General features: G+C 36.7%; 1 protein-coding gene across 5 annotated transcripts; it reads left to right on the top strand.

Moving 5' to 3' along the window:
• Positions 1–34,697: 34,697 nt before the first annotated feature.
• Positions 34,698–121,685, top strand: LOC478384 (multidrug resistance-associated protein 1-like). Of its 5 annotated transcripts, none has more exons than XM_038581225.1 (28): positions 34,698–34,839; positions 39,896–39,957; positions 46,930–47,077; positions 47,811–47,953; positions 54,300–54,477; positions 63,927–64,181; positions 66,653–66,718; positions 68,956–69,093; positions 70,673–70,819; positions 72,782–72,866; positions 72,960–73,026; positions 73,411–73,537; positions 77,883–78,059; positions 81,308–81,475; positions 82,821–82,983; positions 88,869–88,944; positions 95,020–95,080; positions 95,515–95,734; positions 106,660–106,814; positions 107,451–107,606; positions 110,632–110,831; positions 112,037–112,163; positions 113,501–113,602; positions 116,451–116,594; positions 117,565–117,723; positions 118,990–119,156; positions 120,024–120,218; positions 120,559–121,685. In XM_038581225.1, the coding sequence occupies exons 1-28, from the start codon at positions 34,768–34,770 to the stop codon at positions 120,683–120,685; spliced, it is 3,885 nt and encodes a 1,294-aa protein (XP_038437153.1). In that variant the 5' UTR covers positions 34,698–34,767; the 3' UTR covers positions 120,686–121,685. The 5 variants fall into 5 exon arrangements, with proteins under 5 accessions (XP_038437153.1, XP_038437154.1, XP_038437157.1 ...); XM_038581226.1 differs by lacking the exon at positions 112,037–112,163 and adding an exon at positions 112,444–112,561; XM_038581229.1 differs by lacking the exon at positions 107,451–107,606.
• Positions 121,686–121,896: the final 211 nt, after the last annotated feature.

Below are 121,896 nucleotides of genomic sequence, written 5' to 3' on the forward strand. Positions count from 1 at the left end.
CTCTGTGGAGGGCCCTACAATGCGTGGTCCTCTAGTATCCACAACCAAGAAGGGGCTAATCTGAAATTCATATAACATGACCTCTACTTCAAGAGCAGGAAATATAGCGTTACTGGAGAGGGTCAAGCTGGAAGAGACTTCAGAAGAATGTGAGGCTTTGGAAAACAGTAAGGAAATTGTTACTGAAAAGTTTGGTAACAGCTTCCTATCATAATGTAGACAATAAAGGGGGTATTTAATGAATTCGTGGATCTAGCTGGAGAGATTATAGACAGAATGTGGAAAATTTCAACAGGTTTCTAGCTTCCTATAATTAAATACAAGATAGAAGTGGGGGGATGGGAAAAGGAAGAAAAACTAAAGAAGGAACTGTATCATTTTCATTCAGATTTTAAGAATTTAGAAGAAACATAAAGGATCCAGGGATTTGAAAATAAAATTGGTTTTCATCCTCAGCTATTCCCAGAAAAAGATTCTCAAAGAAAGAAGTAGCTCTAGCAAATATAAAGTGCAGCACACTCAAAGAAACTCAGGGTAAGGATTGCAAGTGTGTGGCTTCTATAAATCCCCTTATTGAGACCTCAAAACAAAACAAAATGGAAACCAAGGGCATCTTTCCCAGGACTTTGCTGGATCTTAGAGAGGTTGCTGCACAGTGTCCTGACTCTTGCTCTTGGCCTAAGTCTCTTCTCTAAGAGTCTGTCTTTTTTTTTTTTTTTTCTTTTCAAATATTTTATTTATTTATTCATGAGAGACACAGAGACATGGGCAGAGGGAGAAGCAGGCTCGCAGGGAGCCCGATGTGGGACTAGATCCCTGGTCTCCAGGATTACTCCCTGGGCCAAAGGTGGTGCTAAACCGCAGAGGCACCCCCGACCACCCCCCCACCGCCTCCCCACCTCCACCCCCCACCTATACCCCTCCCCCGACTGCCCAAGAGTCTGTCTTATCAAAAAAAAAAAAAAAAAAAAGGGACCCGAAATCGGGTCCCAAGTCTGGCTCCCTGCATGGAGTCTGCTTCTCCCTCTCCCTGTGTCTCTGCATCTCTCTCTCATGAATAAATAAATAAAATCTTAAAAAATAAGCAAAATAAAATCTTTAAAAAAAAGGAAGGAAGGAATGGAATAAAAAGTGTGTTATACTTTATGCTTAATGGCATGGATTTAAAAAGTACAAAATTAAAAAAAAAAAAGTCTTTGGAACTTCCCAGTTTACTATGGGCAGGAATTGGGCTGAGAAGCTCATTTTGTTGCAAAAACTTAGCCATCCCATCTAGATAAGGACCCAAAATGCAAAACCAAGAACTTAGAAGGCAGTGCCAAGAACCAAGGAGAATCATTCCCAGGAGCAAAACTGTCCCCAATTCTAGATTTCACAGTTATTAACCTCAGTAACTGTTGTGCCTCTGATCCTGTCCCTATTTGAACTGGAGTTCCTACTGCACTTATTTTTGGCTCACCATCATGTGCTGGTAGAAAAAACTTTAAAACTAAAAATCTCTCTTTAGTTTACAGCTTAGCAGAAAGAGAGGAACTACACCCCAGGAGCCAAAGAACCTCATCCATGCCTGGATCTGATTTGGGTGATGACCACCTAAGCTTGATGCTGTAACATGAGAAGCCCAGGGGTCCTAAGAGTTGATGAATATGTTTTCTGCATAGTCAGAGGACAGGCAAATTCTTACACCATGGTTGGTGACCATAAATTCATCTTTTTTTTTTTTTTTTTAAGATCTTATTTATTCATGAGAGACACAAAGAGGCAGAAATATAGGCAGAGGGAGAAATAGGGTCCCCACAAGGAGCTCGACGTGAGACTTGATCCCAGGTCGCCAGGATCGCCACCTGAGCCAAAGGCAGATGCTCAACCACTGAGCCACCCAGGCATCTCATGACGGTGGTAAATTCTCTGGCACTCTCCTCATTGAGTTAGGGGGTGTTTGCCTCTTCCCCTTGAATCTGAATGTGTTCTTTGTTTTGGCCCATAGAATACGGACAAAGTGAGTAGGTGCCAGTTTCTGGGCCTAAGCTGTAAGAGACTAATGTTCCCACTTTCTGTATCTTGGAATACTCACCTTTGGAGCTTGAATCTCCCCGTAAGCAGTTCGTCTGTGGAGAGGTCCTGAGATACCTGGAGAGGGAGGAGAGCACAGCTGAATCCAACCTTCCAACAACTGCCAAGGCCAGGCATCTGAGTGAATCCAATACCACCGAATGACTCCAGCCCACACCATAGGGAGCAGAACTTCACAATTGAGCCCTGCCTACATTTCTGACCCACAGGATCATGAAATATAATAAAATGTTTTGGGTTTTACCCACTTTGGGGTAATTTATTGCCCTGTAAGAGATGACGGGAACAATATTTCAGTGTGAGCTTAGTAAGCAGCTGGTGCAATACGGAAAAAAAAAGATTTTTTTTATGGAAAAAATTTAATATGGAAAAGAAAACTGCTGTTTTCCTTGGTCTTCTTGGGGTGAAGTTGGCCTCAGGTGCAGGTATTCTCTGTTCCCCATGTAATAAATTTTTCCAGCATCACCTTTACTGGTTTTCTAAGATTTTTGAATCTTGGAGTTCAATAATTGCAGACTATTTAAATATAATACTCTACATTTTCCTCCCAAGCTTTATTAATAAAGATTGCTATGTTTTGGCCACTCCTTGGCTTCTCATATCTTTGGAATTCAGATGGAACTATGGGGGGATATTTTTTCATCCCTCTCTAAAGAATTTCTGCCAAGCCCAGTTTTTCAGAATTTTAATGCAATCAGATTGGTTTTATTTGCTTTTAAATACTGGTGAGATGGAGAGGAAAGAACTGATTTTTTTTTGTCACGTTCCATTAACCAATGCAAATAACTTTCCATATGCTCACTGAACAATTTAAATGCATTTCTGCAGTCAACCTGCCTTTAATCTTTTTGCAACATATCTGTTAACTGGGGAGTTGAGATCTCCATGGCACCTTATGGTTAGAGAGTGAGTAAAATTACAGAACTTGAATCCTTACAGTTAATCTGTAAAATTTTTAATACTCATTTAATTTAAACCATAAAAAATCCCATTTAATCACATGCAATATCCATAAACAGAGACATTTAAAATCTGGTCTCAAGACGTCTTAGAAAATCAGTTGCATTAAAGCTGCTCTAGGAATTCTGCTCATTGTTGATTTTTGGTGTCTTTTCTGAGCTGGCCCTCTGTGTAGCTATTCTTCCCTGTGTAGACTTCTTCCCTCACACCTAACTGGTCGTTGCAAGCTACATAACCTAGAAGAGCTTCAAATCCAGTTTAATCTGCTCGGGTGGAGTAAGGTTTCAAAAGCTTTTTCTCACTAACCACCTTTCATTTCTTTACATTTCGTTCAGGGAGATGAAGTGGTCTCCTCCCATCTTCTTTCTGAGTCCATCCTGTTTATTCACAGTGACTGTCATGCAGATCCAGCTGTATTATACTCAGGCTTTCTAACTCCAAACATCTAAGTAGTATTAGGCTCCCCAATATTTCCTATAGCTATTAAATAAGAATCTAAGGACAAGAAAGTGTAGAATATAAGGTATTCTATAAATAAGAATCTGGATCCTACAACTGCTTTGTGATTAAATCAGAGTTCTAAATCCCTCAGTAGACTGGACAATTTTGGGGATTCCATCCAAAGGGACAGCTGTGTACTGACAAAATGTCCCTTCCTCTGGCCTCCTTAGTACTGATAAAGGAGTACTCCATAGAGCTCCATGATGCTCTGGTGAGAGCCTCAGCATTCTGACTCCTCCTACCTTCCATCCTGGTACCCACCGCTTCCCCATCCTTATTTGCCCTGGGACCATTAAGATCAATCATACTGTGTTGTTCATCTTGATTTCCCTCAGTGGCTACAAAAAGCACATTAAGTTATTCCTCGTATCCCAGACTATAAGGACCGGAGAATTTGTGAACATCCTTCCTCTTTACCCATATTTCACCCCTTCCCAATTCCTGAACCTTCCTGCTGTGCTTTTAGAATTTGGTCTATTCAGCAGCTGGATGGCTCAGTTGTTTAAATGGCTTCCTTCAGCTCAAGTCATGATCCTGGGGTCCTGGGATGGAGCCCTGCATTGGGTTCCCTGCTCAGCAGGGAGCCTGCTTCTCCCTTTTCCTCTGCTGTTCCTCCACTTGTGCTCTCTGGCGCTCTCTCTCTTTCTCTTTCTGTCAAATAAATAAATAAAATCTTAAAAAAAAAAAAAAAAGAATTCAGTCTTTCAACAGAAAAATTCCATCTCCTTGACCTGTTCTCTTACTTTCCTGCTCTGATACTAGATTCTTCTCTGAGGACACTGGTTCCCCTGCAGCCCTCTCAAGGGGTGGCTGTCCTCTCTCCTCCTGCACGCACCTCTTACTACTCTTACCCCTCTTACTAGAAGAGGGGTAGTTGCCTCTTTCCTCGACATTGCCACTTCAAGATCCTTCTCCCTTCCTCTCTCCATGGAAATATATCTCCTGCCATTCCTCCCCACTGCACCGTTTACAGCAATCTCTCATTTCCCTAATGTAACTCCTGCCTTACTATCAGTGTCTTTGATACTATTCCTGCCAAACTGTCAGTGATGTCAATGTACACCTAGCAGATCCTTCCAAAGTCCTGATCCTTTGGTTCCCCAAATTCTACTCAAGCTTCTTAACTCTTCCCTCATCCACTCATTCCCATGCTCATATGTTAGACATTTTCCCCATTACTAAGAAATGCAACCTCTCCATATTTCAACTTCAAGAATTCTACACGTCCCTTAAGAGCACCTGTCATTCCATTAACAGGTGAGGGCAAGAGCAAGATAGAGATTATAGAGCTCATATGATCAAATTTTAAACCTTGAGCTAAGGCATGCTGTAGAACACATATTTCATAATATTGCTTGATTACTCTATTAGGAATTTGAACTGTTTTTCGCTATCATAGATAATAGATTATAGATAATAGATAATAGATTATCTATTATCATAGATAATATCTATGCTAGATATCTTTGGGCAAACTGCTGATTATTAATGAATGTGTTTACTAATACGAATTTCCAGGGGTCCATAGATTCAGAAAGATCTTTTAGCAGTCCTGCTGGATTAATTAAATGTGTCTAGGTTTGCTCAGAGGTGTTATAATGAGAACTGAGAGATATGAAAAGCTTTTCTTCCTTTATACTTCTGTATTGTTTGAGTTTTAAAATAAGAACCAGCATTTATGAATATGTGATAGAGATAAAATCTTTTTGTTTTAAAGTTGGTGGATCATATTAACCAGTGATTCACAGAAGACATAAAGCAAATTGGCAATGAACATGTGAAAAAAAAAGGGCCAGAGATGAACTTTGAGGCCAGTACAAGTATTCTTTTAGTTTTTGTGAGATTTAGTTTTTCTCTCTTTATATTTTCAAGATTTTTCTCTTTACCATTTTTTTTTAATCTGAAGGTATATTCAAGGTGTTATTTTCATCTCATTTACAGGATATTTAAAGGTGTGAATGTATTCTCATTGATTTTACCCAAGATCTGCTGTACTCTTCCTCTAATTTGGCTTTTTTTTTTCATTTATGGGATATCTAAAATCCCTCTCTTTTTTGTTTTTTTAAAACTATGCATCTCCAGTTTTATCATGTCTTATTCACCTTCACACCAACCCGCTCTTTCTTCGTGATTCTTCTGCCAAGTTTAGCTAATGTGGAAACACCTTGTGTCTTGAGATAAATAAACACTCTCATTATTACACTGCTTAAACTAAAAAAAAAAAAAAAAGAAAAGAAAAGAAAAATTGGAGTCTCCTCTTTTTCTGAAACTTTATAAAGACTTTTTTTCTGTTGCTTTATTATACATTTTAATTTCCCTCTTTCAAAATGTGCTCATTTTTTAAGTGAGAACTTCCTTCAAACAGTGTTTACCAAATTACATGGAATGAGGAATGAGTTTACGTCCATTGTGTGCCAACTTGGGTGCAATTCCCAGTCTTGTGTTGGGACCTTATCCAGAACAGTTTCAGGAGCATGTGCGGAGTTCATAAGCTCTTTCATTATTTAGAAGGCTTCTATCTATTTCTGTCCTGCAGGCATGAGACGTGCCTTTTCTATATTCACCACCTGGGTTTTTTTTTAACATTCAGAACAGATCATGCATGTAGATCTGTTGGACCCTCAGTGTGCACGGTGGCCAGAGATCTTCCTGACCCCATCCCTGTTTCTAATGCTTTACTTGTGAGCATTACATTTTAGAGAGGATAGTAAGCCACCACCACCAGTCTTGATTTGGGGTGGCCCCTAGGTCCTATCCCACTAGTATTATGGAAATTTTGGTGTCTAATTCGGTATAGAAGAAGTTGAAGCAGGATGTAGACATCAATATTGACATCACAAAGTAGCAGCTAGAAAGTAGAGGAAGAGCTGTCAATTTTCTATTTGATAATGATTTCCGAGTTCTGAAACAGGAAGGGAATGGATGGCAGAGGATGGAGGGAGAAAAGCTGACTGGCTCCTCACTGCTCAGCTGACTACTTCTTGTAACCTGGTGGTCTGTAGAAAAATCCTATGGTTCAAACAAGATTACTGCTGTGCCCATTTTGAGTTTTCCTTTTTTTTTTTTTCTTTTGCTTCTGGAATCAACTATTTAAGTCAGAAGCTGAGTGAGGCAAATTAATTATAGCCATTTTCTTAAAAAGATGTGGGGAAAATCCTACATTAAGAGGTAAATTTTATTTTCAAATAATCCTGAAAGAAAATGCAAACTAATGATATTTTCTATCACCAACTTTGTCTTTTACTAAGAAGAGCATTTAAATACATGCTACGGGCTTAGTTAATTTAAACAGAGAAACTAAATAGTTGTAAAAATCTCATTAGTCCCCTTAATAGTAGTCTCATATCTTGAAAGCAAGTTCATCTGTTCTGTCCCCACAACTTCTTTTTTTTTTTTTTTTTTTTTAAGATTTTATTTATTCATGAGAAACAGAGAGACACAGGCTCCATGCAGGGAGCCCGATGCGGGACTTTATACCGGGACTCCAGGATCATGCCCTAGGCCAAAGGCAGGCGCTACCACTGAGCCACCCAGGGATCCCCTGTCCCCACAACTTCTGATAAAGATACAGTACTGCTGACCTAAATAAAAAGGCAAGTTTTGGACCATTTTAAAAAGATGAATTTACTTGATTTTGGCTCAGGTCATAATCTCAGAATTCTGGGATTGAGCCCCATGTAAGGCTCCACATTCGATGTGGAACTTGCTTCAGATTCTCTCTCCTCTCTCCCTTGGCCCCTCCCCCTCCCTCTCTTAAAAAAAAAAAAGAAGAGTTTATTTGGGAATAACAGAGAAATTGTAATTTGGAACAGGCAACCTGAGTAAGCTAATCCACTGAGGGTTTGGGATGGGCTGTATTTATGGGCAGGGAATAAGAGGGGAGAGTTCAGTTAGAGTCTGATAAAATCAAAACAAATGGAGACCAGATTTGAAAATTCGCCAAGCAGACAAAACCAGTCCAGTCATACAGACAAAGCTCAAAGTCAGTACATTTGCAAGTCTAACCCAACCTGGATCATTTCTTGTTTAGGACTGGAAAATAAGCAAAATTTTCCAGTCAATATGAAGCAATCCCTGATTACTTCCTTATCATTATTTTTTTTTTTAAGATTTTACTTATTTATTTGAGAGAGAGAGAGAGTGGGGGAGGAGTAGAGGGAAAGGGACAAGCAGACTCCATGCTGAGCACAGAACCCTCACTGGGGCTCCATCCCAGGATCCTGAGCTCATGACCAGAGCAGAAATCAAGAGTCAGATTTTAACCAACTGACCTCCCAGGATCCACTACTTCCTTATCATTTAAGAAAATCCAAATAGGGATACCAGGGTGGCTCAGCGGTTTAGTTCTGCCTTCAGCCCAGGGCGTGACCCTGGAGACATGGGATCGAGTCCCATGTCGGGCTCCCTGCATGGAGCCTGCTTCTCCCTCTACCTGTGTCTCTGCCTCTCTCTCTGTGTCTCTCATGAATAAATAAATTAAAAAATCTTAAAAAAAGGAAAATCCAAATATTACCAGTTTTCTGTAAATTAGGTATTTAGGGGAAATCAATCTCTCAGCCCTTAAGTTTTGCTTTCCTGAGGACACATGTATGAGATTTTTCCATTTTATAATCTCTGGTTCTGTTTTAGATAGAAATTCTTTCATGGTACCCTTGAATCAAGCAGACAGGGTATTGACTTTTCTTACCATTCATCTGATTATGTCATTGTCTACTAATCCTTAATACTTAAGTCAGTATGCATTGATAAATAATAATTTGATTGCAGGAGCATATGCACTTAAACTGACTTATACCGTTTCTTAGGACATTTTCAGAAATTGCCATATGCTAGTTGTCCTAAATTCTCTTTATAACAGATCCTTTAATGTTTCTTCAAGAAACTGAACGTCTGAAATCTATATCCAATCCAAATCAAATATAGAAACATAGACCATGAAACTTGTACCATTTCTATTCTCAGTTGTTCATATGCAAAGTGGAAAACAATGATCTATTTCACATGTTAAGGATAAATGCAACTAAGAATGTCCTAGACACCTTTTAAACATTTCATAAATATTATTTTTCCTTATGGACTACACAAAAATCTAATTCATCTTATGGATTGCAAGAGTTCTGTTTGTAATCATGAGAGGGTGCATGGGAATGAACTGATTTTTTTTCATCCAAACACTTAAAAGCAAAGCTCTGTTCCACATCAGTGAGAAAACACTCAACACAGCAGAATCATTTAATAGCTTTCAATATTAATACAAGGATATGCTATGGCTATGTTCAGTTTTCCATATCTCTGGTTATGTTTATCCATTGAGTCAGGTAATTGATACAACTCTCCAGTCCAAGTTACCTGTGTAAGGGTGAATTTTAATATTTTTTTACCCTGTATAAAACATGATTAGAAGAGAAATATATCTTCTTTCCTCAAAATGTTTACCCATCATCTAACCAGTGTAGTCAGATTGTAAGGGATAAATTGTTACCATGTGACACAGCAGGAAAGCGAGTTAAAATTCTTAGCAAGTCCAAGGCAACTATCTGGATATCCCAGAGTGCAGTGATGTCATAAGAACATGACCAGATCATGCAAGCGTTCACCAGATAACCTTACTTGTTCTTTATGGCTTTATTTATGCAAAAACAACAATTAATGTTTTGATTCATCATTCCCTTTGCTATCAAGGATATAACAGTAACTAAGTCCCTTACAGAATTCATTTTTGCAGTGAGAAATAGGAAAGAGAAAAGTTACACCTTACATGTGCCTGAGAGTTGTAATATTATAATCCTACAGCTTTCTAAGAAGATGGATGGCACTCCTGAATATAGAATAGTTATACAGAGTCATTGATCCTTCTTAGCAGATGTCCAAAGGAAGGCTAAGAAAATCCTTCCAGTCCTAAGAACTATAGGGCAAACTACAAACTACTTCCAGAGAATAGGACTCTTGAGTTCCAACCATTGGTACTTAATTTAGAGTTTTGTAAATAACCTTAAACAAACAGTTTGGATATTCAGCTAATCCTGAGTAGGGGATTTTCTTTTCTTTTCTTTTTTTTTTTTTTGTCTGAATGACCAAATCCAGAGATTTGATAGAGAATAATAATTAGTTATCTATCTATCTATCTATCTATCTATCTATCTATCTATATATTTTAAAGATTTTATTTATTTATTCATGAGAGAGAGAGAGAGAGAGAGAAACAGGTTCCATGCAGGGAGCCTGATGTGGGACTCGATCCCTGGACTCCAGGATCACACCCTGGGCTGAAGACGGCTAAACTGCTGAGCCACCCAGGCTGCCCCAGAATAGTAATTAGTTATCTATATATTAAGCAAAATCAAACTTCACTTTATAATTCAAGAAACTTTAGACATTGAGCTTCTAGTAATAGGTATGGAGTCAAAGGCTCTCAGTATATTTTAGGAGTGACCAGTAGATCTCCTTTGACCCTTTCCTTTTCTCTTGCTATGTTCTTTCTCAAAAATATCTTATCCATAACTTTTGTGAATCATACCTGCCGTCCATATTCCAACCCTGAGCTCTCTCCTGAATACCAGTCACTTGCTCACAAGTACTTATAATGTCCCTTAACCACAGATATTTGATGTGGTTGATTGTTTTGCAGAACAGGAGAAAAGTAGAGGTTATAGCTCTGCTCCAAAAAAAATGAGTCCCTTTTTATATTTAGCAGGGAACCTTCCTTAGTTGTATCTCAGGGTCAACAGTGGACAGTGACAGCTTTAAAATATATACATATTTTTAATCACTTGAGTATTTGTATAGGTATTTGGCATCTGATTATTGGGGATGAAAAATATTATTTTGGCCAACAGGATTTTACACATGGGTAGTAAAAGCCAGTTACCAGTGCCATTAAACAAAACAAACAAAAAACAAAACCCTCCCTATAGCTCCTTTAAACCTTCTACTTTTAATTATTTCCTCTGTTAGACAAAACATGATGAATTATTATGATATGTGGCCTATTGGATTACTTATTGGAAGACACTTTTATTTTCTATTGTTCACTGAGAAATCATTTCTTTTCAGAGAAACAATGTTTTTGCAAAATATGTGGAAAAATACTTAATGTCTTTCTAATCAATTCCTCAACCACTTAAATAAGCTACAAAATAAAGTTTTACATAAAAATTGTGCTGATAACTGGTTTGATCTACTGTAAGTGAAATGTTTAAAAATGAGTTAAGTTTAACAGCTGACAGTGAGTATGTAGTAAATCTGTTCATTTATTTATTTATTTGTAAAGATTTTATTTCTTTATTCATGAGAGATGCAGAGAGAGAGGCAGAGACAAAGGCAGACACCTCACAGGGAGGTTGATACGGGACTCAATCCCCAGACTCTGATATCAGACCTGACGTGAAGGCAAACGCTCAAACGCTGAGACACCAGGTGTCCCAATAAGACTATTTAGAATATCTTGAGATATAGGTAACGGGCAACAGTTAGTGGGAAACTAGGCAAAATACCAGCACCACCTAGAAATGAACAGGATAGCATGAGAGGGAGTAAAGAAAGGAAATTGAGAAAACCAGAACAGTGAGCAAGAGAGAGGAGACCTGACCAGAATAATGTAAGACTGGACACTTTTTGGTGGAAACCACATAATACTGTTTTATATTCAGTTTCAAATTATTTACAATTTCAGATCACTTTACAGCAATGTCAACTAGGTCATCCGTCCAGATTATCATTAAAGTCAACTAGACCAGTGAAGACCTTCTGTGTGTGTGCATACATGCACATGTGTTGAAAATAAGTTCAGTGAGTTAATAAGGTGTGGAGCAGTGCCAATGTATTAATTGTACTAATTTTGTGGAAGCAAGAATTTGAAGATAAAGATAGCTATGAGTATGCTGGGTATTCCTAGAAATCTTGAGGAGCTCCCTGCATACTTCATAAGACATGGGTTTGGGATTTGAATCAGTCTTACAGTCTTAAGTAGTAGGAAGAGTTCTATCACAGATTTTAGATGACACACAAGTACACACACTTTTTTATTGTGAAAAAAATTAGCATGGAGCTTTTAAGGGGCTACTGGTTTGCAGTGTCAGATAAAATAGTCTCAGCAGGCAAGTAGACTCTCCTAATTACTAGAAATGAGTATCTATCTATCTATCTATCTATCTATCTATCTATCATCTATCTATCTACCAAAAATAAGGGATAAAAACTCATAAGGAATCTTCGAAGAAAGAAAAGCATAGTCCAAACAATCATGGAATATACTGTTCCTAATAGTGGGGCAGCAATAAAAGTACTCTGGACCCAAAGTCTGTAGATAGAGCCAGAGAAGGTGCAGGTATAACTAGCAGTGTGATCTGTTGGGTTATTTGCTGAAAGATCATCCAGATGGGGTGACCCTCAACCCATCCACCGTGATTCCCTCCTTAGAGCAGCAGCCCTATGGCTTCTGTCTCCTAGTAGCACTGGAAGAGGTGCATCACCCCTACCAATTACTTTGTCAACTCATCCCTGATTCCATTTCATTTATATTTATATTTTTTATGATGGAAAGAAAACTATAGTGTTAATACATTAACACTGGTACTAATTCTAATGCTGTGTGCTTGAGAATAAAATTTAATCAAAATAGTTTTATGTTACAAAATTCCGAACATATCTAGAGAGTTGTTAATATAGTTAGAATATAGGGAGGTCAGTGTATCATAAAGTATTAGGGTAATACTCAATGCCTTCTCTTAGAAAACTATTCCTTTAGAATTCTGGACCATATCTCTCAAATTTTTTTTTTTTTATCTCTCAAATTTGAGAAAATGCTCTGTCACCTTGAAACTCAGTTTGGGGTTCATCTTATTTTAGTGTTCTGCTGGTTGGGAGGAAATATTAAACTGCTTCTTCATGAACCTAGGAGGAAATCTATAAGAGCAGTATTGGGTAGTGTAGGATTTGGCCGTCAAAGTTGGAAACTGTTTGCCTTGATAGGAGGCTGCTTTCCCCCTCTAAAGGGAAATGTCCTGTCCCTGATTAGCTATTGACCTAAGGGCTAAACCCAGTAGGTTAGGAGAATGAAAAGCTGAGAGATGTTAGAGGGAAAAATGTTATTCATTCACCTCATGTTTCCATTCCAGTAATTCTTTATGGCCTCTTATCCTAAATGTTATTCACTTGACCCTATAGAGGTGTAGGGTTCTTCACTGAAGAAACCTGTTAATCCATATTTTCTGATTGTATAGACCTATGATAAAAACTGGATATCCTAGATATTTAATTCATATCTTCTTCCCCATCTTCTCTGGACTCATGTGAGACCACAGCCCTGGAAGCATATGTTGGTTCAGCAGAACTAAACTTTCCATTGCTTGGTTGTGTCAGTGTCTACACCGGACTGGAGGCAGTGTTCACAGGTCTTTCCAGTTTGCATTTGTTCTTTCAAAAGCCCTCCTTAGAACACCTGTTTGCAGTTTTCTGCTGTGCTTAATAACTTTTTTCACCCTGGAATTTGAAGCTGTTTTTCACTTGGGGTGAAGGAATTGAAAACTGGAATTGCAAATTCTGACTCTGCATCCCCGCTATGTCCAGCCATGATAGCTAGTGCACACCACAGGTGGTAAGGCCAGGGAGACACCCCAACAATAAAATACGTAAATGCTTCAGTAAGAAGATGCCAGTATAAGATTTCCTCATTTTAATATAATCCCTTGCCATGTTTCCAGGGAGAAATTAACTAACAAAATTAATCTCACAACCTAAAGTAAATTAAAGGAAATTAAAGTCCTTAATCTTGCCCTGTGATTTCAGGCCCCAGAACTCTCTAAAGAGTTTAAGTTAGAGTCCAAATAAATTTGAATATTTTGTGGGTTTGTGTCTTCTCAGAAGCAGCCCGAGCAATTCTCCATGCCCAGAGGGAGCTGGGTTTCCTTAGTGGCTACATTCTGGGTTCTGCCTCACAGTCTCCATAAATCTTCCAGAGCCAATAAAAGCAACTGGAGAAGACTCCCATTGAAGGATTTCTTATGGCAATGTATTTTATCACATCTAGAAGGAAAAGGGGATCTGTGTACCCATTTCCTTTCTCAGAGATATTTAGAGATTGCTGCCTTATAAAATTTAGAAAACCCCTAGGGTGATAGCCCTGGTCTCCAAGCTTTTTGAGGTTCTTATTTTGGTACTCTTCCAAATGTGCAGAAGTTTATCACCTCAATTGCCCCTTTCAACCCTGATTTCTCGTCCTTTAAGCCTGCATGGAGTCCAAAAGAGGAGTTTAACGACCTTCATTTTGACCTTAGTCTGTACTTTCTAATTGATTAGATTCTTCTTTCCAGTTTATCTCTTTATTTAGGCAAAAGACCCGGCAGGTGAAACATCCTGTGAGAGGAACCTGAACTACCCCCTCAAGCAATAATGACTGCCCTGACTCCAAGACCCAGAAGATTGAGCCCAAGAGAATGACCTACCCAATCTTTACTGCCCAGCTGCCTGTACCCACTGACTTTTGTCCCACATTTTCCTTATATAATCTTAGAAAATATTTTCAGCAGTTTAGAGACAATCTTCGCGACATAAGTCTGCTGTTTTCCCAGTGTTGGCCTCACTGAAATAAATTTCTTTCTTTTTCACCACCACTCACATCTCTGCCTTTGGATTTGGTCACATCAAGTGGTGGAACATGGTCTACTTGAGACCTCTGGAGCCAGGTGCTCTTGCACTCTTGTGCCCCCATTACAACACCCCCACTTAAGACACCATTCACCAGTCTGGGTTATCATCTGTGCTTCTGACCAACTGGCACTGGATTGGAAGTTCCAACAGCTCCCTCTTTGTTTCAATTAATTTGCTAGAGCAGCTCAGAGAACTCAGAGAAGCTTTACTTACTAGAGCACCAGTTTATTTTACATATATATAAAATTAAGGAACAGCCAAAGAGAGATGCATAGGGCAAGGTAGGAGAAAACGGTACAGAGAGAGCTTCCATGACCTTACTAAGCACTTACTCTCCCCAAATCTCCATGTGTTCACCAAACTGCAAGTTCTCTGGGCCTCTCCTTTTGCCTTTTTATGGAGGCTTCAGAACACGAGCATGCATGATTAAATCATTGGCCATCAGCGATTGATTCTACCTCCAGCCCCTCCTCCTCTTCTGCGGTTGGGGAGGTAGGATTAAAGGGTCCAACCTTCAAATCACAGGTTAGGTCTTCTCTCAAGCAGCTTCCACTCTTAGGTGGATTCCAAATGTCATCTTATTAACATAAAAAGAGACTCCTTTGTAACGCTCATCTCTTAGGTAATTGCAAGGGTTTTAGGAGCCCTGGGCCAGAAATAAAGATGAAGACCAAACATTTAGTTCTTATTACAAATCACAATATCCACAGTCATACCTTAGAGTTGTCCCACTGGAGGGTGGGGAGCCTGACCATTTATCCTTGGACTCCCATCCCCCATCAGTTAGGAGTTGCCCTGGCACATTAACTACCCATTCCAGCCTCTCCAGGGTGCTGAAGAAGCTACTCCTGCAAGGAACCTGCAGGGCAGGAGGGAGAAAGCTGTGAGTTGTGGGGCACTGTATGTAACTGCTAGGAAACTCAGATGGGGATTTGGGGGAGGTGGGGACACATACAGTGAAGATGCATCCGCAGCATATGCTGCATTCTGTAGCCTGCAATTTTCCTGTGCTATTCCCCTACTGCTTTAGCTAAACTCAACAGTCTCCAGAAGTTTCTGAGAATTTTACTTAGGAGGATGATTCTTTTTCTTAGGTTAGCTGAACCCTAGTGCTCCTTTCATTTTAGTTTTCTTTTGCTTTCTGGTTTCTGGTCCAGATGCTAGTTTTGTTTTGCTCTTTTTTTTTTTTTTTTTTTTTGTTAAGATTTTATTTATTTATTTGAGAGAGAAAGAGAGTGAAAAAGAGAACATGAAGGGGAGAGGAAGGGACAGAGGGAGGGCCAGGACGCTGACGTGGGGCTTGATCCCAGGACCCTGTGAGTGACTGTGACCTAAGTAGAAGGCAGACGCTTAACTGACACTAGTCTTGTTTTGAAAAGCTACCCACAGTAGGATGGATTTATAAAGCAAGCACAATAAATTCTGAGTCTGTGAAAAACACAGATTGTACAGATCTTTCCCAACTGCACCTCACTGAACTGGGCTGTGTTACCCAGAAGGCATTCTCTTATCAGAACAGCATCTAACCTAGTCTTGGACTCTTCTGCTCTGATCCTTTCAATATGTATCATTTCTACTCTGCCTTCCCTTTGAAAACTATTCCCTTAGATTCTGGAACATATCTCTCAGAGTCAGGGCAATACTCTGTCAACTTGGCATTCACTTAATAATAGTTTGTGTATATTATACTGATCTTACCAGTTTTCCACTTTCACATTTACCTATGCTTTATACAATCCTTTCAAATGGCTGTTTTACTCCCTTCTTCCCCCCAGGTGCCTGCTGTTGCTGTTGCTGCTGCTGCTTTTATGCAACTGGCTGTTTCACTTAAAAAAATTTTTTTTTTAAATTTAAGTTCAGTTTGCCAACATATATAGTATAATACCCAGTGCTCATCCCATCAAGTACCCTCCTCAGTGCCCGTCAACCAGCTGTTTCACTTTTTAAAGGATGTGTCACAGTTTGGATTCTCCAGGAAGTAAATTTTGAGATGAAGTTTAGTGTACAAGATGTTTATAGAAGAGTATCCTTGGGATCAACACCCAAGGAGGGAGATGTGAGCAATAATGGGCAGAGGGAGACAATGAGTGTCCTATCATAATCAGAGCTATCCTGTTTTGGACTGAAATGTCCTGGTCCTTATACCCCAACCTCTATCAGTCTACATTTAATGTAGGCCACCCCAGAGTGCATGGTCTTAGGCAATGCCATAAGACTGAATAAGAAACACAGGACAAGGAAAGAAAGAAAGAAAGAAAGAAAGAAAGAAAGAAAGAAAGAAAGAAAGAAAGAAAGAAAGAAAGAAAGAAAGAAAGAAAGAAAGAAAAGCACAAAATAAGATGGTATATTTAAACCCAAATACATCAATAATAACATGAAATATGAGAGCTCTAGATAAATGACATTTTCACACCAACTTTTTAAAAAGTCCACCTATCTCCTATTTACGATAAATCATCTAATGGAAAAGGATATTGAAATGCTGGAAGTAATAGAACGGAAAATTATACACCATTGAAACATAAAGAAAAAAAACCTGGCATAAATGTATTAATATCAAGAAATAGAAACATTTAAGCAAACACTATTACACATGATAAAGTGGGCACTTGAAAATAATAAAAGGTTCATTTCACTAGTTTGATATAAATATAAAATTGTATGTGCCTAATATCATCCTCAAAACACATAATGCAGACATTGTCAGAGACATGAAGAGAAATAAATAAAGTCACAATTATACTGGGAGTTTTTTTACATCTTTATATATAACATAAGGAAGCACATACACAAAACAAGAAAGGATTTAGAAAAATTGAACAATGCAATTATCAATTTTAATTAATTGATGTTGATATAAAATTATAATAATTCATATTTGCTATTGATACCAATTGTAACTGGTAATTCAATTATTTGATTGTTTATCTCTGTATCCATCTATCATTACATCAACAAGAACACTAAACAATTAAGGAAGCTGAACTTATACAGGGTCACGAAACAAGTCATTAAAAACGATAAAGATATATCATGGCTTGGTAAGTTATGAACCACGGGCCACATTCAGTTTGCTGCTTATTTTTTTTTTTAATTTATGATAGTCACAGAGAGAGAGACAGAGACACAGGCAGAGGGAGAAGCAGGCTCCATGCACCGGGAGCCCGACGTGGGATTCGATCCCGGGTCTCCAGGATCGCGCCCTGGGCCAAAGGCAGGCGCTAAACCGCTGCGCCACCCAGGGATCCCGCTTGCTGCTTATTTTTTTAAATAAACATTTGTGGTAATAATACAGCCACACCATTGTCTATGGCTGCCTCCAGGTGCAACGGTAGCATTGAGTGGTTTTCTCTAAAGCCCTCAGGACTTGTGCTTCTGTTAATTTAATGATCTTGGTTCCCAAAGGAGTAATTCTTTCACTAGGGGACTAAGTATTTATTACGCCATTAAATTGTAAGTTGAGCCTACTACCTGGCCACTTCGAGTTCCTGATACCAGTAAATCAATAGGCAAAAAAGGAGGTAAATGTCCCGAATGGAATATTAATTCTGACTAGCTAGAGAAAATGGATTGCTACTATATAAGGCATAAGTAGATGTGGAATTCAGGAGTTCTCCCTGCAAGTATCTCAGTATTCCCAAGTCCACAGCAAATGGAGTATTATTTAAAGTATCCAGCAGATGGTGCCCAAGTAACATGCATAGTCGATTTGGGGGCTCCTGCAGGCTAGTCCAAGATTTGATCTGCTCCCAGTGCCAGCTGTCCTTTGCCATGGAAAGGTAAAGTCTGCATATGTAATTGCAAATGCTAGCTAGGCAGCCTCCTGCCTCTGTATAGAAGCTGAATGAACTGCTTGTTTTACTTTGGGTATAGAAAGAGTAACGGTTAAGCCAGTATCTTCCAGCTTTTATAGACTTACTGATATATTTTTATAGAATCATAAGATATTCTTGATATTAAATCAAAAGCGTATGGGCATAAAGACAATACTTTATAACCATATATCATATATTTTAATTGAAAAGTCACATTTGAAAGGTGTGCTCAATTTTTAATCCATACTATGCATACTATTTTGTTCTAGGGTTAATGTTTAATCCTGAACAAGAACACTTGTTAAGCATGTTTGATCTTTTATAGGAATTCCCCCATCAGCTGTGATGAATAATGGAGATTTTATTAGGGAGTTAATTTAAATTTACAAAGCTATAGGCAATCAAAAGCACTTGTTCAACAAAGTTGAAGTTATGGTATATAAAAGATTTATTTATTTGAGGCAAAATGGTTGAAAGCATAGGCTCTGAAGACAACCTGGGTTCTGGACTTCTGTACAATTCGGAGCAAGGTTCTTAGACTGGTTCTGTGCCTCAGTTTCCCCAGCTATAAAATCAGAGTAATTATAGTTTCTTCTTCATAGAATTACTCTGCGATAACATGAGTACAACTAAAGCACTTAGAATATGTCTGCCATGAAAGAAGTGCTAAATAAGTGCTGATACTATTATCACTATTATTTAACAAATTTAAATTTCATAAGCATGTGTCTAAAATATTAAAATTTCACTGAATAATTTGGACCACTCATTTAGGGTGTGTCCTTATTTCTTCTTTGAATACTTTATGCAAATCAAACTTCTTTATAGAATGCAATGTTATCATCTTTCACTTAAGTAGCATGACAGTAGATGTAATTAAATTTAAATGAATTTCAATTAGATCAGGATTTAATTCGAGTCAGAATTAATTTCCTCTATTTTATAAATGGCATGTTCTGTCTCAATATACCAATATTTACATTCTTGATAATTGAAATATAGTTGCAAATTTTATATTTAAATGTAATAAACATTTTGGAATGCACACCTTATGTATTTCAAATAAGGTATCCAATTAATGTATTTCAGTTAATTCTATAGCTATAGTCATTTACTTCTGTAGCTATAATCATATAATTTAGCTGCCATACTTATAAAAGTTTATTCAAGTGACTTTGATGGGGGCCTCAGAAGTTTTCTTTCCCTCCTCATTTAGGGGGATTGCCACACCTGTGTTACATTGAGACCCTAGCAGCAAAACCTAACAATTTCACATTGACTATATTGAAAACATACCAATACTCCTGAGGTTAACATATATATTTAATATAATCTCATCCAGTACACATATTTTACAATGAAGAAATTTTCTGGTAAAACTAAATTTGCAAAACCAAAGAAATGTACCAAAGAATGAAATATATTTTGATCCAATAGTTACTAAAGTATTATTGTATTGCCATAAAAACATATCAATGAAAAAGAATAGAAATTTTAAAAGTAGATACAATTGCATATAATTTAGGATATAAGGAAGTATATAACAGGAAATAACGGCAAAAAGGTTAATACTGAATAAGCAATGTGATAAATGAACAATTCACTTAAAAGGATTATATTCATATGTTTTAATATATTAAAAATAAATTCCAGGTAGATTAAAGGGGTAGATTTAAAAGAATCAAGTCTTAAGAAAACCAAGTCTCTCAAAAATCCTGCAAGACTTTTTAAGTACAAATGCATAGCAGGACTGGGAACACTTACCTCAAAGAGATTAAGTAACCTACCTAAGGTCACTGAGCTCATTAGTAGAAGAATAAAGAATCAAATACAAGTTTATTTGAATATGAAATCTGTAATTTTCCATTACAATTCTATGTAAAGTGCTTAGAGTAGTGCCTACAATATTTTGAACTAGATTAAGTTTATCATTGTTAGTGGTATTGTCACTGCTATGATCATTGTTATCCACAGAGCTGGAGAATGGTTACAGAACCAGGTGAAATAATGTAGGTTAGTAGTACATACTTCTGCACAATGTTGCCAAAGTTAACTAGAGCCACTGAAATGTTTAAACCTCCTGAACTAATAACTCTTTGTAATTCATTTCAAGGAAGTAGTGAAAAGAAGCAGACAGAAACATTTTCTGTACAGAGTCCCTTGTGAAAGTTTGAAAATAATCTAAAATTTGAAGTCACCATTATTTCGTTAATTAAATTATGCCTCATTACCATAGAATATTAGGTAGTTATTTTAAAATGATAATACATAGAAAATGTAGCAAAAGGAAAGAACGTGATAGCAAAAAGGAAGAACATAAATGTAATTCTGGTAACATTGCAACTAAAGGCAGTAAGGGTGCTTAAAAAGAGAATATAAAAAAATCATACACAGTGTGGCTGTCAGAGGAGGATGGAATTAGGGTGATTTTTTTCCTTTGCTCTTTTTTATGTTTGTTCAATTCGTGAAACTGTGAGATAATACCTTTAGGTAATTTGCTTAGTATATTTATAAGCATAATTATTTCAAATATTAACATAGGTATATTTGACATTTAAATTGAAAATAATGTGAGTTTTAAATTAGATTATTTTAGCTATTAAGAAGAAATAAATTACCATATTAAATAATACACATTTTCATTTTCTCTTCCCATTGTCCAGATTTAGATAAAATGTTTTTTTCTTTAATCCTTAAATTAACAATTAATCATTAGAGGGAGAAACCACATTTAAATCTTTGTAGGGTCTACTACAATTAAGGCTAGATAATCACTTTGGTAGTCTTGGAGGAATCTAAAGCTTTTTGACTTCTCTCTGTTCATTAATGTGCATTTTAAAAGCCAAAAATAATAAAACTCTTGCTTCTATGGCTCATCCTTATTCCACAAATTCATCTTGTTAATGTTAATGGGAAGATAATGACTACTTTCTTGTGTCATAACCACCACCTTTTCTTTAATAGACAAAGATTGATGGTGATTCTAAGTAAGATAATATTGGCCAAGGAGGGGCGGGGGGTGGGGGGACAGGGAAAGAGGCAGAAATTGTGCACAACCTGTCATGACCCCTTTTCAAGCTTTTAAATACATGTGATTTTATCATTTCTACTTCTAGGTACTTGAAATACATTAGCTTTATTTTGAAAAGATTTTTTTTTTAAATAAGAAGCCTCCTTTGTAAATCTTTATCCTTTATTGAATTTCACTATCTTCTTAATACTATAAATCATTGGATCTCAGATGTCAATGATTATGGATTTACCATTATTTCATGGGCTGTTACAGAAAATAATATTACCAACTAAACTATGAAACAATGTTTTCTTACCTATCAGACATGTTTTATAGAGAGATATTCTTAGGCTTTATTTATTTATTTTTTAAGATTTCATTTATTTATTTGAGAGAGGGACAGAGAGACAGAGAGATGTTGTGAGCAGGGGCGAAGGGCAGAGGGAGAAGCAGCCTCCCTACGGATTAGGGAGCCTAATGCCACACTTGATCCTGGACCCTGGGATCATGACCTGAGCCAAAGGCAAACGCTTAACCAACTGAACCCATGCACCCTTTTTTGGGCTTTAGAGGTTTTATTTGTCACTGTTATGACTTACATGAAAATGATATGGAGAAGTAAACCAAATCAATGAACACATTTCTAAAACTTCTTTGTACTCGGATCCAATTTTATGAATCTCTCTTCAAATCAGAGTTGTTGTGGTCCTTTTTGTCCTCACCATACTGTCGTTCTATGTGCCATCAAGAACTGGCATAAGTGGGAGCAGCCTGGGTGGCTCAGCGGTTTAGCTCTGCCTTCAGCCCAGGGCGTGACCCTGGAGACATGGGATCGAGTCCCATGTCGGGCTCCCTGCATGGAGCCTGCTTCTCCCTCTGCCTGTGTCTCTGCCTCTCTCTCTGTGTCTCTCATGAATAAATACATAAACCCTTAAAAAAAAATAGCTGATGTAGGTGGACATTCTGAAAAGTGTTCCACTGTTCCATTTTCTTCCAAAATGCAGACATCCATTCGGCAAATTTTCATGCCAGAGTTTCCTTGAATTTTGCCAGATACCACATTCTTTGTTCCTCTTTTCCCTTAGGTATTTGCTTAAAATCCTTTTTCAGAGAGACTTTCGCTGATCACCACATATAAATTGCAACATCACTGATACTCTTTTCCCTCTTCCCCTCAGTAGTTCTCCCAATAGCCCGCTATCTGACATTACTTTATGTGTTCATTGTCTATTCCCCCAAACATAAGATAGTGTAAGTGTTCTATGGGAAGGATTTTACTTCCTTTTGTAATCTAAAAAAAAATTTTTATCCAACGCTTAACACAGTGCCTCCTCCCTGATAGATATTCAATGAATAACAGATGAATGACTAAACAACTATTCACGTGAGCTGGAAAATTCAGAAAAGGTATTCCTAGTTTGCAGGAATTGCCTTCCCTTTGAAATGCTGGGTTTACACACTGAGAAAATGTATTTCTCTCTGAACCCTATTCTTTGATAACAACCCCACCGCTTTTTTTTTTTTTTTTTTGACACTGTCTTTCCCTGGCTGTGTGAATATCACTGTGCACAGTATGTGGGCTTTGGTTGCACTGTCACCTTCTATTCTGAAAAGCTTGTTGTTAAAACTGCTTCTGGTCAATTCTTAGTTTATAAACGATATGAGTCTTTTCAAGTTATTTATTTTCTCAAAAATTCATGAACTGGGTTGTGTGGACTTAGTTTGTAAGTGTAAATAGTATACCAATTGACAAAATAAATGCACTCTAAATATTACCTATTATTAAGTTTGGAGCTTAAAGCCTGCTCTGTTCTAGCATCTTACCTGAGCTTGATCAAAAATGTTCAATTCTATTGTAATAGATTTGTATCACACATTATGTACAGAATATACAGAAAGAAATATGTACAGATGTATAATGTGGCTCAATAAATGTTCATTTGGAAAAGATAAATGTGGACTTTGTTCCACATATGTCTCTTTGGAAACCAAATACTTATTCAGGCAACGATGGGGAAAGATAGAGAATAAAGAATACAGTTCTGGGGATACCTGGGTGGCTCAGTTGGTTAAGCACCTGCCTTGGGCTCACGTCATGATCCTGGGGGCCTGGAATTCAGCCCCATGTTGGGCTCCCTGCTCAGCGGGGAGCCTGCTCCTCCCTCTCCCTTTGCCCCCTTCACCCTTACTTGTGCTCTCATTTTCTTTCAAATAAATAAAATCTTCTTTTTTTGTCGCATAAACATTCCTTTTATTATCATATTTGAGTTTATGTAGCAATACAGTCCTAAATAATAATCCTATATTTTAGTAGTGATGATTGTGAAGTATTGGCATCATGCTTCATTATATTAAAGAAATATCCATGCCAACTATCTAAACATGACATGGTTTTTGACTTGATCAGCAAGTTGGACGTAAGAAAGGAAATTCATAGTACTTCTATGTTAACTAAATGCCATATCTACTTAAATTGTCTAATATGCTACTGTAATCTACTTATGAAAACAGTAGTTTGCTTAGACAAATAGTCTATAAAATAGCAACTGTTTTTTTTTAAATTTTTTTTTATTGGAGTTCACTTTGCCAACATATAGCATAACACCAGTGCTCATCCCATCAAGTGCCCCCCCTCAATGCTCATCACCCAGTCACCCCAACCCCCCGCCCACCTTCCCTTCCACTACCCCTTGTTCATTTCCCAGAGTTAGGTGTTTCTCATGTTTTGTCACCCTCACTGATATTTTCACTCATTTTCTCTCCTTTCCCTTTATTCCCTTTCACTAATTTTTATATTCCCCAAATAAATGAGACCATATGTTTGTCCTTCTCAGATTGACTTATTTCACTCAGCATAATACACTCCAGGTCCCTCCACGTAGAAGCAAATGGTGGGTGTTTGTCGTTTCTAATGGCTGAGTAATATTCCATTGTATACACAGACCACATCTTCTTCATCTACTCATCTTCTTTTTTTTTTTTTAAGATTTTATTTATTTATTCATGACAGACACACACAGAGAGAGAGAGAGAGAGGCAGAGACACAGGCAGAGGGAGAAGCAGGCTCCATGCAGGGAGCCTGACGTGGGACTCGATCCCTGGTTTCCAGGATCACACTCCAGGCTGAAGGCAGCACTAAACCGCTGGGCCACTGGGGCTGCCCACATCCACTCATCTTCGATGGACACCAAGGCTCCTTCCACAGTTTGGCTATTGTGGACATTGCTGCTATAAACATCGGGGTGCAGGTGTCCCGGTGTTTCACTGCACCTGTATCTTTGGGGTAAATCCCCAGCAGTGCAATTGCTGGGTCCTTGGGCAGATCTATTTTTAACTCTTTGAGGAACCTCCACACAGTTTTCCAGAGTGGCTGCACCAGTTCACATTCCCACCAACAGTGCAAGAGGGTTCCCCTTTCTCTGCATCCTCTCCAACATTTGTTGTTTCCTGTCTTGTTAATTTTCCCCATTCTCACTGGTGTGAGGTGGGATCTCATTGCGGTTTTGATTTGTATTTCCCTGATGGCAAGTGATGCGGAGCATTTTCTCATGTGCTTGTTGGTCAAATAAATAAAATCTTAAAAAAAAAAAAAAGAATACAGTTCTGTTGCAGGTTTAGCAATACCTAGTTATGAATAGATTATATGTTTTCAAATAATTTGCATCATAAAAAGCATGAAAAAACCACAACGAAAAGGTGTTTTGGTTTCTGCCTACAGTATTTCTGTACCTGAAATTGTCTCCTGCTATTCTTGTAACTGACTATAGTTTATTATGTTCTAACCTGTGAGCCTTCTGTGACTAATTTGGAAGGTGATCCATATCTTGATTCATTGTTCTCTAATAGTGCATCTTGTTCATTTTCTTTACAGCACCATACATTTTGTAGTTACTTATTTATTTGGTGTACTTGTTTCTACTTGGTCTTTCCCACTAGTGTATATAACCCAGTGAGGACAAGGACAATTCACTACATTCCCAGCACCTGCCAGAATGTCACACATGGATGGTAGTCACTTAATGCTTGTTAAATACATTAGATAAAGCAGTGAAGATGTGAACAAATTCTCTGGAAAATATTTGGAAATTTATTTTTGCTAAATGATGTGTATATATGACTTTGAGGGGTCAAACAAAAATGATCACAAATAAATTACCAGAAAATGAGCAGACTGACTGGGATGCCTGGGTGGCTCAGTGTCTGCCTTCGGCTCAGGGTTGTGATCCTGGAGTCCTGGGATCCAGCCCCACATTGGGCTCCCTTCAGGGAGCCTGCTTCTCCCTTTGTCTGTGTCTCTGCCTCTCTGTGTGTGTCTCTCATGAATTTAAAAAAAAAAAAAAAAAAAAAAAAAGATGAGCAGACTAAGTAGCTTCACACATCTGCAAATCACTAGGGTTTTGTCTTGTTTTTGTTTTTTGGGTTTTTGTTTTTGTTTCTTTTGAGGATAAATGTAAGGGTACCATATTGGTATAGTGGAAAAACAAACACAAATAATCCTGGATTCAAGGAAATCTAATATTTTTCCCTGGATTTCTTTCTAACTATAATGGTGAGAAAGTCTCCTCCTCTGTGACGCGGTGGATTTAGAATAAATCCTTCAAAACTTGGGATCTTTTCTACTATTGCTTTGTTTTTAATTTGTCTGGTGTTGATTTTTTTTTTAAGATTGTATTTATTCATGAGAGACACAGAGACAGAAAGGCAGAGACACAGGCAGAGGGAGAAGCAGGCTCCACGCAGGGAGCCGGATGCGGACCTCGATCCCAGAACCCTGGGATCATGCCCTGAGTGGAAAGCAGGCGCTAACCCAGGCGTCCCTTTCTGGTGTTTTCTTTTACCTTTTATAATGCAGTCTAAAGCAGGGCAAGTTGCAGTTGCTTTTAATACATGGAATTAGAAAGTGATTTTGCTATTTTGGTGTCATTTGTGAAAATATGTAAAAGAAGCCTCATTTAAAACGGAGTCAGGAATCCCTGCAAGGGGCACTCTCATTCACTTTAACTCAGTGTAAGATGCGTACATCACGTACACCAACTGAAAGAAACTTATTTTATGTATCCTAATAAGGGGAAGGAAGACTTTCTCTATACCCATCAATAGCCCAGCCAAGGAGAAACTGCACACTCAGCCAATGAGAAGCCATCACCACCCCGAACTCAGCGGAACAGCCCCTCCCAGCTCCCTTCTTCCTTCTGGGAAAGCAAACCCTTCTCCTGAGTTCTCCAGACTTGCCTCCTGTCTGCCAAAGTTTGCCTGTTCCTAATTGCAATTCTTCTGCTGTTCTTGAATTAATTCACTTTCCTGGTAAAATAAGTGGCTTTTTGTTTTGTAAGGCCAACATGTTCTTCTAACTCCATTTTACTATTGACTGTCATTTTAGGAAGAATGAAGGGATCACAAGTTTGCAGTTTTCTCAATGCTGTCCGATTCTGAGGTCTGAGCTTCATAGAGAAAAACCTGTGCATATTTAATGGAAATAAACCAAGGCATTCTAACTTAAAAAATGTTTGATTCTCCCTGTCAAAATCAATACCTGCCCTTTTGCTGTGAAATGCTATTGTTGGGATAGATATGGAAATTCTGAAGAGATTTGGTGGTGCTTACTACTGGGAAAAAAAATAGTAGCCATATTCAATAAAGAATAAAGCTATCAACTCCAGATGAAAGACCTGCACGTGTATTACATGTATGTAAAAGAAAGCCAAGTTCACCTTTACCAGGCAGCAGTCTGTTGGCAGAGTCAGGTGGAAAGTTGTCCTGTTTGTCCCTCCAAGGGCATATTTGGAATTTCGATCTGGTGACTGATTGTGTAAATACCACTCACAAGGGTTCCTACTCTGAGATGCTTCCTTTTTTTTTTTTTTTTTTTTTTTAATTGGAGTTCAACTTGCCAGTGCTCATCCCGCCAAGTGCCCCCCTCAGTGCCCATTACCCAGTCACCCCAACCCTTGGCCCACCTCCCCTTCTACTACCCCTTGTTCATTTCCCAGAGTTAGGTGTCTGAGATGCTTCCATCTTCAGTTCCCTATCACTTTCCTATCCCATCTGAATAGCCACAGTGACACAATCCCCAGCACTCTCAATTCTTGTGTCTTAATATTTTACAGGTTCTCTTTGTTGAATAAATCCAATTATTCCTATAAATACTCTTGTTTTCTCGGGACACCTGGGTGGCTCAGTGGTTGAGCATCTGTCTTCTGCTCAGGTCATGATCCCAGGGTCCTGGCATGGAGTCCCACATCGGGCTCCCTACAGGAAGCCTGCTTCTCCCTCTGCCTATGTCTCTGCCTCTCTCTGTGTGTCTCTCATGAATAAATACATAAAATCTTAAAAAAAAAAATACTCTTGTTCTCCTGTTCATAAGCAAATCTGGAAAACAGTCTCATAATTCTGCTCACTGGCTGTACTTTATATTTCTGGTTTCCAATCTCAGTTGGGCCCCAACCTTTAGACTTTTAGATATGGCTCTAAATGTAATATGATTGCTATATTTATGGAGTACTTAGCCGCGTGCCAGGTTCTGTGCCTAACATTTTAGTCTAGTTTCTAATTCAGCTTCTGATATAGTACTTTTGGTGCCCTGTGAGGTAAAAATAAGGCTGAAAAATTGAGGCTAAGGAACAAGAAGCTAAGTGACTTGTCTAGTTTCACACAGCTAGCACATGCAAATGGAGATTCTACCTCAGGTCTCACACTCAAGCCCTGCTTTCAACCCAGCCCTCAACCATCTCCTTCTTTCATATGCTGACAAATCATTTGGAGGAAACTTGAGCTGTGGAGGTGCAAAGCTTGTGTTGAAGAATTACATTCCTATTTGAAACACAGCGGCCTAATGGTGAAACCTCTCTTATTGAACATTTACTTTTGTCTACTTTAAAAACTAATGCATGTTTGCTATAGAGAATTTTGAAAATACATATGTAGAGGGAAGAAAAATCTTTCATGATCTCACTAGCCCCCAGGGGGGACACTGATAACATCTGATTATTTACAAACAGTAAATAATTTAACATTTTATTTTTTAAAAGATTGTGTTTATCTATTTGACAGAGAGACAGAGAGCACAGAAGCAGGAGAAGCAGCAGAGGGAGAGGGAGAAGCAGGCTCCCTGCCAAGCAAGGAACTCCATATGGGACTCCATCCCAGGATCCTAGCATCATGACCTGAGCTGAAGGCAGACATTAAATAAACTGAGCCACCCAGGTGTCCTAATTTGACATTTTAAATTTATAATAATTTAATTAATTACATATATTTTATAGTTGATGTCATATATAAAAACTATATTCTTGAAAAATTATATAATTACATTGTTAACGTGTTCAGATATTTTTATCATAAATATCATTTTTATCATGACATAACATTGCATAGTGTATATGTATGTATAATTAACTGAAAGGTAGTCCCATTGTTATAATTTACTTTCTCTTTGTTCCAAATACATAAATAGTAACCCAGTGAAAACATTTATCAGTTAATTATTTGACTTCATTTCATTACTGTTTATTCTCTTGGGATGGAAATGAATCAATGAAATAACAGTGAATTCTGTTTACTTACTAGATGATTGAAATGTGTAAGTTTAAAATTAAATTTTTTTATTTTGTTTTTTAAAGATCTTATTTACTTATTCATGAGAGAGACAGAGTGAGAGAGAGAGAGGCAGAGACACAGGCAGAGGGAGAAGCAGGCTCCATGCAGGGAGCCCGACTTGGGACTCGATCCTGGGTCTCTAGGATCACACCCTGAGCTGAAGGCGGTGCTAAATTGCTGAGCCATCTGGGCTGCCCTAAAATTAAATTTTAAATTTATGTTTAGTACACCTGGGTAGCTCGGTGGTTGAGCCTCTCCCTTTGGCTAGAGTTGTGATCCCAGAGGTCATGGGATCCAGTCCCACATCAGGCTCCCTGTAAGGAGCCTGCTTCTTCCTCTGTCTGTGTCTCTGACTCTCTCTTTGTGTCTCTCATGAATAAATCAATAAAAATTAAAAAAAAATTACGTTTAAATTTAATGTGCACCCTCTTCAGAACTTTCCTGGATGGTAGTCTTGTTATGCACCTGGACAAATAACTAGTCTTAGCGCCTAGTCTTTTTTCACTCTGTTAATATTTGACTCGAAAAGTAATCTAGTAAAACTGCTGGTTCCTTAGAACAAATGCAGCAAAGCCAAGTACAAATAGGCATCACACTCTTTACCATCGTACATTCACAGGGTGTTAAAATGTGTGTGTGTGTGTACAAATATTAAATCTTGACCCTTGAGTATGTATTTCTAATATTTTGTGTGAAGAAATTCTAACTAAGTACACAAGGCACTTCTGTTGCATGACAAAATACAGTAGAGCTTTAAGAAAAACACTTATACAACAGTTTGAATTGAAGCTGAATTGGCCACTATCTCATGGAATACCATTTTTACATGAAAGAATGATTGAAGACAAACTACGGTTATTCAGACTTGGATATATGGCAGAATTTTCTCAAGAGTAAATGACGTGATTCTGTTATTTCAAGGGATACAACTGACGGTGTTTGTTGCCAGTGAAAATTTCAAGGTTTTTAGAGAAAGTTGTATTTTTAGACTACCAGTATCCACCACTGTGAGCTTGACAGTAATTCCCATTCTTTTTTTTTTAATATTTTATTTTTTTATTCATAGACACAGAGAGAGAGAGGCAGAGACACAGGCAGAGGGAGAAGCAGGCTCCACGCAGGGAGCCCGATGTGGGACTCGATCCCGGGTCTCCAGGATCACACCCCGAGCTGCAGGCGGCGTCAAACCACTGCGCTACCCTGGCTGCCCAGTAATTCCCATTCTTAAAGAATTTTTTTGATGAAATTGGTGATGAAACTTTTTTTTTATATTAAAGATTTGTGTCAACATTTGGAAGATACTCATAACTCAGGGAATCAATATAGTCCAAATAACTGATACATCATGTTATAAAATCATACAGTTATAAAAGAATCATTCAAAATGCAAGATAGATCAATGAATTTTAATGTAGCACAAAAGGTTTACTGATAGTGTTTCAGGTTCTACACTGCAACTAACTTTTAAGAAACGAGCAGAGTTTTGCTGTTATATTAAAGAAAAATACCCAGAACTACCTGAAAAGCAACAAATTAATCCACCTCTTTCAACTACATATAACTATGTGTGTGAAGCTAGATTTTCTTCATGTACTTCAATCAAAAGCATTTATTATAAGAAACTGGATGCAGAAGCAGGTATGGGAACAAGGTTAGACATTTTACCACCTTTTACCAAATCAGACATTAAAATCTAAAATAATGCCAGTATTCTCAGAAAAAAAGTGTTGTTCTTTAAATATAGCTGTTTTCCATAAATAATCTATCACTAATGAAAACACACAATGGGTTTATTATTTTTTAAAATAAATTAATAAATGAAAACTGTTAAAGTCTCATTTTAATTTCTAATATAGTGAGTATCCATAGAGATACTTCATATAAACAAATGTTAGTTAAGTACTCATAATTTTGAATATGTAAAGGTTTCCTGACTCCAAAACATTTTAGTTAAATCTCTTGATTTAAGAGAAATCCATACGCCAATCCTTAGAGAGATATTCCTCATAGCACTGACCATGGGAGCAAGGAGTTGGACTTAGCCTACATACTGTTCACTAGGTGACTAGGTAAGTAATAATCATCATAATAATTTATTCAATATATACCATGTGCTCTAGCTGTTCTAAGTGCTTTACTTACTAGATGATTGAAATCTGAAATCCTTACAACAAATCTATGAAGAAGGCATCACTATTACTTGCATTTTATAGATAGGAAAGTGAGCCCTGAGATGTTAAATGACTTGCTGTTAAATGGTGGAGCTGGACTTCAACCTGAAGTCTTACATCAGATTCTATGGGCTTAATCACATTCAAGTTTCTGTAAATTGTGGTATTTTCCTAGAACAAAACACCACGGAGAAGTCAGGAACAATAGGTGAGTACATGGCCTCACATGGGTAGATGCTCTACAAATAATAAGTCAAAAAATAAGGAAGGAAGGAAGGAAGGAAGGAAGGAAGGAAGGAAGGAAGGAAGGAAGGAAGGAAGGAAGGAATTGTATTGTAATGACTTCATAGGAAAATGCCATTTGCATACTTTTGTGTCATTCCAGATAAATAACTTATGGAAGATAATAAGTGGATTGGAAATCAAAGTAGTGTGAAAATAAAAAGAAAATTTAAAAAATGGTGCCTCGCAAAATGATGGTAGCATCATCATTGTATAGTATCAGTATATCATCATGACCTGAATGGTACATTGTTTTTTTTTTGTTTTTTTTTTTAAGATCTTATTTTTTTAATTCATGAGAGACACAGGGAGACAGAAGGGAGACAGAAGCAGAGACACAGGCAGAGAGAAGCAGACTCCTTGCAGGGAGCCCGATGTGGGATTTGATCCCAGGACTCCAGGATCACGCCCTGGGTAGAAGGCAGGCGCCCAACTGCTGAGCTAACTATCCTGAATAGTACTGTTAATTCAACTTTTAATACCAAGGTTAACAAGAGCAATGGAAATCACATCTACTCCCACCCCCCCATAAAAGCCTAACCTACAGTTGCCTTCAAAACACTTTTCCCCTCTGTGTCATGGTGACAACCCCTTGCTCAACTATGGGAGACAGGCAGCTCTGTCTTTTGGTCTTAATCTAATCAGCCTTAGAGATTCTGACCCTGATGTCTGAAGCTCTCAACAAGAAAGGATGAGCTGAGTGCCTGCAGAACTTGTAAAGTAGAACAGAATCCCTGGAAGGACAAGAATCCTCTAAACCTAAAAAAAAAATGTATACTGTGACAAAACATGCTCCACCCATTACGAGATCCACAGGGCCTTTTATTCCACATCCCATGATTTTCTTTTTGCCGAGAAAGACATATTTATTTCACAGTTCAGCTAGTGTGAGAATTCAGTCATAGAATATAAACTTTGCAACAATGTTTTGTTTATGTCAAGGTCATTTTATTTTATACCTTCTGTCACCTAGGCAAATCTGAATATTACACTTTTTTTCATTTAAGGAATGAAAAATGGTCATTCTTTTCTTAAAAACCCTCATGCCTTCCATCTCATTAGCACAGTCTTCAAAACAGAGAAACTTAAAATGTAGTTCTGTGGGACTCCCAGAGATTTTTCCCCCAATTCCTTTGAGTGGAGACTTCATCATTCCAGTTCCCCCAACACACCTATTGCCTTCTTCTCTAGCCTTTACTAAATTAAATTACCTTGGGGATCTCTGTCTCCTCCCACTAACTAGTGAATTGTGTTATCTATACTGAGCTGAGTATGAGTAGAAATCTGTCCCTTTTCACTTGCTAGAACACCAGCCTTTTCTAGGGGGGCTGACTCCAAGAAGAGGAAGGAAAACAAATGTTGGATTTAAAGCCCGAGCTATTTTTAGGCCTCTTCTTCCTGACTTCCTCCTCTATGGCACAGGTTCAAAGTTCCTTCTTTCCTTGGATCTGAAAAGCAAGGACGAACTTGACAAGAAGATCTTGTATTTTCCACACGGCATCCACACCGTGAGCATTGCAAAAGTACAGATGGAGAAGGAGCCCCTCAGGCAGAAGCTGCTGAATATGAAATATCCCCATATTGCACTGGAGTTTGTGTAAAGTTCTGGAAGAAGTGAGACAAAGTTTCTAAGTCCTGAGCTGTGACCTCAATTCTTCACAGACACACTTTTTTTTTTTTTTCCTGGTAAAGATTTTATTTGTTTATTCATGAGAGACACACAGAGAGTCAGAGACAGAGGCAGAGGGAGAAGCAGGCTCCCTGAGGGGAGCCTGATGCAGAACTCGATCCCAGGACCCTGGGATCACGCCCTGAGCCGAAGGCAGAGGCTCGCTCAGCCACTGAACCACCCAAGTGCCCCCACAGACACACTTGTTTTAAAATAAAATCTACAACTTCCTTTTTGCATAGAGGCCAGACAAACATGGCTTAAAGAGCGGAAGAAAGCCAAATAAACTGTGTCCTAAACATCCCCTGGAACTTTAATCCTACAATGAATCATTTAGTCTAATCTTTATGCAGAAGTTGTCTGGTTCCTCACATCCTATGAGCCATTCTATGGCAAGTCCAAACTTCTCCCAGGTATCATCTTTGGGCATTTTTCTCCAGGAAACAGGCTTTCTTCAATCCTTAATCTCAATTCTTTCTATGCACCTCTAACATTAATTTCAAGAAGCAGAGAGAATCTTCCTTAGTCCTGAAACATTATTACCCACCCTTGTAAAATTATCACATTGCCTTATCTTTATTCCATTATTTAGAATTTCTTTTTTTTTTTTGAAGATTTATTTATTTATTTATGATAGACACACAGAGAGAGAGAGAGGCAGAGACACAGGCAATAGGGAGAAGCAGGCTCCATGCAGGGAGCCCGACATGGGACTCGATCCCGGGACTCCAGGATCGCGCCCCGGGCCAAAGGCAGGCACCAAACCGCTGAGCCACCCAGGGATCCCCCATTATTTATTTAGAATTTCTAAAATGACTTCTCCTTCTGGCCTGGAGGCTCAGGTGGTGGAGCATGCCACTCCTGATCTCAGGGGCAGGAAGTTCAAGCCCCATGTTCGGGGAGAGCCTACTTTAAAAAATAAAAAAATAAAAAGCAAAAAATCCCACTCCCTCTTCTTCTGCTTCTGGTTCTAAGTAAATTGAAACAAAATATTTCCTCAGACCAATGACACATCTCAGGGATCAGCAGATCTTCCTCAAAGTATTGCATGCTTTCAGGCCTTGTTTACGTAAGGCTCATGGCTTGGCACTAGCTACCACAGCTCTAAGAGCCATCCTCCCTATTCATATTCCCTTTAAATGCCCTGTGTCTGGTTTAGCCCTTTGCGAATTCTAGTTACAATGAAGTTTTTTCATTTATTATGTTGCTTTATAATTAATTTGAAGAGTAAAATTTAGATTCCACACACGGTTACGGTTTTCTAGAGTTAAGGGAATTATTTCCTTTGTTTCTAATTTTAAAGTCATTGCAATAAAATTCGCTCCCTAAAGTCCTACTGACACCTGTTGTCCTTAGCAGTTTTTCCGCTCGGGACAGCTGTAATATTGTGTTTGCTAACATGTCATCCCGGGGAGAAATGAGCTTTGTGCTATCCTGAAGACACAGATTTCTTTCTTCCTTTCTTTCCTTTCTTTCTTTTCTTTCTTTTCTCTCTCTCTCTCTCTCTTTCTTTCACAGAGCAATCCTGCAAATTAGAGAGTGGAGAACTACTGAGGGGAGCGCAAACTACCCGAGAGGCAGAGATCAGCGGACTCTGCAGAAGGTCCCGCCTCTCTGCTCCTGTGGCAGCTCCCCCCCCTCCTCCCCTCTTCTTCTCCTCCCCCTCCTCCCCTTCCTCACCTCTCCCTCCTCCCCCTCCTTTTTCTCACCCCCTCCTCCCCTCCTCCTCCCCTCCTCCTCCCCCTCCTCCCTCCTCTTCCTCCCCCTCCTCCCCTTCCTCACCTCTCCCTCCTCCCCCTCCTCTTTCTCAGCCCCCCTCCCCTTCCTCACCTCTTCCTCCCCCCTCCTCCCCCCTCCTCCACCCCCTTCCCCCCCGCCCGCCCGGGGCGCGCTCCCGGTTAGGGCCGGCCCAGCTCGGGGCAGGGCTGCAGCCCACGAGGTCTGGCTGGGTGCGCGCGTCCCCCCACCGTCCGGGCGCCCGAGGCAGAGAGGCCAGCGCCTGGGGACGCCCCCGACCCCGTGGCCGGCGCCCGCGGACCATGCCTTCGAGCCCGCGGAGCTGGGGCGCCCGCGGCGACTACGAGCGGGTCCCCGGGGGGCGTGAGGCGCAGGTAACGCCCCTTGGTCCTGGGGGCGGCGGGGGGGGGGGCGCCTGCTCGGACCCCGACCCGGCCGGAGCCTTAGGGCCCCGCGTTAGTCGTACTCACGCCCAGAGGCGGACACGCGCAGTCCTGAGAGGTGCCCCCGGGCTCGCGGGGACGTGGACTCTGGACATCAGGGGCGCAGGCAGCGCGGCTGCTGGGCAGGGAAGGACGCGTGTTTCCTGAAGGGATGAGTAACTGCCCCGGCTCGGAAACACGCATTTGAGACAAGAATGGATGGAGCTGGCTTCGCTGAAGGAGGAGAGGCGGGGATGGAGGTGCGCCGGCGGGGGGCGGGGGGCGGGGGGCGGGGGGGGCGGGGGCTGCGCACCCTTCCCTGCCTGGCCTCGCTGCGCCCGCGCCCCCCGCCCCCGCCCCGCCCCGCCCCGGGCCAGGCTCCGCACAAGTTCCACTGGTTTTACTTTTCTCCACCACACAGGACAAAGCCTCACAAGCGCCCCTAAGAGAAGCAGTTCCGTGATTCTAAAAAGGAAAAACAAAATTCAGATTCAGGGGATCTTCTTCTAATCCTGAGTTTTGTTAGTGATTCCAAGTGTCAGATCAATATGACAGCATTCTTCTGATTGCACAGGAAATGGAACTATAGATGTTTTTAAAAGCAAAGCAAATTATATGAAGTCTGTAAAATATAGAGGTTGAATAAATCCCTTGAAAATGCGAAAGAGCTCCTCCAGGATAATACAGTGTTTTTTCTTTTTAATTTGTTTTTGTTTTTAGTTTTTTGTTTGTTTTTTGTTTGTTTGTTTGTTTTTTACTTTTCTTTTCTTTTTTACTTTAATGGCAGGCTTAAGCAGGAAAACAGGTTTAACATCATTGGTGCAACTACAGAGGTGGCAAAAGCAGTGAATCACAAACTTGTAGGGTGGGAAATGGTAAAACTCAAATAATTGACTCAGAATTGCACTCAGTTCTTCCTGCAGGATTCCAACGACATTTATGTCTTTGACTATTATTCAACCTGGGTAGCTTTATGGGCCAGGAATTCATTTAGAAAACACTACTTGTAGTTGCATTTTTTGTTGTTGTTACTTCTATGATGCCAAATTAAAAAAAAAAAAAAAGTTGATGGCTTCAAAGTAGATTGAAAACCTTATATGATTACATTTCATTGCTGAGGCTTTGTATTTTGACATAATAGATCTCAGACATAAATCTCACCTACTTATAAGCTAAGAAAGTGACTTTCTCATAGTTTGTAGGGCCTTCATGGTGACCTAGGAATAGAATGCTTAAAATTATTTTCTTACTGTGATTAGTGGCCATTCATTCATTCATTCATTTCTCCAGAACATGTTTATTATGAGCTGGGCCCTGGGCTAAAACTGAAAATATAAAGATAAACCAAATATAGTTTTCTGTCTTCCAGACTAAGTTAAGCAAGAGAGAAGCACCTCTCAGCAAATGATTCGATAGTCAGGAAAGAACGAGGGTAAATTCAGTGAAGACAGTTCTGAAGAGCCCCTTAAGTCCTCCCTAAGGAATATGTTGAGATTGCTATGGTAACCCAGAACAGGAATATAAGCCTTAAAGGCTGGGATGGGAAAAAAGGAATTACCAAAGGCAATAAATCTTAAATAGGATTGAAGTACAAGAGAGAATTAGCCAGAAGTGAAGTAGAAGGATGCGGGCAGGAGGAAAGTTCTCTCTAAGTGGCAGCAAGCAGCCTGTGACAGGTAGAATTGAGAGTGTGGGTTTGACTGGAAGACAGAATGGACTAACTGGATTAGATCCAGTCTCTTAAACTTCTTGAGTTTCTTAAACTCTGGGCCTTAGTTTCATCTACTGTAAATGAGGTTGACAAGAATGGTTTCACCACAAAGACATGAGATTATATATGTGTTTTTTTTTTAATTTTTAAAATTTATTTGTGAGAGAGAGAGAGTGAGCCAGCATGAGCAGGAGAAGCAGAAGGAGAAGCAGGCTTCCTGCTAGGCAGGGTGCCGGAGGGGGTGCTCAATTCCAGAACCCAGAGATCATGATCTGAGCTGAAGACTGATCCTTGACTGACTAAGCCACCCAGTTGCCCCACAAAGACGTGTTGTATTTAATGAGATAATATAGTTTGTATATATAATCTGGCACATAAGTGATTAAGAAACATACTTTTTAAAAAAGATTTTATTTACTCATTTGACATAGAGAGAGATAGAAAGAACACACAAGCAGGAGGAGCAGGGGTAGGCAGAGGGAGAAGGGGAAAACAGGCTCCCTGCCAAACAAGGAGCTGGATGTGGGACTTGATTCCGGGACCCCGTGATCATGACCTGAGCCAAAGGCAGCTGCTTAACTGACTGAGCCATCGGGTAACCCAAGAAACTTAAATTCTGTTTGGTCTCTGGATGTTTTCCCTTCTCCCTGAGGCTGTCCTTCCACTTTCTCTTAACTGCCTCCACCAATCCCAGAACCCTCTTCCAGTACCCACAAAGGAAGCTCCTGAAGTTAGGGGTTATGAGATACTGTGTAGCAGTCCCCCAAACCATATCCTTGTGGGACTACATCTCAAGGTTGAACCCAAGAAAGATTGAAAGTAGCACACTTCACACTAGTCCTGGACCCTGGCTATGCTGTGGTCTCATGGTCTAAATATTTCCTGCTCCTCCATCATAATACAGAAATAACAAGACCACCATTCAAATGAAAATTGCCCTTAAATCAGCAATGTTAAGGTATGTTTATGGAATGCCTGTTATACATGCAATAGTAGTTAAGCACAATAGATAAGAAAATAGCTTAGGAAACGAAGGCTTGGGGCGACAAGAGAAATGAGAAACATTTGGGGTCAGTTAGGTCTGCGGACTAGAAGTGCTACCTGAGTGAGAATAAGTGAGTTAGAAGGACTGAGAATATTTAATGGAGAAGAGGAGAGTAAACTAGAACACTGAAAGTTACTTTTTAGAATGTCATGTCCTGATTTTCTACATAGATGTTACTTTGTAACAATATATTAGTAATGAACTCCGGGAGACCCATGCTATGAATTCAGTATTCATTGAAAAGTCATTTATACATACTTGTTGCTTGATAAGGCATATTACCTTCACCAGATATTTACCTGTCTACTGTAATTTTTTCCAGGAGGTAACTATATTTGGAATTTACTGTGATAAATTCAGCCTGGCCCACATCTAAGGAGGCTAATTACTAGAGGACTCAAAGGGCCTCATATGAGATGCTTTCACATGGAAAATGAGCCAAGGGGGAATGTTAAATCAAATCCTGAGTTTTTGGCCTAAAATAACCTTCGGTAATAGCTTTGCTAGATGTAGGTGCTGAAAACAGCCACCTTTTTTTTTTTTTTTACTTAGCTCATGATTGTCTGGATCAGTTGGATCATGACCTGATTTGGGTCAGGTTGGCTGATTTTTGCTGAACTCTTAGGCACTTTGGCCAACCAGAAAGTTATCTAGTGACAGGATAGTATAGGATTAATTTACTCATATGTTTGACACTTCCCAAGGTAGGATGACAGACTGTCAGATGAGCACCTCAGTTCTCTTCTATAAGATCTCTCATCCTCTAGCAGCTAGTTTGGGATCAGACACATGGTGCATTCAGGGTTTCTAGCACAGAAAGCCTCTTGAGGCTTAGAATTGGAGTTCTCTTAGTGTCACTCTCATGGCATTCTTATGATCACAACGAGAAATGATGCCAGCCCAGATTTAAGGTGTGGAAAATAGAGTTTACCTCTTGATGGGAAAAGCTGCTAAGAATTTTTAGCCATTTGTAGTTGGCCACAAAAACAAGATGTATTTTGGATGTGAATAAGATCTTTTCTTTGGTGGTAAATTATCAAGTTGGCAACTCCCCGTGAAATAGAATGTGACTTGTGGGTTAAATCAAGAATTTTCAGAACATTTTCCACAATATGTGCACTTATTTTCCAAATAATATATTTGGCAATAATAGTGACAGTGATATTATAGATCACATGTGTATGTAAGTGGTTGTTTTGGGCTACAGTGTGATGACTCTTTTACATTTATCATTGCATTTACTTTTTGCAAAGATAATATAAGGATAGATAGCAATTGAGTAAATGATTTATAGTATATCATTTGCTGTGACTCAGAGAACAGATTTGGAATGAATAATGTTTTCCCCTCTATACTCAGGACATTTTTCTGGAAAGGATGGAATTTTGTTGCACTCATTCCTTAAAGGATAAGAATTTTAAAAAATGTAGTAGTAAACACTTACATACCTGTTGTGTATGAAATCAGGCCTGGATTAGAGAGGATCAGTGTTAAAATTGTTAAATACAGGACAGTTTCTAATAATGAACTTTACTGTGGTGATCAGTTTTATTTTTTAAAATATAAACATAGGTGCTGACTCAAAATATAAAATGATTACTTTTGAGGCCTTCTTTTAAACCCTTCTTTTGGTTGAACTCACCAGGTCAATAGGAAGAATTTTATGATGATATTATAACCTCCCAAAATAATATGTTTCTGTGATAATTAAATGTTTTTTATCTATACTTTAATACAAACATATGTAATTAAATATACAGAAGTAAACCAAATGCCTATTATATTCTTATTTTTATATTTTTCAGAAAAAAGGACAAAATATCTTTAATTTAGTGATTAAAATGCTTTAAATTTAATTTATATATAGATGCTAAATTATGTATACATATGCATATACATACATATAAGCACAGTTATAGAAATTCAAGGGTGTGTGTGTGTGTGTATATATATATAGAGAGAGAGAGAGAGAGAGAAGTAATATTTCAGAAATGATTTTTCTTTCCTATGTGGTTTTCTGCTATGTAAACAGAGTCATAATGATAACTGTTGGGAGAAATCCTAAAATGCCTCTAGTCCGACCACTATTCTAATATCTTAATTTTATTCCTTAAGATTATGATATCAACATAGCCACAACTATTAGTAGATGAAATTGTTTCATATAGACTTTTCCAACATTAACAAAGATATTTCAAGTATAAAATAAAAGCATATTCTTCATATACTACTTGTTATGTTTTTCTTTTTAGAAATGCAATCCAGAGAAAAATGCTTCATTCTTCAGTAGGATGACATATTCCTGGTTTAGCAGGTAGGAATTTTACTAATCTGTAGCATACCACCTTAAGGAATAGTAGAAGGGAAATGATACCTAAATGTTATTCCTCTAATCTAAGAATGAATATTTTTATAAAATGACTATGTAAAGACTTTTTTGTTATATTATTTTATTACAGAGAAATCACAGATAATAACATAATAAGTAATTCCACAGATAAGATTGCTAATACTTCTGTCTGTCCCTTTATAGGATTTCTAACCCTGTTAGTACTATGGAAGGAGAAAAATTTGATTTTTTTAAAGATTCTATTTATTTGAGAAAGAGATAGAGAAAGAGAGAGCATGTGCACTCGCATGAGCAGCGGGAGGGGCAGAGGGAGAGGAATAGGTGGAAAATCTCAAGCCTACTCTGCTGACTGGGGATCCTGGGGAGGCTCTATCTGATGACTCTGAGCCAAAACCAAGAGTCGGGTTCTTAACTGACTGAGCCACCCCGGCACCCCAGAACTTTGAATTTCTTTTAACATCCAGTAAATATGTGTGTATTTTTCCCCAAGTCTTATGAGATAGGCATATATATTTAAGAAAGTTGAAAATTGAAGCTTAGGGAGAGGAATTAACTCGTACATTGAGGCCCAAGGAGGGGCACACCAACTTGGTGTTGGAAGTCAGTTTTTTTTTATATGTTTCATGCTTTTCTTTTAACTTTGATAGTCTACTTTTTACTAGGAATGTTCCTAGAAACACATGTATATATATACTACTGTTAAAACACACATTTTTGTAAGGCATATAATGAGAATAATTCATGTATAATGTATGATGAGGGCTTTAACACAAGATTAAATCATATTAAAAGAGAAGAATTTTTTCCAGTTTTATAAATTTAGAAGCTTTCTTTAGAAATGTATTTCTTTCCACTCAAAGCAGAAAGGTTATGATACATGAACTGAATTTATTATCTTTATGCCCCTTGTTCTATAGTTAGTAGAGACAAAATTGCCCAATATGATCTATAAATATGCTCTCAAGAGTAGATGAATGCTTAAAAAGAACAAGAAAAGGTTGGTTGTGTGCTGGATGCCCTGCATTATGCTAACCTTTAAAAATGCAGAGATAAATGTCCTACTTCCTATCTTCTAGGAATTCATAGATATAGAAAGATTAAAAAGTATACTATAAATTACCCTAAAAGGCAAAAGATGATATAAGCATGATAAACACTGTTTGAGGAATGACATCTAACCACTTTCACACAGAGAATGTTTTACAAGTAATTAATGCTTTAACCCAACATTTAACAATGTGTAACAGTAAGCCAAGAGGCATTCCAAGTTGAGCAAATACTGTATGCAAACCAGAGTGAACTGACCCCTCCCACACTGCAATGTGTTGATGTGGCAAGAGATCAAGCAGAGTGTAATGTGGTTTATGTTTGCACTTAGGAAAATCACCTTTAGAATTGTATGGATATGGTATGTACTAGGTGAGAATGGAGACAGAGGGAGTAGTTAGACAGTTCTTCAATTATGCTGGTAAATTTATGGTTATGGCCTGAACTAGGGTAATGATAAAGAAGATGAAGAAGGAAGAGATTCAAAAGCTAATGAATAGATTGAGTTAATTGGATAAGGAATTTGAAGAACTGGGAAAAATATTAATCAGTTTCTGGCTGAGATAACTGTCAGGTTCAGGTGTGGTGAAGACCTGTGTGTTCAGTTTGGAGAAACTTCAATTTGAGATGTTTGACTCATCCCCATAAAAAATATCGAATAGGTGTTGGATATATAGGCTTTTGATCTATGGATATAGATTTGGAAGTAATTGACTGTATGTCAATAGTTGATGCCGTGAGTCTGAATGAGATCATCCAGAAAGAGAGAGCCTATTGAACAGGATGAACAAATAGAACATTGAGAATCCTCAGTATTTAAATGGTGAAAGGAGGGGTAATCTACCAAAGAAGCTAAGGAAAGGCATTCAGAATGTAAGAGACAAACCAAGGAGAAAAGAGTGTGTTTGAAAGCTAAGGAAACTGCCAATAGTGCCAAATACTGAAAAGGGATAAATTAAAGAAAGAACTGAGTATTCTTCATTGAACTTGGCAATGGAAAGTTCATTGGTGATTTTTAAGAAAGTAGTTTAAGTAGAAAACTGATAAACTTAGTGAGCAAATAATTGGGTTGAATTATAAGACTTACAAGTTAACACAAACCTAGGAATCACTGAGAGGCTGCCAAAAATTTTACATCAATATGCTACATTAAGTTATACACCAGGAAAAAGAATGGTTAAATAGGAATTATGTAAATGTGGGCTATTTATACTCAGTGATTTTGATTTTTCAAACTTGTATATGTATAAATATATTTTCCAGCCCTGAGTTACATTTCATTCATGTGTTGAGAGTAAGAGTGGTGTCTATCCAGCTTTAAAAATTTCAAACTGTCATTTTTAAGTCACAGGATATCATAGAATTTAAATAATGCAAGTAAAATTAATTTTAAGTAAATGTACTTTTAAAACTTTATCAAACTAGAAACACTATATATGTTTATTTTAAATATTGCAAACACCAGTTTAGGAGGCCTAAAATATGAAACTGAAATTAAAATTAATAAGCAAGATAAGGCATAGAAAATTTTAAAATATAACAACTCAGTATCTTGAAGTCCATATCTTAGGTCAATCAAACAAACTAATAAGTTATAATTATTGAATATCACATTTATTTTCTGTTTAAATTTAAGATCTCAGAACTAGATAGGAAATATTTTTATAGTATGCTGTTATCTGGAACTGTCATTGGCATGAATCTAATTTGATTTCTTATCTAGTAATTAAACAATTGCAGCTAAAATATAGCTATTGTTTAAGAGAATGTCTCTTTGAAGACAGTGGCTAATTGTGTTCTCAGAACTGTTCTTTGAATTACAGAATAAAGTCAGAAATTATTTCCTAGGCCAAAGTTAAGCTCCCACAATTACATGAATAATTCAATTAAAATGTGCTCAGATGATACAAATAATTAGGGAATTACATGCTTATGAGCCTTAATTCCTAAGGCAGTAGCTGTCTAGATAGTTTTGATGATCAAATAATTATGAAGCCTTTATCAGCAAATATAATCTGTCATCAGTGTATAATAATCATTGTCATAGAATAATCCCCTTGACGTACATGGAAAAATCTAGGTAAAGTTTTTATAGGTCACAGTTGAATCACTTATTTTAACCAGGGGTACACTATTTAGTCTGTTCTCCCTTTTCCTCACATATTAATAAAACATAAATTACCTGACTTTGTCCTATATTACAATTTTTGGACAGACTGACTTTTTGTCTTTTCCCATAAGGCAATCACCCCTTTCCAGAAATGTTTTAAAAAGTGATTAACAGGAATGAAATTGGTAATGCAACTATATATCTATACTTTCCAAGTTTTCCAATATTACTTACCTACAGAATTTACATTTCATCTCATCTTCCTAGTGAATTGCTACTGGTTTGCTGCTCTTAACATCAGTTGGATGAGATATTTATTCACACTTGTTATTGTCAAATATACTCAAAATTCTCTTTAAGATAACACCATCTTAAACAGAGTGGAGGGTCACCTGGGTGGCTCAGTGGTTGAATGCCTGCCTTTGGCTCAGGTTGTGATCCTGGAATGGGCTCCCTGCAGGGGTCCTGCCTCTGCCTCTGCCTGTATCTCTGCCTCTCTCTCTGTTTCTCATGAATAAATAAATAAATAAATAAATAAATAAATAAATAAAATCTTAAAAAAACCCAAAAAAACAGAGTAGAATATTATACTTAATGGCATTGTCTGCCTTTGGTTAAGTTAGCAGTGGTTTATATCACATTTAAAAAACTGACCAGGAAAAAAAAAAAAAAACAACAAAAAAAAACTGACGAGGGGATCCCTGGGTGGCGCAGCTGTTTGGCGCCTGCCTTTGGCCCAGGGCGCGGTCCTGGATATCCGGGATCGAATCCCACGTCAGGCTCCCAGTGCGTGAAGCCTGCTTCTTCCTCTGCCTGTGTCTCTGCCTCTCTCTTTCTCACTGTATGCCTATCATAAATAAATAAAAGTTAAAAAAAAAAATTAAAAAACTGACCAGTCTCTGGGATGCCTGGTATTTAACAGCCTGTAAAAATGAGAAATTAATACTGCTCTGCCTGCTTTAGAGAGTTGTAACGATCAAATTAATTTAACTGAATGACCTTGAAAAGAAATATCAGTCCAAAAAACCAAGATGCATCCTTAGGAATCAAGTCCACAAGTTTATGGGACCTGGTGCATGCTACATTCCCTTTACTGGAAGGTCCTGGTTTCTTCCCCAAAAGCCTCATCATTTGACTTAAAGAAGCGCTCTTTTCTCTTTTTCTGGATGCTTATGTGTGATGGAAAGACCAGCCAGGATGATGAGAGTATTTAAATTTGCAGCAGAGCAAAAGAGGAACACACACGTGGACAAAGGGAGCCACAGTAGTTAAAAGGCTGAGCCATGTACATGCATCACAATCAATTCAGTTTAAGTGTCACTTCTAGATGCTACATTATTTGGAGACTCAGCATGAAAGTCGAGGGTCACTTATCCCCGTGAACCAAAACCGCTGAGTTTTGCACAGTTCTAACTCAAAATGCTGAGGCAGTGAATGTTATTAAAAATGCTTTTTTGAAAATCAATGCAATCTTATTTTGAAAATGAATATTTATTTTGTGGAATGGAATAGAAAGACTTAGTATGACATAAAAGTAGTTTATTGCTTAATATGTTTTTGAAAGTGCACTGCAGGAAAACTTCCAGTGTATTTGAGCCAACAGAAACATGATTACTGAAGGTCCTTTCTTAGTACATTTAAACCTTTTTGTTAAATATGAATTGTAATATGTTATGTAAGTCTAATAAAAGTGAAATTGAATCCAGTGGAGACTCTGGTTGCCATAGAGTTTAAATCCATCTCAGGGTCAATCAATAGAGATTGTTCGGTAATAATGACAATGAAAGTAGTCCCAATTTGGAGTCATGCAATACTTTGTTATGTTCTCTTGGACTGATAATGTACTTTATAATGGAGAGAACAGAAACTATTGAGTCAGAAGGCCAGGGTTTAAATGTGGGTTTAATTTCTTACTGAACAAGTCATGTCACCAAGCTCATAGACCAAGCATATCTGAACGACATCACTTAGGAACATGTTTGACTTTTGCAGCCTTTGGGTAAATACCTAGTAGTGCAATTGCTGGGCCCTATTTTTAACTTTTTGAGGAACCTCCACCCTGTCTTCCAGAGTGGTTGCACCCGTCTGCATTCCCACCACCAAGTGTAAGAGGGTTCCCCTTTCTCCACTGCCTCGCTAAGTAAAGTAAAGTCAGTCAGAGGATGATAAATGCCATATCACATGATTTCACTCATGTGGAAATTAAGAAACAAACACGTGAATATAGGGAAGGGAAAAAGAGAGAGAGAGAAGCAAACCAAAGAGGCTCTTAATCACAGAGAAGAAATTGAGAGTTGGTGGAGGGATGGGCTAACCGGGTGGTGGGTGTTAAGGAGGTCACTTGTTATGATGAGCACTGGGTCTTATATGTAAGTGATGAGTCACTAAATTATACTTCTGAACGAATTTTACACTGTATGTTAACTAACTAGAATTTAAACAAAAATTTGAAAAAACAAAACAAAACAAAACAAGGAACGTATCAAGCAACAGAATAGCCGAGTAATAATAGCTGAAAAAAAATAGGTATTTATTTTCTTGTTATTGGGCAGAATGCTGGGAATAAGCTGGTGACCTACGTTATAAAGGTCCCAGAGTTTTCCTGTCTTTCCACTTCCCGTCCTTATTAATTGGCTTTTCACCCATGGTGGCAAAGACGGCTCCTCTGTGTCGGAGCACTATGCCTCTAGTACAATCAGAAAGGAAGAAGGAGAAGGAAAAAGGAGGCAAAATATTTTCTCCTCTTGAAGTTTTGTGCCTGCTTTTGAAAAAGAAAGTTCTCCTCAGCAGACTTTTGTTCAGATGTCCTTAACCATAATTGAGTTAAATTATTAATGCCAAGCAAAAGGTACTGAGATTACCAGGACTACTTTAGACCAATCATAATTTATGACTCTGTGGCTGGGGAGAGGACTTACCCCGAGTTCAAGAAATTTTCAACTGAGTAAGTATCAGATTCCTCATGGTAAGAAGATGATGGGGCAGAAGGATGGCTGTAAGGTAAGTATAATTTATTGTCTGCCACAACAACATTTGGGGTGTAACGAGATCATGCACCATACATAGTTTGCCTGGGACAATCCTGATTTAGACCAGTTGTTTGTGCATAATTGCTCACAGTTCTTGCATAATTACTCTCAGCTTACCTTGGGGTAAGCTTATGGAAGGGGGGAGAGTGGAAGTACTGAGATGAGCAGTAATTTGTCATACTTCTTACAGCATCTTAAGAAATGGCACTGTCACACTGGCTCATATTCTATTGGTCAAAGGTCATATGGCCAAGGCTAAAGTTAATGAATAGACAGGTACTCCACATCCAATTGGACAGTTTAAAAAGTCAGGTGGCAAAGGGTATACATGTCCCAGTGGAATAGGAGAGGTTGCAAATGCAGAGGTTGGATCCATTTCTTCTCTGATAAAAGACTAAAAAAGCAGCTGTTTTGGGGTTTTGGAGTGAATACCTTACTGTGAAAGTTGGCTATTTAAATTTCAATAAGAGAGGTAAACTAATAGGTGCTTCCAATATGAGATGAGTAAATGAAATTAGTGTTTCACTAAATAATTGGATGTCCAAATACTTCTTCTAAAATCTACAGATGATAATTGCATATTATTGAACTACCCAATATATTGTGTGACTTTTCGAAATACCATCTAGTCATTGTATACTGATTTAAAAAATAACTTACAAATCAGAGAATAAGAAAAATGCATGCAAAATTATTTTTAACTTTGTTATTGGTTTTGCTTAATTGTTTACCTTACTCTTTCATTTTTAGAATAATTGTTTTAGGCTATAAGAAACCTTTGGAAAGAGAGGACCTTTTTGAACTAAACGAAAGTGATTCTTCCTATATCGTGTGTCCCATCTTTGAAAAACAATGGAGGAAGGAAGTTTTAAGGAATCAAGAAAGGCAAAAAATAAAGGTAATTAATTCTTAAATTCTAAGTACCTAATTACTACCTAAAACTAGAAAAAGCTTCTTCCAAACTTGAGATAGTATTATTAATTTAGAAAGTCCCTAAAATATGTGAAAAGACAAGCTATGTTCATAAGTACAGTTGGTTGTTATTGCAACTAATTTCTGTCATCAAATTATTCAGCTAGCCCTCTTTTAGTATCAGGAACAATGTGTTGATATGTTATCTTTGGCTTTTCACCAGTATCTTTTGCTCAACTATTGTGGCAAAGATGGTTTCTATATCCCATGGCCTCTTATCTGTTTGTCCAAATTAGTAATATGGTGACCAAGACCAAAGTTTATAGGGCAGGGTGGGGACTTCATATCTGTTTAGTATCATATACATACACATATACATCTTTAGAATTCCCAAAAAGAAGATATGATTTGAAAATAAAACTGTATTTATATTAATTAATTAATGGAACAGTTTCAACATTCACAAAAGTAATAAAATGACTATTTCTCTTGCCCATTTAGACCAGATGGTGTAAATAATACCAGGTGGTCTGGAGATATACCTTACCAATGATATAGGTCATATTTTCAAGTTCAACTGAATTCATCCCTCTTATTACCTTATTATCTTTGGAGTACATTACTAATTTTATAGTCAGTTTATATATATATTTCATTTTTTTACTTGTATTAGCTCTGCCCAATTTTCTCATTGTTTCTTATTTTCTTTCATTATATAGGCACCCTTTTGTAAAGAGGCACATACCAGGAAGCCATCTCTGGTCTATGCATTGTGGAACACCTTTAAGTTTGTCCTAATTCAAGTTGCTTTATTCAAAGTGTTTGCTGATATTTTGTCCTTTAGTAGCCCACTCATAATGAAGTAAGTCATAGTCTTATTTTTTTAATTTCTCCACAGATAAATGATAAAAAAAGAAGGGAAAGTTCTCATTGCAAATTTTATTTAGGATATGGACATCTTGCTAACTTTGCTATAATACAAATATGAATAATATATTCAATATTTACTGAAGTCAACTGTGTACTAAACAGTGCTCTAAAATCTTTAATTATCTTATTTAATTTTCACAACAATCCTATGAGATAAGAAATATTACACTCATTATCACAATGTGAAAACAGGTTTAAGCAATTTGCCTAAGTTAACATAGCTAGAAAATGCCAGAGCTATGATTAAAAGCTAGGAAGCTGTGGAAGGGGAGGTGGGCCGGGGATGGGGTGACTGGGTGATGGGCACTGAGGGGGGCACTTGGCGGGACGAGCACTGGGTGTTATGCTATATGTTGGCAAATCGTACTTCATTTAAAAAAAAATAAAAAAAAGCTAGGAAGTCTTCTTGAATATATATTTAGAAAATGAAATGATACATATTCTTACTATTTTTCTTAGCTGTGACCTTTTGGGAGTTGAACTTTATCAGCCAGGGTAGTAATATTTCAGTATAAATAAATATAAATGTATATGTCTATATATGTACGCACATATACATAGAGACACAATGTTTGAAGAATTTCCTTGATATTCTTTAATACCAATAAGCCAGATAACGAAATTGGAACCTTGACTCTGGCACCTTTTTCAAGAAAGCATTGTCCTACCTCTAACTGTTATGTGAAGGAAACACAATTTTTTTCTTTTTTAATTAGTCTATGATAATATTTTTGTATTGAATAAATTTCCAAGTTGTTGGAGATTTTAAGAACTATTTAATTCATGAAAACATAATTAATCCTTAGTTACCTGAACCCTTGATAATATCCAGGCATGTATTTATCTAATATTTATTGAGCACCTACTACATACCACTATTCTTGATAGACCCTGCAGATAGACAAAGATCAAAAGTCCCTGCTCCAAAGACATTCAGAGGGATGAGATAAATATTAAACAAATGAATAAACATAAATGATATTAAGAAATAATCAATGTTAAGGAAAAAAAATACAATAAGTGAGGGGGTAAGAAATTCCATTCTGGGGAGATTAAAGTGCTATTTTATTTAAGGAGGTTAGGAAAGACTTTGGTGATAGGTGACATTTGAAAAAAGTCCTAAAGGAAGTTAGGGAGGAAGCCAAGGCCATATCTATTGCAAATAGGAAGAACAAGAAGGGCAAAAACCACAAGGCAGGAGCATGCTTGTTGTCTTTGAGGACCCACAGGAGGTAAGTGAGAATAGAGCAAAAAGTGAGACAAAATGTAATATGATTGAAGTTAGAAAGGTCTGGGCATGAAAAAGATTTTAAAGGGCCTTCTAGAATATGATGGTGATACTGGCTTTTATTCTGTTAGAAGGGAAAACTTTGGAAGATTTTTGAGCAGGAATTGGTATGATTAGACTTAAGTTTTATAGGGATCACTCTGATACTTTGTGGAAAATAATGTAAAGAGAAGCAAAAGTAGAAGTATTACCAGTTGGAAGACTGAGATAATCCAAGTAAAAGTCAATGTGGTTTCAACTAAGTTGTAGCAATGAAGGTAATAACAAGTGGTCAGATTCTGGTATATTTTAATGGATGCCTGGGTGATTCAACTGGTTAAGCATCTGCCTTTGGCTCAGGTCATGATCCCAGGGTCCTAGGATCAAGGCCCACATTGGGCTCCTTGCTTCATGGGTAGCCTGCTTCTTCCTCTCTGCCTGCTGCTCCCCCTGCTTGTGCTCTCTGTCAAACAAATAAAATCTTAAAAAAAATAAAGGTAGAGTCAGCATAACGTAATGGTGGATTGAATATAGGTTAAGAGAGGAGAGGAATCAAGGATGCCTTCAGAGGTTTTTTTTTTTTTTTGTTGAAGTCACAAGGTAAATGAGGCACCATTTACTGAGATATAAAAGCTCAGGAAAGAGTAGGGTAGGAAGTGGGGTGTCCTTTTTGGACTTGCTAAATTTGAAATACGTATTAGCCCTTTTGCAGGAAGGAGTGAATTAACTGACTGTTGTCCTTTGGGCAGCTTATAGGAGTGACTTTTGACTGGCAACTGGAACTTGCATTTCAGGAAGGTTCCTGGTGCCCTAACTGTTAAGAGTGGTTTAATATGTCCAAACTACTTAATGATCAATATGATTCATGCTGAATACCTACTTTCCTTCTAGAAGTTTGGAATTTGGGCATGTGTTAGGAAGAGGGTGCCTTGTATACTGAATCCCCAATGAGCTTGTCTGGTAGACAATATTTCATATATGTTGCCACAACTAGTTGCTGGGGTAATTAAATGTGTTTTATTTGACACTACTGAGAAAGGACTTTTGGAAGCTTGTGTCTGTTTTCTTCTGGACTTTAGCCCATGTACCTTTTCTCTTTGCTGATTTTTTGGGTATCTTTCAACATAATAAATCATAGTCCTAGTATGACTAGATGCTGACTGTTATAAGTCCTTCAAATGAATCATTTAACTAGGAAGTGGCCTTGGGGATCCCTGGCATCCATCTAAAGAATCTAGAAAGATTGTGATTGATTGTCTACATAAACCTGGAGTCAACCGAAACTCTCCACAGACAAGATAACACACCTCTTCTTCTCCTGCTTCTGCTTCTCACCTTTGTATATAACAGCTATTTTTAAGGAGTTGCCCTAGAGTTATCTCATCTATGGTCAGAAATCTCTCTCTCAGAAATATTGACCAGCATCTTCCTCTCCTGCCCTCTTCTGGTGATGTATTGCTATAGTATTAAACATATAGAATTTTAGTAGCATAAAACAATGATAATTTTATTATATTCACAAATGTCTGTGAGGAAAACTTGATAACCACTAAGCTACAGCAACAAAGCATGATTTGTGGATCTGAACTTCAGAGAGTGGTGGATTTTCTTTGATCCACCATGATGGAGGCTTTAGCTGAGTAGCTCGAATGGCTGTCGACAGCTGTAGAAGCTCAAATAGAGACATATGTTTGGAGCCTTGGTTTGGCTCTTGGCTGGGTTACCTTGGTTCTTTTTTATGTGTGCTGGTACTGGAATGTCCAGGATGGCTTCTTCACTTACATACTGATGCCTGGGCTAAGATGGCTGGAGATGGCCGGATATCCATCTCTGTCTGTCTGTCTCTCTCTTCAAGACTCTCCAAATGGTTAGCTTGAGCACAAAAGTCTCAGAGCAATTGAACTTCCTACATAGCAGCTGGATTTTTTCAGAGTGAACATGCCAAGAGGCTCAGACAAGTCTTTTTATGACCTAGGCTTGGCAGCCCCAAAAATCAGATCTGCCACATTATTTTGGTCAACAAGTCCCTAAATAAGCCCAGATGCAAGTGGAAGAGAGAGTAGTTAGGTTTAACTTCTGAGTGGGAGGAGTAGCTAGAGATTTCCAGCCATTTTTAGTCATGTCCTGATTCCTAGTTTTCAATGACTACTGCTCAAAAAACTCATTCTAGAATCTCAATGTGGCCACTGTTTCCTAAAATAGCTGTAGGTCATGGCAATTCAGTGTCCCTGCCTTGCCTCTAGGGTAAGGAACGGTCTCTAATTTTGTGGCATACTTTTGTAACACATTAGCTTGACTATACTGGCAAAATAGTAATATCAATATCCCATTGAAATGAATTGTTATTGTATTTTTCTCCCTGCCTAGACTATGAGCTCCTCATGGTACACAGGATTCTGTATTACTCAATTTCTGTGTGCTTACTGCCTAGTACAGGACTGAACATAGAACTCAAATACATTTCCTGAATGGAATACTGAATTATGACTGGCTTATCCAAAGTCACACTTTTTAAAGAGATTCTCCTTCTAGAGTAATTGAATAGCCTTAATGTTTCTACACCAAGGACTAAATGATCAGAAAGAATTTTAAGGGTTTAACTATATGTTAACTAACTGGAATTTATTTATTTAGTTTTTAAAAAACATTTTATCCATTCATTCATGAGAAACAGAGAGAGAGAGAGGTAGAGACACAGGCAGAGGGAGAAGGAGGCTCCACGCAGGGACCCCGACACGGGACTGGATCCTGGGACCCCAGGATCACTGTGGGACGAAGGCAGGCGCCAAACCACTGAGCCACCCAGGGATCCCAACTAACTAGAATTTAAACAAAAACTTGAAATACAAAAATATTTCTGAGTTTGTATGATCATAACTGAGCCTGGGGGAGCTAATTTTATAAGCTAATTTTGAGACGTATATTTTTTTCTTTCGATAAGGGAAATTACTCGAGAGTACTATCCTTAAGGATGAGAATACATTGTCATGTTATCAAGACTCATATGTGTAATAATCAACATATAAAAATGATACTTTCATTAACTTAGTATTAGAATAAATATGTTTCTTGTTGATTGTGCTTATTCTTTGTCCACCTATGAGTTTTATTATAATATTAGTCAAACAAGAAAATGAATATTCATATCTGATATGATGTGTTTGGTTTTATGGTCTTCATCATGCCTTGATCACAGATTAATTTTAATACTTCCTGATTTATATGTGTAGAGCCACTATGGTACCTATTGATAATTTTTTTTTGTTTGATTTTATGAGAAAGGAAGAAACTTTAGTTTGTAGCTACATCCACAATAAGAAGAACAGTGCACCTTTTTAGGGAAATTTAATTGGTAGACCAAGAAGATATTTAGTTAGTTTTTCTTATAAAAATAATTAGTTGTCTCAATGGATGGCATCTAATAGAGATCCACTAAGAAATACAGAACTTCCTGTTATTTTATCTAGGTGGGATGTGGCATCATTTAGTAGTGTCATTGAGAATACACATTGCTCTAAATAATTTTCAATGACTAGAGGTTGTAATAATAATTTTAGAAACACTGGTATATATTTGATTCCAAAGTACAATTTTAATAATGTGAATATTTTGAAGTACTTGGTTTATAAAGCAATTCGGGAAACACCAATTGCTTTTAATTTTTTCACTCATAAGTTGTCCAAGCTGCCAATAAAATAAATCAAGACTTAGACAATTTTTTATTTTTTAAAAATGTAAACTTTAAAAATGTAAACTCACATAAAGAATGAGTTTTAAAGTCAATGTTCTTAAAAAAAAATGTAAGTATAGTCTGACTTAATTACACGTGGGTTCCTTCTGGTTATTACCTTAAGTTAATTCAAAATGGCTATTTACAATGACAAAGCACATTTCTGCATCTCCAGAACTCAGAGTTAAAAAAAAAAAGTACATTTCTAAAACATCTAATATTATACTTTTTACCTTATACAGTAATATACCTAATTATTGCCTAATAATATACCTACCTAAATAAACCCAAGAATTGAGCCAGCAAAATAAATGATATATTAATCTGTAGTATCTGAGAGAATATGTCCAAGTTGTTTTCACCATGATTTAGAGTATAGGTAGTCTTTTTAAATTCTTACTGTTATTAGTCACACAGACACGTTTAAAAAAGGTTGAGAACACCTATATAATGTTATTAACAATGACATGAGGCATTTGGAGTTTTAACCAGTGTTTACAATTGAAGGACAATAAGCAACCAAAAGAGTTATGATTAGAACCATCCTCATTGTTTAGCTGTACCCCAGCCTTAACCCTAATCATCATGACCGTGCTGTCACCAAACGTAAGAGGAAATAAAGGAAAATAGAGTAGACAGAAACTGGTTATGGATAAAAGTAACAAAAGGTGGGATGCCTGGGTGGCTCAGTGGTTGAGCATTTGCCTTTGGCTCAGGTCATGATTCCCGGGTCCTGGAATCGAGTCCCACATCAGGCTCCCTGGAGGGAGCCTGCTTCTCACTCTGCGTATGTCTCTGCCTCTCTCTCTCTGTCTCTCATGAATAAATAAGTAAAATCTATTTTTAAAAAAGTTTTAAAAAGTGAAATATAATTCTGGCCTTTGAAAAAAACTGTGTGCCATTCTGAGAGATTCACTACTTATATTCTAATTGTCATGTTTCCTTATGTTTAACAAAATGCATGATTATTATAAAAAAGAAGCTTTAAATGTCTTTGTGTCTCAACTTGTATGATGAAGTTAGATCAGAACAGTTGGTTGGTGAAAAATTAACCTTGTACTCCAAAGCCTTTGAAAATAACTGTTGCTTCTATTTATTATATAATTTTTGAATTAAAAATAAAGGGGGGAAAAGAGGCCAAATTGAGCAAGAAGAGCAAAGAGTGGGTAAAAAAAATATAGGTGTATGTAACATTTTGACAACACTTCACGCTTATAAGCATTTATCTACTTGAGATGCTTAACGTTTCTTCCCCTTTCTCAATTTTTATATGACATTCAGGCAAATGATCATTTTCTGTGAACATCGCGCAGATTTTGGATGGAGTGGCTATGGTTATGCTTTGGCACTTTTTGTTGTAGTCTTTTTGCAAACCTTGATCCTTCAGCAATACCAACGTTTTAACATGCTCACTTCAGCAAAAATTAAGACAGCCATAATGGGACTCATCTACAAAAAGGTAAAAAATTAAGGAATTCCCAATTTCTAAATGGATTCTTTCCTTGTATACTCTAAAATATAGGAGAGTATGTTAAAAGGTTCCTAGGGTGCCCTTTGAATGTACATTTGTTTTACTTTAAAAGAACTTTGACTCATCCATATTGGTTGTATTCATTTCTCTGTAGGACTCTCTATAGTTCTTACAGTCCCTGCAACTTCCAGTGAGCCCTAATCCTTGAAACTAAATGATGGTTTCTGTCCACTGTTGTATCACTGAAATCCTCCTCACCAAGTGAATGACAACGAATGTAATGTGTTCGTCATTATCTGTGTGTATGTACCATTGAAGTTTCTTCTTTTCATGATATTTTCATTCTGCATACTACTTTTTTCTTCTTCCTCTGTTTGCTTTTCTCTACTTTTTCATGCAACAAAGCCATCTTTCTTTAAACCATCATTATCTGCTTCTCTTTCATTCTAACTCCTGCCTCTGTACCCACCTACCCTCCAAAACCTGGCTGATGCTTATACCTGTGATAATGCTGAAGTATAATTTGTTCTCTCTTGAAAATGCAATTTTAAATACCACCTCTTTACCATCCAGAGCCTTTTATTTACATTATCATCATAAACAATTAAAGAGTTTCTTTCTTCCCATAGTTATCACCGGAGTTGTTCAATCAAGTGCATTTTGCATTCTTACTCTATAGTTTTCTATAAATTGTGGACTCTTTATTTTATTTTATTTATTTTTAATTTTTATTTATTTATGATAGTCACACAGAGAGAGAGAGAGGCAGAGACATAGGCAGAGGGAGAAGCAGGCTCCATGCACCGAGAGCCCGATGTGGGATTCGATCCCGGGTCTCCAGGATCGCGCCCTGGGCCAAAGGCAGGCGCTAAACCGCTGCGCCACCCAGGAATCCCAATTGTGGACTCTTTAAAATTTGGATAGAAACCTATTTACCTGTTGTACCTTTGTCATCTGGGAGAATGGCTTTTATACATTTTTATAAAATTTGGATGACTGAGAAAGTGAGTAAATGAACCACTGCCTTCAAGAAATTAGGGGGAATTATTAGCATACATAATAAATGTGTGGGAGCTAAATGCAGGGATTTTTTTTTTAAGATTTTGTTTATTCATGAGAGACACAGTCACATAGGCAGAGGAAGAAGCAGGCTCCCCACGAGGATCCTGATATGGGACCTGATCCCAGGACCCCAGGGTCATGACCTGAGCCAAAGAGAGACGCTCAACCACTAAGCCACCCAGGTGCCCCTAAATATAGGTTTTTCTGAGAAGTCAGGTGAGCAGGAAATCTACAATGATTGTGTGCAGTTAAAGAAGGTTTCACATAGAAAGGAAGCCTTTAGGGCAGCCCCGGTTGCGCAGTGGTTTAGCGCCGCCTGCAGCCCAGGGCGTGATCCTGGGGACCTGGGATAGAGTCCCGCGTCGGGCTCCCTGCATGGAGCCTGCTTCTCCCTCTGCCTGTGTCTCTGCCTCTCTTTCTCTCCCTGCATCTCTATGAATAAATAAATAAAATCTTAAAAAAAAAAGAAAGGAAGCCTTTAACTTATCTTTGGGAAAGGTGTAGAATTTGTATAGTGGAAGGAAGAATTATAATTTGGGCTGAGCTCAGCATGAAACTTATAGGCCCTTTGGCCTTATTGGGCCAAAATGGGTGTGTGGAGTGGTATTAACCCAAATGCAGGGGCATACTGCTACAGTTATAATTCTAGAGACTGTAAATTCTGAGAAATCCTAACATAGAGGAAGGATATCAAAGAGTCTAGGAATCAGTTTAAATATTAACACTTGTTTTTGATATACAGTCCATATGGAATAAGATTTCATTCAGTGATTAAAGCATTGGAGTTTGGGTATAGGATTTGGATGGAGTTACAAATATAAAAGAGTGGACTGCAGTAGAAATTAGAACAAGTGATCAAACAAAAAGAAGAAAATCAAGCATTGTGGGTGAGTCTATTACAAGGGCAAAGATATCCCAGAGATAGTAATGGAAGAGGTAACACTGACTACGGGATGAAACCATAGATTCCTTAGAGAGATTAAGAATGAAGAGCACTCAGGATCAAAGGAATACAGCAATCAAGCCAGCTCAGTAGATCTTGTTGTATGGATTACGATTTAATGCCAAATCCATCAAACAAGCAGTAGAAAACATAACCTGCATTGTTATAACCCATGTTGATGCACTGAGATAGCATGTGCAGATGGCACTGATATAAGGCTGCCTTTCTTCTGAGTCTCCTATCCTACATCTGCTTTCTGGAGAGAATCTCTCTCCATGGGACTAATTAGGATATTTAGATTTCTATTATCTTTACAAGTGATAGGATTCTGATTTTTTTAAATCATATTTAGGTACCTTCAATATCAAAATGGCTCTCATAGTGGCACCAGATGACCCATATAAATCTGACATTGGCTCTACTGCATCAGAGATTTGTTATTAGAGTGGGGTAAACATGGTCTCAGACCCTTTTCATGGTGAGGAGCAGAGATGGTAGGACTTCCTGTTCTCTGTCCACCCACATGGTTACTGCTAATAAAGTTCACGAATATAATTTTTGGAATAAAGTTCACGAATATAATTTTTAAGATTCGTGGGGAAAACATGGGCCTCATTCCACTTGATAACTTTGAGTTCATGAGTTTCAAAGCTTAGCTCACAGATCCAGGCTCTATGACAATTCTTTTTTTTTTTTTTTTTAAAGATTTATTTATTTATTCATGAGAGATGCAGAGAGGAGAGGCAGAGACATAGGCAGGGAGAGAAGCAGGCTCTTGCAACTCTATCCCGGAACCAGGGATCATGACCTGAGCTGAAGGCAGACACTCAACCACGGAGTCACCCAGGCGTCCCCTCCATGACAATTCTTGAGGACTAAGACATGGGATATGCTTCAAAAGCAGTGTCAATTAGTGCTGGGTTTCATGTGGGCAGTCTAGGGCATTCCTTCACCAAACAATGTCCAGTAGAATCTTTGTGATTTTAAAAATGGATAAAGGTGATCAGAAGGTACAAAACTTCTAGTTAAAAAATAAATGTCATGAGGATGTATTGCAGCATGGTGACTATAGTTAATAATACCATATTGTGTATTTGAAAGCTGCTGAGAGAGTAGATCTTAAACGTTTTAATCACAATAAATAAAAATTTTATAACTGTGTGGGGTGATGGTTGTTAACTAGACTTGTGGTGATCATTTTGCAATATATACAAATATTGAACATTTTGTTAAAACACCTGAAACTAATAATATGTCAATTAAATGTATCTCATTTTCTTTAAAAACAAAGGGGGGGGGGGCAGGAGACATTTGAAGCATGGAGTGCCCACAGAGAAAACAGATTTGAGTTTGAGACCAAAGAAATGTTTTATGTTGAAGGAATAATATGAGGATATAAAGTATCTGAAAAAAAAAAGAAATAAAGTAAAATGAAATAAAAGAAAATAAAAACTTCCTCATTTCTAAAAAAAATTTTTTTTTAAAGATTGTATTTATTTATTCATGAGAGACACAGAGAGAGAGTCAGAGACACAGGCAGAGGGAGAAGCTGGCTCCATGCAGGGAGCCTGACATGGGATTGATCTCGGGTCTCCAGGATCACGCCATGGGCTGAAGGTGGCGCTAAACTACTGAGCCACCGGCTGCCCTAAAAACATTTTTTTTTTTTTTTAAACTAAACGAAAGTGCTATATCCACATTATCCAGTTTGGCAGCCAGTAGTCACATATGACTATTGAGCCTTTGAATTGTGGCTAGTAAGATTAAGGAAGTGAATTTTTAAGTTTAATTAAATTTAATAACACGTAGCTAGTGGCGGCCATTACTGGACAGTAGTTCAATATCTAAACTGTCCATATTTGTAGTTTAAAAATTTTCTTATCTTAATTGTGATAAATATAAAATGCAAGAAAATTGATAAAAGTGCATTTTAAAAAAATAAAGACACCTAAGTGTGGTTAAGAAGAGGAAAAGCAGAATCAAAATCCTGCACTTAGAGTCAGAAAGAGAATACTGGCATACTTTTTTTTGCATACGGATGAACTGAAGAAGAATAAGTTCTTATAAATGTTATGAGGGTCCACCTTTGGGTATACAATATCTCTCTAGAAGTATAGTAACTATTGGTTTAGAATCACTGGGTTAGGAATTTTTAGGGCTCTTCCAGCTCTAAATTATGTGACTTCTATGACTTAGAGCTAGGATGGTCAGGAAAAATGTCATGATTAATATTGCATGATTTAGGTTTGAAGGATGAATTGCATGAGGCAAAGATTCTACTGTTGGAAATATATTGTGCGAGGGAATATACAGTTGAATACATGGCTTGCTCAGAAAATGATGAGTAGATTAATTTAGCTGAAGATAATATCTTATGGTGGGGAGAGAGAGGATGGTAAAACAGAATAGATTGCAACTCTGTTTTCAGAAACTTGAAAGATACATTGTAAAAATGTACTTTAGTTCTCGAGGAAATTGGGACTTATTTGGGCCATAGGCAGGTAGATGATCAGGAGAAAGTAATGAAAATAGAGTTGGAAATAAGGAGTACCTTAGAACTATTTCAATAGTTCAGGAAATAAAGATATGAACCAAGAGCATGGCAATGAGTCTAGACAGGAACAAATATATAAGAGGGGGAATGTGAAATTGCAAACAAATTTCATCATCAGTTGATAAAATGAGATATTAATGAATTCAGTTCAGGGATAATCAAGATATTTCTAGTCAATAAGAGAGGTTTTTGAGGCTGGAGCCCTAACTGGTTCATCTGGACCTTGTTAGGGTATAATTCACTAAACGAAATTAATGAAGTCTCAAAAAGTGATGTCACATAGTTGTGCTGTGTGTGTGTGTGAGAGAGAGAGAGAGAGAGAGAGAGAGAGAGGGAGACTAGGTAAAGAAAATATTGTAGAAAAGAAATCTCAAACTTGGATGGAATTTTAAAATAACAGAGTTTTGTGGAAGTGATTATGATTACAATAGTTAATTAAAAATGGGTTAATTTTCATTTTTATTGAAGAGCATTTATAAACTCCCAACTTTTTATATGGTTTTAGATTTTACAGTTGGGGTTTTCTCTTTTTATCTCATTCTGGCTTTCTCTCTTTTATCTCTTTTTTTTTTTTTTTAAGATTTTATTTTATTTATTCATGAGAGACAGAGAGAGAGAGAGAGGCAAAGACACAGACAGAGGGAGAAGCAGGCTCCACGCAGGGATCCTGATGTGGGACTTGATCCTAGGTTCCCAGGATCACACCCTGGGCCGAAGGCAGCATTAAACCACTGAGCCACCCAGGCTGCCCTCTCTCTTTTATCTCTTTAGGTACTTTTTACCAGACAATTCTAGAACATGTTGCATCATCCGGTATAATTTTGTTGTCATATTGCAGTATTCTTCCAAATTGTTTCATATAACAAAGAGGGAGTTTAGATTGTATAATTTAGCAATAAGCAGTAACTAAATTCCCCTTCATGGCTTGTGATTTTTGTCCCTTACAGAAATGTAAAAGTTTATTTGGCAGAAAAATATTGAAAGAGAAATCAGTGCTCGGATGTTAAAAATGCCAGCCAGAACAACAGCCAATTATATAATGCCCTTTAATACTTTCCTTAATATTTTGAAAGCAATTAGTTTTTGAAGAAACTTTTCTTTTGTATATTGAAGAAAATATGTGTAATGCATAAAATAGGAAAGAGAAAATGACAACCATTCATAAGTCTAGACTGCAAAGATAACCTTAATTTTCCCTTAACATTTATTTTGCATGCATACTTACATATTTGCAATACACTATTTTGTAATCTGTTATTTACTTCATAGTATATCATGACCAAATGTATTGAGAAAACACATTGTTATATGATTTTTTTATATTTAATTTGTTTGCTTTTGTTTTTAAGTACATTTATTTTTACATATAAACATAAGTTTAAATTCATAGTGGAAACTTTCATATAAATATTACACTTTTCTCCCACTATTGTCATTTTTTCCCTATTTTGCTTTCCACCTTGCTTACCATCTTCACTCATAATGTATATGGTTCATTTAATATATATCAAAGTACCTTTTCCACACATTCTTTAAAACCATTGCAACATTGTCTTTTGACAGTAGATATGATAGGTAAAGCTGCTGCCAACCTCTACTTCTTATTCCACCATTTTAGGATAACCTGTTTTGTTTTGATTTTTCTGTGCTTGGGTGCATGTATTTCTTTTTATTTTTTTAATTTTTAAAAACAATTTTATTTATTAGAGAGAGAGGGAGAGAGCACACAAGTGAGGGGGAAGAAGGGGCAGAGGGAGAAGGAGGAGCAAACTCCTCCTGAACAGAAAGCCCATGCCTGGCTCCATCACAGGACCCCAAGTTCATGACCTGAGCTGAAGGCAGACACTTAACCAACTGAGCCACCCAGGGACCCCATAAGTATTTCTTTTTAAGGATAATTTTAACATTATAGAATTTACAAATTTCACCAGGGTAAGAGAAGGGATACTATTTTCTAATTAGATTGGTATTTCTTGACTGCTTTTGGTTTGAAATCTTTCTGTCATTCAAAGAGATTTTCTTCTGTTTTTCTTTATTTCTTCTTATTCTTCACTTGTAAAGTAATTGTGTTATGTTTTATGTGTATATTATGTATATAATACACATATATAATAAATACATATTAACATATATATATCTGTTGCTCTCTGTTTTAAGCAGTTTTTTGAAGAAAAGTACTATTTTGTGCATAGATATAGATATACAATCAGTTGTAGATATAGACGTAGCTGTAGATATAATGCTCACATATATATTGAAAAATACAAGGAAACTTTCAAATCAGAACAATTGAGTAATTTACCCATTATAAAAGAGTTGTGAAATAGAGTAGCTGGCCCTGGACCCCAGTAGCTGTCATTCCACTCTGGAAGTCGTGTTATTTGTTATTCTGAATTTATAAAGAAATATAAATGTAAATATATTAATATTTATATCATCATAATATGTTTATATAATATATACATTCTTATGTATATATTCATGTCTTGTGTGTGTGATCTCCTGAAACTTCTCCATGACTTTAATCTTTTTAAAAAATCATTTCATTTTTCAAAATATGTTTTCTCTAATTTCTGGGAAACAGTTTTGAACACATCTACTTAATAGTTTAAGAACTCCATTTGTTGTAATATGCATTTGGACTTTTGGTGCCTGCATTATATTTTTAAAAAATTTGACAGTTGTGTTTTCAATTTGAACTCATTTTTCTCTTCTTTCTCACTTGTAATGGATATCATGTTCTTTCACTTTAGGTTACAAAGCATTATTCATATATTTCTCATGTTTCTTGTGATATGTTTTTTTCCAATAAGAGGTCATTCATTTGATTCCTTGGATAATTTAGCTACTTTTATCTGTTCAATCTGCTAGTATTTTCATAAATACTAATACCATTTAACTTTTCCTTCTAGAAGTATGAGAGAAAATATATTTATTTATAAGTTGCTGGTAGATTCTATTAGAGATCAATGGACCTATCTGAAGAAGTGTTAGAGACTTAATGACATGAGAGTTATGGTGGTTCAATTTCCATTGTTTCACTTGGCCACATCAGGTGGTCAGTAATGAATCAGGAGGAGGTTAGGAGCTGGTTTTGGAGGAGACATGGCTAAAGCTTAACTGTCGCAGTGACTAAATATTTCGCCTCTTTTTTCAGGCTCTATTTTTATCTAATGTTTCTCCTTTCTTTTTTCTCTTGTGGCGGTAGTGGACATTCTGTTTTATCAGCACAACAGTCCCCCTTACTAGTCATTAACAGAAACATTTCCAATTTACTGTATAGAAATGTAAATGAGAATTGAACATTGTAGTAGCCATAGAGCTTAGGGGGATCCTGGCACCTCCTGAACCTCCAGGGCTGTGCAGTGTGTCTGGTGGGTCCGTGGCCTCCCCACATGCATGAAGCCCTCTTGCTTTAAGCTCAGGAATATTTAGAAGAGTTTTGCTGAAGGCTCTGACTACTTGTTTTTCAGATGGGCCTTTTCTTTGGCTTTGCATTATTCATTACTTGAAAAAAATTTATTTTGAGTGCCTCGTGTACCTCATTTACTCCTGTTAGCTCCACCTCTCTATCTGGTCTCTTTAAATCAATGTAGTAGAAATTCCTTAAAATTCTTGGCACATGGAACACCTGGATGGTTTGGTGGTTGGGCATCTGCCTTCGGCTCAGGGCGTGATCCCAGGGTCCTGAGATTGAGTCCCACATTGGGCTCCCCGCAGGGAGCCTGCTTCTCCCTCTGCCTATGTCTCTGTCTCTCTCTTTCTGTGTCTCTCATGAATAAATAAATGGAATCTTAAAAATAAAATTCTTGGCATATGAATAGGCTTTCGCCTGGCTTCTAGTACACATACCAATTCTCCACTACTTTTTACAATTTATTTTTGCATTTCACTGGGAATTTAGAATGGGTGAAGAATTAAATAAATGAATTTCTGACATCAACCTTAGTAAGAATTACGAATAATTAAACTTGGGACTGTTGAATTCAATATACAAATATTAAAATAACATGCAGATTAAGGAAGAATTGGGCCTTGGAAGAAAAGTTGTATTTCCATCTGCTCCAAGAAACCTTTCCAATATTTTTCTCTCTCTAAATTCCCATGGCCTTTCTTAACTATTTTTATAATTAACAGTCATCCTGTGTGGGAGGTATATGTGGGTGGTGGGGTGGACTCCACAACCAAATTATAATCTTCCTGAGAATTAGGACAGTATCATTTTAAAATTTTCTAGTTTCAGGCATAGTACTGTTGTTCATCAACATTCATTAGATATTTATTGATAAAATTTAGATGGTTTAACATTATAGGGGTACCAATGAATATAGAGGATCCCCAATGCTAGAAATCTAGAACAGATTTTTTTTGCAATTTTTTAATAAGATTTTATTTATTTATTCAGGAGACACACACACACACACACACACACACACACACACACAGATAGAGACATAAGTAGAGGGAGAAGTAGGCTCCCCATAGGAAGCCTGACTGGGACTCAATCCTGGGACTCCAGGATTACACCCTGAGCCAAAGGCAGGCGCTGAGCCCCTGAGCTACCCAGGCATCCCATTTGTTCCCAGTTTTGTAATCAACAAATTGTGCAGTGTTCTTGAGAATGAATTTGCTTGGGAATCCAAATGTTACTCTTTATCAATATGCGGTGGATTTTATAACTGTGTTTTGATCAGTAATTGCATCTTCTTCATCTAAAAACATTTTTAAGAGTTTCTGTATTTCATAATTGTACTACATAAATAATCTTGTAGATTTTCCTAAATATATAAAAATTGATATTAAAAGTTACCATTGTTTGACTTATAAAGATGCTCCATGATCTACAGGACTCTTTAAATATTTCGCCTCTTTTTTCAGGCTCTATTTTTATCTAATGTTTCTCGAAAGAGATTTTCAACTGGAGAAGTTATTAACTTGATGTCAGCAGATGCCCAGCAGCTCATGGACTTGACAGCAAACCTCAATCTCCTCTGGTCAGCCCCTTTTCAAATCCTGATGGCCATATCACTTCTTTGGCAGGAGCTGGGGCCAGCAGTGTTAGCAGGGGTGGCAGTCCTTGTATTTGTTATACCAGTGAATGCTTTAGTTGCAACTAGAGTGAAAAAACTAAAGGTAAGAAAAACACTGCCTCATATGTGTGTCAAGCAGAAGCTGAGTTTTCTGACTTGAGTTGACAATAACCTAGTTAATTTTGTACATGTGGAAATAATCCAGATTTATCATTCATTCATTCAACCAATATTGATTGAACATCTGTTCTGTGCCAAAGTACAGCAATGAGGAGAACTGATAAGTTCCAGCTTTCATTAGAGGAGACAAGCATTAAGAAATAAATAAGGAACATAACGCCTGGTGTTAATTTACATGAGAAGGAACATAAATTAGGCTAGGATGCAGAGTAACAAAGGGTGCCATTTCACATACAGGGGCAGTAAATTCTGCAGGAAAGAAATGATGCATCAGCAGGGTAAGGGAGGAATCCTTGTGGATGTCTGAGAAAAAGATTTACCAAGCAAAAGGAACAGTGTGTGCACAGCCTGGAGGTAAGGATGTGTTTATTTTATCTGAAGAGTGGCCAAGGGCTGGTGAGCAAGAAGTGACTGGATACAGCAAGGAGATAGTAAATGCTTAACTGAATTAATTTTAATATTCTTTCTTTACATTCAGTCAGTCATTCATCTTATTATCAGTACACTTTTTGACCTCTGGCATGTGTCAGACAGTGTGCATTATACTGTACTATAGGGATGGAGACACAGGACAGAATCACTGTGCTGAAAAGCCACGCTGTGGAGGGAGAGACAGATGGTTTCATGGGTTAAAGTAACTACGCAAGTGCAGATGTATTGCCTATCACACTTATTTTATTATTTTGAACGGATCAAAGAGTAATAGTATCCATGTACTGACATGGAATTATGTCAGTCTTATGTTACAGGAAAAATAAACATATGTTTGTGTGTGTGTGTGTGTGTGTGTATATATATATATATATATATATATATAATGCATATATGTACATAAATGTCCTTAATCCAGTTTTTAAAATGTGAATATACCTATGCACATGGGTGTGGTAGAGATGAATACAAATGAATTTGTATAAACATAGAAATAATCTAGAGACAAAGCATCATTCTTTTAAGAATAGTTACCTATTGGGGCACTTTGGTGGCTCAGTCAATTAGGCGGCCAGCTGTTGGTCTCGGCTAAGACCTTGATCTCAGGGTCGTGAGTTCAAGCCCCACACCCAGAGTGGAGCCTACATAAGATAAGATAATAAGATAAGATAAAAGATAAGATAAGATAAGATAAGATAAGATAAGATAAAATAAAAAGTTACCTATAGAGTAGAATTAGGTGTGAATGGAAGTGAGATTTTTCACTTGTTACTTTAATACATTTAAGTGATGAGGATTTATACCTTCTTTTGTATTTTTCTGATTTTTAAAAATTCAGATTAATTACCAAATAATTAACAATGAAATAATTATGAATTCTAAGACTCTAGTATTTAGAATAAGAAGCTTGTTTATGATTATAATAAATACTTTTTTAAAAAAGCCTTTATTTATTTATTCATGAGAGACAGAGAGAGAGAAAGGCAGAGACACAGACAGAGGGAAAAGCAGGCTCCATACAAGGATCCCAATGTGGGACTCAACCCCGGGCCCTAGAATCATGCCCTGAAACAAAGGCAGACACTCAACTGCTGAGCCACCCAGGTGACCCATAATAAATACTGTTAAACTAACTTAAAAAAAATTCTGTATTTTAAATAATTTAAATTCAGATATTTAGGAATAGAAATACATTTGGGGAACCTTAATATAGTGCCCTAAAACTTTCAGAGACTGCAGTATTATGTACAAATATGCTAAGAAGAAAATATGCTTTCAATCACAAAAGTAGTATTATGGATGTTAACTGGTAAATGTGTACTTTGCTAGACATACAAATGCTATACTTATTATTTTGACATAATTGTGACAATATTATTGGAAGAAATCCTTAAGAAGCAATACCCAAGCAATGATAAGTATAAAATAATATAAAAGTTAAATATTTGAATAAATATATAGTAACTACATAGGATTTGCAAAAAAAGAGTATTTGAATATATATATTTTAATTACAAGTATTAACGTTCAAGATAATGTACTTACAATATATAGATCTTTATTTTTATTCCTGTGATACTTCTTTTATAAAAAATATACATGTAAATAATTGATAGAGTTTGGGGAATTTTATCACATTTTAATATAAGATGAATGTTATTTTAGTATTCAATTTTAAACAAATTACATTTAAATAAATATTATATTTTCCACTATTTTGTAAAGTATACAACCTTGCATATATTCTACTACTGGCTTCTTTTAAGTTTTAAAATATCTAGTTATAACTAATTTTAACATTAGCAATAGAATAATATTATAAGAATATTTTAAGATGTTTTCAACAAAATATTATGTAAAATAGAGAGAATAGTTTATATTTTTTAAAATAGCTGTGGCTATGTAAGTTAAATTATTACCAACTTTTGTCAAATATGCTATCATTTTGTTCCCCTTAAATAGAAAAGCCAAACGAAGAACAAAGATAAACAGATAAAACTACTCAATGAAATATTACATGGAATTAAGGTAATATAAAAGGAATATGATTTTAATTTCACTATTTATAATATAGCCACATTAGTCAATAAATGATTTTTTAGAACGTTTAATATCAAAATAATTATATATGTAAATAAAATTGTTGGCAGAGTATTTCACCTTTCAGATGTATAGGAATTCTTATTGCTGAAATAACATTTAAATAAAACCAAATCAAATGTAGGTGTTTTCTTTTTGTTTCTCACCCAACAACTGAACACAAATGTCTCCAAAGACACGAAACATGACTTTTTGGGAGGGATTGGGTGGAAGAGATGGAATGAAGCAGGCAAGAGTGGCAAAACATTATCATCAGTGTGAAGGCAGATTTATATGGGGAAAGTGATGACATTCATTCAGGTTCTTATATGTGGAATAGAAATGATCACAAATGTTATTCTTCACAAGGTATGTTATATATTATTTATTCCATAGGAAAGCTACTTCCCATGGCATTAATATTTTCTCTATGATAAAACAGTGAATCCTTGGGGTGCCTGGGTGGCTCAGTTGGTTAAGCCACTGTCTTCAGCTCAGGTCTTGATCCTAGGGTCCTGGGATAGAGCCCTGAGTCAGGCATCAGGCTGTCTGTTCAGCAGGGAACCTGACTTTCCCTTCCCCTCTGCCTGTCACTGCCTGCTTGTGTGCTTGTGTTCTCCTTTCTCTCTCTCTTTCTCTCTCTCTCTTTCTCTCTCACACTGTGTCAAATAAATGAATAAAATCTTTAAAAAAAAGTGAAACCTCATGAACTTTTAGATAGATAGATGATAGATGATAGATAGGTATATAGAATTTCAAATCTCGTTGCACCCGAGTCATGCCTTATAGGATTTTTCAAAATGGCAAAATTTGCAAAGCCCATATGGAATATCCTTCTGGAATTCATCGTTCTGTCTGGTGCATCTATCTTTATAAACATAGGATATGTCCATTATATGTACACATTGATAAATAAAATTCCTGCTGTATTGTACTGTGTAGAACCTTCACAACATTAAAAATTACTAAAATGAAAGACATTGTTAGATTAAAGATACCCTGAAAAGAGACTGATACTCATTTATTTGTCTGAAATTAAGAGTGGCCTTAAGTAGCTTTGAAATTTAACTCAGATTAAATTATTGAATAACTGAGATTATGTAATAAGGTCATACACTCCCAAAGTAACGTGATCCAAATGCAGCTTGTACCTCCCTGTGGGCTGATAACCCTTGTCTTCATAAAAAGCACAGCACTGTATGCTTATAGGTTTTAAATATTGATATTATTAAAAGGAAACTTGTATTATCAGTAGGACTAAGACAGTGTAGATAAAATAAAAGAACATCTCCTAAAGATCTGTGCAAAGTCTAAAATTTGAAATACCATAGGATACACTAGAATACTGGTAGAGGACCAAGTATAGGTAAGTTGAAAGTATAGCATACTTAAAGGTGTGGGTGGTCAGTTTCTCTGGGGTAAGGATAGCAGATGCCATAGCCTCTGTCTGACAATAATAACTACCATTTGGTGAACATTTTCTGTGGATCACACGCTGTACTGTTTCCTCATATAATTCTTATGAACCCCAAGAAAATAATTTCTCATCCTCATTTTCCAAACAAGGAAACAAAGTCTCTGTGCAATTAAGTGTCATGGCTAAGTTCACAGAACCAGTGAAAGATTTTTAGGATACTCCGGAGAAACAGAACCAAGAGAATGTGTGTGAATATATATATTCCAATTTATAATCTCAAAATACCAGTCACCTTTCTGAAAATGGCTTGAAGTCCCATGCCATCAGTTTTCAGGAAATTGGGAGTCCAGGGAGAGGAGCATAGCTATTAAGAAATTAGTAGTGGATTGAAGTGAGAGTTGGACCAGTAGGAAGAGAACCAAGATTAAGTTAAGCAGAAACTGCTACAGAGCTTATACCAAGAGCTGGGATGTTTTTAAAGTCTGGCTCAGGAATAAGCTATTGGTGGGTAAGATGTACATAGGCTAGAGAGACGGTGATATTCTTCTCCTAGCTACCTACCTGTCCAGAAAAACACAATTCATGGAAATATTTTGATTCAGCTGAAAATAGGAGCATTTTACTTTTATGAGTTTACCATCTTTTCTTTTAACTTCCATAATTGTGTGTGTGTTGGGGGTGTGTGTGTATACTGTATATATTTGTATGCATGCATGGTTTTGTTTCTTCTATGATATTATCAAATAGTCACCGCCTGACTCCTCTACAGATCCTCAAACTTTATGCATGGGAGCCTTCCTATAAAAAGAAGATTATTGAAATTCGTGAACAGGAATTGGAAGTTCAAAAATCAGCTGGATATCTTGCTGTGTTTTCTATGCTGACATTAACTTGCATTCCATTCTTGGTAAGTGTATGTAATATTTCCTGTTTTGATTTTCAGATTTGCAGATTCACCTCCAAATTACCTGGAATTAAGGTGTCCAAAGTGAAATCTTCTATATCTGAAATAAATTTTTCAAGAAAAACTGTCGTTGATTTATGTAGATTAGATAATGGAAGTTTTAAAGAAGGGGAGAATATGTGTATTCTCATTGGTCTGTATTTTTTACATATAATAAAATTTTACTTCTTTGTAAATTTCTCACAGATCAAACATGTGCTTTCTGTTCTTAAACAATGTAACTTTCATTTCAGAGTTTCATTTTCTCTCTAGAATGTCTTTTTTTTTTTTTGAAAAGATTATTTATATATTCATGAGAGACACAGAGAGAAAGAGAGGCAGAGACACAGGCAGAGGGAGAAGCAGGGTCCATGCAGGGAGCCTGATTTGGGCCTCGATCTTCAGGATCATGCCCCGGGCTGAAGGCGGCACTAAACCGCTGAGGCTGCTCTAGAATGTTTTGATTTGTGTGATTAATCCCTTTTAAGCAAGATCCAAAGTCACACTATATGGTGTTGGGAAGACTGGATGTTTCTACTGCATGCCAGACAAGTTATAAATTGCTTTATTTCATTCTTGAAATAACAAGGCATTGCTTTTCCCACTTCACAATAGGAAATGGAAATCTATTCTAGTTTGGGAAACATCCTCAAAGTTACAGAATTAGTATTTGGAGGCAAACTGATAGGAACTGAGGGCATTCTCTTTCTTTCATACCATGTAAATGTTAGGAATCCCATGCTATTTAAACTAGAGTATAACCTGCCTTGAGGTATGAAGCAATGTATGAAAGCCAAAGGATAATGAAAACACTTAGAACTGAAGCATCTGTTTTAATCAAATTTACCATCCTCAGCGGTCATAGGATCAGGGGAAGTTCCATGTGTTTCTCTTGTTGATAACTTAAAATATTGTTTTTTTAATTTGAACAAATATGTAGGTATTATGAATATAAAAGCAATATTTACATTTGGAATTCTTTGGTAAAAATGTCCAAGAAGCATTTGCTTAAGAGAAGTTGTAGGTACATGAAGGTCAGTACATTCTCATCATATATGAACTTTCCTGCCTTTTCTAAATGAAACTTACAAGAGTAAATATAAACATTATGAGCCATAATTTATTCATAATTTCTTCAGTTAATTTTATGACTCACAGAAAGTATTATCATTACATATGAATCAGGATGTATACACACACCACTGGAAAATAAATTTACATAATACTCCATCTTGAAAAAAAGATCAATTAGTATACATATTAAATTGCAGTGATAACTAGTAAGAACATGGTGATTTACAAAAGGGAGCTGGACCATATGGTCTCAAGGCTGCCGTGGTCTGAGGTACACAATTGTATCTGTATATCTTAGTGTACTAAACATTTATTTTATATTCTTCAGCAGTCACACTGAATAGTGCTGAATTTTGGTAAACAACAATAAAAAAGGTTTTGAGTTTTTCCCCCTAATTTTTTGGGACTTTAACTCATCCTGTTGTTAGCTTTGAGTAATTGAAGAAAAGAATTTGTCTCTATTTTTCAGGTTTCTCTGGCGACATTTGGCATCTATTTCTTATTAGATGAAGGAAACATTTTAACAGCCACTAAAGTGTTCACATCCATGTCTTTGTTTAATATTTTGAGGCTTCCTTTGTTTGATTTACCAGTGGTGATCTCAGCTGTGGTCCAGGTACATCCAAAATATGCTTAAACTAAGAATCGTTCATCTACTGGAGTCTATGGTTTTGCACATTTTGTCTTTTTTCCCATTATTTATTTCACTTTTTGTGGTTGTTTTACACTGCTTTCAAAATTAGTCTCCCTGAATTAACAAGTGATAGAAAACATTAAAGATTGGAAGGAATCATGTCTTCTTTGTCTATGCTTTTCTTCTATCAAAATGACTTTTAAGTATTTCAATATAGGATATTGTTTTCTTTGCTAAGTGTTAGTTTCTTTTGTTTGGCTTTTTAAAAGCTGATGTCAGATACTATGCCATCAAAAGGCTCATTTTCTGTTTTCAGTTGAAGATTTTTTAACGAGGTCCTTTGCCTGGAACTGGATATGAAGGTTTTCCCAGGGTTTAGCAGCATTTCGTCTGTACTGAATGAATAAAGACAAGTGCATTGATAATATCAGTCTGCCAACAAACCGTGTATGAGATATTTGGTTCAGCCTACCTCTATTGTAATCTTCAGTCTCTGGAGGCTCTGTGAATAAATACTATAATGAGTAGAAAGCTGCTGAAACCACAGGGAATGTGAAGAAGTGAGTTCCTTGATCCCTGAGAACCTTGATGCCCTGAGATTTCCTGTTAAATTTTTTGAATGTCAGGTTTGGATTGTCTGGGTGTCCCCCATCGAATCCATTTTCTCAAGTTGAATTCATAAACCAAGTGAAGCTTTGCTTATTGGAACCAACTCTTTGATTTAAGAACTTTGCCCTTAAATTTTTATATTATTTGAATAAATATTAACTTATAGTTGCTAATAGTAACTATAATAGTAACAATGATATTAAATTATATTGATTATATTAAAATTATAATAGTAATAATAGTATATTATTTGAATACATAATTATATAGTGAATACCGAGTAATCCACTTTTGTCGTACCTTTTTTGTTGTTATTTTACTAATAATGACCAACAGAGGGCAGAGAAGTACTGTTGATGTGACGCTTTTAACATTTGTTTCATAGCATTTTTTTCTTAAGAAAAATACCATTCTTAGAATCAGTTTTGTTTTGCTTTTGAAATTAGAATCTAGCTAAAGGTCTGCTATCTCAAAGTGTTCTCCAACTCCAAGTAGCACACTACATAAATACGGAAAGCAATTGTCAAAAGAGAAAGAGAAGTAAAGGAAAGAAAAAGAAGTAGATCTGCATACTAATATGATGTACTTGGTAAACAAAACCATGGCCCAGTTACATTTTATTCACTAACAATAGATGTCTTCTAGCCTAGAGTGAATAAAAATACATTAGAGATTTCATGTAAGTCAGCTTGAGGAAAACAAAATTGATACTTTTTTTTTTTTTAGTAATTTTATTTACTTATTTGAGAGTGAGCGGGAGAGAGAGCAAGAGTGGGGTGGAGGGTCAGAGGGAAAGGGAGAAGCAGGATCCCCCTGACCCGAGAGCCTGATGTTGGGCTGGATCCCAGGACCCTGAGATCATGACCTGAGCTGAAGTCAGATGCTTAACCTACTGAGCCTTCAAAATTTATACTATTTATCCTAATTGTAGCTAAGCATATTGTAGCCCTGTTACTGAAACTCGGTGTTATTGCCGAAACTATCATTTAATATTCAGAAGCCGAATTCATTCAATTCTAGAGCTGTTCTTAAGAACTAATCTTCCTATAATTATTAATTAATTAGTTATGATGGCTTTACCAGAGTGTTAAGGAGGAACTTTTGTGTCTTTTTCTCATGCCTTCCTGCATAAATGACATCTGCTTTGATCTGTGATTCCTGAAGCTGTTTTTTCTTTTTAGGAATGAAATTATTTATAAACATTAGAACAATTCAAGCTCTGCTTGCTGAATATCTTCAATATCTTCAATTTGCATCACAAATTTTTAATCATGCTGTAAGTCTTTTTAGTTGAAGTTCTTGACCCTCAAATTCCATGTGTGTTTATTTTGATAGACAAGAATATCATTGGATCGTCTGGAAGACTTTCTCAACACTGAGGAGCTTCTTCCTCAAAATATTGAAACAAACTACGTAGGAGGTCAGCATTTCCTCTGCATTCAGTATTTATTTGACTTCCAGGTTGAAGATAATAGGCTCTAGGATGCACCATTGTATTTATTTTTCTTCTTAGATCATGCCATTGGATTTACAAATGCTTCCTTCTCCTGGGATAAAAAAGGGATTCCAGTACTAAAAAAGTAAGTCATAGTTTGGGGAAAATTAAAAACAAAATTTTTTATTAACATTGAATTCTACAATGGTCCATATTTTTATTTCTTAGAGTTTTTAAAGCAGAAGATGAATATATTAAAATTTACAAGACTTATTTTTTAACCTCCCACTATACTTTGCATTTTTATGGATTTTTTTTACTCCCTTGTTTTCTATTCATTTCTTCTGTTTTCTCTACAGCGTTTGTTGTTTGCATTTTTGGAAGGTTGGGTGTTCATAGAATAATGTAGTATAATATGAATAGCAGCAGTTTCAAGGATGATGCTCAGTACGCTAATTTATCTGGGAATAAACATTAAAAATGTAACAAGAACTTCCTATATCATCTCTTTCCTTTTCTTGTCATACAGCTTGAACATAAAGATTCCAGAAGGAGCTTTAGTGGCTGTTGTAGGGCAAGTTGGATCTGGCAAATCATCTGTGCTTTCTGCCATCCTGGGGGAAATGGAGAAACTTACAGGAGTTGTTCAAAGAAAGGTAAAGCTAACAATACATTCTTTCTATATCTCCTAGTGTAGTAGGCTACAGTCAACACATGGTTAGTGTCAATAAGAATTTATCAAATCAAATTGAAGATGCAAGTATTTAATGGGCATTTCTAGTTTGCAGCAAACATTTCAATTTCCACAAAAATTGATTAGCTATGGATGGGTTAGTAACAGCATTTTGTCCTCCAAATACTTTAGTGAATCATTTATGAATGCTTATGGTAATTGTTTGATGATATTAACTGAATTGCAACCAATTATAGAGAAACTAATGTGATTTATATTTTAATTTGATTTGGTTTCTAATTATCATTCATTGCAAAGTTCCCTGAGTAATTTCAGCTACATTTCTAAGAAGTCTTATTGTTGCTCGTGGGCAGGATCATTGATCCAGAAGAAAAATCAGAAAAATAATAATATTAATAGCTTGCTTTTAAATCTCAGCCCTTGGACTATGGAGAGGACTACTCCAAGCCTTTCATTGTATTCTTAAAGGCAAGTAGGAATACGAATTCAACAGGTTCTTAATCAGCTGTTTCTTTTTTGAAACACTAACCAATGAGTTTTCCTTATATTTAACTAACTCTTAGGTAAAATATTAATGTAATCCCTCCTCACTTCTGACAAGATGGAGAAGTTCTATGGATCTGAGACTAGTTTCTTCACTTTTTCTCTCTAGGAAGAATCTGCTCCAACTCTTTGGTTTTTCTTCTTAATATGTATTTCCTCATATCCTTATACCTTTCCTGGTTCCAGTCCTTTAATGATGAATTCTTTATTTATTCTTTTCTCTTTCAGCATTACTAGTACTTATTTTAGGATCAACTAAGGTATCTGGGACTTTTTCTGATAAGATTTTACTTAATGAATACCACTGCTTTTTAATCTTCATCATACTGTCTTTGTACCCTTATGTTCTTCATAATGATTGCAGTCAGCCATTTGTCTTTAGTTGAAATGACTATATCTTATCTTAGGCCAGTGAATATCCTTTAAAAATATGATTGTCATATTGGTTTTATTTTCATTTATTTAGTGTCTTCAGCTTTTTTTTACTAAGCAAATACTATGCACACATATTATGTGCCTGTCACCTAGTACCAGGGAAACAGGCATGAATGTGATATATCCTGCTATTTACAGGGTTCATAGTCTAGTGAGGGAGATATTAAAATCAATTATGATAAGTGTTTAAATCAGATATAAAAAATGAATCAAAGTATAAGGAACAACAAACTCTGAAGAGTTAGAAAAATTTTCAGAGAGATGGTAGTCTTTTACTTGATCTTGAAAAATAGTTGGGAATTAATCAAGATAAAAACAATATTAGTTCTGGATTTCATCTAAAGCATTAATGTGGGATCCCTGGGTGGCGCAGCGGTTTGGCGCCTGCCTTTGGCCCAGGGCGCGATCCTGGAGACCCGGGATCGAATCCCACATCGGGCTTCCGGTGCATGGAGCCTGCTTCTCCCTCTGCCTATGTCTCTGCCTCTCTTTCTTTCTCTCTCTGTGACTATCATAAATAAAAAAAAAAATAAAAAAAAATAAAGCATTAATGTGCAAAGGCCTAGCCTGGTTCTTGGCACAGAGTCAGCCAGCTCCCTGTGAATTTTTATGGTTATTGTTATCTTATTATGATGGTTGAGGGTCTCATGGTAAGATTTAAAGATTATTTCTGGTACCTTTGAGGATTTGAAATTAAGAAAATGTTCATGGTGATGCAAGAAACCATAACAATGCTGTTACTAATCATAAAACAGAGAGGACACCCTTTGTTTATAGTAAGCGAGAGTTGTGAAAGAGAGAAGATATTATCTGTCAGTATACTTGACAACCTTGTCCTTTGGTCTGGAACAATGGTAGAATTTGAGGTATCATACTCTGAATTATTTCCCAATTTTTTTTTTTTTTTTTTTTAGGAGAGGGAGAGAGGGATCGGGGAGAGGCAGAGGAAGAGGGAGAGAGAGAATCTTAAGCAGGCTCCATGCCCAGTGCAGAGGCACCTCAGAGCTGGATCTCTCACAACCAGGAGATCACAATTGAGCCAAAACTAAGACACTTAACCATCACAATTGAGCCATGCAGGGACCCCTCAAGACATTTTTAATCCTAAATTTGTAACTGTTATTTTTGTCATTTCTAATTTAATAATAATAATAATAATAATAAATTTAATGGTTAGTGTTCACAGCATGCTTTTGTGTTTTATCTTTCTGTTCCTCAAGGTTTCATATAAGCATATTTTTGAGGCATATCATATCACAACGTTCAACCTCCAGTCTCCTTGTTCTCAATATCAAAGGTTCACACCAGGCACCATTCATGTAGAGTATTCAGTATTCAGTGTTCTTTGATGGAACATTAGAGATTTGGAAAACACTTTTTGAATTAGCAAAACTTTTATTGTGGTTTCTTTATTAGAGTAAAATGAAACAAAAACACATTTGCACTTGTATATGAAATTAAAGTTATAATTATTCTTAAAGTTAAAGGAAAAATATACACCTCTGTGAAAATGATCAACTCTTCTTTGGCTCCAATCATTCCAACACTACAAGTCTATACCTCTCAATGTAGTATTTAGTTTCTGTTTTATATTCTGCACCATTTTTCCTGTTCCTCAGACTTTTTTTTTTTTCTGTGTTCTTCCTCTGTTCCCCTTATCTTGCTAAATACATAAGTGTCCAAAGTCTCTATCTCTTGAGAATTGATTTAATATTATTTTACTCAGAGGTTATTCGCTATGCAAGGCAGTTCAAGAGCAATTACTTTTATGTTCACGATCAAGTCAGATCAGAATTACATTGTTTTGGATCAAAAGCCACTCTATGTCTTACATGCTCAACAAAAAGGAATTAAAGGAATTAATCTTTGATCTTTAAAGTACCTGGAGAAATCAAAAGGCTAACAGTTACATACATATACATAGGCTCTTGGGTCAAAAAGTACTTTAAATGGCTTGTATTGTTATCCAGTGCATAGTAGCCAAAATAAATTCTCTAAAATCAATGTTTGGATAGAGTTCATGGGGCACATTGAGAGGTAAGTCTCTAGTTCAAATACTGTGGGTCCTTTCTAATAAAAGGGTTAGTTAAAAGGATATATCATACAGTAGACTGTCATATATTCAAGAATCATTTTGAGACATAAAATCCTCAAAACATAAACTTAGGAGCACTGTGTAGAAGATACCCCGTCTAGGAAGGACTTGTATCTCAGCTGTGAAAGTACATATAGCAAGTCAGCTCCTTCAGGATTGGCCTGCTGAGAACAGGCTGGCTAAGGCCCCACAGCTGAAGATCAGGCCAACCTAGCCTAACACAGAGCCACTCTGATGAGTAATACTCTATATCTCTCTAGAGGGTTGGCCAAAGCTTTGTTACATCTGGATCACGGTGTGACTTCTCCATCCACTCAATCCTTCTACCTTCTTTCCTTCCACAAGAATTGATCGCAAATAAACAACTTGCACTCCAGGCATAGTGTTGTGGGCTGACCTGTGTTCCCCCCAAATTCATATGTTATAGTTCCAATCCTGAGAATGTGAATGTATTTGGAGATGAAGTCTTTCAAGAGGTAATTAAGTTAAAATATGATAGGGACGCCTGGGTGGCTCAGCGGTTAAGCATTTGCCTTTGGCTCGGGTCATGATCCCCGGGTCCTGGGATCAAATCCCCCATCAGGCTCCCTAGAGGGAGCCTGCTTCTTCCTCTGCCTATGTCTCTGACTCTCTATGTCTCTCATGAATACATAAATAAAATCTTAAAAAGAATGTATAATTGGATGGGCCTTAATCGAATATGACTGTTGTTCTTAAGAGAAGAAGAAATTAAGACATACATACCCACCCAGAAGTAAGGCCATGTGAAGACTCAGGAAAAGACAGTCATCTACAAGCTAAGGAGAAAGGCCTCAGGAGAAATCAACCTTACTGACAAACTTGTTTTCAGATTTCTAGCCCCCAGAATTGTGAGAAAAGAAATTTCTGTTGTTTAAGCAACCCAGTCTGTGGTACCTTGTTAGGATAACTAGAGCTGACTCAGTCTCTGCCTCCAGAAAACTCCCACCAGAGACAGATAATTCTGATAGAAACTACAGTGAAAGCAAATAAGAAGCACAAAGTAACTCATTTGAAGGGGTCTTGAATAAACATATATAAAATTAAAATGTAAGTAGGATATATTTACATTTAAGAAATAACCTAGTTTTTTTTTTAATTCAATTTAAAGTTAAAGAAAGCAAAACCATGGACTAAATATGTTCCTTTAATGTGGTACATGCAACTTTTTCTTTTCCCTCGTTAAGAGTATTTCTTTTATTTCTTCCCTGTTTAGGGTTCTGTGGCTTATGTTGCCCAGCAGGCCTGGATTCAGAATTGCATTTTACAAGAAAACATTCTCTTTGGCTCCATCATGCAGAAGCAGTTTTATGAGCGAGTATTGGAAGCCTGTGCTCTCCTTCCTGATTTGGAGCAGTTACCAAATGGAGATCAAACTGAGATTGGAGAAAGAGTAAGGAAAATATAATTTATCATGTGCAGGAATAAAACTCCATTTATCTGTGCTAATAAAATACTTATAGTCTTTTTCCTGAGGTCTCAAAAAGCCATATGCAACTATAATTTTTAAAAAATCATGACAAAATTCCTATGAATAGGATGGGAATATTAAGGACAAATAATTATCTATAATTGACTATTTGGAAAACAGATTTAAAATCAGCAGGAGATTCTGTCGTTAGTATCCACGTGGGGGGAACGATAGCTCACCAACTGGATCATCAGCACTTTGTTTTGGTTGCTGGCATAATGCTGTTCACTCTCTAATGAATGAATGATAGTTTTGTTTTGTCCTCCCCCCCCCCCCACCCCCGTATCCCTTGTGCACAAAGTCAAGCCTAGGACAGTAGCAACAGAGTGCCAGTCTCCAGTGGTGGCACCACGGTCAGGTTCTAAAAAGGCTCAGGGATGATGCTGTCATTAATGCACCTACTCTGTGTTTGTTCATTCTTGCTTAAGAGGATCTCGTTTCCCATAGTCTTTGTTCTATTTTATTTTTATCGCATTAATGAATAGTCATTACGTTGCCCAGTGTTTTGGAGTTAAAACAAAACAAAACAAGATAGCGTGAGCCAAAGCATGAACCTGAGAGATTATCTCCGACACATGACTAAAATCGCCATTAATTAAACATGAATGCAAAAGCAGCCTCTGCCTGCGATTCATGTGTTCTGTGAAGATGAGTAAATAATCCTTGCTGAGTGCTTTGAATTCCTGAAAAGACAGTCAGCATAGCATTAGTGAGGCATTTTTTACTCCTGGCTCCCTGTTGTTTAATAGTCCTCATCTATAAACTGATAAATAAAATAGAGAGCAAAATTATAGAAAGTGGACATATTTAAAAATCTAGAATGAGGCAAAATTTACCTTTTAACTAGACTTATGTTGTCTTTGCTCATAGCCTGTTACTTTGTAGATGTATTTTCTCAAGTTATTAAATACATTTAAATTTTTTCCCCACCTCTTTGTTTTTTTCTGGTGTCTTCACTATTCCCAGGCAAAATGGCACCATAGCTAAAATTATGAGGAAATGTGACTTCAAACTTGTAAATACATATTGAATATTATGCCGATAAAGCCAATCCCTAATAATATGAAATAGTCGATAGTATATAACTAAAAAGAATCTAAAGAAGGAAAAAAATGCAAAATATATATGAATAATGCAATGAATAATGAAATATATATTTAATATAGACATAAATGTTATTGCCATTTATAACTTATGCCTTTTATTATTAAATGTCTCCCAATTTGACGATATATATTAACATAAACATGTAATTGAACATTTCAAAAGGCAACCTGTTTACAGCTGTTTAGGAGATAACCGAGATAAAAAATGTAGAATTTTTCCTCACTTTCATTCATCTTTTCCTTTGGCATTCTTCATTTGACCACAAATATTTTTATTCTGCTACAGGGTTTACAATGGTGAGCAAGAGAGATATCACCTTGCTTTCAAGAGATTGCAGTCTAGTGGATCTTTGCCAATGATATTATCAATTTTCTTTATTAATATTTATTAATCACCTTGTGTCAGACAGAGTTTATGTGCTGGGAATGCAAGGATCAACTAGCTCATAGGCTTGTGAGGGAGACTTCCTTGGAGATAGCCATTTCCAGCAAAGGGATGAGAAACAGAGCACTGTGAGACAAGAATGGACAGAAGGAATCAATTTACTGGGAACTCTGGGTGGAAGACTGCTGTCAAAGAGGATTTCTCAGTGTGAATAGCTTTTGAATTGAAAAGGGAAGATGAGTGACCAGCCTCTGCTAGTCTGGTTGGCAGGCCACAGTCAGATGAGGGCAGTATTGGGAGAGTGGTGGAGACATGAGTGAATACGAGAGCATAAGTATTGTGCATTTATTTTTTTAAGATTTATTTATTTATTCATGAAAGACACACACACAAAAGGCAGAGACATAGGCAGAAGGAGAAGCAGGCTCCCTGCGGGGACCCTGATGCAGGACTCAATCCCAGGACCCCGGGATCACGACCTGAGCCAAACACAGACTCTCAATCACTGAGCCACCCAGGTGCCCCAGTATTGTGGATTTATACTAAGGGATTCGTTGATGGTCATGGATGATGGCAGATGAGATGTGAGCATCCCAGGTTTTTAAACAAGGTGATTACATAATCACAGGATGTGCAATGACAAGGCAGATGATACACTGGAGAGAGGAGTGATTGGGTGATAATAGCTGATATCGATTGCCTCTGTACTTGGTGTCGGATCTATTGTAAATATTTTACAATTATTAAATGCTCATGACAAACCCTTGAGTGGGAAGCTGATAGAATCATACACACACAGACACACACACACACACACACACACACACACACACATCTATTGTCTTACTTTATTTATTTTTTCACATCTGTCTCCCCTGCTAAACTATGACCTCCTCACCATAGAGACTCAGTTTCATTTATCTTTGAATCCCAAGTGTTAGCATAGCACCCAAAATATGGATATACAAAGGAGGTATTGGTTGAGTAGGAAGAGAATGAGAAAGGCAAAAAAGCAATGGCATCTTACAATTAGAGGTAACTGGGTAAGTTCTGTGTTGCAAGGAGGACTTTAAGCCAGATCTGTAAACACTAAATATAAAATAAATCAAGTAAATTGGGCCTGGCTCCATAATTCTCTATACGTGGCTGTACATGTCGACTTTAATTCTTACACGGAATGATGTATATTCCTTATTCTTGCTTCTTAGAGTTGTACTTTTGCCAACAAGACTTGTACTAATCTTTCTACAGAATAAAATAGGACATGGTGATTACTGCTTTGGTAATTTAGCTATTATTCTCAATTTTCTATGTGTCAATTTAAAAATGATCACCAGTGTCAGTATGTGGTTGGCAGCCAAAAGTCTTATTTAATGTTTCAGAGGTATGACTCTTCAAAGTTAGGGGATTGGCAGTTCTTTTCTCCTTAATTGTTAGTATCTACTTTTGAAACCAAGCAGTTAACAAAAAGTAGATACATCTGTTAATTAGCACAAGTTAGTAGCACAGGGAAATAGGGGGTGGGGGTAGGATTTGGATTTCAGGGTAAAGAAAGGTTTGAGGGTTAATCTTGAGTTGTTATCTATCCACGCTACAGAAGAGAAATTGGATATCACTAGATATGCTTTGAGATTTACACCTTTTTTGTTCTTGATTTTTAACTCCTGGTCTCTTTTCAGGGTGTGAATATAAGTGGGGGCCAGAAGCACCGAGTAAGTCTGGCCAGAGCTGTGTATAGTGGGGCTGACATCTACCTCCTGGATGATCCCCTTTCTGCAGTTGATGTTCAGATTGGAAAGCAACTTTTTGAGAAAGTGATTGGGTCCTCGGGTATTTTGAAACACAAGGTAACCATGGTGCCACTTACGCTTTTTTGGGGAAAGGGAAAGATAATCTGCATAGCATTGTGCCTCAAATTCCAATACTTTGTTCATTTGTTGAAGTAGTGAAATTTCACATGTAAAGGGGAATGTCATATTGATCTTTTCACAGATAAATTTTAATGAATATTTTTAAAAGTTTTTCTTACAAGTTTACTGACAACAATTTATATGATTGTTACTTTATAGACTGATCCCGTATTCTAAGGGGACTTACATGTTGAAATGAGTTGGTTTTAGTTTACTCAATTTTTTAAAATGATATTTTCATACATAGCACTTTCATAAAAAAGTATTATTTTACTGATTATTACTTAAAATTATGGTGTTAATAACATAGCAATAACAATTTAGTTCTCTTGTGAAAGGGCCAAGAAGAAGGGATTAATATTTACTAAGTGCATCCCATGTCTGACACTAAATTAGTTCACTTAGCTTTTACAGAAAGTCTCTGAATAGGTATTATCATTATTCCTGGTTTACCTATGAAGGAACTTGGAGTTCAAAATGATTTGATATAGGTTGCTTAGCTTAAGAACATCAGAGGTTTTAATAAATGTAGAATTGTTGAATCACTCTGTTGCACACCTGAAACTCAGGTAACATTGGGTGTCAACTACTTTAATTAAAAAAAAAAAAAAAAAAGAGCAGCAGAGATTTTTAAAAGTCTATCTGACCATAAAGCCATACTCATTCCTTCATAGTATGCATTTATAGATTTTTTAAATATAAGGCACTCTGGAAAACATTAAATAAATGCATAAAATGCATTTTACTTATGTATGTCAGTAAATAATAGATAAATGTCTTTACTTATTATTAAGTCTTTACTTAACTCAAGATGGAAACTTCTGGCTCAACTCTATGTATATTTGTATGATAATATGGAAAGATTTAAAAAGGAATACTATGAATTAGGACTGGAATCAAGCACTTTATTGTAATGCTATAGGATCTTTAAAAAGTAAGCATGAATGACAGATATGAAATTTTTTTGTTATGAAATTGATTCATTTTTAATGAATGAAGAATAAACTGAACGAGATGGTTAAAACATTTGCAATCCTTTCTTTTGTTTGTCTGTTTTTTGTCTAACAGCATATAATCATTCATTATGAAATATATATATGCTGTCTTAAACTGGTATGTGGTATGTACCTGTCAACAATTACACTCTGAAATAGTAAAAAAAAAAAAAAAAAAAAAAAAGAAAGAAAGAAAAGAAAAGAAAAAAAAGACTTCAGCTTTCTTTAAAATACATTATTTTTGCTTTTTTTTTTTGTAACCCAAGGAATAAAATACTCTTTTTCAGACTCGTATTTTAGTGACACATAACCTCACACTTCTGCCCCAGATGGATTTGATTGTTGTAATGGAGAGTGGGAGAATTGCACAAATGGGAACATACCAGGACCTGCTGTCTAAAACCAGAAACCTCAAAAATTTGCTTCAGGCCTTCAATGAACAGGAAAAAGGTGAGACACAATAAGAAACAAGCCTAAGATACAGCGTGCCTAGCCATTCTGAAAGCCCATTAATTGCGTGATTTCTTACAATGCATTTTTCTTCGTTCATCCTTGCTGGAGTTAGGAACGGGGCATCTTCCTTTCTCTCGAAAAGAAACATACATTAGGACACATCAGCTAAAAATCAACCTCATTTATGATTTTTAAAGCAAAATGTTATACCCCAAGATCTGTTTGTTCATCTATGAAATAATGGATTACATGATTTATAAGCTCTATTGCTGGTCTAGAATATAATGGGTCTAAACATTCTGCTTTCTTTAAAATTAAGAACAGGGAGCATAAATCCATGTCAAGTACGTAATAAATATTTTAAACATTTTGTTGCATGTTGAGGAGGGGAGATGAACAAACAAAAAAGGAATCTGAGGAAAGACAAAGGAGAATGCTGTTTGTCTAACTTTTATGAGATCACAATGGAGTTTATTTACCAGTTTTTGTTACTATACTACTACCATTTTAAGTTAAGATTATAAATGCTTATGTAAATGCAGTGGTTTGATCCTTACCTAATTAAGACACAGGGATGTTTGAAATTGAGTATTAATTCAATATTATAGAGGTCAGTTATTTCTCATCTCTGAAAGTATAATGTTCATCAACTCTTTTTCCATCTATAGATGCCTTCTCGTGTGGACCACTATGATCCTTGTCCCATAACTACCCAGAACACCACTGAGAAATTACTATAAAATTGATTAAATTACTTCATAATTTCAGGGTAACAGAAGAAATAGGGAGCTGTATCTCAGTATTTCCTATATGAACTGGTATCCACTAATTCACTTTATACCATACCTACTAATAAAAGTCATAAAAATATGAAACCAGCTTATAACAAGATCAGTCATAACATGAAGTCAATTATTAACAGGACCTATTATTTGAATGTTGTGAAATCAAAAAACAAAATGATTTTGCTGATGTGTTTCTTTTTTATTTTATTTTATTTTTATTTTTTTTGATGTGTTTCTTTTTTAGACCTAAGCTAATACACATCAATTCTGTAACACTATTTTTTATTTCTTGCCTTTATTCCTTCCTCAAATTCAAATGTTCTATTTGTAGATGCATTCAGAAATATCTGATGCATCATCAGATGGCTGTGGTCATTCTTAAGCACCTTCTCTTCTCTTAATGGCTAGCAATTTTGGAAATGATCTCTTGGCTACTTGGTCAGGCTAAGTAATAATTTATGCTTAGTGTATGTATGGGAAAGAGATGTCTGTGAGTGTCTCCTAGGATTAGAATGTGGTCTGACATTCTTCTCTATTCCCAGGACTTAGGTAGCTTCATGATAGGCAGATTACAGGTTCAGATTACAGGTTCTCAGTAGCTGTTGGTTAAACAGGTGAATCTGACAGAAGTATGTCTCCTCAGAAGTTAATGGGATTATTTGGAATGCTGTGAACCAGTGTACTTTTCATGTGGCCATTTATTTTAAAGGCCATATGAAATATAAGTTGTATTACTTCGGAAAATATAGTTCTAAAAGCAGGCAATGTTTAAGTTTTGTGTTCAATATTTAATTTACCATAAAATATAAACAGTGTATCTTTTGAAAGTTGTGGAATTTGCTCTTGTTTAAAACCTAGTTTTGGAGGGACCCCTGGGTGGCTCAGTGGTTGAGCTTCTGCCTTTGGCTCAGGTCATGATCCCAGGGTCCTGGAATTGAGTACCACATTGAGCTCCCTGTAGGGAGCCTGCTTCTCCCTCGGCCTATATTTGTGCTCTCTCTCTCTCTCTCTGTGTCTCTCATGAATAAATAAATGAAATCTTTTTTTAAAAATATATAAAATCTTTAAAAAAAAGAAACAACATTTGTTTCCAGTTTTGGAAACAAATATCATGCTTTCTCTTTATTTCTATATACTTCTTATGTACATGAGTCCTCTATGGTAACAAATGGAAAGCTGTATTATTCTTGAAGTTGGGCTGTCATTAATAGATATTACTACTTCACCATCAGAAATATGCCAGAGTTAGAAAAATGCAAAATGTACTTTTTTCCCTAATGACTTCAACATTGTGTCTTCTCTGTTAGAATTTAGGAAGGTGGGATCCCTGGGTGGCACAGCGGTTTGGCGCCTGCCTTTGGCCCAGGGCGCGATCCTGGAGACCCGGGATCGAATCCCACGTCGGGCTCCCGGTGCATGGAGCCTGCTTCTCCCTCTGCCTATGTCTCTGCCCCTCTCTCTCTCTCTCTGTGTGTGACTATCATAAATAAATAAAAATTTAAAAAAAAAGAATTTAGGAAGGTGATGAGTAGAGATAATTTTTGTACTAAAAATAGAATACATTTTTGAAAAAGAATATTTCTAGGATTTTGATTTTTTGAATGCTGAATGAAAAACTATTAAGGCTTTTTAAAAGCAGCCATAAAATTAAACATGATGATAGATGTTAGATGTTAGGTGATATCTGTAAAAGGTCAGCCATATATAGTATAATTCCCTTAGGGGCCACACAGAGCAAGGCAAAAGTAGATTTTGATTATATAAAACACCTCGCTAAACAATAGCTTTAAACCAGGTTACAGTCAGTGTCAAGTTCCTTTTTTTTTTTTTAATATTTAATTAATTTATTTGAGAGAGGGAGAGAGAGAGAGAGAGCGAAAGAGAGAGAGAGAGAGAAAGCATGAGAGCATGAACAGTGGGGAGGAGCAGAGAGGGACAAATAGACTTCATGCTGAGCCCAGAGCCCTACACAGGGCTCCATCTCACGACCCTCAGATCCTGACCTGAGCCGAAATCAAAAGTCAGAATCTTAATTGACTGAGCCACCCAGGTGCCCCCAGTGTTAAGTTCTTACAGTGCTTCCCTTAGACCTGGACCAGTGTGAACTAGTACTATACTCAATGCTTTAGAGAGTCCCTCTTCTGGCTTTCTTAGCTGGTTCATTGATCAAGAGCCCAAGGGATTGTGCCCATCAAGGGTCCCTTTCCAATCTTCTACTTTTCCATTCCAGGTATTTGTGGTTCCGGAATTCTCTGCCCAAATGACACAGACTTTTTCTTCTGTTCTATCTACCCAAAGGCAGACCAGTCTACTGGCATTTGCCATTCTTTGGCCTGAGGAATTTTTTTTTCTCTCTTGGAGGGGTTAGTGTGAACAGAGCTTCAATAGATGGGCTGAAGTGTCCACAGATATGGTGCAGGATGGGATGAGGGTGGGAGATAAGGGAGCAAGGGCCTTGACTGTCATGTTTCCAGAGGAACACTTAAGGTTCCAAACACTCTCACATGGGCCTTGGTTTTCAGGTGGTTGGGAAGGTGTATTGGTCAGGGTAAGTAATAGAACTTATTTATGAGTCTGTTGGTTCAATCCATTACTATTAAATACTTAGGAATATGGTATGTGGGGCTTTCGTTTATACTCTTGCCCTGGTTCCCACCAATGAGGTGCAGGCCTGTCTCTGTGGGGCACTTCTTTTCTTATTTGCATAAGTAGTAGGGAAAATTCAAACTATACCTGAGAGCATTTTCATTGGGATTGAGGGAAAAAAGACTAGCTGGACAGGGAGTGGAATTTGAGATAGGACTCCCAGTTCTAAAACACCCTGTGATCTATCACTTATTTATTTTAGCTTATCTTCTTTGATCTTGAATCCTTCAAGACTTCTTTTAAAAAGTACACAATTCTTCCATTTGAAAATTCATATAAACTTATATGATACCAGAATAGGAGTAAAAGTAAGCACAACCTTGTGGAAAAAACACTGAGCCAATTTTACTTTGCCCCAGGCTCTAGTTCTGACTCTGAATAACTATGTGAGTCTTCATAGAGATGATTTAACCATCTCTGGTTCTTCCCATTTATGAAAAATAGGAATTAGGTCTGTTTTGGCTGAAGTAGAATTGAACAGTGCACATTTTTATCACTCCCTTGCCCCCAAAACTACCTGTGACTCAGACACTTTTTCTTTTCCTATCATTCTCATCTTCTACTGGGGTTAATAACAGATAACTGAGAAAAAGTAGTTTTTATGGTATAATTTGGGTTGGGATACCTCAGATCTCTAATAATAGATAACTGAGAAAAAATAGTTTTTATGGTATAATTTGGATTGGGATACATCAGATCTCTAAGAATCTATCCAGCTCTGAAAAGTCTACAAATCTCACCTTATGGGAATATTATATTAGAGAATCAATAAGAGGTAAGAAGAAAGGTCAATGAAGAAAGATATGAGGACCAATGATAAATTTACGTAGTTATAGGTTTAGTTTAGGCTGCTTCTTACCCACACTAATAATCCTGGTGATAGCTAGGATGTCATAGATATTAAGTCAATATATTCACAAGTTTTACCTTTATTTAATTCTCTCTGAAACCTCCTGAGACTACCTGGTCATGATATTACAGAGACTAGATATATCTTGCACAAGTTAAGACAAACTGTAAATGGCAGAATTTGAATCTGATGCTCCCTCTGTTTTATGCTGGAGCCCAGCCAGACTCTTAAACATTCTATCAAACATGTAGGAACAAGTATGCTGGCTTTGTGTGAGGGGACAGAAAGGAGTGTGTGGCTCAGCTCACTCTTGCTTTCTGTGTCTCTGTTTCTTCCTGTCCGTCTCTTGGGTAACTTTTGGTTTTAGGCGAGTCACTTATACTACCTGAGTTTTATTTTTCCCTCGCAAATATGGATAAGCTTAACTGTTCTCTTTTTCTTATAAGCTCATTTGATACTCAAATTATGTAATGTATATGAAAGCACTCTATAAATTGCAAATATGTAAATTTTAAAATTATTATTATAAACTATAAAAATGAGAATGTGCCTTAGGTAGGAGGGGACTGAAACATCTCCAGATCAAATTATCATTCTTTGAGACATGGAATACCATGTTTCAGAGAGATAGTTGATGTAAGTCAGATTCTTCCAGTTAAGAGTTGTTAGATGTTTACTTCTAGAAATAAGAAAACATATAATTCATATAAGAAATTGTAGAAACTCCCAAGGCCACTTCCTTCCTTTTAAAGATGAGAAGTCTGAAATTCAAGGAGTTTAAGTATCATACTGTGAAAAGAGACAAAACACAGCCAAGCTCTGAGATGTTTCCCATCAAATTCACAAGCAGTAACATGAACCTCAGTCTTGGTTGTAGATGTGAGACCTTGGTTCATATGACCTGTGCCTCAGTCTTTTTATCCCTAGGATAAAGGGATAATTATAGTATTTTCCTCATAGGGGTTCTCCTGAGAATTAAAAAAAAAAATATTTAAAATAATATAAATTTATAAAAATATATATTTTATGTATATTTTTAATATATATTATATATTTTATAAATAAAATATATTTATATTTTATAAATATATATATTTATATATATGTATAGAATATTGCCTGCCACATAGGAAGCAATTATTAGTATTATTAGTATTAGTGATATTAGAAAGAACATGACAGAGATTTGGGGAATTTACCATTGTGTTTCACTAGTAACCTTCATAATAATCACATAATTAGGAATCTTCATAGTAATCATAATTGTCTATAGAGCTTCATTAAATTGCATTTTTCTTTTAAAGACTAGAGTCATGTTCCTCTGGGAAAATACCTAGCCCTTCTGTGGAAGATCCAAAACAAGTTAGTACTCCTCTCTAATGTCCCAAGAAATGATTTTTATAGACTTTTTCATTATGAAATCTTAGTTTTATGAAGACATTACAAGATACTTCAGGGGAAGGGGAAATAATCGGGAAAATGAAAAGACTCCCTGTATACCTGTGGATCTCCAACTGGCATAATATTTCATCATATCTCTCTCTATTTTATGCATTGTTTGCTTATATGTATATAAAAGCACTCACCATCTTCCTCTCCAGCTCATGCTTTAAAGCGAGTCAGTGTAATCAACTCCAGAACTATACTGAAAGACCAAATCTTGGAGCAAAATGATAGGTGAGTATTAGGATAATACCACACTCACTGGGATTATGGACTAATTAATTACAATTTTTTAAGCATTTAAAATGCATCCTTTATAAAATATCTACACATCACAGTAGCTACAAAATGTGCTTAGTGGTCTCCAGATTTTAAACTCTAAGTTAGATAGATGTGTCTAAGGTTTTAAGAGAGACAGATGTGACTTAGTTTGGGAAACACATATTCATAGACTTTCAGTAACTTCTAGACAAATTCTAGTGCAGAATTGCGTATGTATATTTGTGTGTGCACATGCTAAAAATATCCCCAACCCATAATATTCATACACACTGCTGATGTGAATGTGAAAATAAGCTTTAGACATGAGAATTCTACAATGTAATGGTATGATTATCAGGCCAGGATATGTGACTTATAAACAGAGACTTCATGTAGGAATTGAAGAATCTGTTAAATAGCAAGAGGAAGGAAGGAAAGATGAGAGAGAGTGAGAGAGAGAGAGAGAGAGAGAGAAAGGAAGGAAGTGGGGGAGGAGGAGAAGGTTTGAAGGGAAGGAGAGGGAGGAAGTGAAAGAAGGATGGGAGAAAGTGAGAGAAATAAAAATAACAAAGTAGTGATCTTGATTGGATTTCATATTATACTTTTTTTTTCAAAAGTGACTAAAATGAACAGTAATTGAAGCAAATTATACCCTAGTCTGTTATTTGCCCCAATATTCCCCCCATAGCAGTTGCAAATAGGATACTGAAAGAAAAAAAGAAATAATAGGAATAAACAGATTAAAAAGTTGGCTCCAGAATTATAGGGAGCAGCCACTCATTGAAATTGCTAAAATGGAAAATTGGAATTTATTATAGGGAAGCAAACACTTTGGGATCCAATGGCTCAGAATTTTGTAGATTTGACCTTGAATTAAAAGATGCACCTTGAATTTATTTATATATTTTGAAAAGAGTGGATATTCCTAAGGATTTGTAGATGATGTAGATGTGGCAGGTTTGAGTTTTGCCCCCATTTTAGATTCAGCTGACTTAATAGATCAACTAAATCATTCAGCTAGATATCCATATGGCTTGCTCACTCATCTTCTGGAGGTCTTTACTCAAATATAACCTTATCAATGAAGACTTTGGGTTTAGCCACCCTATTTTATTACAATACTTCCTACCTCCTTCCAGGATTTTTTTTCCTTATAATTCTTATTAATTTTCAGCATACTGGAAAATTTATTTACCTTTATTTTGTCTTTTACTTCTAAGTTTTAAGCTTTGTAACAGCCTAATTTTTTGTCTATTTGTTCATTGCTTTATTGCCATCTAACCAACAAGTTTCAACTAAACACTGAATAGCATATAAACTGATGTTCAATAAATAATTGTTGAATGGATGAATAAGTAACTGACTTCTGAAAGAACACTCAAGGGTCTTTTTTTTAAATTTTTATTTATTTATGATAGTCACACAGAGAGAGAGAGGCAGAGACACAGGCAGAGGGAGAAGCAGGCTCCATGCACCGGGAGCCTGACGTGGGACTCGATCCCGGGTCTCCAGGATCGTGCCCTGGGCCAAAGGCAGGCGCTAAACCGCTGCGCCACCCAGGGATCCCTCAAAGGTCTTTTAATCCATAGTTTATTCTATTTTATTTTTTGACCTTATGACAATACCTTTCATTTAAATGACTGTCAATTTTTAAGGTTCCCCAAGAGAAACAAATCCAAAAGCACTGAAACAGACTTTGAAATCATATGCTATAGGATCTACACATATTTCTTATCTTTAAGAGAATTTTCACCTGTGTCTAGTTTTGCCAAGCAGTCAACACATAACTTGTTTAAAAGCTTGGAACTTAAAAATCAGTATTATTGTAAACTTAATCATAACCTTCACTCTATAATAAATCAATTTTCTTATTTATAAAATCATCGTCAGTCATAATATCTAAATTGAACCCCTTGAAGTTTTTGTGAATCACTTTGGGGAAGTTTCTTCTTGAAATAGGAATCCCAATCCCTATAAAAACTTATTTACAGAATTGATTTCTCAATACATCTGAAGTTGTGGAGGCTCCAACTGAAGCCAGGATTCTGAAACTTACTTCTCCAATGATGAGTACATTGGGAAGATTGCCTCAGTTCCAATATGCTGTATTCTTGTCAACACAACCAGCATCAGGTTTACTTTTTTTTTTTTTTTTTTTTTTCAGGTTTACTTTTTAACAGCTGCTTTAAAAATGCTATTGGAGGTCCCTGGATTCCCCTATGCTGATCTTTTTCTTGTTTGTCATCATAATAATTAAATTGTTTTTTCATCTTTATGTTTGAGAGACCAGAGACCTATTTCAGTTTTTCCAAAATATGTGCATATTTTGGCTGCTTCTTGTATATTACCTAGTTATTCTTTTTTTTAATTTTTTTATGATAGTCACACATTGAGAGAGAGAGAGAGAGAGAGGCAGAGACATAGGCAGAGGGAGAAGCAGGCTCCATGAACCAGGAGCCCGATGTGGGATTCGATCCCGGGTCTCCAGGCAGGATCGCACCCTGGGCCAAAGGCAGGCACTAAACCGCTGCGCCACCCAGGGATCCCCCTAGTTATTCTTTTTTTGTGCTACTTCTTATTCTGGCTTCCATTTTTTTCCTGCTTTCTTATTTGCTAAGATAATATGACATGGAGGAAATTTTCCTGACTTTTTAACCTAATTTTCTATTTTATAGAATTACCCAGTTTCCACTTAGCGCAGCATTAAGCTAGAATAGGAGCTGAAAGATACACACAGGCAGCAAGTTGACAGCAGTTAAAGACACTCTTCAATGGGATGTACTGAGATAGGATGCAGGGAGTCTTTCTCATGGAAGAGGTAGTTCATGGAGAAAGTGGCTAACCGCCTATCAGGAGTGGGGGGTGGGAAAGGAGTTGAACTAAATGTCTGAGAATCCCTCTCTAAAATTGAAGACAGAATTGCATGATGACATGTTAGTTCAGTTTTCTAACAGGACTAAAACAATTCGAACTGTTTCTGCATTTTATTTTTCACTTTTTGGTTTAAATTTACATGGCATATATTAACTATTTTATTTTTTAAAATATTTATTAATATCTTCCTTGAATAAAGTAAGTCAGGAACGTTATTTCAGTATCTACACTGCCCTCTTCTGTCTTTCATGTCAAACTCTTTTAATCACTTTAGCCCTCCCATACATATCCCATACTTTGTAACTGCATGCTCAGATCAGGGATAATAGTTTCAGTATGTTAATTTTATATCTTTTATACAAAAATATGCAGATGGGTATTGTGCCAACTTTTCTGAGGGTTTTTGAAGGACAACACAGGACTCATTTTTAAAACTTCTCTACTAGCATAAAATAATTTGCTCTTTTAAAATTCAGATGAAACTTGTTATTCACAACAAAATGCCCAGAATGAAATGCAGCATTTTTTGTGGAAAAAGAATAAATAACATTGTGCTTTGCAAAAGCAATGCCCTCCTGTATAGTGTCCAATAAATTCTTGGTCTTTGTTAGTTGTGTCTAATTAGGATGCTTTAATTCCCTTTTAACAGTTGGGTTTCATGGCATTTTATATCCAACTACATTAAGAATTAATTTTTTGGCTTGACACCAATGCTGAATTTGCTTATCCAAACAGAAGCCATGCCAAGGGCTTGAAGGATGATGACAGTAATTAACCCAAATCATATACCAGGAGCAGTTCCAATGAAAGTGTCTGTTAAATAGTGTATCTTTCCCTGATGGTGAAGCTGATTCTAGAAAGGCCATGTATTACAGCCTCCCACAGACTGTTTCTTGACATTAGCGCCAGAGATAGAAAGGGAAGAGCCACCAGACTGATCAAATAAAGCCTTTCTTATTCTGGTAAAGAAAATGGAAATCATGGAGAAATGGGGCACATAACTCAGTTTAGTATTTCCAGAGGTCAGCTTGTTACTAGGTAAATCAAATGACTTAGAACTTAACATACCTCATGCTTCTATATCCCATCAATGGATAATGAGAGATATGTAAAAAAGAATGATCATTACAGCAAAAAAATAACAGTAGGAAAAAAACTGCAGCCACTCTACTGATTTTGTTAAATAAATCTTAATATAGTAAAATGATAAAACAATGCAGTCATAGAATAATATTTTAGGGTCATTACATACTGAGTCACAAAGACCATGTATAAAATTGTTTAAAAGAATGGCTTTAGAACAACATTTGTATTATGATAGTAAACACACGTAGAGAAAAGACTATGGCAATATTCACAAGCATGTTAGCACTGAATATCTCTAGAACATAGGAGAATGAATCTTCCTTCTCTTGCTTCTCTTCCTCCTCTTTTTTCCCTCCTCCTTTGCCATTACTTTTTTTCATGCTGTTGGTATTTTCCAAATGTCTCTCCAATAATACATTTCCAGAGGAATTGTCACATGCTGGGTGATTGATTAAAAATATGTCAAAATTGAGACAGAGGAAGGGTTCATGGCCCATAACAAAACCAGAGAAAGCTTTAAAGGAGGTAGGAAAATATCTGGTTCAGTTTAGGGTGATGTAGAGATAAATAAACAAAGAGATGAAGTAAGCATTTTACTGTATAGATCTGGAATTCAAGAGAGGTATAGCCTAGAACAATCAATTTGAGAGTATTGCACAAAGAAGAAGGTTATTGAAGCTGTGGAAGTGAATGAGATTGCTCAAGAGAGTGTGGAGCATACAAAGGAAATAGAGTGGGCCCTTGAACAATATGAGAGGTTAAGGGCACCTCCAGATAATGAAGGCAAAAGACAGAGAGAATAGGTTTGTCTGAGACTGGGGGTTTCCTGGAATGTGGGACAATCACGCTAAAACCAGAAATTTCCAGGAAACCAGAATCATTGATTATCCTAGGAGAGCAAGGATGGTAGAAACTTGGATTCAGGAACTGAAAGTCTAGATGAAATAAAAACCAAATGTCGTGAGAATAATTGAATGTACAATTTAGAAATAGAAAGAGCTATGGGCAGAGATTGAAATGTTTAGAGTTGGATTTTCCAAGGTAGGTTATATAAGATTCATGACTTAAAGTCCTGACAGTTAATGGTCAAAGTGAATGCAGATGAAGGATCTGGAGGTATGAAGTTGAAAAGAGAGTTTAATAAGCTGTCTATGTAAACTATGTCATCACCCAGGATGGTGGCAGAACAAAAATGATGAGCCCAATGCCAATCTTTATATCTGTTTATTTATTTGTTTGCTTATTTATTTTAGAAAATGACAGTGAGTGCTTGAGTGGGGATAGAAGCAGAAGGAGAGGGACAAGCAGACTCCACACTGAGCACAAAGCTTACCATGGAGCTTGATCCCATGACTCTGAGATCATGACCTGAGCCGAAGTCAAGAGTCAGATGCTCAACCAATTGAGTTACCCCAGTGCCCTCCTCAACCTTTTTTGAAATTTAAAAAAAAAAAGTTTTTGTTTTAACTTAAAAAAAAAATGATTTCATTTATTTATCCATGAGAGGCACAGGGAGAGAGGCAGAGACATAGGCAGAGGGAGAAGCAGGCTCCTTGCAGGGAGTCTGATGCAGAACTCGATCCCAGGACCTGGGGATCACAACCTGAGCCAAAGGCAGATCCTCAACCACTGAGCCTCCCAGGTGCCCCAATTTTTAAAATTAAAAAAAAAATTTTAAGTAGGCCCGACACCAACATGGAGCTGAAACTCACAACCCTGAGATTAAGAGTCTCATGCTTTACTGACTGAACCAGCCAAGCAGCCCTTAATGCTATTCTGAGAGGCCAGGAAGCAAGTAGATGAGAAGACATAGAATATGGTGCACCAGGTGACATTAGCTTAAATAATTTAGGGATTTGACTCAAATTTAAAGGATAATTATCTAGAAGAAGCAGTAAAGAATCAGATTATATGTTCTGACTTTAAAATGTGTGGGATATTAGAGATTAAACAGTCTCTATTTGAAAAGATTAGAGGAATAATGTTATCAGGGCAGAGGAATATGCAATAAAATGATTGAGAATGTATAACCTTTAAAAAAGTAGTTGATCTGAAATCTACAACGTATACATTGTCTTGTTTTATTAGGCCCTCATTGGATCAAGGAAAACAGTTCTCAATGAAAAAAGAAAAGATCCCTATTGGTGGGGTAAGCACCAGAATTACTAGTATTATTTGTTATTAACTACACAAGTATAAAAGATTACATTGCATTCTTGATAATTATCATATATTTTTAATTTGAGGAGGGTTGCTATATAGTAGTTTGAAAAATTACATTAAATAGAACTGTTGGATAATATAGTGATGTTTAATTGGGATTACATGTTACTTAGCTATTAATCATAGTAACCGATATTATTTGAATATCCATCATATTTAAATGCTCAGGACTGTGTTGGCACTTTACATGTACTTATAAATTGGCTACTGTTACTATTCTGATTTACAGAAGATCTGGGAGTTAGAGGAATTAGTAATTTGACCAAGATCACAAAGCTTGGGAAATGTCATGTGGATTTAAATCTACCTTGTCTGACTTTTAAGCACAGTAACCTAATTTTATATTTACTTTGCCTTTAGGTGAAGTTCGCAATCATTCTGAAGTACCTCCAAGCCTTTGGCTGGCTCTGGGTATGGCTGAGTGTGGCTACTTACGTCGGGCAGAATTTGGTGGGCATTGGACAGAATCTATGGCTTACTGCCTGGGCAAAAGAAGCAAAGCACATGAATGAGTTCACAGAATGGAAACAAATAAGAAACAATAAGCTTAACATCTATGGATTATTGGGATTAATTCAAGGTAAAAAAAAAAAGTCTAGCTACCTCTTTTTTTCTTTTTCTGACCTATTTTATTTGAATGCAAGCATATGGCATCATTTTATTTCAAATAGTTTTCAAGTATTTTGAGATAATTCAAATGCATATGGTTTTAATTCATCATATTTGAGAAAGTAAACCAACACTTGTGTGTCTGCTACACTGCTCACATTAAATAATGTATTTATCTCATTTATTCTTGACAAAAAGTATTTGGAAAGTTGTTATTATTCCTATTTTACAGCCAAGGAAACTGAGGCCCACGTACTAAGTCATTCAGGACTCAAAAGTCTTGACTACGTGGCTACTCACAGTATGTGTGAGACTTGTGATTGGTATGAAGATCAGGAAGTGAGTCAGTTAAAAACTACATTGTAAATAAAGTCTAAAACTACGTGGCAAGCAATAAGTGCTATAAAAGTAGTAAAGAAAACCTGCAAGGACACAGAGCAGGAAAAAGCCCTATTTGAGAGTTAAGATAATTTCCAAGGAATAGTTGTCATTTGAGGTGAAACTAAAAGAGTGGTTTGAATTTTGTGAAGCTGAGGTTACAGAGAAGGAGCACAGGTGACAGAAGCAGAGAGAAAGATGTGAGTAAAGACAGGGGTGGGGAAAGAAAGGGGCATGAGTGAGAGTGCCAGTTTGAGTGGTCTTAAAGTTATTTGGTATAGGATAGTAGGGAAACTAGAGGTGGGAAGGTAGTTTGGAGGTTTGTTAGAGATGATAGTTGGAAAGACAAGTGGGAAACTTTGAGAATTTGAGGGAAAAGAGGTGAACTAGGGTTATTTTTCAGACTAAGGATGAATTAGCCATGATGAAAAAGAAAGATGTACTTTTAGTGGAGGGATTAAATCAAAGAACAGCGAGAATTTGGGATTGATAGGGAAGGAATAATTGAGTATCTTTCAGGTGGAAGTCTGGATGGGAGATAATCTAACATAGATCTCTTCTCTGATCTATCTCCATGTCACGCAAAGCATCTAGTCCAGTGCTAACCAACAAGTAGAGAGTGGAATGGGATTGATGAATAAAAGATGGAGGAAAATAAATGAACAACAAAGGAATGGTCAGAGAATGGCAATGCAATTGGAGAAAAGGATAGTTAGGAAAGACATTGCAGCGAAAACATATGTAAGAATGAGTGATTTAAAACTAGGAAAAAGGCCTCATTCATGGTTTTGAAGTTCAACTTGAGTAACTGAGGGAATGATGAAGACAAAAATGAGGAAACCAGGATAAAGTCTTAATTGGTGGGACAGAGAATTCAGTTGACTTCAACTCAATTCAATGGTGAATTCAATTTTGGATACATTTAATAGAAAGTGTAGATGCATTTCTCTACTTTTTTTCTTCCAGTAGGCAAATTTAAGTGCCTGTCTGGAATTGGAAAGCAGAGTTCATCATATATTTGTAAAATGGAGGGCTTAGACTAAATCATTTGTACATTATCTCCAATCTCTAACACTCTAGCTCTGTGGTTCTACCGAGATAGGGAGCCATTGTAAAAGAGAACGAATGAGCCATAAGAGAAGATGTGATCACCATGAATGGGGATTAAAAGCCACAGGGGTGAATGATAGGTACTTAGGGAATGCCCATGTACAGCCAGTTAGGAGACTGACTTCAGGGAAATTGAGCAGAGATAAATTCCTGATCAACAGATAAACAAAAAAAAAAATAAAACAAAACAAAACAACAACAACAAAAACACACCCAAAACACAAAAACACAATAATGTGAAGGCTTGCTCTGTTCCTGGAAACCCAAATCATTTTAGTTATAGAGGGTAAAACACATGAAATTGCCTTTGTTTCACCTTTTATGGTCCACAAAAATGGTAATTTCATATGGTTTAAACTAATTTATTCATTCATTTAACATATATTCTAATGAGGGATTCTTTAAACCTTGGACATGTTACTTAAACTTTTAATTTTATCATTTCTAGAATGTAGAAAATTTCTACCTAAATATTGCTACAATAAATTGAATTAGCTAATATGTATAGAGCTTACAGAAAAGTGCTGAGCATATAGCAAGAGTGCAGTAAATGTTAGCTATTATTTAACAGTAGTGGAAATGAATACTATGCACAAAGTCCTACAGATAAAAGGTTTCAGAGCCAGGATTTGTATCCATGTGTACCCGATTCCCCAAACTATTTTCTTAAGCAGTAAATTAACATTTCCAAAAGAGTTTTACATGAAGCACTAGAAATGCTCCATAAATATAAGTTTTTGTAGTTCAGTAGGTCTGGAAAACTGATAACTATATTTTTCTGTGCATCTGGAATCTTCTTTCTTTCCTTTTACTAAAAATTTTGAGATATTCTGCAATAAACTGACTTGTTTAGTTCCATCTAACCCAATATTTCTCAAATCCATTTGACCGTGAAAAAAAATGTTTTTCTTGTGTGGTCTATCAATATCTTGAGCAACTTGTTTTCCATGGAATGTACTGTGGAAAACCCTATATAATGATACATATCCTTCCAAGTGGAAAGTATTATGTAACAAAAGCCAAAAAAAAAAAAAAAAAAGAAAAAAGAAAGGTAATGTTTCAAAGAAGTTCTCAATGGTTCTGAAATGGTGCAGAAATGTTAAGAAGAAAAAAAATTGAGAATAGACCTATGATTATAGTCAAAGATGCATCATCAAGAAAAAGACAGGAAGAGAATATAGATTGTGGATAGTTGAACAATTGATAATTAAGGAGTAGATACATATTGTTCTTCAAAGAAGTTAGGTGATTTGGAAGAAAAAAAACATATTCAAAAGTATGGTAGAAATAAACAGATTTTAAAGTACAAATATTTTGTGTGTGTTTGTAAGAGGAAGGAAAGGCACCTTGAAGGAACATGATAATAAATTCAAACAAGAAAATAATATGTGGAAGTCATACTATCTAAGGATATTCATTAGGGAAAACATAAAGAGATACATGCATTTGGTAAAAAAAAAATGAAGATAAAAAGTATGAAACTTAGGACTTTGCTTCTCTTTTCTTCTTTCCTGTATTTACTGTGTGGCCATTGTATTGCTTGTAAGTGTCTGCATCAAAAAGCCTGCAAATATTATGAGGCATATTTGTTTATTTTGCCATTCCATTAACATTATTCATTGGGGAAAGAGATGTTGTTAATGACTAAAATGAGATATAAGGAATACAGTATGAGAAATATAATGTGTTTGGTTTTTAATCAATAAGAGCCAAGTCTATTGGTTTGCAATTTGCAACTCATTGAGGAAAGAATAGAAATAACAATCTAGAATTCTGAACAGCAAAAGAAACATCCATGTATACAGATATCTCTATATCTGTGTCTATCACATGTTCATACAAGAGTTAAACTCATACCAATCCAGAAGCTCATGTTACAAGTTTAGGGGAAATTCAATATACTTTGTTTTTTGTTTTTGTTTTTTTTACTTTGAAGGATATTTTGAGTGAGCAAATATCATTTCCTATACTACACAAGGTATGACAGTTCATTGTTCACAATTTTACTTTTGTAAAGTCTTACTTTTTTAATCAGAATTTTAAAAATTTATTTTTTTATTTAAATTCCAGTTAGTGGGCAGCCCGGGTGGCTCCGCGGTTTAGCGCTGCCTTCAGCCCAGGGCGTGATCCTGGAGACCCGGGATCGAATCCCACGTTGGGCTCTCGGTGCATGGAGCCTGCTTCTCCCTCTGCCTGTGTCTCTGCCTCTCTCTCTCTCTCTCTCTGTGTCTCTCGTGAATAAATAAATAAAATCTTAAAAAAATAAATTCCAGTTAGTTACATATAATGTAATATTAGTTTAAAGTGTACAACAGGTGGCGACGGGGTCCGTTGGGCGGAACCATGGAGGAAAAGCCTTTCAGAGCGCCTTTGGGTGCCAGGGCTCAGACGACTCGAGCCCAGACAAGGACACCCGGAATCTGTGGACCAGGGCCACGCTGTCGCAGCCGAAGCTGAATGTGCCGCGGTCCAAGATCTGCGATGACTCGGACGCGGAGGGCAGCAGCCTGGGCAGCAAGACTCGCCGGGGGTACAGTCGGAAGGCCGGCCGCGAGTCGGGTGGTGGCTGGGAAGAACGGGAGGACGGAGAGGACAAGGTCGGCTGCAGGCCGGGGGATCTCCACGGGCACTTGTCTTTGGAGATGGAGCTGCGTCGGGGCAGCATCCTGGGAAGCCATTTAGAGGAAGACGTCGATTCCAAGACCGAGACCGAAGTATCATCCTCAGAGTCCTGGCTCAGTATGTCGAAGCACACACCCCATGGAGCCTACTGGATAGAGCAGCAGAACAGGCTGCCGCTGCCTCTGATGGAAGTCGTGGAGAATGAAGCTCTGGAAATCCTCACCAAAGCCCTCTGGAGTGAGCACTTCCCCCCCAGCTCCCACAAGAGACCCTGGGGGATTTTGCAGGGCTTGGGCCTCTGGGAGTGGGGTTTCAGGATGTGCATGCCTTGTCAGATTCCCCTAACACCCACAAGTATTCCAGGAGCCCTACCAAAAGTAAAAAATGGGGGGACTGGGCACAGGGACACCCAGTCAGGAAAGCATGGGTGACTTTCAGGGGCCTGGGCTCCAGCCTTAATGCAGCCCCTCTCTAGCTAATGCGGCTTTTCTAAAGCTGTTTCTACACTCCCTAGTCTTTGTGTGACCTTGGCTCCCTCCCTCGGGTGCTACGAGGAACCACTGGACAATGGATTATTTGGGTAAAAGTCCCCTCCTTTGCCCTGCTTATAATATAAGACAGGGTTGCTGGCTAATTGCTTAGAGTAGGTGGCCCAGGAGGTGTCCACAGAGCTGCCAGCTACCACAGTTTAGGCCTGCAACACTCTAACCTTGTCCTCACCATTGCTCCACCTCAACACTCTCATCCTCCTCCACATCCCCCATCTGTTTAGCGTACAGGTGTATAACTTGACCCTTAAAAAAACCTGTCAGGGCCCAGCACCTTGGAGATCCAGTTTCCAGACTAACACAGAACCGAGTGCCAAGCGTTCGTGCCACCCCAAGTCACCCGCGGTTCCTCAAATCTCACATGCAGCGCCGCTGCTGGGGAGCCCATGCCCTGCTCACTGCTCTGAGTGGAGCTCTGTCCTCCAGGCTGCCGGTCAGGGATGGCCCGGATCACTTCCTGACCAAGCACCTGCAGCGATACATCGAGGGGCTCAAGAGGCGTCGGAGCAAGAGGCTGCACCTCGTAATGTATTGAGAACGCCGCTTCCGGCTCAAGTGACCGACAGCCCGACTCCAGCCCCCCACCCCTGTCCCGTCCCCAGAACGAAGCCTGACCCCGTCCACGTGGAATTTGAGTCCTAAAGAAATAAAAGACTGTGCACGGTCAAAAAAAAATAAATAAAGTGTACAACATTTTTTTTACTTGCCATGTATCTTTCTATCTTTATCAAGTTTTTATTTAAATTCCAGGTCACTTATATACAGCTTAACATTAATTTCAGTTTAAAATTTAGTGATTTATCACTTACATATAACATCCAGGGCTCATTACAGGTGCACTCCTTAGTACCTATCATTTATTTAACTCATCCTCCTGCCCATCTCCCCTCCTGTAACTCTCAGTTTGTTCTCTACAGTTAAGAGTCTATTTTCTAGTTCGTCTCTGTTTTTTCCCTATATTCATCTGTTTTGTTTCTTAACTTCCACATATAAAATTATATGGTCTTTATCTTTCTCTGACTTATTTTGCTTAGCATAATATTCTCTAGCTTCATCCACATCCTTGCAAATGGCAAGATTTCATTCTACTTTTATGAGTGAGTAATATTCCAGCATATTGTGTGTGTGTACATGTACATACCACAACCTCTTTATCCATTCAATGGATAAAGACATTTGGGCTCTTCCATAATTTGGCTATGGTAGATGATGGTGCTGTAAACATCAGGTTGTATGTATCCCTTCAAATTGGCATTTTGGTATCCTTTGGGTAAATACTTAACATAATTGCTCCATCATAGAGTATTTCTTTCTTTCTTTTTTTTTTTTTTTAACTTTTTGAGGAACATCCATACTGTTTTCCAGAGTCGCTACACCACTTTGCATTCTCACCAAGAATGTAAGAGGGTTCCTCTTTTCTCCACATCCTCACCAACACCTGTTGTTTCTTGTATTGTTGGTTTTAGCCATCCTGACAGGTTTGAGGTGACATCTCATTGTAGTTTTGATTTGCATTTGCCTGGTGACAAGTGATGTTGCGCATCTTTTCCATGTCTATTGGCCATCTGTCTGTCTTCTTTGTAAAAAATGCCTATTCAGGTCTTCTGCCCATTTTTTAATTGGATTATTTGTTTTTTGGGTGTTGAATTTTTTTAAAGACTTTATTTATTTATTCATGATAGAGAGAGAGAGAGAGAGAGGGGAACAGAGACACAGGCAGAGAGAGAAGCAGGCACCATGCTGGGAGCCTGACGCAGGACTCAATCCCGGGACTCCAGGATCACACCCTGGGCCAAAGGCAGGTGCTGAACCCCTGAGCCACCCAGGGATCCCGGCTGTTGAGTTTTTTAAGTTCTTCATATTTTGGATACTAACTCTTGATCAGATATGTGATTTGCAAATATCTTCTCCCATTATATCAGTTGCCTTTTCATTTTGTTGATTCTTCTTTCACTGTGCAGAGGCTTTTTATTTTTATGAAGTCCCAATAGTTTATTTTTGCTTTTGTTTCCCTTCCTCAAGAGACATATCTAGTAAGAGATTGCTATGGCTGATGTCAAAGAGGTTACTGCCTGTGTTCTCCTTTAGGATTTTTATAGCTTCAGGTCTCAAGTTTAGGTCTTTTAATCTATTTAGAATTTATTTTTGTGTATAGTGTAAGAAAGTGGTCCAGTTTCATTCTTTTGCATATTGCTATCCAGTTTTTCCAACATTTGCTGAAGAGACTCTTTTATTTTTAATTAACTATCAGTAGATATAGGAAGTATTTTGTAATGAAGCAACAGATTATGCAGTCTAATCAAAAGGATTTTTTCCTGATTGGATTTTTGTGTAGAGTGGTCTTTAGTCATTAAAATATGAATCTTCCCAGGACACCTGGGTAATCTCAACTCAGATCTTGACCTTAAGGTCATGATTTCAAGCTCCGTGTTGGACCCTACACTGGGCCTGCAGCTTATTATAAATAAATGAATAAATAAATAAATAAATAAGAATCCTTAATGTTTTCATTTTTAATTTTTTTGCATTAAAAAGTTTAAATTTTCTAAAGACATTATTAGGTGCAATTATAAGTTTTCTATAAGTGGATAAGCCTAAGAAATGAAAATATATAATTTCTGAGTTTTTCAGTAGACCACATCTGCATCTTACAGAATCCTGTCCAATGAAGAGCAGGCTGTATTCACTTACATCATCATAGCTCACAAAATAAAACAGGCAGGCAGGGGTGCTTTAAAGCATAAATAGCATTATCACATTTAATATCACAGACCTACTATGAATAACATAGAACACTAACATTCAAAAGAAACTGGAGCTCAAAGCACAATGTTAGATATATATATTTTTTAACAATAATAAAACGCTTACTTCATTTTCTAAATAAGAAATAGTTCCAAACATTTTTTCAGGGGCCCCAGCTATTCTCCTTAGAATCTCTAGGACAGTCTAAACATCCTCAATGTATTGTATTTTAAGCCTCATTGCTAGGAACTTCCTTTCTCCAATCCAATGTGAAAAATATAGGCACTCTAGTTTCAAAGTGCAAAGTTTAAAGAGTACACTCCTGCTTCTAGTTTAAGATGAGTGAGTGGATCATCTGCTTTACTTACCTCACAAAATTCCACTGAAATGACAGTGAAAAAATATAGAAGGAAAGACTTCAGAAGATTTCAGAGTGATACATTTCTACATCAGCAGTTAAGCTGATAGTTAATCATGGGTAGAAGAACCTGCAGCCCAGAACAGAGAGGGGAGAAGCTGTACCCCAAGAGAGAGATGTTCATTTGAGCAGTGGAGAAACACTAAACTCATAGTCCTGGGTAGAGAGTAGGATTGAGCTGCATGGAAATAATCAAAATAAGTCACTAGACCGTTGTTCTTTTGGCTCATTTGTCTCTCCTACAAAATCCACCACTATCACCACCATCAGATGCACCGCAACAACATTGTAAAAGTACAGTGAGAACTAGAAAGCTGATGTTTAATGAGGAAATTAGGGTTCCTAGTAAGTGTGGCATAGATAGAAGAAATTCTCCTTAAGTGGCTTTTGGAGAAGCTCCAGCTTACATGTCTGGATCCCAATATTCAGACTCTCTGTGTCATGTCTGCCCACTTATGTGGAATTTGAAGCAATCCCTTTCATTTAGAGGAAAAAATGTTGGAGGAAATTAGTGTGTGCAATAGCAGAAGGAAGCCACACCAGGTACCTCTATTAATTAACCTGATGTTTATCTCATATGTTTAAACTGATAATGATGATAGTTGTGTATTTTAATCAAACCAACAGTATAAATAAGTGCTAAAAATAAAGCGATGAAGTCCAGAAATAAAACAATCCTATTTGAAATAGAAGCTTAAAATCCCAAATTAATGTCTTCAGAGATTCAAAATATTATATCCACAAAACAAGTGCAAAAATATGCTGAAATAAGTTCAATTTTAGACAAAAAATTCTTGAAACATTTAAAGAATTTAAAAGAGACTATACAAGTGTGAGAAGATAAATTAGAAGAAATTATCCTAGATGTATAACATCAAAAAAATAGATGGAAAATGATAATAAGAACATTAGAGGAATAATCCAGGAAGTTCAACATTCATGTAATAACTTCTTTAGTAAATGCAAGTGAAAGTGATCAAATTCATAATATTTAACATTTCCCATATCTGAAGAATGCAAGTGTCTGATCTTTCAACCATTCCAATTAAGAGTGGAAAGAAAGAGCCAAGAGAGTAGTCTAGGTTCCAAAGAGGAAGGGGCTAAATACGATGAAGGAAATAATAGAATATCTAATGAGTTTGAATATATTCAGAAGACATTTGCTGACTATTGAAGTGTTTGGAAATAAATTAGTGCTTGTTGCATAGAAAACTAGAAATATGAAAAAAGTGGTGAACTTCATGCATAATGTATGTTTAGTGGCAATATAAATATTGAATATTTATTTGAGGAAAGAGGGTGGCACTCTGTTTTTGAAGGGGAAGAAACAAGTACGAGGGGAGTGAGGTAGAAAAAAATAGAAAATATTTAAGGCTAAAAAATCATTTAACAACAGCATTTGATATTATTTAAAATATAAAGGAATTAGCTGAAATACTTTAAGATAGTCAGGGTTGTCAACTATCATTGTTTTGTTTTGTTCTAAACATACATAAAGGAGTAAGAATCACACTGGCAGTATTAGCAGTTTTGTGTATTAGAGCACAAGGAAGCAGTTGTGTATCTTCTGTGATTCAGAGCAAACTAGCTTAAGTAACATGGAAATTTATTGACTCCTCAAACTGAAAAATCCAGGCATAGGTCTTTCTATGTACTCCATCCCTGTGCTCCAAAGAAATATCCACTGCTCTTTATTTATCAGCTCTACTTACTGTCTTCATTGGCTTAATTCTCAGGCTTCAAGTGGTGTTGGAAATGTTCTGTCTCGAGATCCCTGGGTGGCACAGCGGTTCGGCGCCTGCCTTTGGCCCAGGGTGCGATCCTGGAGACCCGGGATCGAATCCCACATCGGGCTCCCGGTGCATGGAGCCTGCTTCTCCCTCTGCCTATGTCTCTGCCTCTCTCTCTCTCTCTCTCTGTGACTATCTTAAAAAAAAAAAATTAAAAAAAAAGGAAATGTTCTGTCTCAAAGAACTTCCTTCTATAAAAATCCATGGAGTTACTCTCCTTGAAACAATTTGAGTCACATATCCATCTTTCACCAGTCACTGTATCAAAGCATGTCTTCTTCCAGCCCTACAAGTTCTTTAATTTGAGAACTTTTTGTCCTTTCATTTCTTCTCACACACTGATAGCTCTTTGATGAGCTTGTCTCTTTCTTGTCATAGTTTGTCAAATGCAGGTAACAATACTCAATAGAAGCTGACAACTATTTCAACCTCTTCCACTAAAGCTCTATGCTTATTATTTATATGTATGTCTTTTCAGTTGTTGCAAGAACAACCCTTCCACCAACCAAATCTCAGTAGCTGAGACCCATAAATGAAGGAAGGAATAAATAAATAAATATTAAATTAAATATGTATATTTAATTTATGTATATTATATATAAATTTATATATTATATATAAATATTTATTTATTTATTTATTTATTTATTTATTTATTTATTCCTTACTCATACCATGTGTTCATTGTGGGTCAGCAGGAAAAGGACTCTGCTTATTCTTGGCACCCAAGTTGAAAAGCAATTCCAGACCATTATAAATGTTGGCAAGCACTATGCAAAGGTAATAAACTTTAGCAGTTCTAATAACAGCGATTAATGCTGTAACCCAGTATTAGTTATTGTTTCTCCTTCAATTTATTCAGAACTCTTCATAAGGTTCCATAAATCACAAGGAGGCCAAAAACAACTTTACCATGGATCTAGAAGCTAAGAGAACTAAAAATATTTGACTAGCAGCACCGGTAACTACCGTATCACAAAATTAATGGATTGCTAGTGTTCTGTGAACCTGTTCATTCCGTTACGTTTTGTGTATTTCTCTAGGCCCTATGCTTATGAATAAGGAGCACACTTCTTTGATAAGATGGCAACCCATCAGAGTGTCTATATTTGCTATCAATGCACCATATATATCTATACTTAGTCTGTTCTACAATTACACATTGTTAAGTTTATTCTTTGAGTTTTCCATGTAAAAAAAATGCTATGATAAGCAACTTTTTGAGAGTTAAGGTACAAAATTCCTTTAAGAGGTTAACATATCTCTGATAACAATTTGTGTTTAGGTCTCTTTGTCTGCTCTGGAGCCTATATACTCACCAGAGGATCCCTGGCTGCCTCTCGAACTTTGCATGCTCAACTATTGGATAATGTGCTGCACCTCCCGCTCAGGTTTTTTGAAACCAATCCCATAGGCCAGATCATCAACCGGTTCACCAAGGTAAGTAAAACCACACCTTGCTGAATAGCATACCTAAAAATGATCCATATTTAGTACCTTGTAATAAGGTACTAAAAAAAATCACCCTGAAAAGATGGGATTATGTTTAGTATAGATTTTCTTGTTATTTTATTTCTAATTCTTGGGAAATTTATAATTGATGTCTAGCAGCATCACATCTTTCAGACAAAAAATAACCCTTGAAAATTGCTGAAAGAATCCAAAAAGCATATGTGCTCTGGTGTCTACTACTACAATTCTTACATACACTCAGCTTGAGAATCATGGGTTTGGGCTGAGAAGTAAAGAAAATATAAGTCTATATGAAGATAACTGGATTTTAAGCATTCTGCTTAAAAAGTGCTGTGTAGTTGTCATTGTCATTGGGAAGTACAAATTGCTTGATCATAGGCATCTTGTTATTAGAATGCCCTCTTAACAACTACAACTGACCACAGGGGGAAAATACATGAGGGTGGATTGGGGAAGGCAAAGACCATGTAGTTAGATTTATCATCAGATTGTCACATCTAGGTAATTCTTAAAGATTTTTACATTGAATGACATATTTCTTCTTCTCCTCATTTTAAACCATGAACAGTTAAAAATAAAGTGACCTGATATCAATTTTTTCAGGACATGTTTATAATTGATATACGTTTCCATTACTACTTACGGACCTGGGTGAATTGTACATTGGATGTTATTGGAACAGTTTTGGTCATTGGGGGAGCTTTACCACCCTTCATTCTAGGGGTTATTCCCTTGGTTTTCCTCTATTTCACTATACAGGTAAGTACTTGGATTTTTATGTGTAATAATAACATAAGTTCACAGTCAAATATAGGCTTAGACCCACTTAAATGGACTGTTAGTTCACATTCTTTAAAAAGCAGATTTCAAAAAAGGATCCCATTTAATAGAAAGTTACTGGGGAATGCTTGTAACAGATAGAAGAGAGGGAGCAGGAGAAGGCTGAGTGAGCCCTCAGACAGTGATGCAGATCTGATTCCTGTGATGAAGAGAAGAGGATTGGGTGTGAAAAATCTTGGATTGCAGGACAGTTCTATGGAAAGATCCATCTCCATGAATGGGAAGTCTACAACCAATGTCACCCATTGGAGTATCCCACGTGACCCCAAAATGGGCCTGCGTTAGCACCCTTGCCTTCCATACTCAGTTATTGCCTGGAAGCAACCTGTGGGTTACATGGCCTCCATGCTAATAGAGTAGTAGATCCAGAGCAGAAGCAGCTGGGCTGTCAGTCAGTTGTGCTCCTGCCGCAGCAGAACAGAGTCGTGTGTTTTTATGATCTCCACAGAATCTTTATGGTATTTACATTTTAGCAGAAAGCAAATTTGCCTGTAAATCCAAAAGAGACACAGATACTGCCTTTTTGTCCTGTTATCCCTGATATCAGTAAAGTACTCCTAGAAGAAGTAAATCGATCTCTTGTGATACATGTCTTTGTTTTCCAATTAAAATGTGGTCAACCACATTCCAAAATTATGTCACTGTGGGGCCACAGTATACAAGGAAATTTCTTAACACATATTTAATTTAAATATGAAAGTATTTTGAGGCTGTTTACATAAAAGGATGCAGTTCTGGTAGTTCAATGCTTTCCCAAAATTTAAGCTTTAAAATTCATATTGGAGTTTGATCTGCCCAAAGGAGAATGTTAATAATGTTCTCATTTCTACACCTAAGCTATTATTATTCCTCCCACTACCTATGTTTTCCCTATTCTCTCTGCCTTGACTGGATCTTACTTATCCTTCATGGCCTAGGTCATATTTCATTTCTGTGTGAAGTATTCTCCACCAAAATAGTGCAAAGAGATCAAACTCATCTAGATATTATGGATTTATTATACTGCTAGTATTATAGCAATTTTTTAGACCACAAATTGTCTCCCCCGTGAGATTGAAAGTCCTCCAGGGTAGACACTGTCTTAGGGCTAAAAGAAAAAAAATCTAGGATATGAGGGATAATATTGAGAATCTATTGTATCTTCTTAAAAAAAAAAAAAAACAACCCCCATATCACAAGTGAAAATTTAGATGATAGTTTTATGGTTGGTAAACTATACTAGGATGACCAGGGGTGGAAATAGTCTAGAAGCCATATCTTGTTAGGGGACACTATATAGGGTGAGCCCTGAAGTGAATTCAGTAGCCTCAAGTTCTTGTCACTTTCTTGACTCCCATGCTTGGCACAGCACTTCCATTTCCAGGTTTCTTTGCTTTCCCTATAAAATAGGAGGTTTGCTTTATATCAGTGCTATGCAAAGGAGGGTCCCTGGACCTATGGACTATACTCCAGATCTACTGAATCAGAATCTCTAGTTGTACTTCTTTTTTAAAAAATCACATTTTACAACATATATCCACAGACACACATGTGTGCATAATAATATATATAATAATATATATATATATAATTTGTTAATCACATCCTAATAAAACTGGGAGGAAATAAAGAATCTAACAGAGTGAGACCTAGAGTTTGTGTTTTAACAAATCCTCCAGGTGATTTTTACTAAAGTGTGAGAAGCATTGATCTAAATCAATGGTTCTTAAGGTAAATACTCTCGATAGATTCATGGAAGGGACTTCAGGACTTCTATAATTCACTGAAATTTTATGAAAATTTCTTTATGATAATCTCTTGAGCCTCCTTGCAGTCCCAGAATGCCATAATCCTCTGTGCTCTCCAGGGCACTTACACAGAGAGTGTGTAGACTGTAAGTTGACAGGCCATATGTAGCTTCAGATATGTTTTTGCTCAGCTTGCTTAGTGTTTTTACTAAAACAAAGATATTTTAAAATCAGAATTTTATATAAAACTCCAGGTCCAAAGATCTTCTTGGAAAAACTTGCAAGATGTGGCAACTCTTGATTTTCATTTACAGTTGGTAATGATTATCTGGAGCTGATAAATGCTGGTCCAGTTAACTCAGGGCATGCTCCCTCCAGCTCTGTAGTGTCCACCCATCTCAATTAGTGTCAACCAAGTTGGAGGAGATTAGACAATTAGACTTATGGCTGCACTGGTGAAGTTATTTTGTAGGCCAAAACAATTTTTTTCTCATAATTATATTTAGGTACAAAAATATTATTGTTTGTACCTTTGGTTGCCTTCCTTCATTTAATGGGTTAACTCCTTAGTCATATTTCCAACATGTGACATGGTGCTTCTTCCATAGTAGGTACTCAGTAGTGGTTGTTTGAAAGGATTATCAAAGTGGAGCTTTGCCCAATTCTGTTCTAGTTATGCTGTCCAGAATTTGGGTTTTTACTGTTCCAAGGGTGTATTAATTTCTAAGTCTCCTGTAACAAATTTGGTAGCTTAAAACAACAGAAATTTTATTCTTTCACAGTTCGGAGGTTAACAGTCAAAAATCAAGGTGTAGGCAGGATTGGTTCCTTCTGGAGCCTTTGAGGGAGAATTGGTTTCATGCTTCCAGTGACTGTCAGCAATTCTTGGCATTTTCCTTGGCTTATGCACACATTACATCAATCTCATCTTCACATGGCTTTCTCCTTGTGTCTTTTTGTCTTCTCTTTTTCTGTATCTTACAAGGACACTCAGCATTGGATTTAGGGTGGGCCCACCCTATTTCCAGGTCTGATCTCATCTCGAGATCTTTAATGACATCTGAAAGATTCCATTTCTACATGAGGCCACACTCACAGGTACTGGAGTTAAAATTTGAGCGTCACGTTTTGGGATCACTCAAGTATCATGCCATTTTCAAACCAGTGAAGCAATTTCTATTACATCTTTCAACTGCCTCTTTCTGTCTTTGGGTTAGAGATACTACGTGGCGAGTTCTCGGCAGATCCGACGATTGGCAGGAGCATCTCGTTCTCCTATCATTTCCCACTTTAGTGAGACTTTATCAGGGGTGTCCACCATCCGGGCCTTTGGACATGAACAGAGGTTCATCCAGCAAAACAAAGAGGTGGTGAATGAGAACTTGGTCTGTTTCTATAATAATGTAATTTCAAACAGGTAAGTCACATCAGTATGCCTTGTTCAAGACCAGTCTCTTTTTATTTTTTTATTTTTATTTTATTTTTTTAAAAGATTTTACTATTTATTTATTCATAGAGATGCAGAGAGAGAGAGAGAGAGAGAGAGAGGCAGAGACACAGGCAGAGGGAGAAGCAGGCTCCATGCAGAGAGCCTGCCGTGGGACTTGATCCAGGGTCTCCAGATCACACCCTGGGCTGCAGGCAGTCCTAAACCACTGCACCACCGGGGCTGCCCAAGACCAGTCTCTTTTTAGATGTCTTATGCACCGACTTTTAAACGGAAAGAGTGCTCTGTAATGGCATTTCATTAATTTGTTTTAAAAAAAGAAGGCCTTAAATATGTCTAATATTTAATATACATTTAAGTTAGTGTATCTATTTATATTCAAATAAAAAGTACATGCTATTTTACATGAAAATAATGTCCCAAGTTTTTTTTTTTTTTTTTTTAAGATTTATTTATCTGAGAGAGAAAGAGATAAACAGAGCAAGCAGGGAGAAGGGTAGAAAGAATCTTCAAGCACACTCCCTGCTGAGCACTGAGCCTGATGCAAGGCTCCATCCCATGACCCATGAGATCATGACCTGACCCAAAACCAAGATTTGAACTCTTAACCAGCTGAGCCACCCAGGCACCCCAGGTTCCAAGTTTTTGAAAGTTATACAGGATGCTATAGAATTAGTAATGTTATGATCCTCTGTTTTATTTTGTATTTGTAGGATATATTTTATTTGCATATAATAATTCATATTTTAAATTTGAGATTATCACTTCACATAAAGGAGAAAAATGAAATATTAAGTAATAGCTGGGCACATTTTAACTTTTGAAGACTAATTTTATAATATAAAAAAGGGTATGTAATTGGAAAGGTGATTTGTTTTCTGATAGGATCTTAAAATATGGCACATTTTAGCTAGTGTTCTTTTTTATTTTTAATTCTGATTAAGTTTTAAAACAAAGTTCTGCAAAACTCAAGTGTGTTTTTATGCAGAGGAATCCTTTAATCTGTCGTCATTGTAACAATCCTATTTTGATTGAGTTCTAAGTAAGTGAGGAAAAAAACAAAAAAACAAACAGCCAGCTATTGATATTTACATTTTCATTTCACAGAGAAGAGTTCATACTAAGTGCACCAAAACTTTTGCATCTCAGTTGAGGAATATTTTCCATTATTACAGGTGGCTGTCTGTTAGGCTTGAATTCCTTGGCAACTTAATGGTTTTCTTTGCTGCACTGCTTGCTGTGCTGGCTGGCAATTCTATAGATTCAGCAATAGTTGGTTTGTCCATATCCTATGCCCTAAATGTAAGTAATAATGATTTTGTGGTATTTGATATGTTTATAATCCAGTTAATTAAACTCTCTGCTCCTTTGCCTGTCTGAATTATAGATTCTATTAGCTAAGTAATGAGAGACAAATCTGGATTACCCTAGAGGCTCATTTCTTCCTCTGTTGCTACTAGCAGGAAGCTGGCTCAGCAATTCTAAGTTAGCTCACAGAAAGAACAGGCTGAATGCTAGAAGATTCAGAAACTCATGGCATTGCCTAATTACCTAGAAGTTTCCTGTTCTCCTATACTTATAGATTTATAGAATGTCACAGTGGTAGGGCCTCTCTCCACCATGGCCTGTCCATCCGGTTTGCCCAACCTAACCAAGGAGATAATCTAAACCCTGGGGAGAATATATGCTCTACTTTGCTTGTAAGTTTTTTCCTAATAAGCTGTATTTTATATTACACTGAAAAGCACTAGTGGTATGAGTGTGTTCATGCCCTTTGTAAAATAGAATATTCCTTAAGCTACTGAATATAATTACATATTATTTAGAAGATAAGCCTAGATGATTTGAGTACCTACCTTTCATCCCTTATCCAAAATGCTTAAATGCAGTTGCATTTCAGAATTCAGAACTTGGGCTTGTAGAAAGGAAATATGATACACATACTATAGCCAAGGTTTGGGTCAGAACCCAATAATCCATCGACTTCTTCTGCAGTGAAGTATGTGAATGTTTACCCTAAGTGGGTTAAATAAAGACTTTTAAGAGCCCCATATCAGTTCAAGTCAAGTTGGCCATCAAATGATTTGGCACCAAACTTGAGAAAAAACTGAATTGACAGTTTTTTGGCTTTTAGAATTAGGCTAGAATTACAACCTATATTTCTGGGTATAATGAGAAGAAAATAGAGTTAAAAAAAAAAAAGAGGAGACAAGAGTGGTGAAAAATTAGGAGAACCCTCCTTTTGATGAATGATGGTGAGGAATGTTGAAGGTAACACTGTACACAACTTTTTTCTCACTTGAGGTGTACATTTCTTGAGGCATATCCTGTCAGTCTTGGTATTCATCATTACTTACACCAAGGAGGGACTCCTTCAACATATGTTGAACTATACTCATTCTATCTATAGCCAAAAAAACGTTATGTATGATGTGAATGAGTTTAATATACTTAAACACTTATGTGTTTATGTATAACTATGCTTACATTTAAAGTTGTTAAATAATCAGAAGAGATAAAGTATATGAAAACTACGAAAAGTGAAACTTTCTAAGATATTATTAATATCTTAATAATAAAATAGCCTTAATAAAAGGCTAAAGAACCATTTATTAAGATCTTGGCTTTTTTTCCTCCAGATTACTCAATCTCTCAATTTTTGGGTGAGGAAAGCTTGTGAAATTGAAACCAATGCAGTTTCCATTGAAAGAGTGTGTGAATATGAAAATATGAATAAAGAGGTAAGCACTAATACATAACTAAAAATAGATGCAAGATTAAGATATTGTAATGCACGTTGAATTGACATTTAAAAACATAAATTTGAAGTGAAACTTGCTTTTTCAAATTCATGTTATGATATTCAGTTTTCAATGAAAGTAAAACCCGGGGATCCCTGGGTGGCTCAGTGGTTTGGCGCCTGCCTTTGGCCCAGAGTGCGATCCTGGAGTCCTGGGATCAAGTCCTGCATTGGGCTCCCGGCATGGAGCCTGCTTCTCCCTCTGCCTGTGTCTCTGCCTCTCTCTCTGTCTATCATAAATAAATAAATAATATTAAAACAAAAAAAGAAATTGAAACCCAATCTATTAAAATCCACCATTATTTTATATATCACTAAAATAGAAAAAACACCAGAGTTAACTGAATTGCAATAGTACTTAATTTTAAGACATGTAAAAATTAAAAATGATTACCTGTCTTTATTTTTTTTTAAAGATTTTATTTATTTATTCATGAGACACAAAGAGAGAGAGAGAGAGAGAGGCAGAGGAAGAAGCAGGCTCCTTGCAGGAAGCCGATTTGGGACTCGATCCTGGGACCCTGAGATCACACCCTGGGTCGAAGGCAGACACTCAACTGCTGAGCCACCCAGCCATCCCTGATTACCTGTTTTTAGAAGGCACAATGATTTGTCCTCTATCAATGTAGAGTAACATATGCAACCTAAGATTTAATTTTGTGAGAATTTTATGTTGTGAAAAGTGTCTGAGTATAGTTATCTAATAATTAAAGTCTGTGCAATTTTTGAATTTGCTTTATTGTTTATACCTTCTGTCCTATTTCCTCAGCATTAACATCTCTGCGGATGGGAAGGAGGAGGAGAATAAATCAGTTTCTTTTGTTCCCTTTAATTAATTATAATTTAGAAAGGAGAAGGATGAGACTATTGATACAGTGTAATATTTGAGTTATCTGCATATTTTCCTTATCTGGGTTATTTCTGCCTCCCAGTTCAATGAATTAACAAGGGAGATGCTAAAGTTGACCTGAATTTCTGTATCTTCTTCCCGATAATGGTATCTAAATCATGTAATGTTCCTCTTTTGCTCATAACTAACTCTTAGGAAGAGGTATCCCTCCTTCAAATAGAAAACCTGGTTTCCACTTGTATTTTTGGTAATATCTCTTCATGTCTTCTGTCAAACTTTGCTCCATTAACCACTTTCTACATCTTTACTTTCTACATCTTAGCATCCTGCCTGCCTTGCCCCTCTTCGTCTATAAATATGCTAAAATATTATCTACATCCTCCAATTCCTACCTAAATTTTGAATCATCCCCTAGATTCTACCCCAGGTCTTACCTTCCTTCTTCACACAAATTTAATGGAAGATTAATCCACCTTCACAACCTCTAATGATTAGTATTCGGTTCGCTCAGTCTAGTGCCATGTCGTGACCACTACATAATTTTATTGTTTTGAATATTTTCTAATTTTTTGTATATATATTTCTTTGTATATAAACTTATGTATGTATAAATTTTAAAATATGTTATTTTCAAATTGAAAGAAACAGTAAAACATGTAAAACATATATATCCACACATTTTTTAAATTTAAGATTTATGTATTTTTTCACACACACACAGAGGTGAGACAGGTAGAGGGAGAAGCAGGCTCCCTACAGGGAGCCTGATGTAGGATTTGATCCCAGGACCCCAGGATCACGACCTGAGCCAAAGGCAGACGCTCAACCACTGAGCCACCCAGGTGCCCCCATCCACACATTTTTTTTTTAAATCATCTTTATGTAATTTGATGCAGGTCTGACAAATACTGTTACAGAAACTCTTAACATGGAAGAAGTAAATTGCTCAGCTAATTCTGTTTACTCTTCTGTAACCCCATCTCTCTGCACCTTTGTACAGAAGAATTCTTTGGAATAACCTATACTTCCCTCTTTCCGTTTTGGACTCTCTCCAGACAGGCTTCCAATCCCACCACTCTACTGAACATGTCCTTGTCAAGATCACCAGTGGTCTCCTGTCAGTCCTCACTTGGCCTAATCTGTCATCTGACACTGGTGATCACTCCCTCTGATGAGCACACTTCACCTTGCTGCCCAGACACCACACTGTCCTGCCTCTTGCTGTTCCTCCAATGTCCCAGACACACCTCTGTCTCAGGACCCCAACATGTGTAGTTATCTGCCTGGGAAGCACTTCAACCCATATCCACATGGCTTGTTCCTGTATCATATCCAACCAAGACTTCCCTATCCACCCTACTTAAAATTACACCACCACTACTAACCTTGCCTCTCTCCCATCTTCCAAGCTTTATCATTGTCTAACGTTCTACATATGCTATGTGATTCTTTCTGTGTCTCTCTGGCATCCTGCATGCTCTGTGAGGACAAAACTTTGTATTTGTTTGGCTCACTGATGAATCTCCATTAAGTAAATACTCAGTATCAGAACAATGAATGAATGACAGACTATCCTCATCTCAGCTAAAATTTCAAACAGGTTACCTTCGGCAACTTTGCAGTTTTAGAAGATTCTTCTTAATAACTGTACAGAAGATAGGAAGCCTTGTTACCTTTAAAATTTTATTTCCAAGTTTTTCTTGTAACCAGAGGAGAAGTTTTATAGTTATAGAAGTTGGTAATATTTAAAACTATTTTTGGGAGATTATAATATCCACGAATGTTTTCTATCACTTTTGTTTATATGCATGATAATTATTTTTGGGGGGAAATGTATTTTTTGATAATTACCATAATATTTCTTTGTTTTATATGTACCAAATTATTTTGGTAATAATTATATAGTGATATAATTATTATAATATTTCTTTGTTTTAAGGCACCCTGGATAATGTCTAAAAGGCCTCCATCACAATGGCCTGATAAAGGGATAGTGGAATTTATTAATTATCAGGCTCGATACCGAGATGATCTTGGCTTAGCATTACAAGATATCACTTTCCAGACTCATGGTGAAGAGAAGGTACCATATATATTTCATAAGTTTCACTTTCCCTTTTATCTGAATTCACTCATTGTTAAGGTCAAAGTACAGTATGGTATTGAATATAAGATGGTCTTTGTTCAAATTTCATATAAAAATAATAAACTCAGGTGGTTGGTATATACAGAGTAAGTTTTTCCTCTTAAAAACACAGTATTTTTAAATTGTGCATACTATATTATGAAACATGTTACTTTATTTTTCAGCTTTATTGAGTTATTAGCAAGTAAAAAATTATATATATTTAAAGTGTACAATGTGATGGTTTGATATACATATATATATAGTGAAAGGATTACCACAGTCAAATTAACACATCTGTCACCTCACATAGTTATAAGGTATTTTGTTTTTGCTTTGTTTTGGTTTTCTTTGGATGTGGTAGGAACACCTAAGATCTACTATCTTAGCAAATTTCAAGTATACAATACTATTAACTATAGTCACCTCGGGGCACTTGGATGACTCAGTGGTTGAACATCTGCCTTTTGCAAACATTCCTTTGGATTTTCTATCCTTTTGGCAAAGGGTTTCTGTCCTGTTTGTTTTATTTGGGGAAGGAGGGTGGAGAAGCCTCATTTGAAAGTCCTGAGAAAACCATCCCATTATCAAAGTCATCCTTGACCACACTCTGAACAGCTAGTCCCAACATGGTTCAGGGGTGGTCTGCTTTTCCTGGGGCTGCTGGCATGCTCTAGTTAGATGGTTACTAAATTACTCAAAAGTCGAGAAAACTCATATATTAACCTGAGCCTTTCTCATAAGTGATGAACTTTGGATAAAGAGTGATCATTAGAAGTCATATTGTATCTTCCATGCCAGTCAGGGTCATTCCATTTGGCAAAATTAAATCCCACTGACCCGACACCCAGTGTATTTGTTGTCAGTGCAAAGCCCCAGTCCCTTACAGAAAGCACAGTGCAAACTGTTTATGATCATTTCATTACAGATTGGAATTGTGGGACGGACTGGAGCAGGCAAATCAACACTTTCAAATTGTCTATTTCGAATCGTGGAAAGATCAGGAGGCAAAATTATTATCGATGGTATTGACATATCAACTATTGGACTTCATGACCTTCGAGGCAAACTTAATATCATTCCCCAGGTAAAGTCTGTTTTGTCAGTAGACTTTTTTTTAACTCCCTCTCGGTAATCGTCTTTTTTTTTTTTTTTTCAAATCTGTTCCTTCCAAGCATCTTAATTCATTTCTAGAAGCCAGAGCATTTTAAATGTGTTATTAAAAATCGCAACAACTGAATCCTATTAAACACGCTTACTCTAAAACATTCTTCCTAAATGCATTTGTCAATTTGAAAAACTGGTATTTTGCTTTACAAGTTTTCTTCATAATAGTAAATGCAAATAAAATTGTAAGAGATCAGGCTGAAATGCATTGGTATTTTTTGGAAGAAAAAAAATCACTGAGCCTTTTGCCTAATTGGTAGAGTGAGTATATAATTTTGCCTCTTTGATTTGAAATTTAAAAACATTTTAAAAGATGAAAAGAACAATAATTCAGTTAGATCATTTTTTTCAAGTCCTTTGATTTGTCTATCTGCAGCATGAAGGGAACTCTATCATTAACAAACATGCAAATTGGCTCAAGAATATGTATCTACAGTCAAAGATGACTTATTCAGTTGAACTTGAAAAATTTAAACTGAGCACTTATGAGATATCTTTGTATTACCCTCTAAAAATTTCCTAAAATATAATCTCTTTGTTATATTGTTTAAACATATAGTTGTATTCATGAATTTACTTAAAAGCAAATTTGAATAGAATTCTGGCAAGGAAAAATTTAATGAAGAAAAGAGATATTACTCATTCCTCTCATTTTACTATACCTCATCAATACAGGTATAGTAAAATACAGTTTCACCAGACATGTTGGTATATTGGAAAGAGCATGGACTTGTCCTATTCAAATTCTACTCAACCACTTACTTTCTGTGTGGCAGGAACAAGAGCTTTTCAAATCCTCTAGTTCAGTCACTATAAAATGGGGATACTGGCTTCCATCTTTTTGAGTTGGTATGCTGATTGATAATACTATATACATGGTATGGTTTGTATTTATTCTATTCTATGGTATATCTCTGCTAAATGGCACTTATCATCATCATTATGATTGTGGCTGGTGTTGACATTGTAATTGAGAAGGAGAAAGATGGTCAGGAAATTTTTGATGATTTAATCGCACTTATAGCTTATTCTGATTCTCTTCTGTTATTTTCAATTTAGAATGAATTTTAGAACTATTTAGGTTTGATCATTTTGCTTTTTCTTTATTTCCTGAATCTGACTTTTTAAAAATGTATTTGTGCTCTGTGTGACAGTAAGATTACTGGTGACCGATTTCATTCTCTAGGATCCTGTTTTGTTTTCTGGTACTCTTCAAATGAACCTGGATCCCCTAGACAAGTATTCTGATAGCGAGCTGTGGGAGGTGCTAGAACTGTGTCACTTAAAAGAGTTTGTGCAGTCCCTTCCCGAGAAGCTGCTGCATGAGATTTCAGAGGGAGGTGAAAATCTCAGGTAAGCTGCTAAGAACAAAGCTTGGCCACGTTACTCATTCTAAGGCTCCTTAGAAGCTTTGAGTTAGCCTCAAAGGGAAGGGTCCTGAGTCATCAAGGACCTCCTTTGGTCTATTCAAAGCACAAGATTGTTGATTCCCTCTAGGGAAGAAGGACAAGGAATAAAATGGTGACCACTAGCTGGAAACTGCTGGTGAAGGAAAGAAAGGGGGAAATAAGGGAATGATGTGATATGAAAAGTCACTATTTAATTGACTAATCTTTTGTAAAGACTTCTGTTTGAATAGTTTTCTTCTTTAAAAATGTTGTAGGGGCTCCTTTTTCCTTCATGGCTGTTTGATGCCCAATGACAGTCCCTTTCATGTGATCAGAAACCTAAAGAATGTGAGCTAGATCCCCTCAACCCCAGCACTGCATGACTCTGATTTCTTTTCCTACCTCTCACTGTTTCCCCCACATTGACCTCCTTACTATTTCATGAATATGCCAGCCCAGCTCTTGCATGCCTCAGGGATTTTGCATCTGCTGTTCCCTTTGCCGGGAACAAGTTTGAATTAAAAGGCAACTCCCGCAGTCCAGTGAGGGTTTCTTTGGCAGGCCCATCTAAATGTCTACCCCAGGTCCACCCTGTACACCCTCCTTCTCTGTGTGCTTGAAGTCTTCTTATTACTATACATTTTACTCATTTATCATGTCTTTTTTTCTGTCTTTCTAGGAGGATGTAAATTCCATGTAGAGGTTTTTGTCGCTTTTGACAAAATATTTCTTGAAAAAAGAATGAATAAATGTGTGGCTTAGAAAGAGAGTGAATAGTGATGTAAACAGAATTTCAGGACTGATTTTACCCCCCCCCCCTTTTTTTTAACAGTGTTGGACAAAGGCAGCTTGTCTGTCTTGCTCGTGCTTTGCTTCGAAAAACAAAAATTCTCATCTTGGATGAGGCAACAGCCTCCATTGATTTTGAGACTGATAATTTGGTGCAAACCACAATCAGGAAAGAGTTCTCCGATTGTACCATCCTGACGATTGCTCATAGACTGCATTCTATCATTGATTCAGATAGGTATGCTTTATTTGTTTTTAGAAATAAAACATATCTACGTATCTCTACAGAGATAGCCACTGAACATGCTAAACATATCATTACTAATAAAGGATTGTATCTATGCTGAGAGATACAAAATTTCCCTTAATAGTATGAAGCATAGCTTTCAAATGATTAGAAGAATATGGTAATGCTAAAAGAATATTAGAAAACTGAATATACTTCTTGAGTTCAATAGTACCCATATGTTGTAGTGACATAACTCACATGGTAATCTAAATTCTACATTAGCAAGGAAAAAAAGGGTAAACTGGAAAACTGAATAAGGTGACCTGACTGGATTGTTTTTACATTTCAGGGTACTTGTTCTAGACTCTGGAAGAATTACAGAATTTGAAACACCACAGAATTTGATATGCCGGAAAGGACTTTTCTTTGAAATGCTAACAGAAGCTGGAATAACACAAGACTCAGTGACAAAATAATAAGTAATTTCAGATGTATATTGATTGTACTCAATAAAAAATAGATTAGTATTTAAAAAAATAACAATGGGGAGAACGGCACAATGGCAGGCCCTCGGCTACATGTTTGCCAAAATATTGAAAAGCACCAGAGTTCCAACTATCCTAGGCTGCACCCAATCTTCTCTCTACCACTCATGCAGCTCTGGAATGACTGCCTTCTCCACATTGCCCAAAGTGCTACATGCCACCTACCCTTTAAGTCTCTGACTTCATTCAAGAGTCACCTTCTCCACGAAGTGCCCCTTGATTTTCCCCCTGGACTCCCTTACCCTGCTCTCCCATCTGATCTAGCTGTCCTTTTCTGAACTCTCACCATCCCCACGTGCATCCTGGTGTCATGGCAGGGACCATACTCTATTTGAATTATTTTAGTCTGTCTTCCCCTAAAGCTACCTGAGGGCAAGTACTCAGTGTCAGTCATCTTTGTAAGTCAGGTTCCTAGCATAGTGATTTTCATATAGTTGATACCCGATCAATGTTTGGAGAACTAATGACTTAGTATTTTCGAGTAATATAATACAAGTATTTATAGACATACATAATATGTGTTGAGCTACTGTACAGTATGTAAAATGATGGAGGAACCACAGAAAAAATATAGGGTTATTCAATTGCTTTTGGAAATAGTTATTATATATTAACTGAATTTTATGGTGTACTTTATTTAAAAATAATATTTTATAATATTTTTTTTACTATTGACTGAGTAAAAAAATCGTACTTTCTCTAAAACATTATTTTTTGGCTGGTTTAATCTCAGTGATTTATATATTAGCATACATTCAAGAGAAGATTGTTGATTTGTAATACTAATCATATTCTAAAGAACTTTTAATTTAGTACTTTTATGTATTAGAAGCAATATTATTGAATTGCCCTTCAGTTTTGAAGGTTTCAAATTTTAATGGTATTTTCCATTTAAGATAGTTTTAATAAAATATTTTAACATGTTCCTGAAGACCTAGCAACTATTTCTTTTATTCACCTTTGCTTCTTCCTATACATAATCATGTTCATCCCCTACAGGTATTTATGAAAAGTTGCCTTAAGTTATAAAACCGTATATTATGTATAGCCTCCTCCATTTAGAATGTAAGCCACTAGGTGTATTATCCTGTCTTTACAATCCCTGAAGTGCCTTGTAATATGTTTTGTACCCAGTATACAAT

The sequence above is a fragment of the Canis lupus genome, chromosome 31 (genome assembly GCF_011100685.1).
Source record: "Canis lupus familiaris isolate Mischka breed German Shepherd chromosome 31, alternate assembly UU_Cfam_GSD_1.0, whole genome shotgun sequence".
Lineage (NCBI taxonomy): Eukaryota > Metazoa > Chordata > Mammalia > Carnivora > Canidae > Canis > Canis lupus.

Coding starts and splice junctions, on each gene's coding strand:
- LOC478384 (XM_038581225.1), top strand. CDS start 34,768: ATGCCTTCGAGCCCGCGGAGCTGGGGCGCCCGCGGCGACTACGAGCGG. Junction 78,060..81,307: donor AAACTGAGATTGGAGAAAGA/GTAAGGAAAATA, acceptor GTCTCTTTTCAG/GGTGTGAATATAAGTGGGGG. Junction 95,735..106,659: donor ATTATTGGGATTAATTCAAG/GTAAAAAAAAAA, acceptor ATTTGTGTTTAG/GTCTCTTTGTCTGCTCTGGA.